Here is a 117942-nt window from a genome sequence, read left to right as displayed (position 1 = left end):
ACTTTGATTGAAATTGTTAGCTAAAATTCATCTGCGGTACTTGATTGTGTGGAAACAAAAGAGCAAGAGTGAGTGAACGAGAGCCTCTTTTCACATTCCCTTGAACAGAAATCCTGGCACGTCCTGAGCTCCCTGGCTCTGGCACAATACGGCTATTGTTTCTGCCTTGAGCCCTTGAGTTCAGCAAGAGACGGTTCCCTGGGAGAGTTTCCTCTCTCCCCACCCAAGTCACTGCTGCCGCCACTCTCTTTAGGAATTCTTCTGGGACCTGAAGATGTGGTTGGTCCCTAAGGATTTAGGCTGCTGCATATGTATTGCTTGTGTGTGTGTGTGTGATTGTTGCTCAAATATTGTTGGTGAAGAGCAAGGGGTAGAAATGCAAGAAACTGCAGTCAGTGACCTCTCAAGCCCTTCATGGGCTGGGCTATGTACTTGCTTAACCCACTATTGTACACTATTGGATTACAATAGTTTTTTCTTCTGCTCTCTGTTTCGGAAAGCTGTTTGTCTTTCTGCTAGTTCTGTATGCATTTGGACGCCTCTTGAGATATCACTGCCCAATTTGCACATCACCTCCTGATATGGAGGAGCTGGTTTTCATCTCTGCTTGGAAACTGTTGGATGGCATTTTGATTCAAGATGGCGGAATGAACCATTCTAAAGTGTACTGATTTGGATATCTCTGAGGATATAGTTGCCAAATACTTCGTTTGTGTTGAGGGGTGCATCCCCTGAAACCCTAATTGGAAAATTGCTGTTCTCCACTAGAAAAGTTGGGTCTTCTTATTTTTCAAAGTTCAGCAGCAAATTATCAGATTTCCTGAGGAATAGACTGCAGGGGAATCTGTACACATCACTCTAAACTTAGATTTCTGCACTCTTCCACCCTGCTCTACCAATGGGCATTGGGCTCGTCCAATATGATGTGTGTGAATGAACATATATAGCTGCCTTTTATCAAGTCAGAAGTGGTCCTAGAAAGGAACTTATAATGTACGCTGTGTTTCCCCCATCCCCCAACCGAGGGGTTGTTGGGCAACATGGGGGCTAGATGAGGGAAAGAAGGGCTCCCCATCCTGGGAGATGGTATGTTTGGGCAGTAGCACCCAGGAGTTAATGGAGCAGGCTAGGGGATACCTAAATTTTGTGGTGAGAAGCTCAGCACAACAATCCAAGGTTACCACTTATGGAGTGAATTTTTTGAAAACTTGTGTTTTAACTCTGGGGATGTAAGAAATTTTATTTATGTTGCTTTCAATGTGTTGGTCTAGTCTAGTATATGCATTTTTGTACATTACTTTGCTGACAAACTGCATTGCAAAATTTCAAAGGATGGCTGTTTTTTGGTACATGCATTGCTTCAGAAAGTGTGAATTTGGTACTTCTGAATTTAATTGTAAACAAAATCCAATTTATATCCATTCCCTCCCATTGTGTAGCTACAGAACCAAACTTATTGGATTAAGAGACTAGGCTTTGAGGTCTTTTCTGACAATCAAGTTGTATATACGGTATGTTTTACGAAGTAAAGTAGTAAGATGGAGTTGTTCTTGGGACATTTGGGTCCCAAACATTTTGTTCTTAGAAAGAAACCATTGCTGTCATTTGTGGAAGTCCCCCTCAAATATTACTGGACTCCAACTCCCATCAGCTCCAGCAGCCAGTATGGCCAATGATCAGGAATGATGGCAACTGGAGTCCAGCAACACCTGGAAGGCCACAGATAACCTCTGGTCACATCCGGACCACCCTTCCCTTCCTTTCCCTTTGCTATGAGTTTATCCAGGTGCATGGAACAGAGCCATTTGCCATTGGAAAACCCGACACGTAGTAGAGGTGCACTGTGTAGCCAGAAATTAAAAATCCCAAATGCCTCTGTTTGCAAACAACAATAAGAATATGTTTAATTGCATAGTTATACATCTAGCTACAATACGTGTTAATAAAATAAGCCTAGTTCATAATTTATCGTTCCTCTAGTTCTTTCAGCAGTTCGTCAAAATGGGTGATGTACCACTTGGCTTTCTCCTTGACCTGTTTCCGCACAACATTGCCTCCAAAGCCAATGAAACAGTCCTGGGGAAACAAAAAAAGAAGAGATGGGCTGCTTATGTCTCCATTTCAGAAAACGCAGAGGACTATCGGGATTTTTCCTCCACTGGAGAGGTTAGATGGCCATCTGTCATGGATGCTTCAGTTGAGATTCCTGCATTGCAGGGTGTTGGAATAGATGACCCTCAGGGTCCCTTACAACTTTGCTATTCTAGGATTTCTTGTCAAGGATGAAAGTGGATGTGAGATGGAGTGGAAAGGCATCCTCCATCCCCTGGCAGTACATGAGATAAAGTCAAACCCTGGGGGAAGCGGAACAGTCGCAGGCAGCTGCTTAGGCATCAATGGGTAAGGGCAGATGGGGAGTGTGGGGGAGTGTGGACTAGCCCAACCTTCCCCAACCTGGTGCCCTCCAGAGCTTTTGGACTATAACTCCCATCAGCCCCAGCTGGACTATTCAGAGAGAACCAAATAATCAGCTAATTCATCTTATTAACAACCAAGCAGACTCCCTGCAAATCCTTGCAGAAACCTGGCTGGGTTTGGTAAGTGACCATTTCCTGGCTCAGCATAATCTGAATCAGAAGCTGCTGCCAACAGTATCGCCCTCCTTTTTTTTTTAATCAATCATGTGATGTGATGAATAGGTTTTTGCTGGAAAACGCCTTTGCAACACAGGGCAACAGCCATGGTCGTGCTCCTTGATGCCAGTTCTTGATGCATTGGCTGCCTGCCTTGACCTATTAATTTGGACCTGATTCGCCTCCCCTGGTAGATTCCAAAACAATCATTAACAGGCAGCTGGAATCATTAACCTGGAGCAAGCGTTTGTCTGGTTCTTATGGAAGACATGCAGACTTTTGTGGGGGGGTTTAACGCTCCTGATTTTTTACCTGCTCTCCCCTTGCTTCTTTTGGGGTTGCCACATCCAGCAACCAGATGCTGGGGGAGTGGAGAGGTGCCCTTTTTCTTTAGGAACATGTGACAGATTGGTTTTGCTTAGGGTCTGACTGGTTGTCGTAGGAGCTCTTATCACAAGGACATCAGAACAGCTCTGTAGCTTAGATCAGACCAAAGGCCCATCCAGTTCAGGATCCTGTTCCTTAGGGCAGGCTGGCTGCAACTGTAGAGTAGATGCCTTGCAAAGATGTGTTATGTGACTCGTCTATGTTGCTTGTAATTTGAATCACAAGGTAGATTGGTTGGGCAGAGAGGGCTGGTGGGGTGGGTGATTCTGCCTCCCAGCAGGGGCTAGGTTGGGTGGCCTTCTTGTGGTTGCAGAAAGGTAACCTTGTGGATCTGCACAAATTAGGGGCATTCAGATGCCAGAAAGAATCAACCATACAGAAGTCAACTCTGAGCTAACTCCTATGAGCCAGTGAGGTCCATTCACTATTGGCTAAGCTGTTGAATTTGGAGTCCTGGCTTCAAATCCATATCCAACAGCATCATTCACAGGGTATCCTTTGAACAAAGGAACATTAGCTGCCTTTTACTGAGTCAGACTACTAGAGAGCAGACTGGTGGCAGCTCTCCAAGGTTTCAGACTGGAGACATTCCTTGGGATTAAACCTGGGAGCACCTTCTGCATGCAAGGCTGGTGCTCGATGACTAAGCTGTGGTCTTTCTTTTGACAGCCTCTCTGTCCCTTTTTCTCTGCTTAGCCTACCCCACAGAATAGCTGGGTGAACCCAAGTAAGCAGCCCTGGGCTGAGAGGAGGAAGGGGTAGAAGGCAAATGCCATCACCCCACAGTCACTACTCACTGCAGGTGGGCAGGCTTCCATATCTGTTGCTCCGTCTCCAATCATCACCACCTTCTTAAACTGAAACTGCTCCTTCAGGTAACTAATGACTTGTCCTTTGCCACCCGACTCAGCAGTTGGCTGCGTCTCATCAAAACCGGCGTATTCTCCTAGAGGCACATCAGAGAGAAAGTCAGTCATGGAGAATCACAAGGAAAGTCAATGTTTGAAGGCAAAAAAGGGGGGGCATCCCTGGAGGGAAAGGGTGGAGAACCTGGTGCCCTCCAGATGATGCTGAAATCCGACTCCCAACAGCCATAGCCAACATGGTCAGTGGTCAGGAATGATGGGTGTGGAATATCTGGAGGGCCACAGGTTCCCCTTCCTATTCTGGAAGGAGGGAGGGCGACAGTTCAGTGGATCAGAAGGAATTTTTGCAGAGTGAGCCACGGTCCTGGTTAGGAGATGGATTCTATTGCAAAGAAGAATCTTCTCTCTCTCTGCCTGTTTGTGTATGCACACAGATCTTCCATCCTGCCACAAGTTAGAGCAAGGATGGGGGACATCTGTGGCCCTTCAGATGTTGTTAGGACCCTGAAACCCAGCATGGCCAATGACTAAGGAGGATGGGAATTGTAGTCCAACAACACCAGGAGAGTACTGCATTGACCATCTTCAGTCTAAGGGTTTGTTTTTAGTTTATGTATTTTTATTTATTAGATTTATATACTGCCCTTCATCATAAGATCTCAGGGCAATTCACAGAATTTCCAATATCTGGGAGATGTACCCTCTGATGTGGAAACCTTCCTTGCTGACACCAGTGTAGGGTATTTTGGCTCTATAGCGCCATAAGGGCAATTTGGGGAACTACTATTTCCACCCACACACCCTTTGGCTCCCACACTCTCAGTCCCATCAAGATTCATGGTAAAGGGCATTCCACGTTCAAATAAATCTTCCAGAGTGGACCTTCTACATGCTGTGAAGGAAGGGGCAAAGTCATGTCCAAATAGCCTTATTTGGATCTTGTTGATAGAGGGCTTTCACCAAAGCCAGCAACCTAAAACCCGTTCATATAGTAAGAGATCCACCCATCTTTTTTCTCCAGTGGGCAATCCTGAGGAATTCTGCCAAAGCTTAGCTTCAGACGTGTCCCTTGAGCGACCCTATTTATCCTGGCAACCCTGAAAGTTGAGTTTGGCTGCACAGCTGTGCTATAGTTAGCTGACAAAATATTTCACCTTGTAGAGCTGTTTTATCAAGCTGCACAACCCACTTGGTGGATAAGAGACCCGTCTCTCAATGTGCTGACTCTCTCAGAGCTGCACTCCTTGACCCTCCTCTGTGCCAGTGCATCTGAGAGTTAAAGCTTAACCATGGGAAGGAACAGTTCTTTCCAAAGCAGCTGGGCAAACGGGGGCTTATCAGAAGCAGCAGGTCATTGGTGACGCTTTGCTTCTTTTCAATCTGGGAACCTTTTTTGGGCCAAGAGACGCACAGTCCCTTCCAGGCAATATTCTGGGAACCACAGGTCAGAGGCAAAAAAAAAAAAAAGGGCAGGGTAGTGAATTTAAATTTATACAGTACTGTAAACTAGTTTCTATACTCATTCCTGCACCCCTTTCTATCCTCCATCCAGGCAAGCAGGAAACATTATTTAATCTTATCTTTTTAATAAAAGTATTTATATACTGCCCTCTCACAAAACATCAGGGCACCTGCATCAACATAAAAGCATCAGTTGAATTGCTTTCAGATGTTTTGATGTTGCTGTGCATACGGAGTTCAAGGACACATTCCAGCGAGGTAGAAAACACTTAAGAGTGCAAAGCAGCAAGGGGGAGAATTCCAAGGGCCCCGTAGAAAGCTCTGCACTCAGCCTGCCTGGGAAAGCTTACCATTGAAGTAGAACTTCAATCTGTTGGCAAAGACGTTTGCTGTTGGGATGTTGAGCTGCAAAGCCACGTGTTCCACGATGCTCTGAAACCCCCCGGAGATTAAGAAGACCTGGACACCTCGCTGGTGGAGCCGGTTGACTAGTTCCCTGTGAGGAACAGGAGAGGGTGGCTAAGGCCCATGTGTCAGGGCAGGATTCATTAAGATGCTTCTCTTTTGCCTTCTGCCCTGCCTCCACCCCCTTCAAACACAGCTGCAGCACAGGCTCAGTAACAGGCTTCAAATAAATGAATGGCCCAGGAAAGTAAGTGGCCATGGACTTCCTCACAGGTCTTCCTCTAGGCATTTTAGTTAGGATGTTGGTGAGTGAAGAAGAGTCTTGCTTACATGCAGGGAGCTGAATGACAAACACCCCTCACCCCCCATTTTGTTCCTTCCAATTCTACATTGTCAGGCTTTTCTCTGGGACCCATAAGGCCTGGGGTGCAATTGACTGGGGAGCATCTGCTGCTAAAAGGTAACTGGAGCAAACAAAGGGGGCATTAGATGCCAGAAGAATGGATCCACACGCTCTCCCTTTTGTTAGTTTTCACAATTGCTTTTTGCAGAGGGATCTCACCACAAGGTGAGGAATCCCTGATGCAGTTCAGTGGCTCCTTTCTCTCACAAGCGTGTCCCAAACAGTGTTGGGAAAGGGAAAGACAGATACAGGTTTCCCCCACTGAAAAGGACGCCTTCCAGCTTCTTTCTGCCTGGTTAAGAAGGTGAAATTCGTAATTGTACAGTAGTTATTTGATCCTCCCTACCCACTTCAAATGTTGCTACAGCCAATTCTTCAGGAATCATAACCCATGAGGAGGAGATAATGTGGAAGACGTCTCCATGGATGGACATGGAGTCCAACAGTTCAGAATGCCTCTTACCTTATTCCCGGTGTTAACTGGGGCGGATGCTCCGATATCAATTTCTGCACTTGTTCATAGGAGGGGCGGATGAGGCCTAGCCGGGCAGTCAAAGCAGCCTTGAACGTTACAGTGCCACCCATCGCTCTTCGAGTCCTATATTGAGATTCAGAGAAATCAGAGAAATACAGACCAGGCTTTTTAAGGGCAAAAATAAAGCCATCCAGCTGTGTGTGTGTTTGCTTTACATACACAAGCAGTTATGCTACATCAAGGTAAAATGAAGTCTGCTTCAGTTCCTCATTTAAGAGGATGGCCGCTGGATCAGATCAAGGGCTGTCCACCTTCGTGGGCATAGCCAGTATTTTTTTGGGGGGGGGGCAGAACCTCAGTTAGCTATGTATTTTTATGTATTTGGGGGGGGAGCTGCTCCTCCCTGCCCCCCTTTAAAAAAACCCATCTGTGTTTACTGCAGTCTCAGTCATGATCCTCTGCTGCTATTTACATGTTTAAAACTACACATGTAGCTCATTAATGGCACAATCATTTTGACCGTTAGATTGCCTTAAAAGAGGATTAAATTGATAGAGGAGGAGGGAGCCACAGCATCAAACTGCGGCTATAATGCCCAAATCAGCCATAAACACTTCAGATGATTTGGATGGCAACTCCTATCAGTCCCAGATGGATAAATCAAGGTGGGTTCCTAGGGGCTGCTGTGCGGGGTGAAGATTTAGCCAGCTGGATCCCAAGTGAATCAGGAAATGCTGCATTCCATTCTGCCTGATGAGTTCTGTGAAACTCTAAAAGGTGGCTTATCCCACACCAGATGTGGAAGCACATGATCTAGTTGTGTTTCCTATGGTTTGGGGTCACCGTACAGAATGGCCCCACTAAGCCTGCCATCCCAAACCTTTATGCCATCCTGATGTTTTGGACGACACCTCCTATGTTAGCTGGGACTGATGGGAAGTGTAGCCCAAAACATCTGGAGGGCTGAGCTAAACCAACCTCAGGCCTGCCAGGACTTTCAGACTGAACCACAGGCAGACAAGTTTTTCAGGTTGGAGAGAAGATTCCTGATCGGTTGGGAAAGAAGGATGGTTGCTTGCTCGTTCAGTATGCCAGAGAAAGGAAGTTAGTAAGTGCTCTCTGCTCACATAACCTTGTGGCAGAGCTAAGGAGGTATGGGCTTGGTCCAGAATGTAGATGGGAGACCACTGTAGAGCCTCACAACACACAGAAGTCAGAGTCTAAGTGCAAAAAAGGGAAAAGTTTTAAAAGCAACTTCATTACACCTTACACAAACATGCAAGGATTGTCTGCTTTCTCTGCCTAATGCATGGTAACAAGGTTTGCCAGTAGTGGCCCATGCCCAGCTTCAGAGCTTGCCCCCCCGCAAGAGGCTCCTGTCCTGAAAGGATGCCATAGAGGCCAGGCCCAGAGGTGTCTCTGAGCCACTTCTCAGCAGCATCCCCCAAATGTTCATTCTTGCATTTAGGTCCCCCACCCCAAAGACTAGCCTTTACAAATTCTTACTAGCCTGCTTACAAAAAAGGCTTCCCCAACAGCCAGCTGGTATCAGGTATGGCAGGATCCGGGTCGGGGATGGAGCTCAACGCCTTTGCCCCTTGGGAAGGGAGGGGACAGATCTCTGCAGAAGCAAATGAGAGACAGCCTTACGTACATTTCGGCCACTGCGTCTCCAACGCCGCAGAATTTCGCCAGCTCGTCGATGCCTTCCTCTTTGATGACCGTGCTGTCCACATCAAAGCAGACGGCATCAGCATTTTGGAAGACTTCCTTCAGCTCCATAAGAGAGGACATCCTTTTGACGGGTTTCCTGTTGTGGGAGAGGAAGATGAGGTCGTTCTGGATATCGGCACACTGAACCCTGTGTTGAGCCATCTTGGAAGAGGGTCCTGTGGGGCTGGTAGCTTGGTGTAGAGAGGGAGAAGTGAGCCGTGTGACTCCTTTTTGAGAGGGAGTGGGTGGCAGTGGAGGGGGGCGGAAGTGGCTGCTGATTTGCTGGCCATGGGGGCAGTGCAGGAGTGGGCAATCAGTCAAGGTTGGCTCCCTGGCTGATTTAACCCTTCCGGGAGCTGCTGCCTTCACTGACGTAAAGAGTCAAATAAGAGATTTTGGCATTTAGTGAACCTCTTGGAAGAGAATACTATTCCCTCCAGTGCTGGCTGCCTCCTCTCCTGTCTTCACTGCCATCCAAACCCCCTGCAATCACAGTGCAAATGCTTTCATCAAATAATCACAACAGTGCAATGATAAAAACAGCTTAAAAATAAATTACAGTCACAAATAGAGTGGATCTTAAATTTATATCAGTTGTCTGATGAAGAGGTGCGTCTTCAGCATAGGATGAAAGCTGTATAGTGAAGGTGCCAGACACACCTTGGTGCCACAAAGGATGCCCAAAGAAAGCACATTATTGCAGAACAATTCCCCTTATAAAATACTGTAAAAATGTTATTTCCACTAATATATGCACTTATATGTATACTTTACTCCAGTACGTGCATTTTTGTACACATTAAAGTAAAGGTAAAGGGACCCCTGACCATTAGGTCCAGTCGTGGCCGACTCTGGGGTTGCAGCGCTCATCTTGCTTTACTGGCCGAGGGAATTACTTGACTGGAAAACTGCATTGCAATATTTCGGAAAGTGTGAATTGTAAAGCATGGCTGTGCATCGGTTCACATTTTGTTTCAGAAAGTGAAAATTAGGTACGTTCACTTTTAAATGTGAACTAAATCAGATATCTCCCCCTTCTATATAAACACCCCAGGGATCAAGACGGGACAGCCCTCCACACTAAGTCCCCCAGGGATGGCATTTACCTGGGGAATATTCTTAAGAGTAGGGGTAGCCAATATGATTCCCTCCAAACATTGTTGGATTCCATTTCCCAATGGTCAGGGGTGATGTCAGTTGTAGCCCAACAACTTATGGAGGGCCCCACGCCGACTACCCATGTACCTAGAGCAGCCTTTCTCAAACTGGGGTCCCCAGATATTGTTGGACTACAACTCCCTGACCCCTGATCCTTGTAGCTAGGGATGGAGTTGTAGTCCAACAACATCTGGGGCCCTAAGCTTGAGAAAGGCTGACAGAGACTTCCAGTTCTCTTGATGATACCCTGATACAACGGTTACCACTATAACAGACTAGGAACTGACTGTCACACCACTTTTATTGCCACAGCTAAGTCCAAAGAATATTTTGAAGCATCATTTGGTCTTGAGAATTCTATACAGGGGCAAGCAACATGGTGGTTGTTGGACCACAACTCCCATCAGCCCCGGCAGACAACACAGCTGACGGAAAGGGGTGATGATGGGAGTTGTGATTCTGCAGCATCTGGAGGGCACTACTCTGCCCTCCAGATGTACACTGCAGTTCTCAGGGTTTCCTGGGTAGGGTGCAGCTATGAACGAAGGAGGTTTACATTTGTTGTGGTGCGGATACAGACAGACTCTGAAACAGTCTTGCTGTCCTGGTAGGCCTCATAGCCTGCTTTGCAGCCTTGACTTGCCTGTTGGTTCTGAGCCAGGCAGAGCTGCAGTGGGGTGGGAGGAGGGAGCTTTGACTCTGGGGCAGGGCTGGGACACCTTGCACAGTGACGCATCATTGCACAATGGAGTGAGCAAGGCACGTGTTGACATCTTTGGAACAGGCCCAGCTACCTGAGGTTTTTTTCAGGCCCTAGGGAAGGCTGAACATCCAACCAGAACCCAGAGCTCTGTGCTCGGCTGCCAGTTTTGAAAGAGCGACCCTGGAGGGCAGTGCCAAGGCATCTGCGTCATAATGTCCTCAAATCATGATGTAACGCCCACCGTCCAAGGCTGGGTTGCAACAGGACCATATGATGCAAGGCAAGGATGAGGTTGCCAGAAAGTGACGTTGGCGCCAGACATACTGCAAGAGGATCTTCTTCAACAAGCCAATCCTTCTTGCAAAAGTTGAGAAGGTTATGGAGACTTAACAGGTCCTGCTGCTCAGTCAGAACCATGAGTCTGGATTTTTCATTTTTCCAAACATGGACATTGAGGGTTAACATCAACCTGGTGTCCTCTAGATACTGTTAGACTACAACTCCCATCAGCCCTAGCTGGTGCATACAAAACACTTTTGAGATTTTGCAAAGTGGAGGCTATGGCTTCAGGAAATCTACAAGCAAGGCTCTTCTCATTTTAGAAATGCACTCCTGGATTCAAAGCTTACGCAGATAATGCAGTTTCATGAACTGTATTTCATATTGTGGGTATGTCTTTGAGTTAACATCTTACATCAAAAACTTGACAGTACCTAACTATCGAAGGCTTTTCACCAAAGCCAGACTGAATGTCTTCCCCTCTGCAGTGCTGGATGGTAGGTCGAGAGGAGTTCCCTACCAGGACAGACTTTGCTCGTGTGCTCAAGACATCGATTCCATAAATCATATTTTGTTACATTGTGCAAAGTATGAGCAGGCCAGGGCTGAACTGATACTACCCTTGCTGGTGCCTTTCCCGGGAAAGTCAGAGGCTCACTATGTCAGGTTCCTACTGGAAGACCGGACAAAAGCTAGAACGTTGGCAGTGGCAAAGTTTTTATCGGTGGTTGCAAGAACAAATGAGCCCTATATTCCAAACAAAGTGCTTGATTAACCTGGAGGTAGGCTGTATGAACTCTGTATTGATTTGTAATGTTTTGTTGGGTCTCTGGACCGTAATAAAGATAGTTGTTGTTGTTGTTGTATTTCATATTGACCTCTAGACATGGCTGCATATGACCAATATGCAAATGAATCCAATTCTAGTTCCCCTGCAATTCTTTTGGACTTTCTTTTCCTTCACTTCCTGCTCATCCATCCCCAAACCTTCCTTTCTATCAACAGCAGCCAGCCCCTCCTACCCCTAAGCCCTGTTGGATTTTTTCCTCTCCTATCCAAATGGTCCTTTCCCTAAACTTCCTTCACAGCAACTGCACTGTCAACACCCTTCTGCTCAGATCTTTCCCTTGAAAACTCTGGATGTGTAGAAGTATTCTGTGGCATCAAAAGCAACTCAGCTAGCAGTATATGGAAAAAGTAGGAGCTTGCAGGCAATAGCAAGAGCCAACGCAACCCACTGAACCATATGCTGCTCCTACAGCCATGTCCAATGGCCAGCCAGGACCTTGATAATCCCCTCCCGATTTTTGCTGGCTGCCTGGGATTACGATAAGAGGGAAACTGCCAACCGCTTCAATGGCCATGATCCATGGATTGCAGGTTGCATTTAGTTTGGTGTCTCCCTGAGTTGGGCAGGATCAGGATTTCATGGGGCACACAGAGATGTTACAAACAGTCACAGGCTGTGATTTGTAGAAATAAGAAGCATTATTATTAACACAGTAATAAAAAGATGTGGTTTGGGGTCAGTGTTTTGCTTCACTATTATTATCTATGCCTTCGTAGAAATGACCTTAGGACAGACTTCACAAACCTGTCCCCCCTCCCCTTTCCTGGTGTTTTGGACTGCAACTCCCATCAGTCTCGCTGGCATTCAGAGGCAGACAGCAGAGGTAGGACATAGCCATTGTGGCTAGTAGCCATTGCTAGCCTTATCCTGCTCTGTTTTGGGGCTCATCCACACCTGCTCGTCTCACCACTTCTCCCCCGGGAAAACCTGATCCTTACCACTGAATCGGAACAAACATCAGTCAGGTTCTCTGCAGATTGACGTTTGTTCTGATCCAGCAGTAAAGAGTGGGTTTTCCTGGGGCAAGCAGTGGGGCAAACAGAAAACCTCGTAGACCCTTGCTTTCTAGGCATGGAACAAGCAGAAGTGTGGACAAACCCTTTGTCTAACCTTCTTTTAAATCCATTCAAGCTAGTGGGCGTCACCACCTCTTGCTATGTGGTTTCACTATATTTTCTTTATTTTTGTTTATTTCTGTACATTTATATCCCACTTTTCTTCTGTCATAAAACCCAAGGTGGTCAACATGCGGTTCCTAAGCCGTCTCCCACAAAGACACTGGCCAGACCCAAACCTACATAGTTGCAGCAAGGTGATGGTCCCATTCCTGGTCTGCTAGGGGTGTGGATGAAAGAAGAAAACAGAATGGGGGAAGTGAGAATGAATTGGATTGCTTTGTTTGTTTGATTGTTCTGGCATAGGGTGTTTGGGAAGGGTGAGCTCAGCATCCTGTTTCCACAAGGACCAGCCAGATTCCTCAAGGGAAGCCCACAAGCCGGACATGAACACAATAATTTTAATAAATAAACTACTTTGGGACCAGATCTTGGGTAAAAAGCAACAACAACAATAGCTTCTGAAGTGAACCAGTAATTACAGCACACTTCAATTTATGATTTGCATTTGACAGATTGCATGAGAAGTGTTCATTTCTCCCCTTTCTATCTTCAGAAAACAAGTCATACCATGCTAGTCATAAAATCTGATTCCAGCCAGGCCGCAAGCTTTCTGTGTGGCATTTGGTATCTGCCCTTGGAAGAAACCCAGTTTCCTGAGAACTTTAGATTTAAAAAGAAAACCTTCAAGTTTCTAGGCCTGGTGGAGGCATAAAATAGCCTGTATGCAAGTAGGTCCTGGTATGCAGAAAGCTTGGAATTAGAAGGATCTGGGAGAGGCTTCCTGTAATCAGGGTGATTCCGTGGTCTACTTATGAATCCCAGTTTGCTGGGTGTCCATATCTCCCCTGCCCCACACTTTCTATGCCCTCACTGAACTGCTGACCAGTCTGGGGCATTGTCCTTAGTGCTGAAAGGCTGAGAAGGGCAAACAGTTCAGTGAGAAGAGAGCATATACAAACAGATGTTGCAATCCTACACCAAGTTACATCATATGCTTCCCGCTGGAACAAGAGGGCCCTTCTGTGTGCATACATAACTGAGTACAGGATTGCAGCCTTGGGAAATGGGAGGGCTCTTACATAATTTATTCTTCCAGAAGAATAGTCTTCCTTTTAAAAAGCCTCCCCTCCACATTAGCTTGTGTTTTCTCTCTGGCACGGATGACCTCACTCAGATCGGCTTTTAATGCACTCACTCTTGTGGGTAAAAGACCTGAACTGCTTTCTTCACTCAGTGTGCAATTAACTAAGTAGCTTAAGGTTGCGGTCCTAACCCTACTTACCTGTTGGGAGTAAGCCCCACAGGATTCGTTGGGACTTACTTCTGAGTAGGATGGTTAGGAATGCACTGTGTGTAGCTTTCAAAAATGATAGGGAAAAATCAATGGAAAATAAAAGATAACAGAACTTTTAGTGACAATAGCTTAATGTAGTATTTGCCAACTTGGTGGCATCCAGCTGTTTTGGACTACATTTCCATCAACCCCAGCCAGAATGCTGGCTGGGGCTGATGGGAGTTGTAGTTCAAAACAGCTGGATGCCACCAAGTTGGCAAAAGTTGACTCAGAGAACCTCCATGGTCAGAGAGTGCATACCTCTGACAGCCAAATCACTGGAATCGCCATCGCTTCTTGATGGCTTCCTGGAAAGATTGTCTGGCTAGACACTATTCGACTAGATGGGACTTTTTGTCTGATCCAGCTGTTCTTAAGTATTAAGAAGCAGGATCTACCTGCTATCCTCAGACAATTTATATGGAAGTTGAAATTTCTGTTTGTTTCTAACCAGTACTGTTGATAGTTTGAATTTAGCTTCTCTCTGACCCATCCTTCCTCAGAGGGAAAGCAGAACCTCAGAGCGAGGCATCCTGAACATCCTGCATGCATCAGGACAGATGCTGATGCTTTGCCTGTTCAGGATTGCATCATTCATTCATCCCTTCATCACAGAGAGGCCCTGCACTTTTTTTATTCCTGCAAAAAAATTAGCCACCAGCAGAGGGGTCCAGAAGGCGAGTCCCTGTGCCAACTGTCAGTTCTAAGGAGCAAACTCGGAACCATGAAGTTGGAGGAAGCAAAACAGAAAGAAAATCTGGGAAAGGGGAAAAAAAGAAACCACCACCCTCACCCCCAAATTGAAACAGCCAGCAACTTACAGGACTGTGGAGCCTGCTGCAATTTTAGATGTCAATACCGGGCACCTCCTGGCTGTGCAGGCGAGAGAAGGCTCAGTGAAGCCCTTCAGTCACATCGATGCAAATGCACCCAGCAATCTGGAAGCCGGCCACATTTTCTAAACCAGCTTTTGCTGAGTAAGCGACAATCCTCCTCTGTTTTTCCTTTTCCCCTTTTTAATCACTGCACACATGAAAGCAAAGGGCTCTGCTGTTTACAGAGCGAGGCTTAGGAAAGAGAGGTGTAATTTTGCACTTTGGGAGGGAGGAGCCCCTCAAACCCAGCCCTGGAAGCTCCCTGATTGGCTCAGGAGGAGCCGGCAGAGAGAGAAAGGCGAGGAGGTGGAGATTAGAAATAATAGGCTCCAGATCTCTTCTTGGAATAAGTCACCTTGAACTTGCAAAGTCTGCAAGAGAGATTGTCAGGTGATATCCATATGAAATGGACAGAGCTAAGCTCAGTCACAGCCATTCGTTTCAATGTGTCTACTCTGAGTAGGGTGAATATTGGATACATTCCAATCCATCAGACTTAAGGCCTTTGCAGATGACACAGGATGGAATATTACAAATAGGAGAGCTGCGGGGGAAGGCTGATGGGCCGAAAAGGCAACTGGCTGCAGAGTTCAAGAGTGGTTATGCTGAGCCCTGCAAGATGAATGTGGTCATATTTAGTTATCTAACAATTTTTCTATACTACTTAATCAACAATGCCATTGAAGCAGTTTACAGAAACCATTCATCAAGCATTCAAAACAAGCTGATATTGAAGTGTTATTTAAAGAATACAAATAAAGCCAGCAACTTTTAAACAAATATACATACAGTACATGCTTAGATGGGCTTGCTTAAACTGTTTTTTTTCCAGCAGGTACTGAAAACAATACAGTGAAGGCTCCCGCCTGATGTCAATAGACAGGGAGTTTGAAGTGCTGCCACACTGCAGGACTGATTCTTTGCAAGTGCGGAATGAATATGATATGGCCCTTGTCAAAGTGCCTGTTCCATAGAGGCAGGAGAGTGGGCACATACATGTGGGGTGAGGTGATCCTTCAAGTGAAGGACTCAGGGATGTTTTATCTGAGGAGGCTAGAAGGTCTAAAGCAGAGCTTTCCAAACTTCTCACGTTGGTGACACATAATTTTGTGACACTGTAATTCAGTTTTACTAGCAAACCAGAGGTTAAACGAACCCCTTTCCAGCCCCTACTCACCGCAGCCGGCACACTAATGTGTTGCGTGACACATAGTTTAGGAAGCTCTGGTCTAAAGTAGCAGCAAAGCTAGCTTATCAGCAGCTGGGGAATCTGCCCCTCCACTTGGAAGTTTCCAAACTTTCTTTCTAACTTCAGTGAACTGAGATGCAGGAGCGCAGATGCACTGGAGAAAATCCTGGGATGTGCTCTGTGCAACACATTCACATTAACGGACCAAGTGTCTTTGGCTACCCACAAACACCCTCGACCCCCTCCCTTGCAACTCAGGACCAAGGGAGGAAAGCTTATCTGCTCCTACTTTTTTCTTTTCTTTTCTCTTCCTACAGACGAATCCCCAAAAAGCTTCCAAGGTGCTCAGAACACAGCCTCAAAACTTCTTGAAATTTAATTTCAGTTCGAGGCAGTGACCTCTTAGATTGTATTTCAAGGGGCTTTTAATTCAGCTCCCTGTTTTGAGGTAGGATATCAGCATAGCACATTCACCATCAACTTGCTTCTTTCAGACTAAACAGCACTGCAAGAAAGGTTCACAAAAGCCAGAATTCCCATAAAGGCCACCCAGGCACTCTGGAAGCAGATGGCATCACCAAGAAGGCACCAAGGTAATGACCACCCCATGTACTGGGTCCCAGCATTGGGTATCCAGAGGTATACTGCCTGTTTGGACATGGAAGCTCAATTCCTGTTATCAGGGCTAATAGACAGGAATTATAGGGGCAGGAATTTATCTAATTTTTTTTTCATGATCAAAGTTTTTTCCCCTCTATAGGACAAAGTTCCTGTGGGACAATTAGCTCTATGTGACTCCTTCAAGCCAGCAAATCTACATTCCTTCCATTAAAAAAAATAATGAAAGAGGATCCAGGTATACTGGCCAATCTGAGGAGAAAATCCACCAGTCATTGGATGGATTATGAATTATCATTGCAGTCCATTCTTCAAGACATGTATCAAAGCAGTGGTTCTCAAAATTTTTGATCCCATAAACTCATTCCCAGTGCCTCCTCCCCTATAAAAGGCATTATTATTATTATTATTATTATTATTATTATTATTGAACGTCCTCCCATCAGATTTCAAGGAAATAAGCAACTATCCTACTTTTAAAATACGTCTGAAGGCAGCCCTGTTTAGGGAAGTTTTTAATGTTTAATGCTGTATTGTGTTTTTAATATTCGATCGGGAGCCACCCAGAGTGGCTGGGGAAACCCAGCCAGAAGGGTGGGGTATAAATAAATTATTATTATTATTATTATTATTATTATTATTATTATTATCCAGAATAGTGTTTTACATGACCCACTAAGGAAAATAATAACACAGTAAAATGCAAAACTGTAACAATTAATTGCACATTTATTCAAAATCCAATTACACCTACAGCATTTAGTTTAATTAACTCAACAAAACTGATGAACTGGATCCAGTGATGCCAGCTTTTAAAAGTCTGATAGTCATTTATGCCCCCAGCGCCACCCTGCAGCCCCCTTGCCTCTTAGTGCCCCCCAAGTGATCTCAACGCTCCCCAGGGGGGCAGTACCACCCCCTTTGGGAACCACTGTATCAGAGCAAAACTCACATCAATCAGATGTAGGACATGATCCCTCGCATGGTTAATGGAATTCTAAATGTTGTTGATTTCACCATGATAGAGTTAAACATACCCCACTGAAATCAACAGGACTGGAAATTTAGCTGTATTGCACCTTAATAATGCCATGGCAATGGACCTTTTGTTGTCACTGTCACTCTTAAATAATAATAATAATAATAAATTTTATTTATATCCCGCCCTCCCCAGCCGAAGCCGGGCTCAGGGCGGCTAACAACAATAAAACAGTACAAAAGTACAACATAAACAACATTCTAAAATCATTCATTATAAAAATTAATTAATTCAAGCCACTAGCAACCATTGGGCCAGAGCTCCGCGAAGATTGCCGAGGGAGGGAGTCAGGCTGTGCCCTAGCCAAAGGCCTGGTGGAACAGCTCTGTCTTGCAGGCCCTGCGGAAAGATGTCAAGTCCCGCAGGGCCCTGGTCTCTTGTGACAGAGTGTTCCACCAGATCGGAGCCACAGCCGAAAAAGCCCTGGCTCTAGTTGAGGCCAGCCTAACTTCTCTGTGGCCTGGGACCTTCAAGATGTTTTTATTTGAAGACCGTAAGTTTCTCTGTGGGGCATACCAGGAGAGGCGGTCCCGTAGGTACGAGGGTCCTAGGCCATATAGGGCTTTAAAGGTTAAAACCAGCTTCTTAAACCTGATCCTGTACTCCACCGGGAGCCAGTGCAGCTGGTATAGCACCGGGTGAATGTGATCTCGCAGCGAAGACCTCGTAAGGAGTCTCGCTGCAGCATTCTGCACCCGCTGGAGTTTCTGGGTCAGTCTCAAGGGCAGCCCCACGTAGAGCGAGTTACAATAATCCAGTCTGGAGGTGACCGTCGCGTGGATCACAGTGGCTAGGTCAGGGCGAGAGAGGTAAGGAGCCAACTGCTTAGCTTGGCGGAGATGGAAAAATGCCGCCTTTGTTATAGCTGCAATCTGCACCTCCATGGAAAGGGAGGTGTCGAAGATTACACCCAAACTCTTAACGGGCGGTGCTGGCACTAATTGCGCCCCCGCAAGAGATGGGAGTTGCCCCCCCAATCCCATATCGCCCCGTCCCAGCCACAGGACCTCTGTCTTCGAAGGATTTAGCTTCAACCGGCTCCCACGTAACCATCCAGCCACAGCTTCCAAACATCTGGTCAGTGTGTCTGGGGCCGAGTCAGGATGGCCATCCATCAACAGATAGAGTTGGGTGTCATCGGCATACTGATGACAACCCAGCCCAAAACTCCGAACAAGCTGGGCGAGGGGGCGCATAAAGATGTTGAAAAGCATCGGGGATAGTATCGCACCCTGAGGTACTCCACACACCAAGGAGTGGCGCGATGACAATTCCCCCCCAAGCGCCACCCTCTGTCCCCGACCAGAGAGAAACGAGCGCAGCCATTGAAGGACTGTGCCCTGGATCCCCACGTCGGCAAGGCGGTGGTCCAGAAGTTCGTGATCGACCATGTCGAAAGCTGCTGATAGATCTAGAAGAATCAGCAGCCCCGACCCGCCTCGATCCAGCTGTCTACGAAGATCATCTGTTAGGGCAACCAGAGCCGTCTCGGTCCCATGACCAGCGCGGAAGCCGGACTGGAATGGATCCAGAGCCGATGTTTCATCCAGAAACTCACCAAGCTGTTCAGCAACCGCTCTCTCAATCAATTAAAGGGCCCACTTTTGCGTGTGAAAACAACAAAGAGCCTTGTAGCACCTTAAAGACTAACCAATTATTACAGTATGAAGCTTTTGTGGACTCACACCCATTTCACCATATGCGGGAAGCAAAATCTTAGTTGGCAGGTATATAATGGAGAAAATCTTAAGTTGGGAGTTGAAATGAGATGCAAAGATTGCTGTCAGTGATAATTAGAGTTTAAACGTATGTTAAACCGGCACAACTATTACAGTTAAGATTGCAGATAACTTTCTCAGCATTGCTAAGATGACTGTATGATAATATGGGCGTGAGGATTTGTGGGCTCTTCAGATGTTGCTGAGCTCTAACTCCCATCATCCTTGGCCAATGGCCATGCTTGGTGGGGCTGATGGGAGCTGTAGTTCAGTGACCACTGGAGGGCCAAGGTCTCGTCCCCCCCCCCCCCCGGTGCAGTGGTGCAGGCTGCAGGGAACAGGGAGTGAGCATGCCACACCTTGTCTTTATAAGTTTGGGGGGGGGCAGGGAAACTTGTTGGGACATCTTTGTTACTTCTTTCCGGTTTGGAACTTCTCACCCTGTTCCTGGATCATGACTCCTGAGCACTGTGTCTGCTGCTGAGCCTGTACTGATAATTGCCTTAATAAAGATCTCTGTCGTAAATAAGACAGAGATTGTTATTAAGGCAATAATCAGTACAGTACTTGTAAGTAAGAGTTCCCCGTTTGTAAGTTTTAGGTGGCCATTGGCTCTGCTGAGAAGCCAACTCCATCAGGCTTCACCTTCTCTTAGCTGTTGCCTGGCTGCAGCAGCGGCAGAGGAGGAAAACAGGCCTGCTCCATCAGTTCTGCTAAAAGACCAGCTCCATTGGACCTTCACTCCATCAACTGTCCCCCAGAAGCAGCCGCTTCAACAGGTCACAGCAGAGGGAGCACAAAGAAGCAAGGCCTCTCCATTAGCATTGGGCTCCTTGAATTATTTCCATTCCAGCAGCTGCTCCTTATGAGAAGTTTATAACTAAGAGCTAGTGTCTGAGGTTGCTTTCTCCCCTTTCTGCCTTCCAATTGCTTTTCCTTTCACGTTGTGTCTTTTAGACTGCAATATAACTGATCTACATAAGCAGCTCTTGGAACCTAAGAGCACTCTGCACATGTATGAAAAGCTCTTTTATTGTTTGCTAAGTCTTCCAGAGCTTAGGTTTGGCCATGAAACTGATTCCAGAGTACAGCTTTGTTTTGGACTTCGGACAAAACTAGATGTAATGTAGGAATTCTGTGATTGGATCTCCCAATCCCCTCGTACCACTCTTTTATTAATGATTAAAAGCATCCATAAGAGAGGAAGAATTTTAATTAGTACTGCAGTTCCAACTCATTTTTCAACTCATTTCCCTACACCGTATCCCAAACAAATATCAATTGTTCTCTGCCCCCCAAAAGCTGTTATTAGCCAGAGCAGGGGAGAAAGGTAGAAAACTTAGTTTTTGAATCAAATGCTTGTACAAGAAGAGCCCTGATTCTTGATCAGACCAAAGGTCAATCTAATCCAGCATCCTGTTCCTACACTGGCCCAGCAGATAATTTATATAGACAGGATTTACCGTATATACCACTTAATCATCAAAATCTCTAAGCAGTTTACATAAAAATGCCTCTCAGAAGTCCGCAAGCAGAACCAGAGTGCAACAGCACACTCGTGTTCCTCAGCAAGCAATATTCAGAGGCATACTATCTCCAGTTGTGGCTAGTAGCCAATTATAGCCACTGTAAATCATAATGCCCTGTGGCATGTCCTTCGGCTGCCCAGATAAATTTGTGAACATCCTCCACGATATTATGACAGCAACCATCACAGATAACAATGGCTCTCAAAGTGAACCATTCACAGCGGGATGAGGTGTTAAACAGGGATGTGTTATCGCCCCAACTCTATTTATTATTTTCATTGCTATGATCCTACACATTGTCAAAGGGAAACTCCCCACCGGGCTAGATATCATATATCAAACAGGTGGAAAGCTCTTTAACTTAAGTAGGCTGAAAGCAAAGAGTAAGGTTACCATAACTTCCGTCATAGAGCTTCAATATGCTGATGACAATGTAGTGTGTGTACACTCAGAGGATGACCTCCAAACTATCCTAAATATCTTTGCAGAAGCTTACAAAAAGCTTGGCCTATCACTCAACATCCAAAAGACCAAAGTGCTGCACTGACAAGCACAAAACAACCCCTCTGCAGCGCCACAAATCAAACTTAACGGTATAACCTTGGAAAATGTCAATCACTTTTCCTACCTGGGCAGTTATCTTTCCACAAGGGCCAACATTGATGCAGAAATCCAGCACTGCCTGAACTCCGTGAGTGCAGCTTTCTCCCAGCTGAAGTGCAGAGTGTTTGAGGACCGGGACATTTGCAGGAAAACCAAAATGCTTGTTTACAAAACTACTGTACTACCAACTTTATTGTAAGCTTGTGAAACGTGGACCACTTATAAATGCCATCTCCAGCTCCTCAAAAGATTCCATCAAGAGTGTCTCCAAATTTTTTTACATATCACTTGAGAAGACAGGCAAACCAATGTGAAGAAGCAAAGATCACCAATGTGGAAGCAATGATTCTTCAACATCAACTTCGTTGGACTGGTCATGTTGTTCAGATGCCGGATTATCATCTTCCAAAGCAACTACTCTATTCCAAACTTAAAAATGGAAAGCATAATGTTGGTGGTCAATAAAAGAGGTTTAAAGACTCTCTCAAGGCAAATCTAAACAAATGTAGTATAAAGGTAAAGGTACCCCTGCCCATACGGGCCAGTCTTGCCAGACTCTAGGGTTGTGCGCTCATCTCACTCTATAGGCCAGGAGCCAACGCTGTCCGCAGACACTTCCGGGTCACGTGGCCAGCGTGACAAGCTGCATCTGGCGAGCCAGCACAGCACACGGAACACCGTTTACCTTCCCGCTGGTAAGCGGTCCCTATTTATCTACTTGCACCCGGGGGTGCTTTCGAACTGCTAGGTTGGCAGGCGCTGGGACTGAATGACGGGAGCGCACCCTGCTGCGGGGATTCGAACCGCCGACCATGTGATCAGCAAGTCCTAGGCGCTGAGGTTTTACCCACAGCGCCACCCGCGTCCCAAAAATGTAGTATAAACACTGACAATTGGAAAACACTGGCCTGTTAGTGCTCCAATTGGACAACAGCCTTTCCCCATGGATTTTGAAGACTCTCGAACTCAGGACAAAAGTGAGAAACGAACTAAGAGGAAGGCATATTTGGCAAGCCCTCTCCATGATCAACTCCCACCCGGAAACCTATGCCCCCACTGTGGAAGGAGGTGTGGATCCAGAACTGACCTCCACAGTCACTTATGGACACGCCGTTAAGACCATGTTCATGGAAGACAATCTTACTCGGCTACGAGTGATCACTAAAGACAATAACCCTTTCCTCCATGAATTTGTCCAATCCTGCTTTAAAGCCATCAAGTTGGTGGTCATCACTGCCTCCTGCAAGAGTGGGTTCGTTCCATAGTTCAGCTATGTGCTGCATGTATAAAGACTTCATTTGGTCTGTTCTAAACCTTCCAACATTCAGCTTCATTGAATGGCTCCACTGAGGGATAAGAGAGGGATATGATGGTCTGACTAAGGGAGTGTTCGCATTAGCAACCTAGAGGGCACTGATGTTTTTCCCTATGCAAAGAGAGATGAATGGCTTACAGGATTACAACTGGTATGAATCACAGAATCATAAAATTGTAGAGTTAGAAAATGTTGTGAGGGTCATCTAGTCCCAACTCCTGCAATGCAGGAATCTTTTGCCCAACGTAGGGCTTGAACCCACGACCCTGAGATTATAGTTTCATGCTCAATCTACCAGTTGGGCTATTCCAGCAATCACGAAGCTGGTTTGAGAAAAAGAGCATCAAGCAGTAGTATCTTATAACAACCTGCATTTTGGACAACCTCATGTGAACATACATTAAAAACCCAGCACAGGAAGCGCAGTAAGTGTGCAGTAAACCAAGTACTGTATGAACACAAACTTCCTGACTGGGTATGGCTGCATTGCCCTCTACTGGTTGGCTATACACACAGTGCAGATAAACCCAGTGCCCATCATAGACAAATATGTGGGGGCAGTTTACAGATTGGGAGGGCAAGGAAAATGATGTATGAGCTTCCCTTCAAGTGGTTTAGGAAAACATCAACCACATCCTGGAAAAAAATCTTCCTTCTAAGTTAGTCAAACATCCCAACTGCAATCATGTTGACTCAGAATGAGGCCCAACTGAATGGCAATGAATCTAAGTTAATTTTACAAAGCTTTTATCACAGGTGAGACTAACCTGTGGACTTCCAGACACCAACTCCCTTCACCTCCAGCCAACATGACCAATGCTTAAGAAAAATGGTCCAACAGTTCCTGAAGAGCCATAGGATTCCTATTCCTGATCCATGGGCATAACAACAGTACAGTGGTACCTTGCAAGACGAATGCCTCACAAGACAAAAAACTCGCTAGACGAAAGGGTTTTTTGTTTTTTGAGCTGCTTCGCAAGACGATTTTCCCTATGGGCTTGCTTCGCAAGACGGAAACGTCCTTTTTCTTAACACCGTTAATACAGTTGCGACTTGACTTCGAGGTGTGGTAGCCTTTTTTGAGGTTTTTAAAGACTTTGGTGATTTTTGAAGCTTTTCCAAAACTTTCCCGACACCGTGCTTCGCAAGACGAAAAAAATCGCAAGACGACAAAACTCGCGGAACGAATTAATTTCGTCTTGCGAGGCACCACTGTAGCTAACTTTACAGGGTTGCTTACACAAAGCCTTTACACAGCATTACACAAACAAAGGCAAAAAAACAGAAGAAATAAATGTCTTTAAAAATGTAACCAATGTAACTTACTGAAAAGTTAGAAAGAGAGATTTTGGTACCTGTTTCCTCTTTTCTTGAAGCACATAACACCATGAAGGGACCACGATGGAATTCTAAGCTGAAAGTATACGGGAAATTGCTAAAAATGTGTACACTGACACCTGCTATAAAAAAGTTGAATATTACTTTATGAGATATTAAATATTAATATCTGCTGTGAAAAACATCTCTAAAACACCACACCCTCTGCTAGTGACTTCAGATGGTGAGAGCTGACAGGACTGGTGCCAAAATGGGACTACAGTGGTACCTTGGGTTAAGTACTTAATTCGTTCCGGAGGTCTGTTCTTAACCTGAAACTGTTCTTAACCTGAAGCACCACTTTAGCTAATGGGGCCTCCTGCTGCTACTGCGCTGCCGGAGCATGATTTCTGTTCTCATCCTGAAGCAAAGTACTTAACCCGAGGTACTATTTCTGGGTTAGCGGAGTCTGTAACCTAAAGCGTATGTAACCCGAAGCGTATGTAACCTGAGGTACCACTGTATTAAAGCCACATCCACACCCTACATTTAAAGCAATCAACTTCCTCCCAAAGAATCCTGAAATTTATCAATTGGAGAGCTACTATTCCCAGCACCCTTAACAAACTATAGTTCCCAGAATTCTTTGGGGGTAAAGCATGCAGCTGGATCAGGCCACAGAGGGCCCATCTAGTCCAACATCCTGTTCGCACAGTGGCCAACCAGATGCCTGTGAGAAACCTGCAAGCAGGACCTCAGCACAAGCCCTCTCCCATCCTGTGGTTTCCAGAAACTGGTATTCAGAAGCATTGATCCCTCCAACAGTGGAGGCAGAGAAGAACCATTGCATACCCTCCAACTTTTCTCCGATGAAAATAGGGATGTTCCATTCCATAATGATAATTTTACTATTTATACCCCACACATCTTACCGGGTTGCCCCAGCCACTTCCAACATATATAAAAACATAATAAAACATTAAACCTTTAAAAAACCTTCCCTATGCAGTACAGGATTGCCTTCAGACGGCTCGGGGGTCAGACAACTCCATACCTTCCAACAAATAGGGGCATCCTAAGGAAAAGTAGGGGACGCGGGTGGCGCTGTGGGTAAAACCTCAGCGCCTAGGACTTGCCGATCACATGGTCAGCGGTTCGAATCCCCGTGGCAGGGTGAGCTCCCGTCGTTCGGTCCCAGCTCCTGCCCACCTAGCAGTTCGAAAGCACCCTTAAGTGCAAGTAGATAAATAGGTACCGCTGTATAACGGGAAGGTAAACGACGTTTCCGTGTGCTGCTCTGGTGCTGGTTCGCCGGAGCAGCTTCGTCACGCTGGCCACATGACCCGGAATTGTCTGCAGACAGCGCTGGCTCCCGGCCTCTAGAGTGAGATGAGCGCACAACCCTAGAGTCGGACACAACTGGCCCGTACGGGCAGGGGTACCTTTACCTTTACCTTTAAGGAAAAGTGGGACATTCCGGGATCAAATCAGAAACCGGGACAGTTTCTCTAAATCAGTGACATCCCTAGAAAATAAGGACATTTGGGAGGATCTGCCATTGTGGCTAGTAGCCATTGGTAGCCCTTTCCTCCATGAATTTGTCCAGTCCTCTTTTAAAGCCATCTCAGCTGGTGGCCATCACCACCTCCTGTTGGAGTGACTTCCACAGTTTAACTCTGCTGCCGCATGGAAGGGATATATATGCTTGTGTAGCACCCTGCTTGTGGTTAACGCTTAGCTGGAATGAAATATTCAACGCAGCAACAGAGAAATTAAAATAATAATTTATTTGTCAGACAAATAAATGTGAGGCACAGTGGTATATGGTTACCAAGCTCTGGCCTGCCCTCCTGCCATTATGGCCAGCACTTATATTCCCTTAATCCAGCCCCCTTTGCTCCTCCTTGGGCTGCCTCTGTCCCATCAGCCTGGTTGAAATTCCTATTGGCTGATTGGTATGACCAATCACAAAAATACACTCATTTCCTATTGCCTTTTATGGGAGACAAAGAGCTATATTTCCTTCCATTTATAATTGACAAACAAGTATTAATATATCTTTACATGTGTCTCAACAAGGAATCTTAATTACCAGCTCACCTCCTGCCCTCCTTGCCCTACTGCCTTCTAAAACAAATGGTTAATCTTAAATTTTTATCTTAAACATATGTCAAGGATCTTGAGTTTCACATCAACATTGAAAGATCTACTTCATATGAAGGTTTCTAAACAAATGTCTGACAACCATATATATCAGAACTGCTCGGATGGCGTCTCATTTCTGGCAGGGGGGCTGACTTAAATACAACTCTTACAACTATATGAAATAAGAATTTAGCATTTCTTAAATCCTTTGCATAATTACATTTAAACCAATATATTTCATACATTATCATAGGTAACCTTTTAAAAGAATAAAGCTTCTCAAAGTTGAAAGGAAGGAACTCAGTAAAAAACAGTTTTTAAAGAAGCCTCTTTAGTTTACCCCCCCCCCCTCTTCAGCCAGTTGCTTTCTCTTCCATGTGCTCTTGACCTTTTGTCCTGTGGCTCAAGTTTAAGAGAGGCCCCTGGTATCATTTTACTGTTTACTAACTCTTAATTATGTTGGGTCCGTAACCTTGCTCTTTAACCTGTAATTCCAGCTTTTTTTATGACCGCAATAAACCAGGGGGCCCTTTGCTGCTTGCTGCTTGCTGGTTTTCTACCTTGGAAGAAACATTATTTTTAGAATTTTAGGAACCTGATCAAAATATAAGCCAATATAAGTCTTGATTAATAATGCAGTCTATATTCAGATGCCACATTCCCCCCTTTCAAGCTCAAGGACCTTGCTTACCAAGCGTCCTTGATAGCTTGATCTAAAACATGAAATGGGGACATGTGCTATATTCTCCATCTTTGTAGCCAACACACGGATTGCCTCACCATTATCTGAAATGTTAAAGCAACAGGCATTCCCTGTCAAGTTCAAGACTCCACATAGACCTCCCTGCTTGGCAAGTACATAATCCATTCCCATTTTCAGCTGCAAAATGGGGCTCTACTTTCATCCAACTGTTGTGCAATAAGTCTCAAACTCTGGGCCGTTGCATTGGTTACAAGTTCCACTACTGCTTGTAATTGAATTATTCTGTTTAGATTATAAATAGGATCCCGTGCCCCTTGTATGAGCTCACCAGGATTCCAGGAGGCAGGATCATAATAGGCTATAATGCGCTCTGGTGGCCAATCATTAGTACCGCTCCAACTTTGGGTACTTCCTCCTGCTATACGAGAAATATCAGCATTTCTTTGTGTTCGCTTAGCTGAACTAGTGGGCAAAAATCCACATTGGTGGTAATACCCATCCCAGGAAACAAGTCCCACTCCATTTGGAAGGGAGTTTCTTGTATGCCCATTCTCCACATATCCACCACAACCATCGGGTCTGAGGTTTTTGGTACGTGGAGTACAGAAGGCGAAAATATCAAAAGAGGCAGAGAGTTCACAGTGCAGTATGTTAGATTGCCTTTTTCTGTCACAGTTGTGTTCCATACCACTTTCCATGCATGAATAAAAGGAGGTGCACAGGGCAAGGTATTCCGAGTTCGATAGGTAGTACCGTGTGCCCAGGTATGACTATTCTTAAAATAATCCCAAGTATAGTGACAATGAGAAGAGCCTATCATGATAGAATCAGCTGCATCTGATGATTTATGTACACAGAATTCCCCTTGTACAGGTATAACTCGTAATGGTTTAGTTGAGTTCCATCCGGGGAAATTCTGTATTTCTGTTTGGTGTGGCATTTCGCTTACCATACCAATGGCATTTAATGGTATCAGTAATAAGGGCATACCTCCCTCTGAATCATCTGGCCCAAGAGAGCAAACAAGGCAATTGGTCCTATTTGCCACATTGCCTACCATCGCAGCTAAGCCTACCCACATATTGTGGTCATGGCTGAATCCATATTTAACAAATTTGGTCAGATTCAAGGACCCTTCCCCTTCCCAAGGGATCAGGATTAATAATAAAATCATGTTGATGTCTAGCATATGCATTCCTTCCACAAAAGATTACCTTATTGTGATAGCATAAAACTATTAGTCCCAATATAATTCCCCCAGTGACAGAAATGGGGAACCACCAAGACCAAAACATATATCCCAAGGATCCCCAATGTGTAATATCTCTGATAATTGTTCCACAAGGGGGCAGTCAATCAATTGTATAAGAGAATCTTCCCGCTCACAGTCGCTGGTTCAGACGCTCCTCAAGCTTCAGGCGTGCGCAGGTCAGCCAGCTTCCAAGTTGTGGCTGCAGCAGGCCGGTCGTCTAATGTTGCCCGTGACCTAACCCGTTCCCGGTAGGGCTAGATACAGGGGTTTTTAGAAAGAGTCAGTTTTAAAGGATTAGAGGGGTCACCTTTGCACGTCCAACTGCCTTCAGACTTCTTCAAACGAGAGTGATGAATCCAGGGGGTCACCTCAGCTACCTTCACCGCTGTTGGAGTAGAAAGCAAGACGGTGTAAGGTCCACGCCACTTAGGTGCAAGTGGATCACGTTTTCCACTCTTTCACCCATATGCTATGCCAGCCTGGAGCTGATGAATCGGCTTGGCAATGCTGCACGGCGTGTGCTTGAGGGCCCACCTGTTAAGAAAAACAAACAAACAAACAAACAAACACGGGAGAGAGACAAAAACACGGGAGAGAGATTGCACTTGTCCCTGTGTCACATGGTCTCCTATTTGTTTGAGGTCAGTTGGAATATCCTGAACAAAGGAGGGCGGCCTCCCATACAGGAGCTCAAAAGGTGACAACTTAAGTCTTTTTGTGGGTGCACACCGAACACGAAACAGTGTTATGGGTAACACATCTACCCTCCTGAGACTTTAGACATATTAGTGGGCTTCTGGCATGCCCTGCAGATACCTTGCACAAGCGTCTGGCGGTAAGTGGTAAGTCTGGCCAGATGAATTGCATTGTTTGGATCCCAATTAGGATCTTCCAAGGGAAAGTTATCTTGGAGATGACGGTCAATATTAAAAATATTTCCCACTCTGGCCTGCTCACGCAAATATATCTGTGCCTTTTCAATTATGTCTCTTCTTTCCTCAGTGGTGAAGAGAGTATTACTATTGAAGTCACCAAGTCCATCATAGCCTGAGGTTTTTCTGCGAAAGATGGGGCGTTTTCCAATTCATCAGACTGTAGTCGTGAATGGAATGTACTGGAGGATCGAAGTTCGAGGTGGCCTTGGTCCGGGTTGCCCATTAACCAGCACAGGCTCCTCAAGTGCATCAAATACTCTTCTAAGAGGGGCTACTACGTGACCTTTCTCTTCGCTTTGCTCTAGGGGCCTCAAATCATAGGGGATGGTATCTGTCCCAAGGCGTTCTTTTAGCAGCTTAATACGCCTGGCTGTATTGCTTGCTGACCGATTAAGGTCTCCCTGTAACTTCTGTAATAATTCTCTAGGACTTGGATGTACAGGGGTTTGGGGTAGGCAATCAGTTGTTCCACTAAAAGAGACTGTAGATGGAGTTCTACTGGGACTCACAGATGGAATAACCACTTCTGCTTGGGCTTCATTATAGGACTCCAATGCCTCCTGAAGATATTTATCATAATCTATCAAGGAGTCAAGTTCTGTGTCTCTACCCCCATTATTCGTTCCACTTTCTTGCCTTGGGGTTACAACTGGTGGAGGGTTTGAATTAGGCTCCCTTCAATGTGGAGCATAGGGTGGAGGTGGAAACACCTCTTCCTCTGGTCCCTCAAAAATGGGTTTGAGTTTATTTGGCAAGATTCCTTTCCTAGCTTCGGCTTTTACAGCCAATAATTTGCATCGTTGGACTTTGCATTCTCTTATCCATGGAGGATTTTTATTTAATGTGCTCAGCCAAGAATCTATATATGAAAATTGTTCTGGGCACCCTCCAGTTTCTTTGGTGATGTTAGACCAAAGTTTGCTTACTAAATTTATATCAAAGGTTCCTTGAGATGGCCATTCAGTATTTTGTTTTGGCCATTCTAGTTCACATAACGTTCTCAAGCGTTCTGGCGTCATTTTGACTCCATATGCCCCTGAGAAGGCTTTCTTAAAATTATTTAACATACATTCAAGAGGTGTATTTCCCCCCTTTGAACCCCCAACTCCCATTGTATGGCCCTGTGAAGTATCCACTCAGTCACTCACACACACACCTTACTGGGAAACGAAGTAGTACTCACTCCACACTTAGGTCAGTTACACATTGTACTTTCTCACACATGCAATGCGCTAGATACTTCAACCACACTCTACCTCCCAATCTTCCCTTTTGCCCTACACCAGATCACCATCTGATGTACCCAGCCACCTAGCGTACTCAGTTCCCCTTTACTGAGACGCAGAAGTTTGATCAGGACTTCTCTTCCTCCCAATTAATTGGAGGGCCAAAACCCCTTAGTGCACTTACCCTTAGCTGGTTCCGTTTCCCCCCGGTCCGTCGCCGTCGGTGGGCAGGGTATCAGACAGACGAGACTGCTGCGTTCCCCTGGAAAAAAATTTTCCATTGCGCGCTGGGTAGGCAGTGTGGTCCTCTGTCTTGTACCCCGTCCAGTAAGGCGAAGGGGCTGCGTTCCAGCAGACCACTGATCCGAGTCGCAGGCACCATAAAATGTAGCACCCTGCTTGTGGTTAACGCTTAGCTGGAATGAAATATTCAACGCAGCAACAGAGAAATTAAAATAATAATTTATTTGTCAGACAAATAAATGTGAGGCACAGTGGTATATGGTTACCAAGCTCACCTCCTGCCCTCCTTGCCCTACTGCCTTCTAAAACAAATGGTTAATCTTAAATTTTTATCTTAAACATATGTCAAGGATCTTGAGTTTCACATCAACATTGAAAGATCTACTTCATATGAAGGTTTCTAAACAAATGTCTGACAACCATATATATCAGAACTGCTCGGATGGCGTCTCATTTCTGGCAGGGGGGCTGACTTAAATACAACTCTTACAACTATATGAAATAAGAATTTAGCATTTCTTAAATCCTTTGCATAATTACATTTAAACCAATATATTTCATACATTATCATAGGTAACCTTTTAAAAGAATAAAGCTTCTCAAAGTTGAAAGGAAGGAACTCAGTAAAAAACAGTTTTTAAAGAAGCCTCTTTAGTTTACCCCCCCCCTTCAGCCAGTTGCTTTCTCTTCCATGTGCTCTTGACCTTTTGTCCTGTGGCTCAAGTTTAAGAGAGGCCCCTGGTATCATTTTACTGTTTACTAACTCTTAATTATGTTGGGTCCGTAACCTTGCTCTTTAACCTGTAATTCCAGCTTTTTTTATGACCGCAATAAACCAGGGGGCCCTTTGCTGCTTGCTGCTTGCTGGTTTTCTACCTTGGAAGAAACATTATTTTTAGAATTTTAGGAACCTGATCAAAATATAAGCCAATATAAGTCTTGATTAATAATGCAGTCTATATTCAGATGCCACACTTGTGCACATGATTGTGAACTTCGTGCATGTTTTTTGTGACTTATCACACTTGCTCCTTCTACCAGTTCATGGATGGTAGAAATAAAAGCCTTTTCTCCGAAACTATTCCTTGAGTGTCTGTTGACTCCCACTTCCCTTTCCCAGGCGCAATATTTTTCCCACCCGAGGGCAAAGCCTCATAAGGCTACATTTCTTGGTGCGTTGGCCGGGAAAAACAGATTCCCTGAGGGCCTGTATCTTGCGGATTTCCTCAATGGTCAGTATTGTAATCCTAGGGCTCAGTTCTGTCCTATGAGGCTCTCAAAGCCTTCCCTTCTGTTTCTTTCTGTCTGCCAATTCACATCCTTGCATTGTGCTGCTTCTATCCCAAGAAGCCACATGGTTCTACATACTGAAACACTCTTTCAGACTGTCTGTTTGTCCACTTTCTAATTCCTTCTGAATTCTTCATGCTCCATACCACCTTCACCATGAACTGCAGGGCAGAAACATTTTAAGTAAATCAATAATGCTGTTAGAAATGCTGTTGTGAGTCCCTTTGGAGACCCTGCTCAACAATCAGGATGCAAATTTAACTGATAAAGAAAGCCAGATGGAAAAGTTAAAATATACACTTACCCTTGATCTAAAATGACACAAGTTGTTTGGACTGCTCCTGAGTTTCACCACTCTCAATTATTTGGTATTTTGTTGTGTTTTTACTTATCAGAGAACGAGTGGGTCACAAATAATTGCAAATAAATAAAATTAGACATATAACCCGTAATTCTAGTATTTAATCAATGTAGGATTTAAAAAGTGTTACGTGCTACACCAATACATTAAATACTTTATATAACATATTATGTAGTAATATGCCCAACTAATTATAGACATAGCATGAGTATTGTCTATGATGTATGAGATACTATATATTAAATCATTATGCTATACATATTTTTGTGTATTTCATTTAAAAATGTATATCAGTACTGCGTTTTATATCTATCTGTATCTATATTGAAGGAGGTGAGGAGGAGGTGAGGTTTAGGTAACCTAAACATAGGTTAAAAATAAATACTAGTGCTATGAATTATTTATATAAAATTATTTAGATCCTTAAAGGGAAACACTTAATTTGCCTCAAAGTAAGACATAATGAATATAGCATAAGGCGCTTATGCAAATTCATGCCCTAGTTTGCCAACGCCGGGCCGAGGCCTGCCACGATTTTGCATAGCAACCGTCTCTAACTGCCATCCAGGCCACCACCGTTTGCGGCCGAGGCGGCTTCCTCCTGAGCGACGGGTACGCCGGACCAATGGGAGCTGAGAGGCGGGCCCCCGAAACGGCGGAGTATTCTAGAAGGGGCTAGGACGCCACAACCCCCGCCCTGTCGGCGCCTGCGCATGCGCGGGGACGCCCCTTTCTCTTATCACTCCCTTTCCTTTTCCTCGAGGCGGGCGGCCGACATGGCGGTGAAGGCGCTGAACCCCAAGGCCGAGGTGGCGAGGGCCCAGGCGGCTCTGGCCGTCAACATCAGCGCGGCGCGGGGCCTGCAGGACGTGCTCAGGACCAACCTCGGCCCTAAAGGAACCATGAAGATGTGAGGAGAGGGGAAGGATTGGGGGGATGGGGGAGGCCGGTGGGCGCGGGGGGGGGGAGGGGAAGGAGCGTGGATGCCGGGATGGGCGTGGCCACGTCGATCTCAGCCCACCCGCGTGGCGCTCGAGGGCGGAAATGGCGGCGCGTGCGCAGAGCGTGCCAGTGAACCCCGAGCCGGCTAGGGACTCTAGCGTGTGCATGTGTACAATGATTTGGTTAGCCCTGCTCAGAGTAGACCCATTGGAATTAAGATGATTTAAATACTATGCTTTAATGTTGTAACCCGCCCAGAGGAACCTTCGGGTGAAGAGCGAGTAATAAATAAAAATAGTAATAATAATAATGGCACAACTAGTGTAGGCCATTAATTTTAGTGGGTCTGCTCTGGAGGAAAATGAGTAATAATATATAGTAATTTATTATGCCCCGCCCATCTGGCTGGGTTCCCATTGTCCAACTCGTCATTAATGCTATTGTTATTGATTGATTCCTAATCTCCCCCCCCCCCCTAGAAATGTTGAACTGTAATACTATGGCATCTGCCACTACCCTGGGGGTATGAGGTGAAGCAGAGTCAGGCTATTAGCCTACCAGGCTCTATTGCCCACAGCAGCGGTGGATAGGCTTTCAGGCTTGATGGGTTTGCTTAAGATTTTTACTATCTAGCATTGAGATCCTCAAGCTATAGAGCCAGAACAAAATGATGGTGCAGGCTGAGCTGTACACCTAGAGTTAAGGAGCAGAGTGTATCTGAGCATGTGCTCAGCCAAATAATTTGTTTTGGTCCCACAGACTTATCTCATCTTGGACTTCCATTCACAATTACAAATCTAGTCTTTGTGAGCTGCTGCCATTTGGATGAGACAGCAGTGGGCGTGATGCATCCATAGTATGACTTGACCATATGTGATGATCATTCACATGTGTCAAGAGTTCCCTCTCTTGCACAACTCCTAAGAGTACTGGAGTCATCTGTTGTTTGGTGAGGCAAAGCAGCTGCAAAGAAAATCAGGAAAGGAACCTGGGCCTGTTTGTTTTCATTTATGTGTGTATGTATGTGTATATACACACGCACGCACACACAACACAGGGGTGGGCATAAAGTTTATCTCTGAGCAACTTGCAGTATACTTACTGCTAGCTGCCTGGGCAGCTTGCAGTAGACAAACACGTTTCTGACTCCAAATTCTAACAATAGGCAATAAACTACCCACCCCCTTGTGCCTAAATTATACTGGATGGGGGTGTCCTGGAGTGGGTTTTTGTATAAAAGGTCTGAGTTCAGTTTTGGCTTCCAAATAAAATCTTAGTCTTCTAGTTACTTAATTCTAAATGTATGTCTTTTGCAGCAGGGTCTGGTTGATGGATCTTGGGTGGGGCAGGGGGGAGTGGATCCCCGTCTGAAACTGGATAGGTGCTGTCAGTAAGCGTCAACAATTGAGCTAGATGGAGAAATGTCCTGACTTGGTATAAGACAGCTTCTTATGTACTGAGTGGAGGGCAGCAATTTTTGGCTAGCCTTTCCCAAAATAGAGGATAAGCCTGTCCGTGGTTGCATATTACCTCCAGTATTGGTGTACTGTGCCTCTGAATACCAATTGCTAGGGCATCATGAGTGGGAGAGGCTGTTTGTATTCATATCCTGCTTTCAGGCTTGCTAGAGGCATTTGGTTAGCCATGGTTTGAACAGAATGCTGGTCCTAGATAGGCCTTTGGTCTGAACCAGCAGGGTTCATCTTGTACGCAGCTACAAGGACCCACCTGGCCTTCCACAAGTGGGCTTAGAAGCAGCTCCAACATTGCTCCTCATCCTTCCCAAAAGAAGGACTAGTATCTGGTTGTGGCATGATCCCTTTACCTAAAAAATGAGTCATTTTGCATATGCTGGCTGCAGCAGGGATGACTCTGCTATAATCACCTCCTGTCCTCAGCAAGAGGAGGCGGGGACCAGAGGGTTGATGGCTGTGCTCTGTCCCCACACAGGCTTGTGTCTGGTGCTGGAGATATCAAACTTACCAAAGATGGCAACGTCTTGCTTCACGAGATGGTGAGTTCTTTTCTCCCCTGGAGTCCACTAAGGACGTAACATTGGCATAATCTGGAGGTTTGTGGTGGTAACTGTAGGCATGAAGAATTGGCAGCAGGTTGAACATAACTGCCCATCAGAGGTTCATAACTTGGAAGATTATAGGCAACCTTAAAACCATGAGGTGTGTCCAACTAAGTCCTCAGAGTGCACCCATTTAAATTGATAATCTTAGATCCATTGATATCAGTAACTTAATTGCATATGACTTTAGTTGGGTACAACCCCAGATGTCTAGTCCAGCCTTTCAGTTGCTGCTGAGCTCTGCCTCCCATCGGCCACCACAGTCAACATTTGGGGATGATGATGGGGATCCCAACAATAACTGGAAGGCTCCTCCAGATTAGGGAAGGGCAGATCTTCTTGAAGATCTTAGGGTGTGCCTTTTTTTATTCTTTGGAACATAGCTTTCATTCATTTTCCTCTTTCAACTGTTTAACATGGTTGCATTGGGATATATCTTTGTTTACCTCAGAATATATGAAAATTAACATGCAGTTTTGAAGTGACTGTTCACCATCAAAGCCCGGTTCCTTCTCTGGTTCGGATCGTGGCATAAGATGCTGAAAATACGTGTGCAAGGCTCAGTGTTGGGCTGATGGGAAAGCACACTGATGAGGGATAACTCTTTTAGCTATTGTTCCCCTTGTATCTCGCAGCAAATCCAGCACCCGACGGCCTCCTTGATTGCCAAAGTAGCAACAGCGCAGGATGACATCACTGGCGACGGGACAACTTCCAATGTTCTCATCATTGGGGAAATGCTCAAGCAGGCAGATCTCTACATTTCAGAGGTGTGTGGCAGCTTTCTTACTTTTTTATTTGCCCTCTGCTGTTTGTTTTGTTTTGTTTTTGGGGGGGGGGTTAGGTGCTGGGCTACTCTTTATTTTCAGATTAAATAAGTTCACTTGTGAGGTTTCATCGTTTTAGTGATGCTGGCACAAGCCTTTGGATAAAGATGAAATTGATGATACAGGAGGAATTTCTGCTGTAGTCTCTGACACTAGAATGTATATTTTTGGAAGGGGTGGAGCTCGTCTGTCTGGCATCTTTACCTCAGAGCTGGACTTCTATGTTTCTTTAGACCAGGGGCCGATGGGGGTTGTAGTCCGAAACAGCTGAAGGGCAGCAGTTTGGGGGAGGCTGCTTTCTTCATACATCTGCTTCTTTGTGGTGTAATCAACAGTTGTCTGTGTAAAAATTTATGGAGCCTTCAAATGCCATTGCACGGTGAACACCCAAGTGAGCTCTGTAGTTCCCTTGGCATAACTCTGTGCTAGAGTAACCTGTGCTTTACCCTCTGCATTGCAAGGAACATACTTCCTTTCAAATGTATTCAAAAGGACAGGACAGTTGATCCTTGGGAGCAGACTTATTCCTTGATGAAAAATTGACAAGATTCTTGCAGGGGAAACTTTTTACTGCCTTCGCAGATTTAAAGGCAGGTTTTGATTCTGATCTCCAGGGTCAAGTTATGGCAGAAATTGGATGGTGCTCTTGTGGAAGGCTTCTTTGCCGTATTAAGGCTTATAAGGATATATTCATTACCTGGGGAGTTAGGAAAGGATGTATATTCTTGTCCCTACTCCATTCAATCCGTTTTTAAATGATCTTGTGGATCTGTTACGTTGTGAGATTCCAGTATGGTTGATGCTCCCCCCCCCCCTGCTTTGCCCAATAGCGCATGACTGAAAATATTAAGAGGGTGGTGGAAGTGTGCAGAATTTTTTTAATTGCTTGCTTTGGTGTTAGGGTTTGCACCCTCGAATAGTCACGGAAGGGTTTGAAGCTGCCAAGGAAAAAGCCCTCCAGGTCTTGGAGCAAGTCAAAGTGGTCAAGGAAATGGACCGGGAGACTCTCCTGGACGTGGCCCGGACCTCCCTCCGCACGAAGGTCCATGCTGAGCTTGCCGATATCCTTACAGAGGTGAGCATTCAAGAGCCCTCTTAGTTTTCCACTTCAGGAGAAAAAGAGGTGAGCTTTCATGTTTTGATTGGAAGGAGAGCAGCAGTGGAGGCTGGTCCTTTAGGGTGAGGGGGGGTTGCCCCACCAGCCTCTACTCAGCCTGGCCACACCTGCTGGCCTTCTTACCTGCAACCAACCAGGAGGTGGCTCTGCCTCATTGCCTCTGGCTCCACCTACCATTGGTGTTCTGGCCTTCCTCCTAGTCTTATGGCCGCCAGCTCCCACTGCATCAGCAGAGGGTAGATATTTGGGGAGAGGCTTGCTAGGTCTTGGAGTGGCCTTTGATGGGGGCTGCTTTTTCTCTTTCCAGGCCGTCGTAGATGCCATTTTGGCCATCAGAAAACCAGAAGAACCAATAGACCTGTACATGGTGGAGATAATGGAGATGAAGCACAAATCTGAAACAGACACAGCGTAGGTACAATGGAAGGGGTCTGTTCTTTAAATCGTTCTTTACATTTCTTCTTCCACTGCCTTCCTACTGGAAATCATACAGCTGCCACTGTGTTGCATTTTCTGCTGCTGAGGAGATGGCAACGTGCTTAACTCTTTCCATGTGGCAAAGAGACAGAAGGCATATATACCGTGGCTAGCAGCCTCCTCTTTGTCTGTGCAATGGATGCCATTCTCCAAATGGTCTCAGTTAGAGGCTCTGAGCTGTGAGAGTCAAACTGGCGTAAGCTTAAGGGCATGGATGAATTCTGTGTTGGCTTTGACAGTGGCCAATGGAGTCAGACACCATGCAAAATGAAAGTTCCTGCTATGGACACTCCTAGCGGCATGCTGCATATTTGGTAGCCTGCCCAAGTCTGGAAAGGATACAGGTCTAAATTGTTTGCCACGTATTAGGAGTCAGGATGGTAGTAGAAAGCAGGTGGCTGCGTATAGAATAAACAGGACACAAAGGTTGTTTAATCAGTTTATGATTTGATGATTCAAACACAGAGTTGGAAGGGACCCAAAGTCTTTATTCCTACCTTGGTATTTGGTTAAATTGGAAATACTAATTGTTGTTGCTGTAGTTTTGCTTGTTTACAATAGAATTGTTTAGCTGTCTATTGGTCGTATTTAAATTATTTTGTAGTTAGTGTGTATTGTTTTCCTCTGTTTATTTTTATTCTGTGTTTCCCTGCTGTGGGATTGGAAACATTCAGTGAAGAGCAATAAAGATGATATTGGAGGGGAGGGGAGTTTCCTTTGTAATATGACTTTTCCTTAGACCAGCAGAATTAAATATCAAATTAATTAACCTAGGATAAAATTCTCAATAAAATACCGTAATATGTGAAATAAAAACTTCTTCTTAACAGGCTGATCAGGGGACTTGTCTTGGATCACGGCGCTCGCCATCCAGACATGAAGAAGAGAGCTGAAGATGCTTACATTCTCACTTGCAATGTATCACTAGAATATGAAAAAACGTACGTATGCGATGAGGGTGGCAGGCTTAATTGGCTGTAGGCTGGTCTGGTCTTCACATTCATGGGAGGAGTTTTGGGCATCACTTGAGTTTGCTTCCACCTCTGTGCTTACTGTGGTGAGTTTCTAATCACATTTTTTCTGTTCCCAGAGAGGTGAATTCTGGATTTTTCTATAAAAGCGCAGAAGAAAGAGAGAAGCTAGTTAAAGCGGAACGGAAGTTCATTGAAGATAGAGTGAAGAAAATAATAGACCTGAAAAGAACTGTGGTTGGAGAGACAAATAAAGGTTTTGTAGTAATCAACCAAAAGGTGAGAGAGTTGGAGTGAGGAGCTCAGAATTGATTGGGACAGTTTTCTAAGAATAGACCTCTCATTGCATTAGCTGCCTTTCAAACTACAATCTGTAACATTTCAAAATAATATTAATTTCTATTTTTTCAGGGGATTGACCCTTTTTCCCTAGATGCTCTCGCAAAAGAAGGAATCGTCGCTTTGCGCCGAGCAAAACGAAGGAACATGGAGAGGTCAGTTTCTGGAAGGGTGGGAGGAAACATCTTGGGCACCAGTTTTATAAAGTTCATAAGATTTATCTACTACTTGATTGTGCAAGATCTCAAAGCAGTTTACAAAAAGAATAAAACAATAAGATTTTTTTTTTTGGTAAAAAAGAAACAGTCAAAATTTTTTTAAAAATCAGTATTCTATATATTTGGTAAGGCTTGTGTAAATAAAAATGTTTTTAGCAGGTGCCAAAAAACAACAACAGTGCAGGCACCTGCTGGATGTCAACAATCAGGAAGTTAGAAATGTGGAATGGATATTTTGGGGCACCTGTAGCAGTGCCAGTTCAAGAGGGCATATATGAGAAATGCAATCTTACAAGTAGATTGGTCCCAAATTATTGATGGCTGTGTCTACTCATAGAACCTGGCCTGGTGGCAAATCAGCAAGCAGTGCAGATCTGAGCATATAATAGTTCTTACAGTGATTGGCTGTTCTGGAAACAATTGAGGAAGAGCCTGAGAGAGCTGGTCTTGGGCAGAGTTGGTGGAAAGGGCCCACTTCTCCCACATGGAGCCATCTGTCCTGGCTGCTGCTGAGCTGGTCTCTGGTCAGGGGGAGAGAAGGCCTGATGGAACTGCCATAAGACAATTGCGAAAAGGGATACTCCTTGTGCTGGAGTGATGCACAGCAGCTCTGGGAGGAGGGTAGACTTCTCTTGTGCCATGATTCTAAGTGCAATTAGAAGACCCATCAGTACTGGTTTCAGTGAATCTTTGCTTCCAATATAACTTAGCACTGCTGACTCCAGTTAGTTGTGTTTAGCCAAGCTGAATTTATTCTTTAGTAGGAATGGGTACCTAGTGCCCTCTAGACCGCATCAGGGATGGCCCAGTGGTCAGGGATGGTGGGGGTTGGAGTCCAACACCACCTCCGGGATAGTGCAGGCAGCTTTCAAGAAACCAATCAATCAGTGTTGGTTAGGTTCAACCGCGTGACCTTAAATGCTGAAACATGACTTTTTCCCACCTCCCAGGTTGACCCTTGCTTGTGGAGGCGTTGCTATGAATTCTGTGGACGACCTCTCTGTGGACTGCCTGGGACATGCAGGACTCGTCTACGAATACACACTGGTATGTGTCACCTTCCCCTTTCACATTCCTGGCAACAGTTTGGTTTCTGTGGCAAGTGTTGCAAATTGGGAAACTCCCAAATGAAGTCTCTTAATGCCTTCTGGATCAGTGAAGGCTTCAGTACCTGCTTAAGTTTTGCCAAATGGTGGTAAGATTTCCCCCCCCCCCTCCCCAAGTAGTACTACACAGTTTTGTTGCTCAGTTAATTGGAAAATGCAACTTGGACCACTGAGTTAAAAATAAATAAAAGCGTCTCGGGGAGTATAGTCAGTGGGCTGCCTTTGCTGGAGCCTGGTAGATTGTGGTGGCATTTATAACACTCAAATAATTCATTTCCTCATCTTCTTGGCCCCAGGGTGAGGAGAAGTTCACATTCATTGAAAAGTGCGACAACCCTCGTTCTGTGACGCTGTTGATCAAGGGGCCGAATAAGCACACGCTGACACAAATCAAGGATGCCGTCCGGGATGGATTACGTGCTGTCAAAAATGCCATTGAGGATGGTGAGTGGGTATTGGAAGCACTTAATAAGGCTTTGATGGGCAGGGCATGGTGGGTTAAAAGGGGAAACTTTGATTTTGTTACATCTTCTCTAGCAATGGTGGTGGTGGTTCAATACCTCAGGGGGGACAGCCCCCCACAAAAGGCCCCAGTTGGTGTGGAAATAAGAATACGAATTCTGTATTGTTAATAATATAAGAGAGTGTCCAAAACATGTAATTTGAACAGTCCTGTGCAACCCCTTGTAAAACAATGAACAGAATGTTACAGTTGAAAGGAACAAACATATAATAGTCAAAAGGATGCACATGTTGCCTTGAATTCAAAGCCAGTGCGGTGTTTAAATGCTGTGTCACATTGTCCTTTTTGCAGGATGTGTGGTCCCAGGTGCCGGAGCCGTGGAGGTGGCTATAGCAGATGCCCTCGTGAAGCATAAGCCCAGTGTGAAAGGAAGAGCCCAGCTGGGAGTCCAAGCTTTTGCTGATGCTCTGCTTATCATTCCAAAGGTCTGCTTGATGGGAAAATAAATCAATTTAAGGTGTTAAATTTACTTAGCTTTCTACCCAGTGGTTAAGGCAGCTGGGCTGATGGAAGTTGCATCTGGAATGCACCAGGCTGGCAAAGGCTGGATTAAGGGGAGAACCATCAATAAAATCTCCGAAAGGTGCTCCAGTTGCAGAGGGAAGAGAATGCAGCTGGAAGGGCAGGTTAAAAGGAAGATGAGGACAGATCGAAATCTGAAGTGACATGTTTCATGAGTGTTAGCAGTTGTGGGGAGAAACCTGAATTTTTTTTGTATTGTGATTCTTTCTCAGGTACTTGCTCAGAACTCTGGCTATGATCCCCAAGAAACGCTTGTGAAAGTTCAGGCTGAGTATGCAGAGTCCGGGCAGCTGACTGGTGTGGACCTCAACTCTGGTAAGGGAGCGCGTGCAGTAAAATAGAGGTTGGCTTGATCTCAAAAAGGGTTGGGACCCTGATGTGTTGTTGGAAGCCCTTCTGGATTTCAAACTTGGTGGAAGTGGAAGAGAGGTTGGCTGAGGAGCCCCCAAAACGGCTTATTTGACTTTAAAGTATTTTTCGTGTGGCTCTGAGTAACTATTTAAGGAGAAACAAACTCACCCAAAACCCAGCCTCTGGAGAGCTGTTCAGAATTCCAGCTCAGTCTAAACCGGTTCATTTGGCATGCTTACCCCTGTGGAAACCACTGAGATGGGGTTAGTTGTATGAACTGGTAGCTGCAGTTGGGGACCAGCTCTTCCTTTATGCAGGCATGAAATGGGTTGGGTTTCTTTTAAAAAAAGGGGGGGGGGAGTCAAAGTGGTCTGTGTGAGGTGTTCTTGACTGTCCAGTCTCCAAAGAACACAGTGAATTCTAAACCATAGAAAACCTGGGCATTGAGGACTATGGCAAATGTCCAATCCCAGATCCAGTCCCCACCATCTCCAGGTAGGATTGGGAAAGGCCTCTATATGAAGCCAAGGAGAGCCGCTGCCAACCTGTGTAGAGCAAAAGTTGCTTACTCCTCCCCAGCTCCATGGTTTTGGACCAGCGCTCCTCAACATCTCTGAGCAGTGGCTGTTTGGGCTCACAGGAGCCCCAAGAATGGCTGAAGGGGCTGTAGATCAGCTACTTAGGGTGGTTACAGTTCTGAACCAGGTGGGCCAATGGTAGAAGTTCTTTGGTGTAAGGTTGATCAAGGCCTCTAGAAGCCCACTGTTGCCTCTCCCCACACCTCTTGGAATAAGATGTAGGTCATCATTTAGCTTCTCTAGGCTTCACTTAAGGTTTTGTGTGCTCAAGGCAGAATTCAACCCAGGCTTCGCAGCCTAAAGCACACACAAGCCTGTGAATAAATTTGTTCAGTCTCCATTACTGTTCGAAGTATGTCAATCAGCTACAGCATTACCATTGCCTTTTAAACATTTATTTCTTGTGTTTTCCAGGTGAGCCAATGTTGGCGGCAGCAGCTGGAGTTTGGGATAATTACAATGTTAAAAAGCAGCTGCTTCATTCAAGGTAAACGTTTTTTCAGCTAGCAGAAGTTGGCAGTTAAAAGAAGAAACACTTGGCTTTTAAAGGGCTTGGCTTGCAGTCCTTCACAGATCTGTTGGGCAGTCAAGTCCAGTTGCACTTAGTAATGCTTCCTTTTCATCAAGCTGGGACAGTTTTGCTCTAGACTTTTGTAGTCCAAAACAGCTAGAAGGGAACCTGGTTGGCAAAGGATGGAGTAAACAAATGATTGGGCTTGGAAGCTTTCGTGGGTTTCTATGGGGTGGCAAATATGAAGCATACATATCCAGAAGGCTGTATGGGAAGTAATATGAAGGAGGGAGGCAGGATGTTGGTTGCATTCCACAATCATTGAAATTTCTCTTCTCTCTCCCCCCTCCCCCGGTTTTCTCTTCCAGCACCGTCATTGCAAGCAACATTCTCTTGGTTGATGAAATTATGCGTGCTGGGATGTCTTCACTCAAAGGCTGAGCTGAAAAGCTGGCTTGAGGGCAGAGTGTGTCTCTAACAAGCAGTCTCCGAAACAAGTTCAAGATGTCCCCCTGTATCCCTCCCTGCACAATTTAGGTGGATTTTCAGGCCAGCACGAGGAATTGGAGCTCTGCCTTTGGGAAATTCTGGCCACTCACAGATGAAAATTGTTAGCTTCTGTTACTATTTATTTTTTACATGCACTGACTGACTTAATACATCTGATGTTACTGTCTTTCTACCCAATAAACAGTTCTGCTCTCTGCTTCGACTGTAGCAATGTCAATTTATGCCAGTCTGTTCTTGTTCTCAGTAGCTGTTCCTGGCTTCCTCTCTGTGTTGTTGGCAGGAGATTAAGAGTTAAACTCTCTGGCAGGTCCCCCCCCCCCCTTCCAGGTTGACTTCTGACCACTAGCAAGGAGGGTGTTTTCTCAGGTCTTGTTCATATTTTTAGCTGGTGGGGAAGACAATTGCAGAGGTGAATCTTGTCCTCTGGCGCTTATCCATCTTGTTCCGTGGGCAAATGAGCCTGGTGAAAGATTATTCTGTAATGTATCTCACCGCCTTTGGCATGGAGACAGCTTTCCTTACAGTACTCTACCAGAGAATTTTGGCTGCTACCCATTACCTCATGTCAGTGGATGAACGTTCTTTTCAGACTATGGGAGATAAACAGAACCCCAAAACCAGAGAGAGGAAGCTTAAGGGGAGAGGGCATGCTTGGTCCACAGAAAAGAACAGTCTATAGCTGATTTTTAAACCAGTGATTCTCAAAGCTGATGGTGGGATTACCTGGGGGGGGGGGGGCTTAAGAATTAAGGGGGTGATGGAAAGCTGATGTCACTGGGTCAAGTTCATTTAACTAGTTTGAATTGCATTTTGAATAAATTGTTGAATTTTATAGCATTATTTTCCTTAGTGGATTGTGAGGTTTTCAACCTTTTGGGGTCCACAGCTCCCTTGACCACCTGCATCCTTTCTGTGGCACCCCTGTGGGGCTCAGGAGCCCAGTTAGGCCACCCTTTGCCTGCAGAGCTGGCAGCCTCTCGCCCTTTTTCGAATATCCTCCCTTGTGGAGTGTTCCCTCTGCCTTTTCTCCTCTCCCTTCTCCTTGGGATCCCTCCAGGCAACTGCTGCTGCGGCCCCTGGTCTCTGAGCTGCCCCCCGCCCCAAACCACAGTTTTAAAGGGTAGGCTATGGGGCACCAGGGATGAGTTTATGAAACTGAAGCAATGGGGACTTGAAAAAGATTGGGAGCCACTGGTCTGAAGATTGCTTTCCCAGCAATCAGAACCTGCTTGGAAGCCCCAAATGAGGATTTGAAAGCAGCAACCCTCCTCTACTCTCTCTCCTCAGCAACTGATTGCTCTAGACTGCATTTGCAGTTGGAGGTTCCATTTATGCAGCAACCCTAGCATGGCCCAATAGACCTCTCATTCTTCCACATGTTTGCCCAATCTCCTTTTCAAGAGGCCTCAACCAGCGACCACATGAATCAAAGCATGAGTGGCCATTCATGTATTAATAAAATTTGGGGCTCCTCCAGGGCCATTTCCCATCCTTGGGAGCAACATCTGAAGGGCTGCAGGTGAGGCAATCCTGCCCTAAATGAATGCCAGGATCCCTCCTTTTGAGTAAACGTTATCTACTTGCATCCCTTTGGCCTTGTTTTTGTACTGGTATCCATGATCTGTCCAGCTTGCTCCTTGGGGCAGAGACCTTTAATTCTCGTGTCATTCCATGCTCGCTTCGGCAGCACATATACTAAAATTGGAACGATACAGAGAAGATTAGCATGGCCCCTGCGCAAGGATGACACGCAAATTCGTGAAGCATTCCATATTTTTTTGGAGCAAGAAGGAGACATTGAAACTGCAGAGTTTTGAGAAATTAAAAGACAAAGTGCGAGACTGGCTTCATTATTATCAAATAAGAGAGGCTTATAATTTGGATAAAAAAATTGGCTTCCAGGTGGAAAAATCAAAATTGGAAACAGAACTGTTAGATCCCAAAACTAAGATACTTTCAAGAATGTATAACTTGCTGTTAAAATGGAACACCCAGGATGAAACGGTTAAATCTGCTATGATTAAATGGGCACAGGATCTTGGACATAGCATTATGTTTGCTGACTGGGAACAGTTGTGGACCACAGGTATGAAATTTACGGCATGTAATGCCTTAAGAGAGAATATTATGAAAATGATTTACAGGTGGTACATGACACCAGTCAAGCTTGCAAAAATCTATCATTTGCCCGATAATAAATGTTGGAAATGTAAAGAAACTGAAGGTACATTCTTTCACCTTTGGTGGACGTGCCTAAAGATTAAGGCTTTCTGGGAGATGATCTATAATGAAATGAAAAAGGTATTTAAATATACCTTCCTGAAGAAACCAGAGGCCTTTCTCTTGGGCATAGTTGGCCAATTGGTGCCAAAGAAGGATAGAACTTTTTTTATGTATGCAACAACAGCAGCAAGAATACTGATTGCAAAGTATTGGAAGACACAAGATTTACCCACACTGGAAGAGTGGCAGACGAAGGTGATCGAATATATGGAATTGGCAGAAATGACTGGCAGAATCTGAGACCAGGGAGAAGAGTTGGTGGAAGAAGACTGGAAGAAATTTAAAGACTATTTGCAGAAATACTGTAAAATTAATGAATGTTAAAATGATGTTGGATTGAAAATAAGTGGTATTGGTAATAAGATTAACAAGAATATGCAAATATGGATTGATAATGGATGAAAATAGATAGTTATAATAGGTTAAGATATAGAGTAAAGATAATTGAAAGAGGGTAAGGATTTGCTGAAATGTCTTTGTGAATGGGAATACAAAAAGGGGAGGTGTGAGGAGGTCAAGGAAACAAGTAAATGAGCCCAAAGATATTGAAAAATGGATATATTTTCTTTTTAAATTTCTTTTTTTCAGCTACCTGTTTTTTTGTATTTTGTACCTTTTTTATTCTTTTTCCTATGTGTGTTTTTTTAGTTTGTTAATTGCTGTTATAATTTTAGTTTGTTAATTGTTGTTATAATTTTCTCTATTTTGTAAACCTACATTTTCTTTTTGTAAAATTTGAATAAATATCTCTTTAAAAAAATTTAATTCTCGTGTCATTCCATTGGGCGGGTGGGTGTCACATACAGTCTTTGCTACAATATTTTGCTTCAGACTAAGAAGGCAGAGGATAAATAAAGACAAATGGTATTTTTTGTGGAATATAAAGCTGTCAGTCAAGTCCAACATTCAGAGAGAGTACTAACTGCCTCTATGTGGCAGGCAGTTTTGTTGGTTGGTTGCTGTTAACTGGTAACTGCTCGGATGCAGTCTTCTCATGACTCACTACTATAGTTTATCTGTTAAGTAACCTAAGCCTGCCTTCAGGAACAACTCTCTAAACCTGAATGAATCTGATAGTAAAGTAGTTTACGTTAGTGTGATTCATATTCATGTGTGTTTTCTTTAAGAGGTACAGAAGGATTATCCACCAGGAAGGTATAATTACTGATAGGACTCAAACAAGTTAGCAACCTGTTTGTCGCTGCATAAACTCAAACGGGATAGTTTAAACTCTGCTAAATTATATAAACGTTCCCCCATTTTTAAGAAGATTACAACAGAAATTTTCAACTGTAGTCTTTCCAGTTTGCTAATAAGAAATTAGCTGCGATTCCTGCATTGCAAGGGGGTTAGAATAGATAGCCCTAGGGGCCCTGTCCAGTTCTCCAGTTCTACAAATGCTTTGATATCTTGATGGCTGCTTTTTGATATAGCCCTTCTATTTACCTGTTAATTTGGAAGAGAGACCTGTTAAAAATCATTGTCACTAATCAGGTTATTTATGTATGCAACAACTGGTCCGTGTTTTGTTAGCCTCAAAATGGAAAGTGAGCGAGGTCTCAACCAAAGAGGATTGGCAACTTGAGTTGGCATAATATGCAGAACTTGCAGATTTAACATATAGAATAAGAGAGCAAGAAGAACATACATTTAAAGAAGAGTGGGAAACATTTATTGAATATATGGATAATATACAGCTGAAAACGCTGGCAACAGAGTAGCTAAATATTTTTTGGCGGCTGTAAAAGTGGAACACTGATCTGAATATGCAGGGAAAATGAACCATGGGAAGAGAAGAAGGGAAGTAACTGGATATTTTTTGCAGTTTGTAAAATGTTTATTTGAAATTGTAAAACAGAAAGTTAATAAAGAGTTGATAAAAATTATTTTTTTAAAAATCCTTCCAAAACAGGGAAGCGGAGTCATGCTTTCAGCGCAGTTTTATTTTTTATTGGGGGGGGGGGAGAAAACGAAAAGAAAGCTTCCCACGTGCTCTTTCCTCGGCTGACCCCGGAAGCGATTCCTTGCCTTGCCCTCGGTTCCCTTTGCTGCCTTCAGCTACAACTCAATTCTGGGCGCGGGAAGGAGCCGGCGGGCGTCTCTCTCGCTCCGGCTGCCATGGCGTCCGGACCAGCGTCGGGGCGCCGCGGCCTCGGGGTGCTTTGGGCGGCCCTGATCTCCGCCTGGGCGCTGGCCGGGAGCAGCTCCCAGCAGCCCGGTGAGTCTCCCGCCCGCCCGCCCGACCGACTGACTTCCTCCTCCGGATCGGAGGCAGGAGAGTTTCTCCAGGCTGGTCTTCCTCCTCCTCGGTAGACCTATGCCTTGCTTGCCCCGCGGGGGAAGTTGCATGAAACGCATTTCAGCCTTGCAGCGAATGAGTCTTAGTATTATTAGTATTAATATTGTTATCGATAGTGCATCTGATATATGAAACGGATTTCAGCCTTGCAAGGCAATTATTCGCATTACCTTTATTATTGCTGATGCACGCAACGGATTTCAACCTTGCATAGCAATTATTATTATTGAAGATGCGTGAAACAGATTTCAACCTTGCACAGAAATTATTCTTATTGAAGATGCATGAATCAGATTTCAACCTTGCATAGAAATTATTCTTATTGAACCTTCAGCAATGGGGGCTGCTCAGACATGGCTTCATTAGGATCGCTGAGGTTAATGAGCCTGGTTAGGTGCATTGGGTATCCCTATCTTCAGGTGTACTTGTGCAACGTGTGAACACACGGACACTGATGCATCAAACTTATTTCAGACTTAGATACCCATCATCTTCCCCTTCCCTGTTTTCAACCACTGCAAATGGGCGCACTGGAACGATTCCCCCTGGTGCCCTAACATTTAATGGTGTCCCCTGTTGGTGGATGCTAATATAATTCAGGCATATTTTTTTCTGCAGAGACATCATTTCATAGAATCGTAACGTTGGAAGGGGCCCAGTGGGTCATCTAGTCCAACCCGCTGTAAAGGCAGAAATGTAGGAATCGCAACCACAATTTTTGTGTGTGTTGACTCTCTCTCCCTGTTGATTTACACCCTCCTCTCAGCAGACGACAGTGTGGTGCGGCTTTCTGGTGGGGTGTTCCAAATCGGGGCAGGTTTCTTGGACGGTAAAGAAGGAGATGGAGCCTTCAAGAAAGTCAAACCGTTCCTGATGGACAAATATCCAGTCACCAACAAAGACTTCCGGTAAGGCATAAATCCCACGCTTGCTTGAGGCTGGCTGTGCTCCTGGGTCCGTGGGGATGTGGCGTTGCAAAATTGCAATGATTTCTGTCTGAATAGGACATATGAATAGGACTTCAGAGTGTTCAACATGTTCTGCATACAGTTTATTTTTTATTTCATTTATAAGAGTATTTCTAAACTGCCAGCTCATTCCCCATTCCTGTTCTACACTGGCTGGCAGCAACAGGGTGCTAATTCCAGCTCTGGCTGAAGACGTCAGGGATTTGAACCCGAGACCGTCTGCATGCAAAGCACATCCTCTGCTGCTGAGCTACGAGGGCCTTTCCCTGCAGCAGATAGAGAGAAAATTCAAATATTGGCTATATATGATGCTCTATATAGTTTAACTGTCCAGTGGGAAGTGTTCAGATTAGGACCAGTGTAACTGATGGCAAAAAAATGATGTTGCTTTCCTCTACATTTATAAAACTATGCATGAGGTTGAGAAAGCGGAGAGAGAAACGCTTTTCTCCCTCTTTCTCGTAACAATAGAACTCATGGGCATGCAGTGAAAGTGAATGTGAGAAGATTCAGGACGAATAAAAGAAAGTCCTTCATGCAGTGTATAGTTAAACTGTGGAACTCACTCCCACTGGAGGCATTGATGACCACCAACTTGGATGGCTTTTAAAGAGGATTAGATGAATTCATGGAGGAAGAGAGGGCTATCAGTGGCTACTAGCTGTGTTGGCCATAGTCTGTCTCCATGGCTGGAGGCAGTAATGCTTCTGAATGCCAGTTGCTGCAAGCCTCAGGAGGGGAGAGGGCTCCTGGGCTCAGGTCCTGCTTGTGGGTTTCCCATTAAGGGCATCTGGTTGGCCAGTGTGAGACCAGGTTGCTGGCCTAGATGGGCCATTGACCTGGTCCAGCGGGTTCTTTTTATGATCCTGCTATCTCAGATCTCCCATCCATTAGCCTCCCAGGATGTTTATGGTTGGGAAAAGAATAGGTAGAAAAAGAAAATGGGTCAAGAGAGGTCTTCAGATGTGTTGGATGAGAAAAGTTGGACAGTCAATCAAAGCCAGGCTTTGCCGGGGCTGATGGGAGTTGTTGTCCAAAGCAGCTGGAGGGCACCAGGTTGGGGGAGGCTGATCTAGGGATTTGTGTCTAAGTTCCTGGTTTGAAAACCAACAGGGAGTTTGTGAGAGACCAGAAATACAAAACAGAAGCTGAGCAATACGGGTGGAGCTTTGTCTTTGAGGATTTCGTCCCCGAAGAGCTGAAGAAGAAGGTGACACGGAAGCTGGAGGTAGGGGACAGCCCTAGAGACGAATGGTGTTCCTGGTGGGGCCTTAGGTCATGGGGGTAAATGTCCATCACAGGCCTGTTCCTGCAAACAATATGTTTCCTCCCCCTGAAGATTCTGGATGTTGTATTTCCAAAAATTGAGACTTGCCAAATCTTAAAGTTTCTGTGCCATGCTATATAAAAGGCTAGCTTGATGCTACCTGCCCATGGTTTGCCCTGCTCTCAAGTCATTGGCCAAGCTTCTGTGATGTCACTAGTAATACCTTTTTCCTAAAACGGGGACATAATTATTGTAGGTGGGGAGGAAAAGGTGGGCTGAATTAGCACTGGTGAGATTTTTGCTTTGAACACACTTTTCTTCCTTCTTTTAGTCTGCCCCGTGGTGGCTTCCTATTGAGAAAGCATTTTGGAGACAGGTGAGTCTTACGTAGGGGCAGGGGAATGTTCATCCTTCTATAAGAGTGATGTCACTAAAATGGTCCATGTCGCCATCCGAGAAAAGGGAGTAAACAGTGGCCATTAGCTGGAGCCCAAAGATCAGCATAGAGCCTATTTTTGGAAACCACTTTGAGGCTTTCCCATGCAATCAAGCGATGTATGAACTCTGTGAAATAAAGAAATAAAAATGTCACAGTTCACAACCTGACACACCAGATCCTTATTTCCATCCACCTGTCGCGACAAGTAAAAGAACGTCCTGCATCATGCAACGCATAGTTAAACTTTGGAACTCCTTCCCACCGGAGGCAATGATGGCCACCAACTTGGATGGCTTTAAAAGAGGATTAGGCAAATCCATGGAGGAAGAGAGGGCTATTGATGGGTGCTAGCCAGGATGGCTACACTTTGCCTCCACGGTCGGAGGCGGTGATGCTTCTGAATATCAGCTGCTTGAAGCCACAGTGGGGGCGAGTGCTCTTGTGCTCAGCTCCTGCTTGCAAGTTTCCTAGAAGAGGCCACCGGGAGAACAGGATGCTGCACTAGATGGGCCATAACAATGTCAGACGATTGACACTTGTCAAAGTTCAAGGGAGGTTGCTTTAACTTGCATCCATCTGTCAGTGCCAATTAGCTGATTGTCAGTCACAGGGAGCCCCTCTGAAGTCTCTGCAGAGGGGAAATTGCTTCCCAAAACAGAACTTTTTTTCCAGAGAAATCAGTTTGTCTTCAGAGCGCTGGAGGAAGCTCTTTCAACGCAAGCCACTTCCTTCTTCTCCCTTGACTACACTAGGAGGCTAGTTTGGTGTTTGCCCCAGACAGGAGAATGAGGAACAGGCTCGCCCCTCCACCACCCAGATTAGGGCTATGGTTCAGACTTTTTCGGGGCCCCTTGGTCCCATAAACTCCTCCCCAATGCCCCCTATCCTATAAAAAGCATTGTGCAGAATAGCGGTTTGCATGACCCGCTAAAGAAGATCATAACACGGTGACATTCAAAACAGTTACAACTAATTGCACATTTACTCAAAAATCCTGTTAAGACTATTTAGTTTAATTAACTCAACAAAACTGATGCACTTGATCCAGGGATACCAGCTTCTCTGATAGTCAGCAGTGGCTGCCATCCTGGGTCTGCGTTGGTGCTGTGTCATCATTGTTTACTGATATTGTGGTCTGGTTCAAGGCCTACTCAGAGTAACCCCAATCAGCCCGCAGGTCCCGGATCTGGCATCAAGGAGAGGCTGGACTTCCCGGTGCTGCACGTGAGCTGGAACGATGCCCAGGCCTTCTGCGCGTGGAGAGGGAAGAGGCTACCGACCGAGGAGGAGTGGGAGTTTGCTGCCAGGGGAGGCCTGGAGAGTACGTAAGCGAAGGGCCCGGGGTCGCGGTGGCGGCAGCTTCATCCGGTCAGCATATCCAGACCAGGGGAGAGCAGGCTAAGTTTTTTGGGGGGGGGGGTAAACCCTCATCCAAAGAGACCAGCCTCTGAGCACAAAGCTGGCTCTGAACGGCTTCAGACAAATTGTCAGGGCACGGGGAGGAGACAAAAACGAGGTTTAGAAGAATTTCGTTATTGCTGGCAGCTGTTTTTGTGCTCTGGATTCCTATAAAGTGGGGCAGGGGCTATTTTTTCTCCCCTTCCCCCCCCTCTCTCTTCTACCTCCTTTTCTTTCTCTCCCCTCTCTGTGCCACCCCCTTTACCCTCACTTTCCGCCCATTCCATCCATGTGAAAATTAGGCCTTTTAGGACTACATAAGCAGTACAAGTGGCAGCAGATTTGTGAGGGGCTCTCTGGTTAAAGTGGGGAGTGTGGCATAAGGAGGACTCCCCCCCCCCTCTAAGGCTACATGCACAACAGGATTCAGGATCGGGGAGTCAATTTAAGTTTAGCCCAAAGGCAGCAAAACCGTTCTGACCATCTCTCTCTCTCTCTCTCTCTCTCTCTCTCTCTCTCTCTCTCTCTCTCTCTCTCTATTCAGGCATAAAGGCGGGTGTGTGTGTGTAAGATTTCTGGCTGAGCTGCTGCTGTTCCCCTTCTGCATCATCATCAGTCGTTTTAATTTAACATTTTTAGGATAGGATTAAAATCACCCTTTCCTGCTCGCCTGGTTTGATAAGAGAAGGTGGTGTTTGTGTATGTAAACATGTTGGAACTGATAAAACCGGCTTAAAAAATGACCTTTTCTTTAAAAAAATTAAAATGACCTTTTCTTTTTCCCTCCCTATTTTTTGCCAGACAGGTTGTATCCTTGGGGGAACAAATTCCTCACCAACCGTATGAACCTCTGGCAGGTAGGAAAACTGGAGAGCAGGGCTTTGGGAACCTTGGTTCCAACCTTCCCCCAACCTGGTGCCCCTGGCTGATGAGAGTTGTAGTCGGAAACACCTGGCATACAGCTTACTAGTCTTCCGTTTGTGTTTTGTCCTGACTCCTATTTATTTATTACATTTATATCCTGCCTTTCCTCTAAGGAGCTCTAGGTGGCATATCTGGTTCTCTCCCCGTTTGTTCCTCACAACAGCCCTGCGAGGTAAATTAAGCTGAGAGGCAGAGTGGTTGCCCAGCAAGGTTCATGGCTAAATGTGGAGGGTGCGGATTTGAACCCTGGTCTCTCTGAGGCCCTAGTCTGACACTCTAACCACTATGCCACAGCTGGCTGTTGAAGACTGGCTCCTTCTGCAGGAGACTCTGTGACTGCAATATCTCCACAGCCTCCGGGCATTCTTAGGAAAGCGACAAAGCAACAGTCAAACTTTGGAACTCCCTGCCTCTTGGCGTCAGGCAGGCACCTTCACTGGACTCTTTTTGGTGCCTGCTAAAAACATTTGTTTCAACAAGCTCGCCTAGATGTTTAGAAAGCTAATGAAAATTTTAATTCTGTTTTTAGTCTATTGTTATTTCAGCTTTTCGAAAGCCTGAAATGATTGCTGTTATTTTTGCTTATCAATAGCATTACTGTTTTATCATTTTTGTAATCCCCTTTGAGGTGTTTTTTTCTATATGAAATAAAATAAAAAGCTTGTATCCCACATGCCTTTAACTCTGTGGCTTGACTGCACTTGGAATATTCTGTGCAGTTTTGGCAGCTGCATCTCACAAAGCCACCTGAGCATTTCCTGCTTAGTCTAAACCAGTGTTTCCCAACCTTGGGCCTCCAGCTGTTTTTGAACTACAATTCCCATCATCCCTGACCACTGGTCTTGCTAGCTAGGGATGATGGGAGTTGTAGTCCAAAAACAGCTGGAGGCCCCCAAGGTTGGGAAACACTGGTCTAAACCTCTGAACCTTCTGTTTTTATTATCAAGAAACAAAATAAGCCAAAGACAAGGAGCATAAAGAAAGACCAGTACAGCACGTTGCAAGCAGCATACGGTTGGACATTATCATTGAACTTCTTGTTACAAACGTTACGAAAAATACAAACGAACCTGGTTTATATATATTATTTTGCAATAAGTCAACTTAATCATAGTTACTGTAAATAATTTTTTATCAATCCATTTGGATATGCAGGCAACCCCCAATCTGTTCCAGGTCATCTCGCACAATGACGGAGCACGCATAAGCCACTTCCAGGTCACTGCGATGCATGTGTGGCCGCACATCAATTGGATGCGCTTAAATCAGTCATTGCCACACCCCAATTACTAGCCGTTATAATCTCAGCAGCAGCTATAACACTGAAACACTATTTTTTGATCATTTCCTGCAATAACAGGATAACCAAGCAGAAATATTTTAGGTTCCCAGGGTATATGGTATCCTAACATATCAGAGACATTAGCCTGAAAGGATTACCAGATTTCTGCAGCTTCTTAATGGACGCAATCCTGAGTGTTTTTTCAAGGCCAGTTTTCACGTTTTGCTGCCCTTAGTTACAACTGAATCAGCTTATGCCCTGGGGTGTCCTTTGGGGGCTTGTGACTCCAGCTGTGCAACACACACACGAATATTGAGTGGGTGCTCCTTCCCTCTTTCCCCACAGGGCGATTTTCCTGCTGTCGACACAGCTGAAGATGGCTACCATGGGGTCTCCCCAGTGGCTGCGTTTCCTCCTCAGAACAACTACGGTAAGGAAAGTTTATTTTATTGCATTGATATCCCACTTTTTCTTCCAAGGAGCTGGAGGTGGTCACATGGTTCTCCCCCTCCCATTTTATCCCTAGTTATCCCTGACTAGCCCAGTTATCTTCATGATGGCTGAGGGGGGATTTGAACCCTGGTCTCCTAAATCCTAGTCTTGACACTCTAACCACTATGCCACACTGGCAACTCCTCCTTCTAGACTCCACAAAGCTTCCTGGGATTGCTTAGTTGATGGAGCGTGAGGCTCTTAAGGTCAAGGTTGCGGGTTCAAGCCCCACGTTGGGCAAAAAAATCTTGCATTGCAGGGGCTGTTGGATGAAATGGCCTTCCAACTCTGTTTTTGTGATTCCATCCTCTGTTACCAGGACTTGGTTCGAATCTTCCTTTAGCCATCCCACCCACCTGAAAAGCCCTGGCCAATGAGCTACAGTAGTTTTGGTTCCTGAACATGTGCAGAGTGCATTTTCCTCCCCAGTGAGCTTTTACGAGGTCAGCAAGTAGCCTAGCCAACTGCTGTTGTTCTGTATCCCAGGGTTATATGACCTGTTAGGAAATACTTGGGAATGGACAGACTCAGAGTATAGTCCAGAGGGGCCTACCAGGGTCCGCCACTCTGCTCAGGGGATGCGTGTTCTGCGGGGAGCCTCTTGGATTGACACGGTGGACGGATCAGCCAATCACAAGGCTCAGCTGACGACAAGGTAGGTTGGCCCTTGGGCTCCTCATTAGCATCACCCCACCCACCTGCTCCACCCACTAATATTTAGCACTAATTTTGAAAACAATGTCTCAACTGTCCAAAACGGACTCCCGTTTTCTGAATCTGACAGTTGTAACTGAGGTTTCACAATTTAAATCTCTGAAATTTTGGTTTTGTGGGAATGGCTTTTAAAAAACACACACAGGCGATATTTCTCACACTCACTTGACAGTACAGTGGTACCTCAGGTTAAGTACTTAATTTGTTCCAGAGGTCCGTTCTTAACCTGAAACTGTTCTTAACCTGAAGCACCACTTTTTTTTTTTTTTAATTTATTATTTATACCCCGCCCATCTGGCTGGGCCTCCCCAGCCACTCTGGGCGGCTTCCATAAAAACCAAAAATACAATAAAATATCACATGTTAAAAACTTCCCTGAACAGTTTAGCTAATGGTGTCTCCCGCTGCCGCCGCGCCGCCGGAGCACGATTTCTGTTCTCATCCTGAAGCAAAGCTCTTAACCTGAGGTAATATTTCTGGGTTAGCAGAGTCTGTAACCTGAAGCGTATGTAACCTGAAGTATATATAACCCGAGGTACCACTGTAGTCCATATTGCAGTCAGTGGGGCTTACTTCTGAGTAAAATAGCACTGATTCTAACAGGGATGAAGCACTTTGGAGTTGCAACACTGGAGCGCTGCTGCCAGTCAGTGTAGACCGTACTGAGCTAGATACATCTGATGGTTTGATTCTGTTGATGGCAGCGTCTTACATTCCTATGAATTTGTCCGATCCTCTTGTAGAGCCCTTGATTTAGGTTCATGAAGAAGAGAGACCTTCAGAGGAAGGGCTGTGAGCTCAGGGCAGGGCACCTGCCTAGCATACAGAAGGTCCCAGCAGCCTCTCTAAGTAGTGCTGAGAAAAGACTCCCTGCTGCCAGTCAGTGCCAACAATACTGAGGTGGGCTGGTGGGCTGACTCCGTATGAAGCAGCTTCTTGGGAACTAACCTTTCCCCCTTCGCTCCTTAGGATGGGGAACACTCCAGACTCGGCCTCAGACAACCTGAGCTTCCGGTGTGCTGCCAGCCTTGCCGAGCAGCCGCCCCCAGCAACTGGGAGCGAAAAAGCAGAGCTCTGAAGGGGCTTCCTCCCAAAAGGAAGGAACAGACCTTTTCTCCAGTGGAGAGACCGGATCCCCGCTTTGGTTCTGGGGAGGAGCCTCTTGTAAAAGGAGGTTTAGGAAGGGCTGAATTGGTGGTGCTGCAAGTTTGAGGCAAAGGTGTCTTCCCTAACCTGGTATCTTTCATATGTGGTCAGACCCTCAGGGTCAACCTCCTGCAATGCAGGAATTACAGCTCTGTATCAGAATCATAGAGTTGGAAAGGACTCTGAGGGTCATCTAGTCCAACCCCCTGCAATGTAGGAATATGCAGTTGTCCCATATGGGGATCGAACCTACAACCTTGCTGTAACCAACGGAAGGCCACCCAACCTTTCTATAAAAACCTCCCACCAAGGAGAGTCCACCACCTTCCAAGGGAGCCTGTTCCTCTGTCCAGCTGTTCTTCCTGTCAGAAGTTTCTTTGTAATGTTTAGTTGGAATCTCCTTCCCTGCCACTTGAATCCATTGTTTTAGGTCTGACCCTCTGGAGCAGCAGGAAATAAGCTTGCTCCATCTTCCATGTGGCAGCCCTTCAGAAATTGGAGGAGGGGTCTTGTTTCACCTCTTCAGGCTCAACAGGCCCAGCACCCTCAGCTGCTCCCCGTAAAAGGCTTGGCTTCCGGACCCTTCATCATCTGAGTCACCCTTCCCTGCAGATGTTCCAGAGAGGTTGATGGGAGTTCGAGTCCAGCCACATCCAGAGGGTACCAGCTTGTGGGAGGCTGAGCTGCAGAACACTGCAGAAGAAACGGATTATAACCTGGAAGCGCACAGAGGCTCCTGTTTTATCATAGGATTCTAGAGGTGGAAGGAGACCAAATGGTCCTCTAGTCAAACCCCCTGCTATATGAAGAACCCTGTAGACGTCGCTAAGCAAGTGATTCGAGGAAGCAAGATGTCGCTGTGCAATGAACAAAAGTCCACATCCAATAAATAAAGCACATTTATTCATTCTTAAATCAATCCCTCCCCTAGAAAACCAATCCATTCCCTTCCGTGTGTGCAGATGTAATAAATAGTCATAATAAATATTTCACACCCCTGAGCTGGGCTGATGCTATATATAGCAGGAAGTGCGGGGGACATCCCTAGCCTTCCAGATGTTGCTGAACTACAACTCCCATCAGCCCTGACCATTGGTTGTGCTTGCTAGGGCTGATGGGAGTTGTGGTTCATCAGCACCTTTTCTAAGGCTTGCTGGACACTCACTTTGCCACTGGGCATCGCAACACAGACATGAAGCAGCAGTTGAGTTCCAGAGTCCATGGCAGGCCAACCAGAGGATGCAAATGCCTCCCTCCTGGTCCAGCATCCTTGTTTCCAACGCTGGCTGCACAGACTCCTTCAGGAACACGAGAAGCCGAACTTGAAAGCAAGAGGCAACCCCCACTCCCCCTGCCCAATCCCATTGTTTGTGCCCTATGATCTGGTATTCTGAGGTATACAGCCTCTGACACTGGAGGTTCCATGTTTATCTCTCGCCACTCACAGCTCCTGGAAAACCCCATGCATTTGTCTAGTCTTAAAAGATTTCCTGGGGCAGCAAACTCAATATTTCTAAGAGGTTTAAGGGCTTTGGGGCTCCTTTCCATAAAGCAGCTTCTCTGCCTCCTCATTTAAGCAGCCATACACTGGGGTGAAAAGAAGCTTGCTTCACCTGTTGAGTTTCTCCAGAGACCCTGTTGAATTTCTTCCTGCCATGCACCCCTTTTTACGTTGCATGGAGACGACCCTTCAATGGCTGGAGTTTACCGCTTCAAAATTGTTAACAGAATCAGAATTGTGAGCTGGAAGGGGCCTCAAGGGTTATCGAGTCCAAGCCCCTGCAATGCAGGAATATTTGATGCCTGCATTTAATTTCTGAGCATACATCACCTTGCATATTTTTGTCTGCCACTCTTAGGATGGGGCTGGTTAGAGATTTAAACAATGTCCCGCCCCACCCCACCCAGTCCAGGAAGGAAAACCAGACAAAATTCTGAAAGCTTCTAGAGCGCTACTATACTGTTATAATTTTGGTGTGTCTCAGACTGTGTAATTAAGGAAAGTATATATAATGAGAGCATGTGGTATAGTGGTTAGATTGCCAGACTAAGACTTTGGGTTCAAATCTCCCCCAGCTCAGCCATAAAGTTCTCTGGAGATTGCTCACCCTAGCCTACCTCACAGGGTCGCAGGGAAGATAAAAATGGTGAGCAGGAAGTGTAGCTGAGCTCCATGGAGAAAAGGCAATATGAGTTGTTGGTTTTTTAAAGTAAATAATAAAGTTTTGCTTTAGCTGTTAACATGCTGGGAGGCTTCGCCCGACCACTGAGTGTGCTGGAACTCAGAACAACTCTTCCTCGGCTGCCAAGCTGAACAGAACGGCCTTGGGAGTGTTTTCAAAGAGAGCGGCCCGATTCTGGGCTTCACCCTTCTTCACCCAGTGCCCGTAGATCCGGAAGGCACAAGCGTCGATCAGTTTGCGGACAGGCTTCAGGCTGTAGGGGTCCCGCTGCAGCACGTCCCTGGTGATGGGCTTGACGTTGCGGTAGTTGAGGTAGATGCGGACCGATGCCAGAACAGTCAAGCAAATGACCTGGAGAGGGAGACGGAACACGTTTAGAAACTCAGTGACGAGGGCTGTAGGCTGATAAAACGGAAGGACAGCACATAGGTTTGAGACGCGGGTGGCGCTGTGGGTTAAACCACAGAGCCTAGGACTTGCCAATCGGCGGTTCGAATCTCCGCAATGGGGTGAGCTCCCATTGCTCGGTCCCTGCTCCTGCCAACCTAGCAGTTCGAAAGCATGTCAAAGTGCAAGTAGATAAATAGGTACCGCTCCGGCGGGAAGGTAAACGGCGTTTCCGTGCACTGCTCTGGTTCGCCAGAAGCAGCTTAGTCATGCTGGCCACATGACCCAGAAGCTGTACGCCGGCTCCCTCGGCCAATAAAGCGAGATGAGCGCCGCAACTCCAGAGTCGGTTACGACTGGACCTAATGGTCAGGGGTCCCTTTCCCTTTCCCTAAGAGGATTAGATAAATTCATGGCGGAGGAGAGAGCTATTGATGACTACTAGCCACAATGGCTATGCTCTGCCTCCACGGTCGGAGGCAGCAATGCTTCTGAATACCAGTTTCTTGAAGGGGGGCTGTGTGCTCTTGTGCTTGGATCCTGCTTGTGGGTTTCCCAGAAGCAGCACCAGGATTGGCCACTGTGAGAGCAGGATGCTGGACTAGCTGGGCTGTTGGCCTCATCCAGCAGTCCCTTATGTTTAGGGAGCATTTCATTGACTCATCACCTGTCTTTTGACTGAGGAATCTAGATCAATTTAACTGCTTTGAAATGATCTTCAGCGTCAATAATTGACTTTTGGGAGGGGGAAACCTGTTTAGGTCAGGCCCAGCTTCTACACAGGACATCTGTACTACCAGGTTTAGACCAGTCTTCCCCAAGCTGCAGTCACCAGCTGTTTTGGACTCTCAACTCCCATCAGCCTCAGCCAGCACAGCTTTATGATGCCTGGGGAAATGAGAGTTAAGTGATAAAAAGAACAAGGAGGAGCTTCCAGTGCACAGCAGGCCATGTCAGAAAATTTTAGGGTTGGAAAGGATCTCAAGGGTCATATTCAACCCCCAGCAATGCAATAATCACAGCTAAAGAAGGGGAAAAGGACTGCAATTCTACGGTGAAAGGCAACATCTGGGAGTCAGACACTGGGCCAGGTGAGCCCCCCAGCAGGACCTGGCTAACTCACTCACCCTGAATTTCCGGAAGGGGCTGAAGTGTCGGACCTCCTCCACGACGTACTGCTGGAAGAAGGGGTGGGCGAGGGCGTCTTCCACGGTGTAGCGGTGTTGTGGCTTCACCACCAAGAAGTGGGCGATCTGTAGGCAGAGGAAGAAGAGCTGGGGTTGGGCCGCAGGAAGGCTTCAGGGGCTGCTAAAGCACGAACTGGGGCCCAGACAATTTTCCATTGCCCTGTACCAGTCAGAGCTCACCAGCCGCAGATCATGGCCTGGCACATACCTAGCAATCAAACTCTTCTCTCTTCTTTTGCTTGCCTGATTATAAATTGTTCAGGCCTTGAATGAGGGGTCACCCATGGGTTTTAGAGACAGTGTACCCTTTCAGACCGTCTCTGGTTTCAAGGGGGATTCAATTGCACCCCAGAAAATTCAGGTGGTGTAGTTAAAGGTCTGGCATTATGAGTGTGGAAGGAAAAAAACAATTCAGTTTCTGCACCCTGTTTGTAATTGTTCTGACCTCTGTCCTTTGAGTTGCCTTTTCTTCCTGAGGGTCAGGAGACCTGGCAAGTGAACTTAGGAAGCTGCCTATACTGAAAATAAAGGAAGATTCTAGTCCTCTTGATTCTAAACAAAGGGCCAATTTAAACAGGAAGCTGCTTATACAGAGTCAGGCCATCTAGCAGTGCCAGATGTAGGGTGGTGTGGGCAGTTCTCCCACATGGGGGTACCAAGCCAAGGAGGCTAATAATATAAGTACCTACCCCCAAGTACAAAAAGGAATTATTGTGAAAATAAGAAATATATGGGCAAGGGGCCCACCAAATATTTTCCTTGCTCAGGACACCATATTACCAAAGTCTGTCCCTGCATCTAGCTCAGTATTGTCTACACTGACTGGCAGTGGCTCTTTGGGTTTCAGAAGGGGGACGTTCCCCAGCCTATGTGGAGATGAACCTAAAACTTGATGCATGAACCGAATATGCTCCACCACTGAGCTATAGCCCCTTCTGCTTAAACAACAAAATATTATACTTTAAATCTGTTTGTTGTTCACAGAAATTTAGGAAGCTGCCTTACATGTAGTCAGGCCACTGGGTCCACCTTGCTCACTATTGACTACACCAGGCTTCCTCAACCTCGGCCCTCCAGATGTTTTGAGACTACAATTCCCATCATCCCTGACCACTGGTCCAGCTAGATAGGGATGATGGGAGTTGTAGGCTAAAAACGTCTGGAGGGCTGAGGTTGAGGAGGCCTGGTCTACACTGAATGGCTGCAGCTGTCCAGGGTTTCAGGTAGAGGGGCCCTACCTGGAGATAGTGTGGGTTGAAGCTGGGGCCTTGTGCATGCCAAGCAGATGCTCTGCCATGGAGCTATGGCCCTTCTGCCCTCCCTCTTGAAACACCACCCACCAGGTCCTTGACGGTGTCTGACTGATCGTCCCACTCCGGGGAGCCAAACTTGTAGTCCCCGTTCATGATCATCCTCAGCATCAGCATCTGCTTCCGGTGCCAGAATGGAGGGGATCCTGCCAGCAAGGTGTACATGATGACCCCGGTGCTCCACCTGAAACAAGCAATCCCACCCCCATAATTAAATGCATCTGCGCCTGAGTCGTGCATAATGTAAAGCAGACACAACGCGCACCGAGAGTCATGCAGAACGAAGGACGGATGAAGACAGAAGTGTTGGGTAATTCCAATAGTGTGCCGGTGGGTGGATAACAAGGAGGGAGCCAGTCTGGCCTCTTTGGGGAGGGAATGCTGCAATCTGGGAGCAGCCATGGGGAAGGCTCTCTCATGGGTCACCACCAGCTGTGCTTCTGATGCTGATGGGATTAAGAGAAAGTGCTTCCCTGAGTACCTGAGCACCCAGGTAGGTTCCTCGAGGGGTATGTGATATTTTAGGTAAGTCTGCTCCCCCACCCCATGATGATATATTGGTTCTGCTTACATGTCAACTTCCTTCCCATAACCTGGATGGTCTGGATCCATGGAACATTCTAGTATTTCGGGAGCCAAGTAGCCAGGAGTTCCACAGATCTCTGCAAAGAACAGGAATAAAAAGCCAAATACTTGTTAAAAGTACCGCTAATATCAGTTAGTATTAGGTATTATTAAAATCCTGCTATACCCATTGGCTCAAAGCAAGTTAAGAACCTAAGAAAAGACTGTTGGATCGGGCCAAGACCTATCTAGTCCAGCATCCTATTCTCACAGTGGCCAACCAGATGCATGTGGGAAACATGCCAGTTTCAGGATTTTTTGTCTAGACAGATGCTGCAGGACTGTATGATTCTGGGCTTGTAAAATGGGGAAGGCCTTTGACTCATGGTTTGCATGGTGAGGTTTTCCAGGCTCAGTCTACAGCACCTCTAGGTGAGTGTTTGGAAAAGACCCCTGTCTGAAACCCTGGCTGGCCAGTGTGCACAGTACTAAACTAGATGGACTCAGTATAGAGCAGGGATGGGGAACCTCCGGCCCTGGAGCAAAATGCATCCCTTAAAACTAAGGCTGTAGGAAGGAATTGATTTCTGCTCTGTCTACACAGCATGCAACACTGTTTCCCTTCCACTGCAATTCGTCTTCTGGCAAAAACTACATTATTCATCTCTTAGCAATGGCAAAATTTTACCTAATTCCACGCCATTCATTTCAGGGCAAAGGAACACAATGCAAATTAGCAGGAAAGTCATCAACAATACATGGTTTGCGGGCAGAAAACAGCAACAGGGAACACCAATAATGTTTGTTGGATTTGTTTCCGTTCTGGACACAAGATGAATAAAACAAACCTGCAGCAATTTCCCTCAGAGTTCTCTGGCCTCCCATAGGAGCTGTGCCATAATGATGAACTTTTCTCTTTCCAAGCTGTGACACTTTAGGACTTACAGTTTCTATTCTTTGTTTTCTTTCTGTCATGTTTGCACTTTCTTTTTGTTAACAAATCAAATAAGATTAATAATATAAAACCTTTTGCTTGTGCAGGTGCAATGGTGAATGTGTGTGTGTGTGTGTGTGTGTGTGTGTGTGTGTGTTTAAGGTTCCATATTGTACCAAGGTAAGAGTCCCACTAGTTGTTCCACCCACTTTTTGCCTCTGGCCCCACCCACTCCAGCCAGTGGCCCCCCGGGTGGTTTTCCTGTAAGGGAATGTGCCCTTGGGTTGAAAAAGATTCCTACCCCTGATATGGAGCAGCTTCCTAAGTTCCTACTTTTTTTTTTTAAGGGGCAGGGGTTAGATTGCAGCCTCCATCTTCACCACCCCACATTTTCTTATCTTTGCCATAAGCCCGCCATGCCACCTTTGAGCTTTTCGTCTCTGTGCAGCTGACAGGAGAAGCCAAAGTCGGTCAGTTTGATGTTCATGTCGTCGTCCAGAAGGATATTCTCCGGCTTGAGATCCCTGTGGACAATGTTCATGCTGTGGAGATACTGGATGACTTCCAGGAGAGCACGCATGATCTTCCTGCAGGGAGAGAAAGCAGATGCTTCTTAGCAAAAGGAAACCATCTAAAGGAGAAGATGGGCACCCCTGTTCCCTATTGCTTTGCTGGAAGTATGTAGATGCATGGATAGATAGATCAGGGGAGCCTGTGTGGTACCCTCCAGATGTTGCTGGAATCTCCCATCATCCCTGACCATTGGTCATACTGGCTGGGCCTGAAGAAGTCCACCAACATCTGGAGGGCACCACATTGCCTAACCCAGAGAGAAAGAGAAACATAAACAACTCAATATTTTAGTGTGGCAGCACCAACAATTTGGAACTCCCTTCCTATTAACATCAGGCAGGTGCCTTCAATGTACTCTTTTTATGCACCTTCTTAAAACATTGATTAGACCAGTGTTTCCCAACCTTTTTTGGGCAAAGGCACACTTGTTTCATGAAAAAAATCTCGAGGCACACCACCATTACAGCCCCGTGACGTCAGCGCGCAGCGTCACGCCGGGAGGGACGCACGAAAGTGTAAGATTCAATTTTTCCCCCTCCCCCTTGCCTTCCTTCTGTGCCAACCGCCAAAAAGCCAAGAATCGCGGGACCGCCGGCGGAGGGGGGGAGGGCGAGCGGGGGCAGCGGCGAGCCCCGTTCCTCCCCATCCGCCCCATTCCGTGCAAGGAGCGCAAACAGGTGTGAGAAGGGGGTCAAACCTGCGGGTCGGCGCCGGGGAACCTCCAAGCTTTGGGGGTGGGGGGGAGGAGGCAGCAAAGCGAGGCAGGAAGAAGAGCGCGGCTTGGCGAAGTACTCGGCGGCGAAGGCCAGCAGGTCTGGCGGCCGGTGCCGCAGCACCTCCACCGTGTAGCCCTGCAGCAGCTCAGTCAGACCCGCCGGGATCTCGATGCTCATCTTGTAGCCGAGGCGCGCGGGAGACTCAACGGACGGGCCCGGGAGAGAGAGAGAGAGAGACACGACGGAGAGAGAGCGGGAGTCCCTGCTCGCCGTCGCCACCGCTACAACTACTGTGGCGGTTGGTCGTGGTCGCCGCCGCCCACCTCTATCTATCTCTCCCCCTCAGCTTTCTACGCGGGCCTTGAGCCGGAGGTGGGGGGTGGCCGCCGCCGCTTTCTCCGCCTCCACGTCCTGCCTCCTCCCCCTCGAGCCCTCCGTCAGCCCTGAGGGAACCGCCGCGCTCGCGCCGCCGCTCTCTGACACGCGAGAAAGAGAAAGGAACGGAGCGGCGGAGGAAGGAGGGGCCGGAATGGAAGCGCGAGGCGAGCTGCGCATGCCCAGCAGGAAGCGGCGGAGAACGCCACAGAGAGAGAGAGAGAGAAGCAAGGGAGGGCGGGGAGTGGGCGGGAACACGCTTCATGCGTCACAATAACGGACAAGAGGCGCTCGAGGGATAGATTAGGACCTAATTTGACTTTTACAAAAAAAAAAAAAAATCTTTCGAATTTTCCCCACGGCACACCAGGCAACATCTCGCGGCACACTAGTGTGCCGCGGAACAGTGGTTGGGAAACACTGGATTAGACAACCCTACCCGTTTGTTCAGAAAGCTGGCACGAGTTTTAATCTGTTTTTAGTCCATTGTTCTTTTACCTTTTCAAAAGTCTTAAATTATTGTTGTTAATTCTTCTTATTGGTAATTTTATTGTTTTATCTATTTCTGCAAAACGCTCTGAGGTTTGTTTGTTTTTTCTACAACCAAGTGGCGTATAAATTTTATGAAATAAATTAAATAAATATTATATACACACAGCTACAAAAAGTGAGGCTAGAGGGAAATGAAATGCACCCTAAATTTATAACGAGAAACAGATAAAGTTGCTATCGTAGTATACTTCTCTTGTCTTTTTATCAGTTGTTTTGTTTATAATTGTATAATTATAACAAGAAATAGAAATATAAGGCTGTCACCACACAGCCCCATAGGAGGATTTGTAGCGCTAGATTTGCATGAAGTCGAGGTGGGAAGCAAAAAGGGAAGGCAGGTTTTAAAATGGTGGTTTTCAACAACAGGAGAGATTTGAATAAAGTAAGGATGGAGGGACATGAGATGCTCTGAGGAGATAGGGAAGTTGGGTGGGAGTTGGCAAGCAAGGGGAGCCGGGGAGCAGCCCCCACCCACAGTTGTTGGTGATGACACAGAGATCCTGGCATTCCAGGGAACAACCCTTTCTAATCAATCCTGCCCAAAGATTAATTCACAGGACACTTGTATTCAGAGCAAATCTGTTCTCTCTCTCGGGCTCAGACCCAGGCTTCTTATTACAGCGGTTCGTGTCTCTAGAAAACCCAACTCCCAATATTTTGCCATGCTCCGGTGCGAGCAAAAACCCAGACCTGGGGTGCAGAGGCAGGGGGATAGGTTGACAACTCTAATCAAGCCTCACAACAGCCCTGTGTGGTAGGCCAGCATGTATTATCACCCCCATTTTGTCTCTTTAGGGCGGTTGAAACAGAGGGGGCTGAAATGCCTTACCTGGTTTCCTTCTCACTTAAAGTCACCTTCTCTGTGAGGTAATCAAATAGCTCCCCTCTCTTCATTCTAAGTTGAGGGAGGGGAAAGAAAATTACATCAAAAATAAGCTAAATAAGAAGCAAAGGGCATTAGCTGATGTGGGGAAGGTTGGAAGCTTCACAACTCCTCTTTCCCCTTTTACAGACCGAACAGCACTCCTAAAACTTCCAATGTTTACTTCAACTGGCCTCCAAATGTCAGGGTTTTGGGGTGGTTTTTTTTAAGCCTCTAGTCCTCATGGTTCAAAAGATAAGCTTGGTCAGAAATGGGGATGTGGCCTAGTAAGATCTCAGCCAGGAGACGGACCAAGAAGAATTCCACAGGTCAGGATACATATTTAAAGCACTCATGGGAATCAGAATTTCTTCCAGAAGATACATTTGGATAAATTCTAATGACTGTATCATTATAAATGAATTATGGTACAGTATATGCTTTGACAGATAATAGATATATGAAGAGAAGTAAGAAAAAGTGTGTCTGAAAAGGATGTTAGGAGAATTTGCTTACTCAGAGTGCATTAAAAATGTATCAAGAATGTTTGTGCAGGAAAAACTCTGGTTAAAGCAGCCACCACACCAGCTATTACACAAATGTGGGGCGGCTAAAAATAAACCCCCAAGGATCTGTGACAGCAGCAGAGACCTTAGCAAAGGTTACGGGGAAATCTGAGCCAGCCCCACAACAGAGAGGCGGAGAGACGAACAGCTGCTCCCTTCATGCCATGGGAACATTTATCATTGACCATTGCAAGAAGCAGGGGGCTTGGCTTGATGAACCTTTGCTCTGATCCAGCAGGGATCTTCTTAGATTTCAAAACAGGTGACCCACTAATATGGTGACTCGAGCCTGTATGCAGGCAAGTAGCTGCATTTTTCACTAGCTGAAATGCTCCTCAAACCATTTCCAAACATTATATTGTTTGTAAGCCCGGATGCCCATGGCAAAATCTCGCTCTTTCAGTACGATGCGTTGGTTAAATAAACACCAGTACTTACAGGTCAAACACCAGGAAGAAGAACGTGTTGGATTCAAAGCTGTCCTTCAGCTGGACTGCAAAAGAAAATATGGTATTCTTAGCAATGTGGGATCACCTTTGAAGCATTCACCACCTCCACAAAATCTGGGCTTGAAAGCTGAACTGGGCTGGGAGGGCTCTGGACAGCTCTTTTTACAAACTGTTCTATACCACTCTAACGTTGATGACGTCTTTCCTTCAAGATATCCTAGGAACTGTAGTTAAAAATCAGTGCGGATATCTGTGCAAGATCAACCGGGGAAGCTGGTTTATATCATTTCTGACCCAGTGTAAATTAAACTTTTTAAAGCTGGCATCACTAAGTCAGGTACATTCGTTTTGTTGTATTAGTTAAACTAAATAGCTTTAATTGGATTTTGAATAAATCTGCAATTCATTGTTTTGAATTTTATTGTGATGGCCTGAAAAGGTTTGGGAAACTCTGGTCTAGATCACTTTACTGGCTCTGGCCCAGATATGAGACTGGGAAGGGTCCTTCCTGTCCTCTGCTTTCCAAGGCCATTTAACTGGAGATCCCTGAGCAACGGTGCATTGTAATTCAGCTCCACCAGGCCTGCTCTTCCTCACCTGTCACCTGGGGCCAGCCACGCCACCAGACTGGTCATGTGACCTCCTGGGGTTGATGAGAGTTTGAGTCCAGCATCATCCAGAAGACCACAAAGCATAATTGTCTCCCAAGGATTGAGGATTAATGTCTAAAAGACCCCCCTTTTCCCTACAGACCCTCTCAGGTGTTAAGCTCCGCAGAGGGGACCCTAAGAGGTATGGGGAATGACAGGCTGGGACGGGGCTTTCTCTGTGGTAGCCCCTAGATTGGGAAACTCCCTCCCCACAGATGTGCATCTATGCACCTTCACTGTAGAACAGATTATAACTGTCACACACCTTATGGTGAACAGCAGGTATGAAATAATTTAAATTAAATTAAAATGGTGCATAAATAGCACACTGGGAGAGATGTGATCATATAAGGAAAGCAACAGATAAATTCCACTGTGATGCCTGTAAAATGTTGAAATGTATGTTTGTTTAAAAGTCCTTTGTGGATGGCGTGACTCAGGCAGGGTGACTCAGCAAAGTCAGTCTGGGACATTTTGGCTGCCTGAGGTGAATGGCAAGTTGTTTCATGTACAGAAGCTGACTAGACTGGCAGTTAAAACTTATTTTAACACTGGCAATGGGATGGATGTCTCCGCTACACCTGAAGCCAACAGGCTAGTGGTGGCAGAGGGAGACTGGGGGCAAGGGGCAAAGACAGGTCGTATGACATACAGAAGGTTTGCTGGCTGCTTAATGGTAGGCCCCATAGCTCAAGGACGTTAGCATACCCTCCAACACTTTGAAGCCAAAATCCAGGACGCCATCTTCCTGTTTTCCATCACACAAACCCAGCGGCCATTTTGGTTGCCTTGACCTCATGTGATTCATGCTGTGGTGCCGTCCCCCAACCCCCAATGCACTTTTTTGGGGAACAGGAATATAGGAAGCTGCCATATATCTCTTGCAGACTATTGACCTAGGTGAGTAATGTCAACACTGACTGTCTGTGGCATTCCAGGGTTTCATAAATTGAGTCTTTTCAAGCCCTACCTGGAGATGCTGTCAAGGATTGAACCCAGGATCTTCTGCATGCAGAGCAAATGCTCTGCCACTGAACTATGTCCCTTTCCCAAAGAATAAAGCATGATTCTAGTCCTCATTGTTCTGATTTGAATAAGAAGATAGAAACAGTCTTATATTCACTCAGACTATTGGTCTACCTAGCTCTGCAATATCTACAATGTGTGGGACATTCTTATCCCTACCTGGAATTGCCGCCAGGGATTGAAACTGGTGCCTTCTGCATGCAAAGCAGATGCAGTAACTGAGAAATTGCTGCCATTTCACACTAATGAAAAGCTACCCCTGATCTCTCTGCCTCTAGGTGATTCTGGCCCTGGAACCAACCGATCCTCTGCTTGGCTGATCCTCTGTGAACATGTCTAGGAAATCTTCCAAGGCAGAGGCTGTCAACCCCCTGCTGTCAAAACTCCCTGGAATCAGCCCTGGAATTACAAATGGGTCCCAGAAACGCATTAGGCACCTCTGTACAAATGCCATGAGGCAAAGAGCGGATAGCGAGAAGAGGGAAGCCTTTTCCTGGGAGTGCCTGGTCCTCCTTAAGTTATAGCCTGTGTGTTACGGTAATGCTGATTCATCAGCACATCGAAAATATGATAGCTGGGGCCATGTGGGGATCTCACAGGGGCTGGGTTTAAAGCAGGGGGGGGGTGTCAAATGAGAACACCATCTATTACAGGGAAGAAAACCGTGTCCACCATTCCGAATGACCAAGGGAAGCAGAACGAGGATTTTTTTGTGTGGCACGGAAACTTTACTCTCTCGGCACTGCAAATGTCACACAAGGAATCGAGACGCTGCAGCACAGGTGTTTATAACAAGATCCCAGACCAGATTTTCCCCCATTGTTCCTCACACCCATCAATTCATAATTTTCCAAATGCAATTTCTATTCTCATCAAAACATTTTGCACATATGTTTGATTTTACTTAAGTTGCATTGTTTTTATTTTATTTGTTATTTTTGCATGTCAATGAGGTGTGGGTTCTTTTTAAAATTGGAAAAAGGGAAGAAGGTGACATTTCAGGGAAATGGGTGGGGTGCTGGAGTTTTTGTCGTATTTATGTTTGAGGAGATGGAGCAGGATTAATGTGAGGGTTCTTTCTTCCATTCCTCAAATCATCTCCCCAGGGGTCTCTGCTGTGTTGCCTACCCAGCTTGTGGGCTTCCTAAAATGGGCTGGCCACTGTGAGAACAGAACGCTGGGCCAAGTGGGTCCCTCTTGGCCTGATCCAGCAGCCAGGCTCTCCTTATGTTCTTACCCAGAGCATTTGAAAGACAGCAGCACATTTATCCTGACAAATGGCGGGACGCAGGGTTCAGAATCATAAAGACAAAGCAAATCCACAGGCATGATCTCAAGGTCTAGGTCCTTCACTTCAGTGAAAATAACAGCCAGCAGACTCCATTTTTTGCCTCCACCCCCCCCAATTCATAGCTGTTGTTCCGTCAGAACTTTCTGGAACCAAAGCCTGACTTACTAACGTTTGGGTGTCCAGACACCTTCTGGAGTATGTCAATTTCTTTCAAAGTGGCGTCCCTCAACTCCTTGACTTCTTCTGGAGACAGATTCCCAGCTGTGATATCTATGATTTTCACTGCATATTCTTCTCTTGTAACTTTATGAATGCAGCGCCGGACAACGCTGCTCACTCCCCTGGAAGGGCAGAGCAGACAAGAGAGGTTTTAGCCAAGAATTAAACCCTATATCTACACCCTATCTACAAATATATAGGTACTAGGGCCAGTGTGGTGTAGTTGTTAGAGTGTCAAACTAAAATCTGAGAAAACAGGGTTCAAATCCCGCTCCATCCTCAACCAAGAAGCTCACTGGGTGCCCATGGGTGCCATCCACTGCCCCTCCCGACCTAGCCCACCTCACAGGGTTGTTGTGGGGATTAATTCAGGAGGGGAGGGGGAGAACTATGCGTTATGCCATCTCCTTGGAGAAAATGCAATAAAAAAATCAATCCTAATATTACTACATTTGTGTCCTACTTTTCCTTCAAGGAACTCAATGACAACCATGGGAGGTAGGCTAGGCTGAGAGACAGTGACTGGCCCCCAAGGCCATCCACTGTCAGGTGGGGATTTTGAACCATTTTGTATAATGCCATACCCTCCACAGCAGCCATGTGTCCTATAACCCCCGCCCCCAGCTGCCATTTTGTGCTATGGCACACACTCCCATGGCAGCCATTTTGCATTATGCCCCGCCGCAGGCAGCCATTTTGTGACTGGCACTTTCTCAAATTGCCAACCGGTCCAAAAAAAAGGTGATTGGCAGGGTCAATAGGAGTCCCCTGCACCTGTCAAAGTGGCTGGCCATGGAGTGGGGGAACTCAGTATCGGGCCCATCAGCCAGATCAAACCCTCCACCCCATGCTATGAAAGATAATAGTGCATCAACAGCTATAGGCCATGGTGGCTGGATGGAACCTCCAAGTCCAATAGCAGTATACTTGAGAACTACAGTTGCTAGAAATAGGACTCTTGACAAGACAGTTCCAACAAGACTTGTTTTGGGTTCTTAGTACACACACACACACACACACACACACATACACACACACGTGTGTGTGTGTGTGTGTGTGTGTGTGTGTGTGTGTGATATTGTCCTGGCAAAAGCTTTCCAATTTCCACAACTGGCTGATTTGACATCCATATTCTGCTTCTGAGGGACATGCAGCGTATTAACCAGCAAGATTAGTTCATTTCATTTCATTACCTCCCCAGGATTTCCTTTGGTTCATATTTCTCATAAAATTCCCCAGATGTATGGCTGTCCGGCACTTCTTCAGTCTTGGTCATCTTGGCCTGATTTCCCGCAACCTTCTAGAGGTTTACTTCAAGATGACAAAAAGCTGTAAAGAAACAAACAAGCAAAAACACCCACAGGAAATTAGCCGTCTTCTCCAATATATACCAAATCTTATTGCAGGAGAGGGGACCCAGAAGGCTTGGGAGTCAACTGCGGCCCTCTACACTTCTCTAACTGGCCCTCAGGACTCTTCCCAATCCACACACACCCTTCACAGGCCATGCCCCTCAACAGCAGTAATCTGCATCCTCCTCAGGTGTTTTTGCCTGACTGGGATGTGCCCTTGAACTCTGATCATGGCACTTGCCTTACCTGGACAGTGGACAGAGAAGGGTATGTGTGAAAAATTGCCTGCTTAAAAAGTTAAAATTCACATTCCTTGCTCTGCCCACTTTTGCCACTGGCTGAGCGCGCCACAGGGACATGGCCCTCAAAAAGTTGCTCAGAAGGGAAAGTGGCCCTTGGACTGAAAATAGGTTTTTATTTCAACTTTATTATCAAAGAATAAGAAGAATTCCTTGTGTTGATCTTGTATTATTTTGTTGTCACTGCTTGTTTATTCCCATTGTGTGTATAGTCTGTTTTTGTTGCTAGATACAATTTCCAAAAAAGGTCCCCCATTCCTGACATGGGATGTTGCCCAACATTAGTCAAATCTACAGTATCCTGAAGGTGCAGTTAGTGCAAAATGCTACAGCACAATTGCTGACAGGAGTGGGGTCTTGTCAGCATTTAACACCTGTGCTCTAAGATCTGCACTGGTTGCCGATTTGTTCCCGAGCCAAGATAAAGGTATTACGATTAGTATATAAAGCCCTTTGCAGCAAGCAATATTGCCTTATCCTATATACAATCCCACTAGACTGCTTCCACCTGCGGAATTGGCACTATTACACATGCTAGGTGATTATAGTCATTATGTTTTTGCAATAAATCAATCTTCTGGTGTGGTGGCACCCACACTTTGGAACTCCCTGCCAATTGACACCAGGCAGGTGACTTCACTGCACCCTTTTTGGCACTTGCTAAAATGTTTTAGTTTAGGCAAGTCTATCCAGACATGCAGAATGTTGGTGTATGTTTTAATTGGATTGTTTATTAAAATGTTTTCAATAGCTTCAATAGCTGATAATTTTATTGTTGTTGTTTTTTTAAACTGCTTTGAGGTTTATACCAACTTATCTTGCAGTAATAGGATTGTGTCAAATTGGCCATAGCTACAAACGTTTCCCTTTTTTAAAGGGAAATTCCCTTATTCCGAATAGGATTCCACGCAAGAAAAGGGAAAAGTTGACAGCTATTACGGTAAATTGGCTTGTAGTTCCCCTTGAAGTCTATGGGACGAATGAAGCCAGTGAACTCTAGTGAGAGCCATAGTAGTGCAGTGGTAGTGCCGTGTTGGACTAGGACCTGGGAGAAACCGGGTTCAAATCCCCACTTAGCCATGAAGCTCCCTGGGTGACCCTTGGGGGTCAGTTGCTACCCCTTAGCCTAACCTTCCTCACAGGGTTGTTGTAGTGATTAATTGATGTGAGGGAGGACCATGTACACCACCTTGAGCTCCTTGAAAGAAAAAGGTGGGACATAATTGCAATAACCAAAAAACATACATCTGAAATCTCATTGGTTTCAATGGGCTCAGCCTTCTATGGGGAAGGAGGGAATCTTCATTCTGCGGGCTCACAGTCTTCCTGTTCCTCACCCTTCTCATGCCCTGATCCCCCATACAATTAGGCTTGCTTAAAAACAAACAAGCCATTAGTGACAATTGAAGCTTTTAAAAAGCCTATGGTCACAACTGAACGGCACAGAAGGGGATGGTTAACCTTCCCCTCATTTTGTGCTGTGACACAAAATCACACTCCCACCCGCAATTGTGGCATGAGGTATCAGAATAGCCTGCCTTTGGCTCTGACAGCCCAGTCCACCTCAGGATATAATCCTTTGAGGCACGTGCAGAGTTCAACCCTCTCATTCCTCTGATACCCACACAGGCAGCTCATATGCATTTGGGTTTTAAAGCAAGCAGCTTTGAGAGCTTCAGGGTCAAAAGTCTGACCTCGGTTCCAGATGTCTCGGGGACTAATTGTGATTTCCGAGCAGCGAGGAAAAAGCCACACTCTGGACAAGCTGTGCTCTGCTTTAATTCGGAGCTGAACCCAAGTGCAAATTCAGCTCTGCTTCCAGGCATACTCAGCCCCACCCCAACAAACACATACTTATGTCTTAGAAAGTAATCATTACACCTGCATAAATGTAGGATGGTCTCCAACTAAGTCCTACTCAGAGTAGGCCCACTGGAATTAATGGGCCCATGTATATCATGCCCATCATTTTCAGGGGGGGCTGTCCTGAGTATAAGTCCCCCCCCTTAAATCTCTTTGCTGAACAGGAGCAATTTCTGGACAAAGTAAACTGGTACTCACCATTACCTTCCTTTCTCTGAAACTGTTCACTTAATCCGGCCTTAGGAAATGCCTTGTGAGAAAATCCGGCAGGCAACTCCAGAAACAAATTGCCTCGATTATGTTGAGGCTACAACAAACCAGCCTTCTGCATTCTCTGTTAATTTGCTGTGGGCGCCGTTCCGCCGCTGCGGGAACACCAATGTCCAAAATAAGAACGGTCATGCAACTTGGGAGCTGGTCCAGCCCTCCGGTTTGAGCATGCTGAACTGCTGGAGTGTTTATTTAGGAGTGACCCTGCTTTGAGGTGAAGGAGCAGCTCAGCAGAGGCAACAACGCTGTCTCTGAGTTGCTGGAGTGACACTGAACAGGGTGGTCAAATCCTCACCTCTAAAAGGATACTGTAGAGTTGGAAAAGGCTCAGGAAAGGGCAACTTGAATGATCATGGGGATGACGTGGGTCCCCTAGAAGATTTTGCAGCACTGGGACTTTTTAGTTTAGAGGAGACACGATAGAGGTGTGTAAAGTTACACATGGCATTGAGAAAGTGGGTCGAGAAAAGTTTTTCTTCGTCTCTCATAAGACTAGAACTCAAAGGGCATTTAATGAAGCTGAGTATTTCATAAATGAAAGTTAATGCAGAGCATAGCTAAACTATGGTACTTGCTCCCACAGGAGGCAGTGATGGCCCCAAACTTTAAGAGGGGATTAGACAAATCCATGGAGGATACAGCTCTCAGTGGCTACTTAGCCACGTTAGCTATGCTCTGCCTCCATTCAGAATGCCAAATTGCTGGAAACCACAGCAGAGTTTGTGTGCTTGGATCCTGCTACTGTAGTGGGATTTCTGCAGGCACCTGGTTGGCCACTGTGAGAACAAGATGCTGGACTGGATGGGCCATTGGGAAGGCTTTTCTCACGTTCCTAGAGGGTCACCCCAAGGAGGGAATCTGGCACACAAAGATAAGTTGGGCGACGCACACTGAGATGGCCAGTGATCAAATCTGGGACCCATAGGGACTCACATTCAGAATGACTTCTGAAGAAAACAAAACTGGACCCAAACCACATTCAAACCAATACACACATCTTATTGACTCTAGTTTTTCTTTTTGCATATTTCAATCTTGTCTTTCTTCTGCCAGGTGGCATCCAGGTCATCATCCAGGCACATGACAAGCTACATGTAGCAGTAAGAACCCCGCAAGGTGGTGCAGAGCTACATTTTGTTATTTCATGGTCCTCCACACTTCTGGGCGTGAGATGCAGAATGTCTCCCTTCAGTCTTTACTAGCAATTATTAGGAATGCCTAGCTTATGTAGCTTCCAAAGGGGGCAGTGGAATTACCTGGGGGTGCTAAGAGGCAAGTGTGGGGCAGGGTGTGTGTGGTGGCAATAGAGGTGTAAGCGACTATCAGACTTCAAAAAGTTAGCATCACTGGATCCAGTTCATCCATGTTATTGACTTAGAACTTAATAAAGGTGCAGTCACTGCTGTTTTGAATTTTATCATTATCTGCTTTGGCGGGTTATGCAAACAGCTATTCTAAATCATGCTTTTTATAGGGTAGGGGACACTGCACAAGGGGGCAGTGGCTTGAAAGTTTGGGAACCACAAGTCTTTCAGTTGCAGCATATTCTACACGGTGTAGCCACTGGTGTCAAGGCAGCCTTGCAGGAACAATATGGCTGTATCTATTTCTGTAGTGCTCACTCCCTGAAACAATGACCGGAAATAGCCATGTGGAATTTGCCTATTAAGGAGGCTCATACATAACAAGCATGTAGAGAGGGGTTGTGCCCGGGCAGCTGGTATCATGTTGTAAGGTAGTTCATGGCTAGTCCTGGGCACTGCTGGGCAGACACCCTTTTAAAACTGCACTGTGCTCAGCCAACCATGTATCACCATTGCAGCCTGCAAACAGCCATTCATGGCAGTAACATAACCCTGGCTGCAGCCCAGAGCAGAACAGGCCCTACCTCGGCTCACAGGCAGAGATTTATTTCATTTTCATAGCCTGCTGTTCCTTTTTTGAAGGATGCCCACTTTAATTTGCACTTGCTTCCATCTTCAAATAAGGCATCTGCACATGTAGAGGGCAAGTGTGCAGAAAGGGGAGATATATCTGGCTTCTCCACCCCAATGTTTACCTCCTCTCTCACCTCTATACAGATTCTGGAGTAGAACTCCTCCTTCAAGCATGAAGGCTTTCTGCATAACTGAGAGACCTGGGAGATCAGGGCTCTATATAAACCAGGCAGGAAGCTCCCCCTTGTGGAGAAGACACCCCATAGCAGTTCTTACACTGAGACACATTCTCTACCACTTGGCACAGTGCTGGCACCAAGACACTCAGCTGCAGTGGATTGGCATGGCTTTCTTTCATCAATTTGTTTGAGCTGCAGAATTTGGATTCCCACGCAGCAATACTCTGCTTTCTGTATTGCAGAGGGCTGGGCTGGATGATCCCTTCCAACTCTACAATGCTATGCTTATATTCTACCGTGACACTGAACAGCACTGGGGAAAGCATGCTATTCATCATACAGAGGGAAAATGGAGACTGCCAGAGATCCTACCACCTTCTGTTTCCCAGCTCAGCCATACTCATCAGAGATCCATGATGTGAGCTACAGAACAGGCACTTCAAAACATGTTTTCTAGAGAGAAATTGACTTTTATTCAGAGGCGCATACTGGTAAATGCAAGCAGGGGACGATCACAATCCTAGCATTCTGTGTGTCTTATCTCTCCCCACGCAACAGATGCCCCACATTCTCTTGCCAGAAGCATCCTTCCGGCTGTAAAAAGCACTCCAGGTTTCCTTCCTCGGGAGACGGACAAGTGGCCACACATGAAGGAATGCCAGGCAGCTTTTAAGATGTTAAAAGAAGAGTTTCACTAGCGACATGTCATTCAACGAGGGGGATGAGATTCATCTCGAAGAGCTCGTTAGGCTAAACCTGTGTATTTGAAAGAGAAACAGAGGAAAGGAAACTGATTACTAACAAGACACACATAAAAGCCATATATTCAGAAGAGGTCTTGCTGTGTCCAGCAGACCCCTGGCTTCTTAATGTGTCCTCCAAAGACTGCTTCTGCCCCCTCCCCAGCCACCCCAAGCCCCTAATAACATTTCTGATTTTTCCACAAGAACCTAAACACAATCCACCTTGCTGAAATGGAGCTTCAGAGCAGTATTATTCTATTTTCCGGCATGGTGGTGGTGGTGAAGTAGGTAGGAGAGTTCATGGATTTCAGTACAGAACCTGCATATCAGAAAAGGGGCCCAGGATGGAACCCATCTAACGCAAATATACTGGTGTGGCCTTATTTGTAGATCAGCCTTTGCTAACCCAGCACCTTCCAGATGCGCTGCTAATAGAAGCTAGGTCCTAAAACATCAGGAGGGCACACATTTCAGATTATAGGAAGTGTCTGTTCCCCACACCTCAGAGTCTGGTGCTCTGAAAGCAAACAAACTGGAAAACCAGCTCCTTCAACTGATCTGGCATCAACCATTAATGAGAAACTGCTACAGAGGGAGAGGTGGGAGGCAGGTCTCATTCCATCAGCCCTGCTGGAAAAACTGGTTCCACTGAACTCTTCCTGTCCCTGAACCGCTTTGACAACAGCTAGTTCATGATAAGCACCGCCTTTTAACTTCAAAAATCAGTGGCTGAGCTGGGCTCCCCCTCCTTCTTTCCTCCTCATCCATTTTTCCTTTTGTGCTGTGATTTTTAGACCATTAAGCAAGTGTGCAGGAACTGTCTTGTTTGCCTTTGTGGCTGATACAGGGTATAAATAAAGTTGAGTCTATGCACCAATATTTCACCTGGGTACAATGCACCAATAAAGAGGACCTAATCCAAGACTGTGGAGCAACAACCCTCCCCCATAATCTGTGTGAGGCTCCCTCAAACCCTCCCCAGCAGAATCTTAGGGCAGGAGAGGAGGTGGCACTGAATACAACCCCGTGTCAAAACAGCTTCAGTGTGATTGGGAGAACGAAGCCTGTCTGGGATCCCACTTTGGTTCAAAGAAATCACAGCGCCTATTCAGAGGCCATAATTCAGGATTCATCTCACCCGGGACACAGTCTGTTTGCACTACTGCCTTCTGGCAGGAGATATAGAAACATCAAGTCAAGGACAAATAGACTGAAAAACAGTTTCTATCCAAGAGCTGTGGCCTTTTTGAATGCTGTAACTCGATAGTGTGACCTGGGAGTTTGATGGGTGTTGGTGTGGGTGTGGCTGGAATGTGGTTTGTTTGGTTGTTGTTGTTGTTTTGCTTTTGTTGTTTTTAAGGGATGGCATCCAATTTCGTTGCACTTGTGCAATGTTGCACTTGTGTAATGACAATAAAGAATCTATTCTATTCTATTCTATTCTATTCTATTCTATATATTCTGCCAGGAATTGCAGTATATACTTTTACTGCAAAGTATATTAGCAGCTAACTAAAACATGTACAAAGGACTCCCTGTCCCCAGGACTAAAATAGCACACAATTATGCAAGTCAGTTTTGTATTACTCTCTCATTTGCTCTATACTGACTAATGCAGCTCCTTGTTCTCTCCCCCTCAACCAGCTTAAGGTTTACCTGGCAGGGTCTGGAAGAACCAGAAGCACCTCCTCAAAAGTGTTACACTGGCTCGAGACCCCTCAGCCCTGATCAATTGCAGCACCCAACATTTGCTCAGACCCCCGGGGAGGCCAAAGGAGCTACGCACCATTTGCAAACCGGCATTGCTTCAGCACCTCGCTAAACCCCTCGCACAGCTTCAAGTCGGCCTGGTTCTGGGCGCACTCCAGGAACTGCTTCATCTCGTACTGGCAAGGCGTGAACTGCGACTGCTGCATCGCAGGCTGGGCTGTCTGAGGCTCCTGAGGAGGAACAGCAGCACAATTAAGATGGGGAAATGTTTTTTAAAAGATTATATTTGCTAAGAACCCGCCTTTAAAAATGTTTTCAGGGTGCCAGGGTATGGTGGCTCCCCAGCAGAAAGGGGAGGCATCAACAGGCACAGCAGCATCCTCATTCCAAATTGCTGGAGGAGAAAATTTCCAAATCTCAGGAGTGCCAACAATTTCCCTTCCTAGTCAGTTGGATAAATCCTCCAGTTACTAAGGACCGCCAACACTTTTTATACCTTATGCATTCAGAATTAGCTTTCAATGTTTGTTGATTATATTTTCACCTTAAGTCCAACGATCTCAAGCTGTCGTACATGGTTCTCTCTCTCCCCGCCCCCCATTTTACCCTTACAAACAACCCTGTGAAGTAGGCCTGGCCCAAGATCATCAAGGTTCCATGGCCAAGTGGGGATTTGAACTGTGGTCTCACAGGTGACAGCCCAACACTCTGATCCAGGGGTGCACAACCTGCGGCCCTTCAGATGTTTCTGGATAGCATAGCCAGTGATCAGGGATGGTGGGAGTTGTAGTCCAGAAACACCACACTGGCACTTATATGCTGCTAATAACAACTGAGGTCCAAGGGAGGGGGGAGTGCTATAAAATGACACCTTCTCATGATGCCCAGCTGGCTTGTTAGTTGGATTTCTGCATTCAGTTCTGTCAGGTGTCAAGGTTATTTTATGTATTATATCAAATTTATAACCAATCCTTTCTCCCCAAAGGAAATCCAGGGTGTCTCACAGTAATAACATGACCCACAAAAAATTAGAATAGCACTATAAAATACTGCTGAAAGCAGTTAAAAGCAGTAGTGTGAAAAGGTTCATAAAAACTATTGTCCAAAATCTTGGATAAATAAGAAAGCCTTTACGTTTTTCTTCCTGAATGCAGGGCACTGCCTGATCTTCACTGGGAGGCAGTTCCGTAGTTGGGATGCCACCACCAAGAATGAAGTTTTGGATTCTTTGTGCAATTCCTACTTGTAGGAGACCATAAGCAGCGTCTTCTTCCCAGGTAACAATGTTCTTACTGGTGAAGGCACCCTTTCAAGTACTTGGGTCCCAAGAGGCTTAAGGCTTTGTACACTCATACTAACATCATCAAATGGGTGTGATTCATCAATACACAACTGTACATTATCTAGTCTCTTGACTTTCAGAACTGATGCAAATCCATAACTATACCAGATACAAATATATGCTTTACTCCTGGGTTGGCAGGTGCTCAAATGGAACACACGTTGCATGTATTCTTTTGTTCTTGAAAAGCTTTTGTTAAGTTGCATCCTGCCAGCAAGGCTCACTCATAAGCCATGTCTGAGCCCACTTCTTTAACTTGAGGGGAGGAGGCACAGCTCTGCCCTCATCACCTATCAGCCCAGAAAATTTGACACGGGTTTCATCAGCCAGGAGAATTCTGTATGGCTCAAGGTCTTGCTCTGAGCACATAAAAAGCTCAGATAAACAAAAATATATCATTTTCTCTCTCACCTGGTAAGTGATGTCGGGCCTTGCCGCTTCAGAGCTTCCACCTCCAAACCCTCCGGTCATGGCGTGCCCCAGAGTGTGTCCCACAGCAGAGCCCACGGCCACACCAGCAGCAGTGGTGGCCATCTGGGCCATTAGGCCAGGCTGCCTGGGGGCAGGAGAAGCCACTGCAGAGGCAGGGGCAGGAGCTGGAACAGGGGCATGAGAAGCTGGTGGTGGAGCAGACCTCATAGGAGGCACACGGCTGCAAAGGCAGGAGAAGAAACACATTGAAAAGCAATCCTGGATGCAAACATTTGTTACAGCGGCCCAGTGTGGGATATTTTTTATTTATTCTGCCTGTGTTGATTTATTTGACTTCTTACCAGTCCTTCAGCATAAGGTCCCCTGATGCATTTCGAAAATACAATCATACAAGTAAAAATAAACAAGTATAGCAATTACAAACCAAAGTCCAGACTTTCCTCCAACCTGGTCCCCCCTCCAGAGGGGGTGGGGGAGGCTGATTCTAGGGATTTGCTGCCTCAGTTTAACTTTAACACATCTCCCTACAGCATGGTCTGAAGCCACCTGATGCAGCCATTTTGCTGAAATCAGAGCTGTTATGTGAAAAATGCTCAGGAACAATGACTTGGAAAGCAGTACATATGTACCTTTCTCCTGAACGCTGATCCTGTGAATGCTTCCAGGGTAAGAAAAATACCCTCCTATACTCTCCTTGAAGAATGTTGAGCCCCAACAATTGGGGCTATGCTTCCTCACCACCTATGTTCATGTGAACACCACTTCCATCAGCCTTGAACCTTTCCCCTCCTCCCCCAGATGTTGCTGAACTACAACTCCCATCAGCCCCAGCAAGCAAGGACAATGACTGGCGATAACAGAAGTTGTAGCTCAGCAACATCTGGGGGAGGAGGGGAAAGGTTCAAGGCTGATGTAGGTGGTGTTCACACACACCCGATACATACGTTTTCATGGGCAACTAGCTTTCCAGCCCACACACTTGTATCTGCAAGCAGGATAGTTCCTGGTCGATAGTGCTCCTGTTCAGAGAAGAGTTGCTAAAATGCCCCTGATGCAAGAATCCAAAGTTTCTAAATTTTTGCATGTACAACCTTCTTGCGCACCTTTATCCCCAAAGAATATAGCCCTCATTTCCACCAAAGAATGCAGCATTGAACATATTACGTACTAAGAGCTAAATTGGAAGCGGGGCGTCAACACAAAGCATTACAAAACTGAATTGGTCCTTAAGCTGGCTAAACATTCACAGAGGAAGACACAGTCTCTTATCAAACCTGTCTTGTACACAGAGGGAGTGAAACATGATACTGCTGATCTTTGGTCAGAGCTGGTAGAGAGCCAGTCTGGAGCAGAAGTGGGGGACCTGCGGCCCTTCAGATGTTGCTGGACTACATCTCCCTGTATCCCTGACCACACTGGCTAGGACTGATGTGAGTTGGGAATCCAGCATCCATCTCTATCTGTCCCAAATTTGAAGGTGGGGTGCTTGTTTTTGCAACATTTGGATTTTGCAACTGAAATGTAGTCTCCTTGGTGACTGCCTGCCAGTCTAGTGACCTGTCTGATGAAACAATGTGATTTTTTGATACTTCTGTGGTAAGCGATGTATACATTTAATAAACCTAACATAGCAGTAAAGCTGGGATAATGGACTGAGGTAGTACAGCATGAGACTCAGTCTCAGGGTCATGGGTTTGAGCTTCACATTGGGGTTGAACTAGATGACCCTTGTGGTTCCTTCCACCTATATAATACTATCTAAGCTGCTTAGAAGGAAGCAGCAACCACATTCTAGCCTCTTGGTAGTGAGTAAAGGCCAACTTGTAAACTCAGATTCACAGACTTGATGTACATAATAATAAGAAAGGCAAAACCAACTGTCACTGCTTTTGCAGTTCCAAAGTCTGGTCACAGCCACCCTATGCATTTTAAGCACTCTGGTACTCTTAGTAGCACCCTGAACAAGCTACAGTTCTCAGAATTCTCAACGACTGCTAAAAGCGGTCTAAAAGTGCTTTACATGTCTGTTGTGGAAGTCCCGCATTTGCAGTGCTTTACCAATGCAATGTGGATCCCTCTCTTAGTCAGAACTTTTGTTCAATAGAACGCCAAGGTTTTTACTCGCTCAACCGCCTGCTCCTTGACCCACCCATTTCACTCCACGAACTTTAACTGTTACTCCTTCCCCAAACCTAACCTGCCCCTTTCCTCCTGCACCCTTACCCACCTCTTCCATTTCTGCTTGTGATCTGCCCCTCCACAGCTCTCACTTTCTCTGGCCACACCTCAGAGGCCTCTGCCTTACCCCTAGGCAAGAACCAGGCCCAGTGAGGTCAGCCCTTGCCTAAGGTAAGCCAATTAGTACTTTTCCAGCTTTAGCATCAACTTGCTGTCTGAATAGAAACTCTTAATCCCAGAAGCACCAAAGCAGCGCTGGCTTTTACAGCACATGGTCTTCTAGAATATTCCTCCTGTGGAATATTCTAGAAGATCACAGTCTAGTCCATCCAAATCATTTGGCATCCTTCAGTTGTGGTGGGAGCACTGTACACTGTTTGGTTTCTGAAGTTAAGCATTTGATAAACAGGACTCTCATTTAGACCCTTAAGTCACATTCAGCCTATTTACAAAGCAGGATGCAAGTGTAACACCAGAAATAAGCTCTGATTTACAGATCCATAACACAACTTCCATTCCACAAGTGAAATGTAAGGCATGTATTATACTTGGCAACCCACCGATCCCTCTCTTCATCTTTCATCACCTCCACGTGTGTTGCTGTAATTCTCACCCGAACTTGCCACATCCGCATGGAGACTTTGGATTCCCCCATCCCACCCCTTTCCCCCAGCATCTGCTCCTAACTTGAGATTACAACTCTAGCTCACTATTAATAAAGGGTAGAGACTACCCCCTTACTACTACATGTGGCAGGGAGATAATATAGCCCCCGCTTAATACAGCTGCGCCCTGCAATCTCCAACATCGCCTTTGTTTTGATCCCCCCCTTCCTTCATCATCCCAAGTTTTATGGCATTTCCCTAATATCTCCCCCCCCCCCTCATCTCCACTGAGTTGGCAGTGCTGGGGGCGAAATTAGGAGGCCATGGAGGCGTCACGTGGCTCCCTCCCAGCCCTCCTGCCATGAATATCTCCAACCACACCTCCCCCTCCCGACCCTTCCCAGATCACCCTCACAAATCCCCTCGCTTGGTCCCGCCCCCTTACCTGGCAGGGGGCGCCATCCGGGACGTTCTGCTCCTGCTTCCCCTCGGCATGGTGGCGACAATAATAAGAGCGGCTCTCGGGTTGCTGTTTCTGTTGCTGCAGCTGCTCTCTCTCAAGGGCTACGCAGTCCGGCCTTTTTCTACTTCCGCTTCCGGCTCTCTCTCTCGTTCTCTTTCAAGGTCACCGCTAGAGGTCGCCTGTCTCCCCCACTACGCATGCGCAAATCATTCGTACCGACGACGGGGAGCCGATGGCCGAGAACGAGGCTGTTGCAGCTGCCCCCGCCCTCTTATCTAAATAGGGCGGAGCCAGACCGTTACGTCAGAGCGGGAAGCGCGGGCGTCGAACAAGGTGGTTGTGGCCGCGGCTAAACCAATGAACGAGTGGGGGGGCGGAGCCAAAAGGTTAGCGAGCTGTATAAATAGGCGAACCTTAGCGTAAGGGTATGCTAATTCTAAGGCTTTGTAATGGGTGCTGGGTGGGCTTTGCTGCTCTAGAGCTAGAAATAGACGCCAGGGAAGCGTGGTCGCCATTTGGGGGCTGGGTGGGTCAGGGCTGCTTATACATTTTCTTTATAGTGAGCTCCAAATAGGCAGCTTGGCAAGCGGAATTAGAAGTGCTTCTTGTCTCTCCCTGCCTCTCTGGAAGAAAAAGCTTACAAAAAATTTAGTTTTCTTCTGTCTGGCGGCTATCGACAGAGGGGAGAGGAGGGGAGTTAGCGCTGTTTTTTTTATCTTTTACCCCCTTGTGATTATTTTTCCTCGGGAAACCTTTTTGTTTTGTCTTTAGTCTAGTTAAAAAATACCAGGGAGTCCAAACCAGAAACGAAAACTTGGGTTATGAACAGCCAAATTGTAAACTGAGAAGATGAAAAAAGTAATGGGAGAAATTCAGAAGGATTTATAAAACGGGTGAAACAAGATTATAATGGGACTTGATACTGTGGATAAATAGGGAGATAAAGGTGGCTAGTACTAAAAAAAAAGTTGAGTGATTTGTTAACTTGATAAACAGAAAGGAGGATTTAAGATGAGTAGAATGTGAATGTAGAAATAGGACAAGTTTGGTGAAAATGAGGGAATGGAATAATTGGTCCAAGAGAAATATGAGCTAATATATCAGCATGAATTATTTTAAAGTGCTTAGAAAGCTGCTTCATGTTTCATAAGTCTAGTCATATAGTTTTTTTAAAAGCCGCAACTTAGCTAATAAAATGGCATGGAAGCGCACTTTAAAGCAGGAAAAATATATGGGAAAGCCTGGGCAATAAATAGGAAGGAAATTGATTTGAAAGACTTAAGCTTTGACTCACCTTTTTCTCTTGTAAAATATAAAAAAGCCAAAATCAATGTTTAATATTTGGGTAACTTAAGTTTTAGATTTGACCGAGCTTTTTTTGTTGGCCACATTGGGCTTCTCCAGGAAAGAGAAGCAAGATACCATCAATATTAACATGGGGATGTAATGAAATGTGTAATAAAACAGCATTGTTCTCTACCACTCAGTCGAAGAACTTACTAGTTGCTCCAGCTACCATTTTAGCATTTAATTTCAGATAGTACAATTAGTTACATTAAGGTGGTTCCAAATCTACAGTTTTTCAAAGTAAGACATGTTCTAGTTCGCATATAAAGAGAAATTACTATCTGCTCCCCCAAAAATCCCAGTTGTGTAAAATCTAGAGTTTGTACCCAAGTTCTCAAGAGCAGACCAGCTGAAATTATTTATGCCCGTTAATACGACTCTGGGTTTCATTTACGTGAATTTTTAAGTTTCTTGTACCTAACAGTTCATAAACATAATGGATATTGATTCCAATAAAAGGAATGCGGTGGGGAAAATGGTTTATATCATAATAGAGAATTGCTTGGGAAAGGGAAGGGTTTTCAGTCAGGAAGGAGAGGGAAATGAACTTCATTGGGTATGTGAACAAAAATCCAGCTCAAACTGTTAAGGGCTGTTAAGTAGTAGGGCAAATGCTTTGCATGCAGAAGGTTCAAGGCCCAATCCCTGACACGCCTTAGTGGGGCTGGGAGAAAACACGCCTAAAATCCTGGAAGGCTACTGCCAGAGTAAAAAGTAGGTGGTTGTCAAGGATTAGGGACACAGAAGCCCTCTCCAGACCAGGAAATACGAAAATTAACTTGCAGTAGAAGGCAAACACAGTACAAGAGAATGGAGCAACTTTGAATTGACATCCCAGAGCAGTATATATTTGAGTAAACCAAGCTTTTCAATCACAAACTTCTAATTGAGAATGTGAAACAAAGGCATTCTAATTAACTGTTAACACACATAGAAGCAGGGTTGCAAGGGAGAGCAGAAGTTTTTGAAACTTGAGGAAATAATGATAAAAAATAATTGAGATGAAGTTTTTAAAAAGCACTCCCCCCTCCCAACAGGCATCCCTTTTGTGAAATGGTGGAAGTACCCAGGAGTCAGAAAAAAATAGGTATGCTGCTAAAATGCTGTGTGAGTGAGGTCCCCAATAAGGTTTGGGAATTGAAAACTATTGAATATGCAGAGTTCTTGGGTCTAACAAGTAAAATAAGAACAAGATGATGATGAAGTATATAAGGAGTGGGAAAAGTCTGTCAAGTATTTGGAAAATAATTTTAAACAAGTGAAAACGATAACAGGCTTAAAATGAATTTATTTTATAATTCAGTATACCGGTAATATGCTAAATGGATGTGCAAGAATGCAGGAGTGGTGGGAAACTCAAAAGGAACTGGGGAAGGGAAGATGTTGTGTTCTATTATAAAGAAATATCACAACTGGATTAAAAAATTCAGGAGTATAACAACCAAGCATGTTGAACTAATAGGGTTGTGTTGTCTAGACCCTATCACAAAGAATCTAACCAACAGCACCTGGGCTTTACTAATTAGGTCAGGACAAGGCCAATTGGACCTGGACAGTAACTTCTTATTAGTGGTGTCTCTTACTTACAAGAGACCTTTAAAATGTGCTATAGGTTCTAATATAAGTTTGAATACAGTATTTGGGAAACGGATAGTGGTTGACAATAGTACTTAAAAGCTTGGCAAGCATTGTGGTGAAAGCCTCCAATTAAGGTGATAGTTTTGTGAGCACTATTCACCAAAGAAAGCAAGTCAATGATGTCAAGGCCTTTGGCAACTTGGACTGGGATTACTTGAGGTTCTCAAATTATAGCTACTCAAGTGTTCTATAGAAACAGTTGGGTCTGTAGTATTTAAAATATGGTAGTTTTAACCACACAACGTTTAACAGGTTAAAGCCAAAGGTTCCTTTTGTCACCAATCTTCACGTTCTTAGCAAATATAGTTGTAAATCTCAAAATTTAAAGGCACATAAAAGTAGGGGTCAGTTTCAATTTAGTAATTTTCTATTGATAACAGCTCTTGCTGGGTGAAGCGTTGGGTTCTTCAATGGCTGTGACTAAAGAATATTGTGAAGTAGCCAGCCATCCCAGTATGATGTAACCCTTAAAGGGCTCTGGCTGCTCTGAACCTACTTTAATCTCCAGTTCCATGATGTTTGCAGTTGCCTTAGGATCCCAGTAAGCAGACTTGGGGGGGGGGGGCTAAGATGGGGGGCAACACGAGTAACAGGGCAGGCTGTTGTGTGTGTGAAGACACCAGCCCCTAGAAGTGTAAAGGGCCTGCCAGAGGAGGCTCCATATAACACTACAGGACAGGCAGATGGTTTGAGGGTGTGATGGGTTACATGAACAAGGAACCATGAAGGGAGTTGGGTCTGAAATGCTTTGAAGGGCAAGCCAAGCTGGAGCAGGAGCGTTAATAATTTGTGACTGATGAGGAGGTTGTCCATTCTTCATGAGCTTCCCAGATGGGGCTTGGGGATCTCGTGTCTGGGAGAGGTTCTGGTCCTAGGTGGCCACTCTGCCTGTTGGGAGATCAGCGTGTTTTGCAGCTTTAGGGCCTCTGTATGGATTGGGTCCTCTCCACCTCCACCAAAAGTAGCTCTCTTTGCCAGTGAGATTTTGAGGGGTCTTTGAGCTCCAAGTGGATGCAGGCTTTTCACAGTAGACTGGGTTGGGGTGGCATCTGCAACACTTCAGCCCTGGTAGTCATTATTGGAAATTGAGGAGGAAAATTGGCAAGAGTCCTTGGATATCCTCTATTATCTGTCGCAAGGGCAGCCTCTGCTGTGTAGCGTCACCATCCTAGTCTGTGAAAAAGAGGAAACAGCTTTCACCTCTGTCCCTAGCCTGCAGGAGATAATCAGTGCAGCAAGTCACTTCAGCAAGGTTGGGGTGTGTGTCATTGTGTCTGATGATAACCACAGCAAAGAGGGAGAGAAAAGGATGCAAGAGGTGTGTGGGCGGGGGGTGGGGTATCTCGACTACCAGGGCAGGTTGTTGGGAGTGTAAAGACCTGCCTGCTGCCCCTGGAAGTGTCACTCTTGCTTTTCTGCACTGAACCAGGGCCAGGCAACCCCTTCCCCCCTTCTGAGTCTGACCCTCCCCCTCGGCCCATGCAAAAACCTGCACAGCAGACCTGACTTGCCCACTGTCCCCACTTGCTCTCCTGCTCCACTCACTGCCCCCACTTAAGTCAGAGCAGCCCTCGCTTCCTGTCAAAGAACTCAGTTGTTCAGGGGAGAAACCATAGTGGTGCTTAGAATGCGGAAAGTTGCTTGAGGCTACGAGTGAGGGGGAGCCCATAGTCTTGGTTCTCTTCGTCATCACTTTCGTCGCTGTCACTACTGTGTGCATCCTCTTCTTAACTTTCTGCGCTTTCATAATTTACCACATCAAGGTAATCAGGTCACATGGGGCCTTCAAACCACTGAAATGGTAGAAGGACCCAGGAGTCAAAAAAATTATGTATGCTGCTAAAATGGTGTGTGAGGTTCCTAATAAGGTTTGGCAATTAAAAGCGATTGAATATGCAGAGTTCTTAGGTCTAACAAGTAAAACAAGAACAAGATGATGATGAAGTATATAAGGAGTGGGAAAAGTTTGTCAAGTATTTGGAAAATAATTTTAAGCAAGTGAAAACGCTAACAGGATTAAAGTAAATTCAACAGTATAATGCACTAAATGGATATTTAAGAATATGCAGGAGTGGTGGGAAATTCAAAAGGAACTGCGGAAGAAGGGAAGTTGTTGAATGTTTTCTTACAAAGAAATAAACAGTGGAAATGTATATTTATGATTTTGGAAGATCCATGATGCTGGCGGTTGCGGTAGGGTCTCAGTAAGCAGACTTGGGGGGGCTAAGATGGGGGGCAACATGAGTAACAGGGCCGGCTGTTGTGTGTGTGAAGACACCAGCCCCTAGAAGCGTAAAGGGCCTGCCGGAGGAGGCTCCATATAACACTACAGGACAGGCAGAAGGTTTTGAGGGTGTGATGGGTTACATGAACAAGGAACCATGAAGGGCGTTGGGTCTGAAATTCTTGAAGCCAAGCTGGAGCCAGGAGCGTTAACAATTTGTGACTGATGAGGTCCATTCTTCACGAGCTTCCCAGATGGGGCTCGGGGATCTCTTGTCTGGGAGAGGTCTGGAGGTGATGGGGGAGGGGAGCCATGGAGAACGTAAGGCGTTAGGTCCTGGGTGGCCACTTTGCCTGTTGGGAGATCATGGTATTTTGGAGCTTTAGGGCCTCTCTATGGATCAGGTCCCCTTCCACCAACAGTAGCTCTCTTTGCAAGTGAGGTTTTAAGAGGTCTTTGAGCTCCAAGTAGATGCAGGCTTTTCAGAGCAGACTGGGTTGGGGTGGCATCTGCAACACTTCAGCCCTGGTAGTCATTGGAAATTGAGGAAAATTGGCAAGAGGGCCTTGGATATCTGCCACGATCTTGCGCAACAGCCGCCTTTTTGGGGCCTCATCAAGGTCTGAGGAAGATAAGAATCAGCTTTTACCTTTGTCCCTAGCCTGCAGGAGATAAATCGGTGCAGCAAGTCACTTCAGCAAGGTGTGTGTGTGTGTGTGGGGGGGGTCATTGTGTCTGACACCAACCACAGCAAAGTGGGAGAGAAAACTACTGTTTTGAGTGTGATTTTGAGAGGTCTTTGAGTAGACGATGGGTTGGTGTGGCATCTGCAACACTTCAGCCCTGGTAGTCATTATTGGAAATTGAGGAAGAAAATTGGCAAGAGTCCTTGGATATCCTCAACTATCTGTCGCAAGGGCAGCCTCTTCTGTGTAGCGTCACCATCCTGGTCTGCTGAAGAGAGGAAACAACTTTCACCTCTTTCTGTAGCCCACAGATGATCAGTGTGGCCCAAATAGCAATTGCCATCAGGAAACTGACATCCTGACCAGTCTGCCACTACTGGATCAGATGCCTTTTGGAAGCACCCACAAATAATGGGTATTGAAGAACACTGAAGCAGATCCAAGGCAGGGAAGACTTCTCCATCATGGGTCTGTGTGAGTTCCATCTGCTTGGCCCCAATTCTTTGCCCTAGAGAATCTCAATGGGTCCTGTGGCCTAGTAGGCAGAGACTAAAAGACAACACCAAGAAAGAAGGCAGGAAATGTGGTAATTGCACTTTATAGAGTTGTGTGCTATTTGCCCCAAGTTGTGTGACCCTTTTTAAGAGTTATTTTCCCTCTAGAAAAAACCCACGCAACACTCAAGTTTTAAAAACAACATAGGAATTTTACTTGCTCTTGTCCAATTTAAATGTACAAGGGAGGTAGGCAATACTTAAGTTACCGAAGAATATTTTCATGAATTTATGTCGGAGACAAATATTTTCAGACTGGCTTTGAGGCATGCCTAACTGAAAACTGCCTACTGTGGTGGCAGCACGAACTCTATACTACATTAATTCTTTGCATAGCATTTTGGATGCACCACTCTGACAAATTCCCTTGATTTTCTAGGACTGGCCTGGCAAATTCTGATGTCTCTAGCAGCTGAGGTTGGATTAGAGTGACCTCTGAGCCAATATCCCTTAATTCAACTACCACCTCATTCAATGCCACAAGTCTGCATACAGTTCCACTTTGGCTGGTGTCAGGCTGACTATTCAGTTTGCTCAGGTTCTGTGGACTGACTTGTGACAGGTTCCACTTCTTAAAATAAAGATTCAACCAAAAGCGATTTATTTTTGGGGATTGCCTTTTTGTAGTTTTGGACAGTGTAAGGCTTTGTGTATCCCTTCCTCCTTACAGTGGAAAGCAGACTTCTCCTACTGTTGATATCACAATGACCCGATTGTCAGGGTTATCTGGATCGATTCCCCCCCCCCCCCCCACATTTTGAAGGCAGATACAAGCCGCATGTAAAAAGCCAACGGGTGTTCATCTGGATCTTGGGCACTGGTCTGGATCTTGGTCCAACCTTGATTCCCCTCCACCGCCAATTTAATTGCTTCCAAGATGGTCCTCCTGAAAGTCTTGAGGCTCCAAATCCCAACCTTAGTGTTACTACAGGATGGTTTTATTTTGGAGGTTTTGTATGTATGTAGTAGGGTAACCGTCTGCGGCTTCCCAGTATGAAAATTGGGTTGCATGAGTGCTTCACCCACTTTTAGTACTGTCTCTCCCCTCTGTGTCATTGAACAGAGCACCCAAGAGCATGTGGTCATGAGCCCAAGACTCCCCTAGGTAGCCTGTCAGTTTTCATAGTACAGAAAGTATAGAGATCTTTCCTATTCTGATTAGTTCAGGAGTGTTCTAGAAAGTTATTTGTGAGAAAAACAGGAAGGTTTTTTTGTAGGGCTTACATTTCTGCTGGGAAGCTGAGTACAGCTGGTTTAAACTGGTTAAGTTTCTGTCAAGGTAAGCCAGGAGGAGCTTCTGTCTCACTTTCTCTTTCTATCTCTGTTCTGTTCTGTATGCTTATTGTTAAGGTTAAGTCTTATTATAAGTTCTTTTTAAGTGCTTCAACTGGATTTTTATGGACTTGTGCCAATCCTGATTGTATTGGAATTGTGTTCATTATGCTCATTTACCTTCAGTATCCGTAAACTGCTGGATGAAGTACCTTTGCCTCTGGTCTATTTTTTGGAAACACTTCTACATGTGTAACGTTTCCTGCTCCCCATTCCATGGGCGATAGTCTCAGCTTGCACAGTCTGCTCAGTGTCAGATGATGTACACCTGTGTAGCTTTCAGTACTGGCTACACGCAAATCATACATTAGCCACCCCCTCCCAATGCCTCACTTTCTCAAAACGTCAAACATGAGAGACTGTACCAAGCACTATCCTCCAAAACTGGGTAAGGCAGGTGGAGGGAGGGAGGCTTCACCTCAACGTTCCCAAAACACCTTAAGACTGTTCTCAAAACATTCATATTGCAAGCTAGTGATGAGAAGCCAGAATACATTCCATCAAAAAACGTAGCAGAAAGGACTCTGTATCAGACCACTAACTTGATACATTTTGCCTTCCGGATAGATTTCCCATGCAGGGTCCGGGTTGGAGAAGTTGAACACAGTGTCCAGGGATGCCCAGGAGCAAGGCAAGGATTTGAGGCTTGTGCTCCTGGCTTCAGATTCCGGGGTGGAGGTCCGCTGGTTGTCCATTCTTCACGAGCTTCCCAGATGGGGCTCGGGGATCTCGTGTCTGGGAGAGGTTCTGGAGGTGATGGGCGAGGGGAGCAGTGGAGAATGTAAGGCGTTAGGTCCTGAGTAACCGCTTTGCCTGTTGGGAGATCATGGTGTTTTGCAGCTTTAGTGCCTCTGTATGGATCAGGTCCTCTGCCACCAACAGTAGCTCTCTTTGCAAGTGAGGTTTTAAGAGGTCTTTGAGCTCCAAGTGGATGCAGGCTTTTCACAGCAGACTGGGTTGGGGTGGCATCTGCAACACTTCAGCCCTGGTAGTCATTGGAAATTGAGGAAAATTGGCAAGAGGGCCTTGGATATCTGCCACGATCTTGCGCAACAGCCGCCTTTTTGGGGCCTCATCAAGGTCTGAGGAAGATAAGAATCAGCTTTTACCTTTGTCCCTAGCCTGCAGGAGATAAATCGGTGCAGCAAGTCACTTCAGCAAGGTGTGTTTGTGTGTGTGGGGGGGTCATTGTGTCTGACACCAACCACAGCAAAGTGGGAGAGAAAACTACTGTTTTGAGTGTGATTTTGAGAGGTCTTTGAGTAGACGATGGGTTGGTGTGGCATCTGCAACACTTCAGCCCTGGTAGTCATTATTGGAAATTGAGGAAGAAAATTGGCAAGAGTCCTTGAATATCTTCAACTATCTGTTGCAAGGGCAGCCTCTTCTGTGTAGCGTCACCATCCTGGTCTGCTGAAGAGAGGAAACAACTTTCACCTCTTTTCTGTAGCCCACAGATGATCAGTGTGGCCAAGGCGGTTTCTCCTGAGTCATGATTGCAAGTGGTTCATATTGTCCGCATCATCCAGACATGCCTGGAGTTGTTAAATGACTATCCACTAAATCATTCTTAGAGTTGTAGGATTTGAAACGAGTAAAACTTGACAATTTAAAATAACCCCAACCCCATTAAAAGCGTTAATCCTACTGGGGGGCAGCCCCCACCTTGTTCCACCAGCGAAGTGCTGCTCCCAAAGGGATACCCCGTTAGTTAATTATGTATTAGTTCCCATGCAGATATTTATTTACTTTCCCAAAAATGTCTGGGGTGGACACACTTATAAAAGTGAGCCCCAAATAGCAATTGCCATCAGGAAACTGATACCCTGGCTAGTTTGCCACTACTGGATCAGATGCCTTTTGGAAGCACCCAATGGGTACTGAAGAACACTGAAGCAGATCCAAGGCAGGGAAGACTTTCCTCCATCATGGGTTTGTGTGAGTTCCATCTGCTTGACCCCAATTCTTTGCCCTAGAGAATCTCAATGGGTCCTGTGGCCTAGTAGGCAGAGACTAAAAGACAACACCAAGAAAGAAGGCAGGAAATGTGGTAATTGCACTTTATTGAGTTGTGTGCTATTTGCCCCAAGTTGTTTGAACCTTTTTAAGAGTTATTTTCCCTCTAGAAAAAACCCACGCAACACTCAATTTTTAAAAACAACATAGGAATTTTACTTGCTCTTGTCCAATTTGAATGTACAAGGGAGGTAGGCAATACTTAAGTTATTTCATGAATTTATGTCAGAGACAAATATTTTCAGACTGGCTTTGAGGCATGCCTAACTGAAAACTGCCTACTGTGGTGGCAGCATGAACTCTATACTACATTAATTCTTTGCATAGCATTTTGGATGCACCACTCCGACAAATTCCCTTGATTTCTAGGATTGGCCTGGCAAATTCTGGTGTCTAGCAGCTGAGGTTGGATTAGAGTGACCTGAGCCAATATCCCTTAATTCAACTACCACCTCATTCAATGCCACAAGTCTGCATACAGTTCCACTTCGGCTGGTCTCTCAGGCTGACTATTCAGTTTGCTCAGGTTCTGTGGACTGACTTGTGACAGGTTCCACTTTTTTAAAAAAACTGATATTTATTACTTTTCCAACAATTTAAACACAACACTACAAAGGAAAAAGAAAGAAAAGAACAGTACAATACAATACAATACAATACAATACAATACAAAAACACTACATAACACTGACACATAAAACTAACAAAACCAAACAAAAACAGTTTTAAACGCATCAAACTATTTAAGTATCTTATCTTTCATTCATTTATTTCCACGACCACTTCACACCTCCCTTTTTGTATTCCACTTCTATTAGTTGTTTCAGCAATTCCTTTCCATCTTCCTCTGTTTTCTATCCTATAATTATCTTAACACATTCTAACCTTATTTTTCCTTTAATATTCTATTAATCTATTTATACTTAATTCCTTATAACATTTCTACTAAAGCCATATCACTTCATTCCAAAATTCTTCTAACATTCATTAATTTTACAATGTTTCTGTAAATAGTCTTTAAACTTTTTCCAGTCTTCTTCCACTGACTTCTCCCTGGTCTCGGAGTTCCAGAATTTCCCAATATTTCGGCCATTTGGCCTCCATATTGAGTTTTTTCTGTGCCTTCGCTTCCATTGGTGACAACCATCTTGGGGTTTTTTTCCCTAACAAATCCTTATATCTTATCCAAACATTAAACGCTTTATGTGCTTTTACCTTATCGTACCACAAATACGCATGCCAACCAAATGCATTATTGAAACTTTCTAGATCCAACACTTCAGTGTTTTTAAGACTTCAGTGTTTTGCAACACTTCAGCCCTAGTAGTCATTATTGGAAATTGAGGAAGAAAATTGGCAAGAGTCCTTGGATATCCTCAACTATCTGTCGCAAGGGCAGTCTCTTCTGTGTAGCGTCACCATCCTGGTCTGCTGAAGAGAGGAAACAGGTTTCACCTCTGTCCCTAGCCTGTAGGAGATAATCAGTGCAGCAAGTCACTTCAGCAAGGTGTGTGTGGGGGGGTGTCATTGTGTCTGATGATAACCACAGCAAAGAGGGAGAGAAAAGGGATGAAAGACATTTTGTCTTCTGGATGGATTTCTGGCTGGAGAAGTTGAACAGTGTCTAGGGATGCCCAGGAGCAAGGCAAGGATTTGAGGCTTGTGCTCCTGGCTTCAGATTCTGGGGTGGTGGTCCGCTGGTTGTCCATTCTTCACGAGCTTCCCAGATGGGGTTCAGGGATCTCTTGTCTGGGAGAGGTCTGGAGGTGATGGGCGAGGGGATCCATGGAGAACGTAAGGCGTTAAGTCCTGGGTGGCCATTTTGCCTGTTGGGAGATCAGCGTGTTTTGCAGAAGGGATTGGTAGACTATTAAATGCATGGCTCTTTTCGGATAAGCAGCAGGAACTACACAGGAAAAAACTTGGAAGCCGTTTAACCAATTTTCAAGTGTTTACCAAAACCATGCTTCCTTTCGGGTTTTTCATAGGACTCATCTAGCAGGAACAGCTTGAAATTTTTGAAGACAAATGGTTACCCAGGATAATGTCCTTGGGTCTATTAGTAGAGATTTTAACATCCTCCACCAGGGCCCCATCTTTACACTCCTAGGACCCCACAACCTCTGCCTATGGGAATTAGCCCTATTCCATGCCCATAAAGGAAGACCAGGAACCCCTTCCCCCTGGCCCCAGTAATAATCCATAGACTCATCACTATCAGAATCAGATCTGAATCTGAATTCCTGGACTTTTTGCTCTTCTTGATGGAGTCTTTCTTATGATGGCGCTTCCTGAGTGCTATTGCAGCATCTGGAAATGGAAGCTATACCGCCAGATGCCGCTCAGCAGTAGCGTTGATAGGAGGGGGAGAAGCTGGCCTTTCTGCGCCTCTAGTAATCCTTCGGCTTGTGCGCCGAGCCTGCGTCGCCCCAACTTGTGGCAGATTCTCATTACTACCCCTGTGGCACAAGCGCGATGTCACAGTGGGCTTTTTATTGCGGGGCCGGGATGCAGGGTTGGATAGGTGTGAGTCACTGAATAGGGCCTGAGAGGTAGAAGGCATCTCATCCCTGCCATCACTGGCCAAGGACATACTAGAACAACTGGCTCCAGTGTCGGGAATACTGTCAGGGGGTAGATTGAGGGTCAGAGACTTGCAAGGCCTTCATCCCTTGGCCTAAACCGCTGCATCATTGTATCAAATTCATTAAAAAAAAAACTTGGTAATGCGTGTGGATTCTTGGCCATACCCGCCAAAGTGGTACCTAACTGCCCCACTCCCTGCCCCACCAGTGAAGCACCCTTGTCTGCGCCGATTGGGATCAGGTAATGGGAGCACAACGTGAAAACAGCTTGGAAAAGTTTTACCTCAAAGCTGGACCAGCAAATGCTGGGCAAAATACTCTTATCAGCCATCATATTTCTAGTCTGATTTGGGGGTATGCGCAACGCCAGCCAGCAAATAGCTTCCTAACATGGAAATTGTCACAAGAGTGGGGCTGCCACAAACAATTACTGAAATAAGAGTGCAGACTTATGAAGGCTCATGGTCTTAAGGGCCAGGCCTTTTTGTTTCAGATAAACCAAATACTGTATTTCAAGACATCAGATTCCTTAGCATAATGCCCATAGCTGGAGCAAAACCTGGCTCTAGCCCTTTTGAAATAAGAGGATGCTTTTGTGTAAGCCCTCAGTCTGGAGGGTGCAAGGGCTCTCAATACTCCCTGCATCACTTGGCTTGTGCAATCTTCCTTTAAAAAATGATAACTACCAGTATCAAGTGGACTTTCTCATCATTTACTGGAATAATCAAAACATCTTTCTTTAGCACTCCAAATCTCAAACAGTACTTCAAGGTTTGCAATGACAATCTTTGACACATCATGGTCTGTATGAAGTGGTAACTAAGTGGGAAAATTGTTCCATTGTGACCTAACTCTTTGGCCATAATCACCCTGGAGGCAAGAAATGCATCTATTGTGCGGTCATTTATCCAGTTTCATCCTCTCAGTGTTCCTGTGTCATAATCATACACAGAAATGGTTGTACAAATGAGTGTGGTGAAGGTATAGTTGTGCCATGGGGGAACTGATGTACAAATCAGTGATTTGCCCAAACGCTTCTCACTTTGTGTTGAGAATATGGGGCTACTATATGTCATATTTTCTTTATCGCTTCGCATGCTGTGAATTTCTAATTTTCCCTCCAAAGCTTCTCCCACTGTGTTACTTGAATGTTTTTACCCAGATCCATAGCCCATTTAATCATTACTTCCTTGATTTGTTCGTCCTTAATTTCCCATTCTAATAATCCGTGTACATTTTGGAAATTACCTTAACATTACTTATTACTTTTTATCTAATAGTGAGAGTTCTGTCGCAAATCCTTTGTTTTTCTTGTCTTCATTAAATTTACCATATAACTAGTGGTATTGAATCTACCGTGCCAGGTGATCCTTTATTTCTTTGTAATCCTTTAATTTTAATTTATTAACCATTTCCTCTAGCAAACTGTATGTAGCCCAGTTTGTTTCCATATTTTTGTTTTTAATCGTTACTGCTTCTTGGGAGACAGCCACCAAGGTACTTTGAGTTCTAAAAGTTCTTTATATTTCCCCCATAGTTTATATAATGATTTTCTTATAATATGGTTAAGAAAACCCCTGTTTACCTTCACTTTTTCATACCCTAGGGGTGTGTGCCAGCCAAAACGATTATTGAACCCTTCTAGGTCCAATAAATCTCCATTGTTTAGCGTTAGCCATTCTCTCAACCACATGAAGCAAGCTTCATCAAAATATAAATTTAAATTGGGTAACGACAATCAGCCTACTTCTACTATCTCTTAATGATTTATCTTTAATTCATGGTGTTTTGTATTGCCAAATAAATTTTGTTAAATCTTTTTTCCATTGCTTAGAACATAGCTTTCATCTTTCTTAGGCTGCAGAAGTTCTCGCCTTTGTACAAGATCCATGATTTGTGATGGATCACAAGCTATATGAGGAAAGACTGTGTTCTGGTGATCTTGAGTGCCGGATAAACTGAGGCTGCAAATGAAGTTTTCCTGTGTTACATAGTCCACGAAAAATTACTCGAGTAAAGTTTTTGCATTGCATATACGGATAACACCATTGCTTCAATCCTCATTTCTTTCCATTGTGAAAGTATTTTTTAGAGCTGCATGAAAACTCAGACAGATTTCGTTACAGTATATATGTTCAGTCTCTTTGAAATCCAGGCCCCAACACGAGTTACTATTGCTTGGTGCAGGTCTTCATTAAAGTAGTCCAAGAACACTTTGCTCCACCTTCTACTGAGTTTATTTAATTTGAATGTGTAGTCTTTGCTCAGAATTTGACCTCAGAAGATAAAAGTCAGCAAGGTATACCTTGGTATCTTCTGAACTGGCCCCATGTTTTTTCAACCAAAACACGATCTCTTTGCGGATGTGATTCCAGCATACCACTCTGTGGCTCTTGAGCAAAACATTATCCAGAGCCTTTTCAATTTCTTTTTCTCTGTCAGACACTGAGACAACTTTATCTGAATTGAGCAAAGGACACTGCTTTGAAAGGGTTTCCAAAAATATCCTGTGATTGTTCTCTCGCCTGCTGTCGTGTATCATGAACATTACAGGAACCAGTGGTGATTCAGTGAAAAGCACGTTTTGAAATAATAAAGTAGATAGGTAGAAGTCTCCCAAGTTGTGTTGTAGCAATTGGTTAGGCCAGTCAAATGACCACGCAGCAATCAGAGAAATAAAGCAATAAATTTTTCATTGTTTGCGGCAGCAAGCAATGGCACAGAGGAATAAGTTCCAAAGTCCGGCCCTTCCCAACAGGGAAGGCTTCCCTTTATACATTCTTAAATCAGGTCTTTATCCAATCAAAAGTTACAGCATTGCACATACTCAGATACAATAGATTCTGCCTAGAGACAATAACTACTTTGCCTGGAGATTGTGTTCCAGATAGATACATTAGATTCTGCCTAGAGATAAGGCATGAGGAGTTGGGACACTACCCTTCCATGTCCCTATTTGTTAATCCTTATCAGCCTATCTGTGAGTGTTGTGAGTGTATGTACTGGAAATGGGGGCCTGGCGTAGATCAACAAAATGGCTTCCTTGCTTAGCATTTTAACTCTCAAAATGGCTTCCCTGAGCACATATATGTGCCACAGTGTCTCATGAAAAAAGCATAGGTAAATCTGTTTTCAGTGATACTACTTTCCCAATTTCAGATGAAATATCCTGTAGGCCCATAACAACAATCACTGTAGGACACAGATATGGATGAAGCCTTTAAGGAGTTCTGTAAATTCCAATATACTGTACTGTCTTCTTTATATGTTTCATATAATTGTCGATAGTGCAACCAATTCTGAAAGTGATCTTTTATCTCATCATAGTCTCTTAATTTCCATTTTCCATCATGATCCTTTAACAGATCAGTATATGTAAGCCGTTTTCCTTTCCTTCCAAGTGGTTTGAGCAGTAACACTTCATGTGGTGAGAGCCACCAAGGAGTTTGTTGTTCTAACAAGTCTTTATCTCTCCCATACTCTCATTAATGACTTCCTAATTATATGGTTGTAGAAACTAATAATGAACCTTCCCTTTCCCATACCATAAATATGCATGCCAGCTGAATCTGTTATCATATCCTTCTAATTCTAATGCTTCTTGTTTTTCCAACCTCATCCAGTCCCTGATCTATATCGGGCAAGCAGATTCATAATACAATTTAAGGTCTGGGAGGGCAAACCTGCCTCTATCTTTTACATCTATTTTATATTTTATCCTTGGCCTTTTGCCCCCCCCCCCCCAATAAATTTTGAAATCTCTTTCTGCCATTTTTTAAAACATTCATCTTTCAGGAAGGCTGGGATTGATTGCAAAAGGAATAACATTTTTGGTAACATTCATTTTAATCGCCGCTATTTTTCCTAACAATGAGAGTTTCATTCTACTCCACATTTCTAAGTATTTTTTACCTCAAGCCAGATTTTTTTCATAATTATTTTTATATAATTTTTTATTTCTTGATGTCAACCATATCCCTAAATACTTAACAACGTTTTTATGGACTTCAAACTCAATGTTTTGTTCTAACTCCTTTTTTTCTTCAAGTTTTTAACTAATAATTTTTGTTCCTATTTAATTTTAAATCCTGCCACTTCCCCAAATTTCTGAATCTTTTCTATTACTTTAGGGAGTGAAGGTTTTGGCTCTTCCACTGTTAACACTAAGTCATCTGCATATGCTTTTAATTTAAACTCACTTTCCCCAGTTTTAACACCTGTGATCTCTTTATCTGCTCTTCTGGCAAGTACGTTTCTGGCAAGTACTTCCAGTACCAGTACTTCCAGTACCAGGATGAACAAAAATGGTGATAGTGGACATCCTTGTCTAGTTCCTCTTTGAATCTTACCATCGTCCGTTAGCACCTGATTTATAATTAATTTTGCTTTTTGTTCTGAATAGATTGCTGCTATTCCTTTTAAAAATTTAGAACCACATTTAATTTGTTCTAATAACTTTGTCATGAATTTCCAAGACACGTTGTCGAAGGCTTTTTCAGCATCTATAAACATCATTGGCGCTTATTTTTGTTTTTGGACTCCAGGTATTCTATTATATTTAGAATATTCCTTATATTCTTCATTTGTCTACCTGGTAGGAACCCTGCCTGATCTTGATGTACATACTCGTTTAGTATATTTTAAAATCTGTTAGCTAATACGTTTGCAAACAATTTGTAATCATTATTTAACAAAGAAATAGGCCGCTGCCGCAGCTGATGCTTTCCTAATTGTTGCTCCCTCCTTGCCTGACATCTCTTAGCAGTTGGTTCCCAGTGTTTTATGAGTTGTTCAAGGTCACACCTGCAGGTTCTGAGTCTGTTTGACTCTCCCCGCTCCCAGATTTTTTTCTAGTTTTCCTTTTTTGTCTGCCTTCTCCCTCCCCACCACAATACATCATACAATTAATAGCAAAAGAAGAAAAAATGCAGAAAAAAATAAAACCATTCAATAAATCTGAAAGTGTGAAATGTGCAATTTAAAGAATGAAAAATAATAAAAGGAAAGTAATGAAGTAATTTAAAAATCCAAAAAGCAGAGGGAAGAGAAAAAGATAAAAATGTTAGGCCAAGTCATTTTCAAGTTTATGTCCTTAAAGGAAGAAAAATGAAATTGTTCATTGAATTGTACTTGTCTCCTTATAAATGTCTCAAACAGTGGTAACTTGCAGTAGTTCCAAAAGTTATATTTCCATTTTATTTCTTATTTGTAATCCCATGGCATTTATGTTGTAGTTCAGTTCACAGAAGTGCTGGGGTTTCAGTTAACAAATCTTTCTTGGTGAGATCTTTCAGTCTTTGGGGTATCAAAAGATGCTTTAGAAACTGTTCCAGGCTCTTTCCACTTTCTGGGGTTACCCCCCAGAAGGGTCCCCTGCAAGCTCCCTTCCTTTCCCCTTTTTCTCTTCAGCTCCACCAATTTTAAAAGACTGTTCAGATTCCTCCAGCTGTCAGTAGCTTTTTAACTTTGTATTACAATAGGTAACTAAATACAGTTAATGTATAAATCCGTTAGAATGCAACCATCCACCAAGTCATGAATTAAATGTTGCAACTCCTTTGCTGTAGGCAATGTCTGAGTTGCATTCACAAAAAAAGTTCCCTTTGCAGAGCTCGTCCACAGAAATTGGAAGCTGATTTCCTGTTTTGCTTCCGTTTCGCCAAATTAAGTTTTCATACTCTTAATTAAAAGTTCAAAATGTTCTATGTGATTTTTACCTCTAATTGGAAGATCTACTGCTTCTGGTGACGGATCGTAGCTTTGGCAGGAGGCTGCGTTGGTGCCGAGAGCGAACTTGAGCCTCTTCCCCTTCCTTCCTGTGCGCACAGCAGCAGCTGGGAGACGTTCTGGGGGGCGGACGAGATTTTCCGCTCTGCTGGAGCCCTCAGGTCCCCACTCTCCTGTGTGTGTGGGGGGTTAGGGGGTGTGCTGATCTCTAGCGCTGCCCTCCAAGGCTCTCTGCTGGCTCTGTGTCGCGGATGACACTTAGCACACCGCCATTGTCCTCCTTAGCCTTGACCAATGGCAGGAAGGCATCCCAGCACATCCCACGTCTTCCATGGCCCTCAAAACGGCCCAGTAAACGATGCTGTGGCCAATGATCCAAACGTTTAAACCCAGAAACCTAAGATGAACAGCAAAAATCGGGCACAGGAAAACCTAACGCGATCTGATGCATCCTTTATAAGCCTCTGATTTCCAGCATTCCATTTTTTTTAAAAAAAATTATTACTCTGCCCAAAGATTTTTGAAGGCTTAGCACTTGTATCTGAAATCTTTCCTATTACTGAAGGCATTGTCCGTACATGTGGTCCTATCAAATTTCTCTTTCTGTTACCATGAGGAACTGCATGGAATTCCTTCTCATTTCCAATATAGTGTAACAACCATTTCACAAGAAGGTTGTAGCAGTGTAATAACTGTGCCTTATGAAGTTGCCTGTACTTGAACCAGTTTTGATTTTATGGTAACATTTTCTCAACTCTGGGTCCTTTCTTTGCCATAGTCGGGCACCACAGTTGATCCAAGAATATTGATCACCGTGCCAATTGGGTTTTTTTCCCCTGAGGAGAACCTTTGAATGAATACAGGAAGACATCACCACCAAGAGGCTTGCATGGCAGATCATTTACAATCTTCTGATAATCAGGATGAGTTAGTTTGAAGATTTATGTCTTCATCCGTCCAGCCGTTTCCTCTGCGTACACTCTGAGAAATGCAACCTAGGCAGGAAAATTAGCAGAGACGCAGCGGATTGCTTTCCGTGTAGGAGAAGAGGGAGTGATATAGTCCAGAGACAGTTCTTCTATCTATAAGCGTTTATTTACAGCAGCAAGACGCCATCAGAACATTCAGACATTTTACACTCCGTGCCGTAGCACTCTGTCTGTCTGCAGCAGCTCAGTCTAAAACTGAAAGTAAAGCACACAGAGATGACAAAAGTACAGCATCGCATAGACGCTCCTACCCCCAGAGCAGAACACAAGAAGGTTAACCCTATAACCACCATACTCTACACCCCCTCTTGTTCCGCACTGGGGGGGAAACAAGCACCAATGCTTACCCCAAACCCAGACCTTCGCAGAACTCTCCATGCCTCTGGAAAGTTAGTGGTTTCGTAAAACCATCGGCGAGGTTCTTGGCTGAGGGACAATACTTCAGCGCAACCAATCCCTCCTGAACACTCTGACACACATTCTGGAAACGAATGTCCAGATGTTTGGTACTGGCCTTAAATTGCCCCGATTCAGCCAATTTCAGGCACGGTTGGTTGTCCTCGAAAACAGTGATGGGCAAACAATCCAATCCACCAAACAAGCATAGAACTCCAACACTCTGCACACCTCAGAAAGCGCACTGAACTCAGCCTCAGTGGATGAGAGCGCTATGAGGCTTTGCTTCCTGGACCTCCACCCAACTGCTGCGTTCCCAAACTTCACCACTAGGCTGGACACGGACTTGCGATCCTGAAGGTTAGCCCAGTCCGAATCCAACCACGAGGTCAGTTTGACCTCACCCTGAGCTGACAACTTAAGGCAACAATCTTTGGTATCTTATAAATACCATAGTACCCTCTTGATGCCATTCCAGGCCTGTACACTAGGACTTGAAACCTCTCTACTGAGCAGATTGATAGCGAACGCTATGTCTGGTCTGCTCCACTGGGACAGATACAGCAAACTACCTAGAGCTGACTGAAAGAGTCAATAGAGCATCTCAGGCTAAGGAGATGATGCCTAGTGTCCTTTACTGGGGATGGCCCCTTATTTATTATGCATTGCATGAAGCCGGATAAGGGCCCCCTTCCCCTGTTGATCGGTTTTTGAGCGACGGACATGCAGAACTAAATCTGAGCAGGATAAGGTCAGGTCCTTTAAAAGGATTCCCCGGAATCCAGCTGGCCCTCGCAAACCACCTCGCCAATGTGCAAAGCGCCAAAGAAGGCGATGCAGTAAGTGGCAGAAAATAAACGTGCCTCCTATTTGGACCAGCAAATACTTCTTAATTTTTTATGAATTTGGCATAAAATGTCAAAAGTTACGGGTCTTCTACCATCACTGCTGGGAGGCTGTAGCCTGCGCCAACCCTCCAGTGCCTTTCGCACGAGGAAGTCCGCACAAGGGTCTGTTGAGTAAACAGCCTTACAGAAGAATGAGATTGCAGCAGACTGTATGTCTTTGCTGCATGGCCCAACTCCCTTAAATGTACCAGGTATTGAAGCGCCTCGGCCTTTGCAGGGGGGGTGTGAAGCCTAACATTCTTTAACTTACTTCAAAACTCCAAACAATCCGACCAGGCCTTTTTATATGATTTAAGGGTGGACAGGGCTACCGACGCCAATACTCCCTTCATGACGTCTCGTTCCCAAGGCTCCAAAGGTTCTCTGGGAATGGCTTTGGCAATTGTCATGCCTCTGGTATAAACTGTTGGAAGCTGTCCATCTGAAAACGAGATAGAGCATCCACAATGTCATTGTAACTCCAGGTACAAACTTGGCGGAGAAATAGATGTTTAGTTCCAGGCATAAAAGGACAAAGGACTGAAGCAAGTTTCCCACCCTAGGGGAGCGCGAGGATTGTTTTGACAGGACGGGAGTGTGAGGATTGTTTTGACAGTAAGAGACAACCGCTTGATTGTCTGCCCAAAAACATACTCTGTGATTCCTAAACTCCTTGGCCCACAAGTGCACTGCAACTACTATAGGAAAAAATTATAGGAAGGTGAGGTCACGTGTGATAGGCTTTCCCTGCCAGGCAGAGGGCCAACGCTGAGCACACCACTGCCCTTAAAGTAAACACCAAACCCCAAGGAACCAGCCGCGTCAGACTGTATCTGAAAGTCTGCACCAAGCATCAGATTATCCTGCCATAAAGAAATGCCATTGTATTTGTCCAAGAACCTTAACCAAACCTCCAGGTCAGACTTGACCGCCTTAGAAAGGCGCACCCTGTGTTGAGGGGCCCGCAGACCTGCGGACAGCTTTGCCAAACGCCCACAAAAGGGGCGGCCGGGGGACACCACCCGGCAAGCGAAATTGAGGTGACCTAGTAGCGATTGAATCTGTCTAAGGGTTTCTTAAAGTTACAGGCTTCTAGAAGTTCCTTTTTCCAGTCATGTGATGGCACAATGGCACTTTCTCACCCTAGTGCCATTGGGCCAGCCCTCAATTAAATTTAGTGTGACCACCTCACAGTACACCAATTACACGAATTTCTACAATTTACGCCAGATTGTGGGAGACTTCTGTGAGGGAAAACTCAATGATTTAGAGTCTCAGGCAGGAGTTGATTAAACAAACATGAAAAGTTTTTATTAAACAAAGGCAGTTTATGACACAAAGTGGGTCAGGAAATGAGTTCTTTCAGGTAGAATTTAACTTACTTTATAAGATGCCTCAGGCTTAAACACTAATAATTATAGGTACAACTCGAAAACTTTAGTCACTGAACATCGGTTTGCACAACAGGTAGATAAATATTCAGGTTTCCAGAAAAAATGGTAAAATGTTCAAATCAGTGTCTATCGCAGCTTAATGCTTTGGTTCATGAGTGAGGGGCATTTTTCTTCAGTTACTCCCTCTCTTTAACAATCCCATAACTGAGGTATTATAAATGGTATTACAGACCCAGGGGATCCCCTTTCCCCTTGTTACTGGGTTGGGAGTCTTCAGTACCTAGAAGAATTCTCCCTTCCTGGCTAGACTGAAACCCAGGGAGCCAGAATTCCCACAGGATCTCTCTCTCTCTCCTGGTTCAGACTCAGCCCTCCCAGCACACTCCTGTCTGGATCTCTTCCCCAGACTCTCAGCCTGGTCTCCCTATCCCAGCTGCAAGGCTCTGTCCTCTCCCTATGGATAGTCTCCTCAGTGTGTATCTCCTTTCCCTCTCAGGACCCCTTCACCCACTCTCCCAACCAGAAACCTGTCTTAACCTTTCCAAACCAATCATATCCCTCCCCTGGAACTCTGGCCAATCAGACCCTATTGCCAGTCAATCATTTGGTGGCAGGAAAAAAAACCACTTGGTGACCCAAACTGCCCAGCAAACAAACTTTTCCGTCACAGGCCTTGGGTGTTAAGGATCTTTGTGGGCTCGATGGAGGAGTCCAGCTTTTCAAGGATAACATGGAAGACAGCCGAGGACAGAGGAGAACAGTCAACCTGTGGACATCAGGAGGACTGCTCCAACCCCAAACAGTTGGCACAGGGTTGGCAACAGGAATTGGCAATTCCATGTCAAATACCCATACAAGCTTTCCTTCTACCCAAAATCATATCCCTAGACCTTCTGCCCACCTCACGACTGGATATCTCATGCAGCTTCTCACTCTCCACAATTAAGTATGGCAGCCATACTTAAGGATCTTCATGCCTCTACAGTCTCTAAAGTGGAATATTGGCATGCCAAATCGTTAAACGAAGCTCACGCTTATGTTCAGGTTTGGGAATCTTCATTGCATAGACTAGCTGCAAAGGGTTGCTGCTGGTCAGCTGATTTCTGTCTCATGTTTTCAGTGGCAGTGTAACATCTCAGCTTCTGTGGGAGGAAACAGCATATCAGAATCGCGGGGCTGGTCTGGACCAAAGAGGCAGAGCACAGCTTGTGGCAAACCCCCTCAGTGAATATGTGTCATAGAGCTCTGTTCTTATTTATGCCAAAGGCACAAGGCCGCCTGCAAGATCATTGTGGGCTCTCTGAAATGTGCCCTCTTTCCATGATGTTCAGAGAGAACCAAGGAGCGGAATTTAAAAGTTCTCCTTGGACATCAGGACACAACAGGCTTTAATTTTTTTTTTAAATTAAATGTTACAAAAAAAATGAATAGAAAAAAAAGAAATAGAAACAATACATAACCATACATAAAAACATTTTATCTACACAATTTTCCAGAATGCAAACTACAAAAGAAAGACAAAAGATAAAAGAAACAAGAAAAAAATGAAAAGAGAAAATACTTTTCATAATCAATTATTCCAAATTCATACTTCAAACATTACAATACTTAAATCCTAGTTAAAATATTATAAAAGACTTCCACCGCATTCACCACACGTCTCTTGGTTAGTTAACTTTTACATCTGTTCTTCAGTTACTTCCTTTCCTTAAATTCTTTCATAGTAAGACACAACAGGCTTATTTGATTCCAAGTACCATTGGCAAGTCCATGCCAAATGTCCTCAGCCATTGTCTCAGCCAGACCCGCAGGACGTTTCCCCAAATTCTATCCAATCTTTTTGCTTGCCAGAATCTCCTTTTGAATAGGCAAGGCTTTCCTTGCCCTCATAGCAGGTGCCCAGGACACTGAAGAAATGCCTCACCCCAGGACAGTTGCTGAAATGGGCATTTGTCAGGCTGTCACTTCAGGGAAAGAGCTTTTCAGCTTTTGGGACTGCAGAATGGAAAAAACCTAGGAGAGTAATGGGTATTCCAGGATCCTGGGTGGGGGGGTGGGTGTTGTATAGTGGGAAAGATGGGCGACAGACACAGCTCTTTTAAGCAACAGCTCTTTATTACAGCAGTTAGCACTGCTCTAAGTCTCTTGAACAACAGTGAAGCTGGCTGCCTTATATAATGCTCAATAACTTGTTGTTGTGACGTGGGGTTTGTGATTTCAGCTCTCTTGACATAATATGCTGGAGACAGTTCTCTAGTAACACTTCTTTATTAAAGCAAACAAGACTAAGACCTGAGGAGGGGAGAGCTACATTTATAGGGACAGGGAACTAGCTAGAAAGGATACATTTTGGAGGGAACAATATCAGGCAATCACAGTCCTGCCTTTTGGAGGAAACCAATAAGACAGAGGATCCAAATACAGCAGCTTAAATGAACCAATAGTAGCTGTACCCTCTGGAACCAAAAGGCAGTTACTTTACCCTAATGCAAATACAGACAATAATAATACAGATATAAAATACTTTGACTCAATACACAACACTTGTAACAGTAACAGTGAAATAGCTAATTTAAGCTTACTTTGAATAAGGCTGAGGGTTCATTAAATAAAAATAATATCTCAAAGTTAATGCTTTAATACAGTTAATAAAGTTAATACAGTATGCCTAATACTGTATGTAAATACTGTAATACTGTATGTAAATAACGGGCTTTAATTGGGTCTTACACCCTAAAAATATTTAAGTATTTGAAAATAACTAATACAGTACTATAGTAATATAGAAATACAGTACTAAACTAGTACTAATATTTCGAAACTGAAAATTTAACATTCTGTATGTATTTGATTCTCTATTTTATAAAGATTTTTAATATTGCTCTAAATACCATTATTAGGGCTAGAGTGTCTTTAGAAAGGTGCAAATGTCGACCGTCTGACTGGATTACTGAATATGAAGTCGTTGATGACTGGTCGGATATCCAATTCATCCAAAACATCTCGATGGGCTTGAAGAACAGCCAAGTTGTTCAATCGCTTCTGTCCCATTGTTGATCGGAGATATGACTTCAGATGTCTAAGGGCGCTAAATGACCGTTTTGCTGTTGCTGTCGTGATTGGAACTACTTGGAGAAGCTTAATGCACTTCACTACTTCACATAACATTTCTCCAACTGCAGGCTCTTGTGTAATGTACTTTCTCACATCACACATGTTTTTTAAGACCAGTTGTTTTTTATTAGCGATATCGGCTAACATATTCAAGTGTAAGCGCAGTCTCTCAATGTCTAGGTCATTTTTGAAAAACTCAGTTGATTTTTCAAAATTTGTTTCACCTCTGTTTACGAAAAGCAAGCACTCTTGTTCAACTGCAATGACCTGTGTGAATCCAGTTGATGCAAACCGCTCAGTAATGCAAGATTGCACCGTTCCACAAACTTCAATGTAAATAGCTTTGTAGTATTCCTTTGGGGTTTTGAAAGTGTGCGGTGAGCTGGCTTCGTTGTTTTCATACTTCTTTGGTATACGTCGATTCCGAGGAAGCGAAGGATCATCAACTTGTGAAGGTTTTTCTTTTAAACACAATTCCCAAAAGTGTTCAAAACTATCACGCCTTCCATTCAATATACAAATCAAGCCCTCATATCTTTTTTCCAGATCAGCAACACTTAGATGAGGGCATTGAATTTTTTCATTGACATCCTCTACTGGGTTCATTGCATGGCAATAAAGACGTAAAAAGAAATAAGTTTTGAATTGTAACATTGACTCAAGGTAGCCTGCACATTTGTAACCTGCCTCTGTTTTGTCCTCTGCAGAAAATGTTTCAAAAAACTCTAGAAGTTCTTCAAAGTTTTTCAATATTCTCAAGATACTAGAAGCTCGCATAGTCCATCGAGTCAGGCAAAGGGGTCGTAGACCAGCTTGGTCGTTGGCGCTCTCACAGCGTATGCTTCTGAAAAGTCCCATCCTTTTGTTGGATTCCCTTACGGTGTTTATTAAGTCCTTGGCTAAGGCCATAATATCCCTCATAGACGTAAGATGGCGGAGACTGTCTACAACTGCCAAGTTTAAACTGTGAGCAGTGCAGTGCACATAACATGCTTTTGGTTGTATATCCAAAACTAACTTTTTTAGTCCTTTGAACTTGCCTCTCATATTCGAGGCACCATCATAGCACTGTCCTCTTAAGTTATCCATTGACAAATCAAGACGAGCAAATACGTCTTTTAAAATACTAAACAGAGTTTGTGATTCGGTGTTGGGGGTCTCGTATAAGCCAATAAAGTCTTCGTTGATAATTAAGGAATCATCGACAGTACGAATACAAAATGACACTTGTTCGTGAATCGAAGAATCACTTGTTTCGTCAACCATAATAGAAAAATGTTCAGTCTTCTTGATTGAAGCCAATACTTTTCTCAACACAGACTATCCTAGTAGATCAATGATCTCGTTTTGAATATCGTGGGACATCCACTTATACCCCGAACGCCCTAACCAATCTTTTAACTCAGGTACGTCATTCTTTCGGAGTTCCAACAATTGAAAAAAATTTGAGTTTACATCTTCATGCCCTCTAATTGCTAGTCCTTGTCGGCATAAAAATTGCACGGTAGTAAAAATTGTCTCGAGCTAAATGGCCTTTCTTCATATCACTATCTAACTGTTCATTCAATTGGGAGGCCACACTTCGGTTAGTGATGGAATTTAGTTTCAGAACACCTTCTTTATGTGTAAACGTATTTTCATGAAGATGGAATTTTTCCAAAGCCTTTTTCCAGTTAGAAAACCCTACGGAAATAAATGCATCTTCTTTTTTTGAAGAAAATTGTAACAGATTTTTAGCATCTGCCTCTTTTGCAGGTTTTGCAAAAAACTTTTTCGGTACATGCTTCATGTATATTTGATCAACCAAGACTTCTGAAATGATCTTCCCTTACCGGATTGTCCAGGTTTCGGCTGCGAACGGTTCTCGCCTGAAGACGACGAAGCAATTGACGACACAATTATTGTCGGAGGTTGACTTGCAGTATCATCAACTTCCAAGCGCGCCTTTTTGGTAACAAATTTATCCATTGCAAACTTAATTCACAATACACTAAGAGACTAAAGTAAACGAATAAAATATAGTCATATAAAAGAGTCCACTAAACAATAAAGTCGGAACGCTAAACACGTCTGCAGCATGCACTGAACGAAACTATCCACACTGAATGACTGCGCCAGCAGGGTGGGCTTTATATAGCCGCGGCGTCGTAATGTCTCGAAGCGTCAAGGCGACGCGAGGTGGAGGATTCCAGGCGCTTCTGCTCCAGTCCTTTTGATGTCGCCACGGCCGCAGCGCTGGCCCGCCAGACTTTACACGAAGGTTCGCGCACCGGGACAAATTCTAAGTGTGCCCCCAGCACCGTAACACTATCATGATTCACACCACTCTTTTCAGTTAACCTGCTTACTACCGTAATAATTATTTGTTTTAACTCATTACTGAATGTATTTTAAAAGGTAACTTATCGTCAAACAAGGAAAATAAAAAATACCAACATAATTTTGTGATTTTACAAAGCATAATATAACTAATAATTTTCTTAAATTATTGGGGGGGCAGAGCCCCCCCAAACGAATTTTTGAGGGGGCTCGGGCCCCCTCAGGCCCCATGGAGTCGGTGCCTATGAGCAGTAGTGAACATTATGTAATATGGAAAGTGAAAGTAAAGTTAGTTTTATTGCTACGTGCGAGTGGCAGTGACTTGTATTTGAGTGGTTTTTTTATTCCCCCCCCCCCAGCTCAATAACTTTGATCAGGTCCCTGAAAAGCAGGTGATACGCTGAGCGCTTGCCTGCCTAGGAAAGTGGGGGGGGGGGGGAGGACAGAAAGAAGAAAGCCCGTTTCCTTTTCCCTCCCTGTAGCGCTCCCTGCCGTGGAGGCGGGCAAAGGCAGGGGGTGCGGCCAGCTTGGGTGGGCGTTGAAACTGGGGCTTTAAAAAACGGAGCGAAGTCGGAGAGAGCGTGGTTTCCACAAAGACACTCTTGCTGCAAAGAGGGGAGTGGTTGTGGGCGGGATCCAATCTCCGCCTCAAGCACCCATTCACCTGGCTGGTGCACCACGCCCACGGGCAAGCGCCCAACCAGGCGGCTTGGAAGGGGTGTGGACGGCAGCTTAATTTGCTGCTGCGCCAGCCACGCGGCCTCACTTTTCGCCGTCCCGTCGCGAGTCTGGGGCTTTAAAAAATGGAGCGAAGTCGGAGAGAGCGTGGTTTCCACAAGAGTCTCGGCAATCGAGCACCTGCTGCTTACTCAGCCGCTTCTCTTAAGTGTGCAGAAGCTGGATTGTGGCTAGTGGCCCCTTGTTGGAGATAAGAAACTGCTGGTCCATGGCTCCAACTTTACATTCTTATGCAGCCTCTGGTCCTGCAAACTGGAGATCTGCGTGGAACAAATTACCTGTTCTGGTTTGGCGGGGAGTCTTCAGACTTCAGTGCTCCTGTTACTAGGAGCTACTCGGGTTTACAATAAAAAGGATACGTACTTTATTGAAGAGGCTCAAAAAGCGTTGAGAAACTCTGACCGTTTGGAAAACGAGGGGGGTTGATTTGCCTGGAGTCGGAGAAGCCAGTCACAACGCTATCACCTTACGAGAAATCTCCGAATTTGAGGAGCTGTTGCCAGAGCTAAGTGAGGCTGAACTCAAAAGGAAGGCAAGAGGGAAGCTGGGAGAGACTGAGAGTGCCAGAATGTTTCCTACTCAATCTTCCTACCATGGACCATGGAGTTCTGGCCAGAAGTGCCCAATGTGGAACAGCCCTCATGTAGCTATCAGGAAGCCTGTTCCGAAGGCACTAGGATGATGCCGTGACCCATCCACCCAAGCTAACCTCAGTGCGATTTGAAGCAAGTGGCTGCAGAAGCGATGCCGTAGTCTTTGCAGCCCTCTCCATCATTGCAGAAAACTCCATCATTGCAGCTCTCTGTTGACTTTCCCCCATTTCCCCAAGTGGCCACTAGGATGAAGAGGAAGGAGAATGGAACCGGAGCCCCAAGCAAATGCTCCATGGTCTTCAGGATGCTGTTGCCACAACTGGAAAGGAATCCATCAGCTTTTTCAAAATAACAAAAAATGTAAGCCCCATGGAAGTAGCAGGAAAATTCTACTGTTTGTTGGAGCTAGCAAATCTGCAAGTTATTGACCTGAAGCAAATAGACCCATGCGGTGATATTACTATAATGCTTGGTTCCAGATTCCATGATCTTTGAATGTTTGGCTTACTGCATGTTAGCACAATTAGTGCTTACCTGCAGGAGAAGAAAACAAGTGTTTATTGTCTGAACAGTTATTGACTTTGGGGTCGTTTTTCTATTGCAGTTTACCACTTGCATTTCTCTGACTATTTTGCACTGGGTGCAATTGCATTGATGGGGAAAAAATCGGTTCAATAACTTTGATCAGCTTTCCTCCCAAAAAGCTCAACAGCTTCTGGCAATTCCCCCTTAAAAGCGGAAGCTCCTCCTCCCTCCAATGTCACTGCTAGTTTTTTAAAATTGCTTTATTAAACTTAGAAAAACATAACACAAATTAGTTATCCATACAAAAAGAACAAAAAACAAAAGTATTATCAATATCTGTTACACTCTTTCACAGTCTTCTTTTAGTTCCACTGACTTCCCGTCGATTCCATATGTTTGATAATACTGTACTGTATATTTATCTATCGCACTATTCATATCTGTTTCTCATAATTGCTTATCAGAAATACTGTATTTTCTTAAACTTGTTCAGTGGACTACAGAAGCTATTCAAAGGCTGCCACAGAGATGGTATTACAATCTTGGATATAATTTTTAAAGAAACCCCATTTCCCTTACATTCTTTGGTAAGTCAGGACCTAATATTCCAAGAAGGAAAGCATCTGGAGTTTTTTATGAATGGAACCTTGAGCATTTTTTAAAGTTCCACATACATTTCATCCCATAATTTCTTAATCTTTTTGCATGTCCACATTTGCAGCATAGATCCCACTGCTTCTCCACATCTCCAACATTTATTTGATACGTTTTTATACATTTTGGATAATTTTTGAGGGGTCATATTGTGGGGATGTTTAGGGAGGCAGGAGAGGATATATTATTTTATGATATCCTTCCTAACTTGCACCAGCAAGTTCTATAACTTAGCAGAGTTTTAAAACACCCCCCCCCCTTTTAAATTACCCAGCAGTTAGCTACTTGCAGGCTCGTCTGAGCCTCACTACTTTGGATTCTTGGTTTCCCTTTTTATATCATTCCTAAAAGAATAGACACTATCATCTGATTAAAGTTAACATAAAACTAGTTTACTTACTTACAATCATCCAGTTCACAATAAGATCCCTGAAGGCAAGGCTTAATTTACAGAACAACATATAACTATGTGAACTAAGGGAAATGGTCTCAAGTGACTGCGACTCAGCAGTCACATCTCCTAACTCTTAGGAAACCAAAATGGAGAACAAGAAGAGTAGAACATGGAGGCCGGGTGCTCCTCTGTCCAAGAACAGACCACACCCACATTAAGTCACATGCAAAGGAAGTCTGTCCCAGCTCAGGAGGAACTAGCAATTTTTCTCCTGAGTGATACAAAGCATTCCCCAGCATGTGCATTGTAGGAATGTTGTATTTGACTGCAACACGTTTTTACATCCCACAAATACTACGTCTGGACTTTTGGTCAGCTTTTACCCAGTGATTTATGTTATCTCATTAAACACCCTACCAGAAAAACGATACATATTTACACCTCCACCACATGTGAACATGTGTTAAATACCATCTCCAAGCTAATTTATAATAATTTTCTTTTATTCTTATAGACAACATTTTCAATGTACGATTCTCCCATATTTCCTTCTCCCAGCTTTGACAATCTATTTGCCCTGTTGTCTCCTATTGCTACACCTCTTTCAATTGATCTTCCTGATCCTCCATTTCTACTAATACTTTATAAATTTCACTCTGGAATTGCCCTTTTATAACTATTTTCTTAATCTCCCCTTTTTAAAATAATTGTTTTAAATTTTGTATATTCTTTGCAGTTCTTGTTTTCCCTTAACCACTTCTTTGTCCATTGCTCCTGTTGTATACAGTTAAACCAAGTTATTTTAGTTCCTGTTAGAGCTTCTGTTACTTGTTCTTTGCTTCTCCTTTTCTCCACCCAGTCCTTTAGTTTAAGTATTTTATTCTCTTTCACATCTTTTTCAATTTCCTTTAAAACATTTTCTGGGAAGTCTTCTATCACCACCTCCGCGGTTATTTGGGAATTTGCTGGTATCTATTTTCTTTTATATTTCACCCATATTGTTTCACTTGATCTTGGGGGGGTAACTGCACCCATGTTGCAGGCAATTGCGTTTTCGAGCATTTGCTGTTTTCTTTCACACTTGGGGAATCTTGGAAGTAATATTGGCACAAAGCTGCATACTGCAATTTCACAATGACGGGTTGACGTATCCCTTTAGCCATTTCCTAGACAGGAAGATTGACTACAGAGGGCAAAGGGTATGTGCTTGAAGGCATAAGGATGCATGACTTTACATCTTTATATACAGTTCTTTGATTGCACCAATTTGTTTAACAGGTGTACGGGGTGTTAGGGGAGGTGGCGCCCAGCACTCAGCTCTCACCTGTGGGTTCCTAGAAGCTGTCAGCATGTGACAGCAGCCACACCCCGGAAATGGCTTGAACTGGCCAGCTAAACCACATGAGGGTAGCTGATGGTTCTCAAACCCTCTGGGAGTCCCTTTCTCTGTGAAGAGATCCAGAGTTGGATATAAGAAGCTGCCTTACGTTGAGCCAGGCCACTGATCCATCTAGCTCAGTATTGTCTACACAGACTGGCAGCTGCTCTCCAGGGTTTTAGGCAGACGTCACTAGGGATTGAGCTGTGGCCTTTCCCCATGTGTTGACTGTGTGAGCAGTTGGCAAAAGTATTTCACAAGTGATTAAATACCACTGTGCTGGTCCCGTGGGTTACTCAAGCGGCACGGTCCAAGTCTGGTCCGTGGTCAGAGGTGCAACGTGGAGGCAGTCCGTAGTAGCCGAAGCTGGGTGCAGGGCAGGGAGTTGGGTGAAATCAGGAACAGGCTTGCAAGCAGGGAGCTAGGGCAGGGCAGGAGCTCAGGCAGGAAAGCAGGACAGGGTTCAGGCAGGAACTAGCAACCAACAATGTTGTTCCCACAACTTGGGACTGGGGCTGGCCGTCTTTTATCTGCCCCAAGGCAAAGGACGGCCCCAATCCTCTGGTGATTTGCCTCTCCTGGCCTGGAGGCGAGCAGTCCTCCTGAGGGAACATAGTTCCCTCCGCCTCTCTGCCTTGAGCCTCTGCAGCTCAGGAGAGGCTGGAGGGTTACCGGACCCAGAGGCAGCCTCCTCTTCCCCTGACGGGGCTGAGAGTGGAGCACCTGCATGCAGTGTCCTCCATCACCTCAGGAGCCAGAGCAGACTCAGCTGATGCCTGCACCTGAGGATCCTGCACAGGTGAGGACCCTTCAGGCTCATGCCCCAGCCCCGGCTCAGCTGGTTCTGGAGGTGGGGAATCCTGTGCAGGCTGGGATCCCTCAGGCTCAGCATCCAAGTCCGAATCCCAGGCCATCACAACCACGTTGCAATGATTCCTGCTGGAATACCTTAACCAGAGACAAAACACATGCCACCCTTCTTCTATGAGTGGACACGCCCTTCCTCGCCATGTCAGAGGCTATTTCTGCCCAAAGCATCATGCAATCGTAGAATTGTGGAGTTGGAAGGGACCCCAAGGCTCATCTTGTTCAATCCCCTGCAATGCAGGAATCTCAGTTGAAGCATCCGCGGCAGCTGGCCATCCTATTAAAGGTCACAGTCCATCACACTTCAGCTGCTTGAGAATACTCGCTTGTAGGCACCTCATTAGAAGCTTTCGTCCATTTAGCAGACTTTCTGGGAAGCAGTGGTCAGTGATTGCAGTTACACTTTGAGATGAAACAGTCACAGACACCGTAAAACTCAGTCAAGTGATTTACTGCTTGAACCAGTCATAAACACATCACTGTAGTTGGTACTATTTACAATCATAGCAATAGCTGTAATGGCATACTTGACTTTCACTCTTTCTCTTGAGCAACGATGTAGGAAGACACTGTCCATCGGCAATCATGACGGAGCAGTTTGCAGACAGCATTTGTTGCTCAGTTGTCTGCCGTCCGCTCTGTAAAGTGTTCACCAAGCTCAATCAGCTGTGCAAAAAGATCACGTCTTTACTTATCATGTCCTGTTGTTTTAATTAAAATCGTTTCTTTCACCTTTTTGATGGACAGTTTTATTTCCAACTATACCAAAATTCATTGGAGTTTCATCCATATTTCCAATACTACTTAACACATAGCCATGTTTAGCACGCTGTTGTATTACGTATTGATGGAAACTATTTACTTTGCTATCAAGATCTGCAGGTAATTTTGGGGCAATTTTCATCTTTTAGATCACTGCTAGTAAAGTTAGCTGTATCGCTATGTGCGAGTGGCAGTGGGTTGTATTTTTTGGAGTGTTTTTGTCACCCCCCCAATTTCTCAACAGCTCAGTGCCCCTCCAAAAGCTCAATAACTTTGATCAGTAAGGTGGTTCATAAATTTATTTTTTTTAAATGCCTGCTCTAAAGGTCTGGTCTTGCAGCTATCTAAAATTTCATGAATTTCGTGAGGTAATGCCTTGTCTCCCCTCCACTGAATTGAAATTTCAGCCTTCGTGACATAGGAAAACAGCCAAGTAACAGCTGTTTTCGTTACTTTATGACCAATTCAGCTTTATTTGGCATGAATTGCTTTTTTTAAAAAAAAAGAACAGTAAAAGATGCTGAATAAAGATTGATACTACAAACACCAGTACTTTTTTTTTTAAAACACCTTTTAATGATGATAGTATTGGCATTTCAATCAAAATGTGACTCATACGATCCTACAATTATTTTTTCCACATTTAAGCAAGTGGATACGTGAATATTGAATACCAACTTTTATTATGACTTAATACTAATACTGGCATGCAAAGTTACATTTACATTACTTCAAGAACAAATAAAAAATTAAAGCTGTGAATGTGAACTATTTTGGGACAAGATAAAGCTGTGAATGTGAACTATTTTGGGACAAAATTCTTCTTTGATTCCTGTTTCAGGTATTTGGCCCGATTCTCCATTGATTTCTTTATAAAGTTAATATAGTTAATATAATATAGTTAATATATACCATATATAGACATATATATAGACTATAGTTAATATAGACCATATATAGACTTTATAGTTTATATAGACTCACCATTCAATATTTTGGCCCTGGTTTTTGAGGACAAATGATTACCCAGGACAAATGATTACCCTTGGGCCTGTTTGTAGAGACTTTAACGTCCTCTAGTAGAACCCCGTCCTTAATACTCTTAAGGTCCCGCCAAACCGTTTTCGATGGGAATTTGCTCTCCTATTCCAAGCCCATAACGGTAAACCCGGAACCCCTTCCC

General features: G+C 45.0%; 5 protein-coding genes, 1 long non-coding RNA gene and 3 other non-coding genes across 14 annotated transcripts; 5 read left to right on the top strand and 4 right to left on the bottom strand.

The window, feature by feature from the left end:
- Positions 1-1878: 1878 nt before the first annotated feature.
- On the bottom strand, positions 1879-8551 carry PSPH (phosphoserine phosphatase). The gene is made up of 5 exons (XM_028708787.2): positions 8285-8551; positions 6619-6753; positions 5698-5843; positions 3818-3966; positions 1879-2076 (listed from the first exon to the last, which is right to left on the bottom strand). The coding sequence occupies exons 1-5, from the start codon at positions 8503-8505 to the stop codon at positions 1966-1968; spliced, it is 762 nt and encodes a 253-aa protein (XP_028564620.1). The 5' UTR covers positions 8506-8551; the 3' UTR covers positions 1879-1965.
- A 17206-nt stretch (positions 8552-25757) lies between these two features.
- On the bottom strand, positions 25758-30757 carry LOC144325706 (uncharacterized). Its single transcript, XR_013390923.1, has 2 exons — positions 30433-30757; positions 25758-28621 (listed from the first exon to the last, which is right to left on the bottom strand). It is a non-coding gene; the product is annotated as an uncharacterized LOC144325706 (long non-coding RNA).
- A 2125-nt stretch (positions 30758-32882) lies between these two features.
- On the top strand, positions 32883-43407 carry CCT6A (chaperonin containing TCP1 subunit 6A). The gene is made up of 14 exons (XM_028708779.2): positions 32883-33052; positions 35035-35098; positions 35797-35931; positions 36890-37063; positions 37413-37516; positions 38413-38523; positions 38673-38832; positions 38965-39047; positions 40061-40157; positions 40513-40660; positions 41031-41164; positions 41474-41576; positions 42605-42677; positions 43070-43407. Exons 1-14 carry the CDS (start codon positions 32919-32921, stop codon positions 43140-43142), a joined length of 1593 nt encoding a protein of 530 aa, XP_028564612.1. The 5' UTR covers positions 32883-32918; the 3' UTR covers positions 43143-43407.
- Positions 36361-36492, top strand: LOC114586026 (small nucleolar RNA SNORA22). Its single transcript, XR_003704040.1, has one exon. It is a non-coding gene; the product is annotated as a small nucleolar RNA SNORA22 (small nucleolar RNA).
- LOC114586025 (small nucleolar RNA SNORA15) lies at positions 37791-37928 on the top strand. The gene has a single exon (XR_003704039.2). It is a non-coding gene; the product is annotated as a small nucleolar RNA SNORA15 (small nucleolar RNA).
- A 1475-nt stretch (positions 43408-44882) lies between the features above and the next one.
- LOC144325729 (U6 spliceosomal RNA) lies at positions 44883-44989 on the top strand. The gene has a single exon (XR_013390932.1). It is a non-coding gene; the product is annotated as a U6 spliceosomal RNA (small nuclear RNA).
- A 2519-nt stretch (positions 44990-47508) lies between these two features.
- On the top strand, positions 47509-57424 carry SUMF2 (sulfatase modifying factor 2). Of its 3 annotated transcripts, none has more exons than XM_077919241.1 (9): positions 47509-47712; positions 48563-48701; positions 49875-49989; positions 50360-50404; positions 51638-51788; positions 52667-52722; positions 54417-54501; positions 55050-55218; positions 56854-57424. In XM_077919241.1, exons 1-9 carry the CDS (start codon positions 47613-47615, stop codon positions 56984-56986), a joined length of 993 nt encoding a protein of 330 aa, XP_077775367.1. In that variant the 5' UTR covers positions 47509-47612; the 3' UTR covers positions 56987-57424. The 3 variants fall into 3 exon arrangements, with proteins under 3 accessions (XP_077775367.1, XP_077775366.1, XP_028564617.2); XM_077919240.1 differs by having other exon boundaries at positions 48560-48701; XM_028708784.2 differs by having other exon boundaries at positions 47511-47712; positions 48560-48701; positions 56247-57424.
- Positions 57305-74327, bottom strand: PHKG1 (phosphorylase kinase catalytic subunit gamma 1). Of its 4 annotated transcripts, none has more exons than XM_028708783.2 (10): positions 73980-74327; positions 71461-71596; positions 70214-70389; positions 67071-67125; positions 66034-66099; positions 63412-63575; positions 62062-62152; positions 61521-61674; positions 60121-60246; positions 57305-58957 (listed from the first exon to the last, which is right to left on the bottom strand). In XM_028708783.2, exons 2-10 carry the CDS (start codon positions 71541-71543, stop codon positions 58706-58708), a joined length of 1167 nt encoding a protein of 388 aa, XP_028564616.1. In that variant the 5' UTR covers positions 71544-71596; positions 73980-74327; the 3' UTR covers positions 57305-58705. The 4 variants fall into 4 exon arrangements, with proteins under 4 accessions (XP_028564616.1, XP_077775362.1, XP_077775363.1 ...); XM_077919236.1 differs by having other exon boundaries at positions 73986-74327; XM_077919237.1 differs by lacking the exons at positions 71461-71596; positions 73980-74327 and adding an exon at positions 70852-70913.
- Positions 74328-76616: 2289 nt separating this feature from the next.
- CHCHD2 (coiled-coil-helix-coiled-coil-helix domain containing 2) lies at positions 76617-83785 on the bottom strand. The gene is made up of 4 exons (XM_028708415.2): positions 83623-83785; positions 80374-80614; positions 78697-78850; positions 76617-76923 (listed from the first exon to the last, which is right to left on the bottom strand). The coding sequence occupies exons 1-4, from the start codon at positions 83670-83672 to the stop codon at positions 76913-76915; spliced, it is 456 nt and encodes a 151-aa protein (XP_028564248.2). The 5' UTR covers positions 83673-83785; the 3' UTR covers positions 76617-76912.
- Positions 83786-117942: the final 34157 nt, after the last annotated feature.

The sequence above is a fragment of the Podarcis muralis genome, chromosome 15 (genome assembly GCF_964188315.1).
Source record: "Podarcis muralis chromosome 15, rPodMur119.hap1.1, whole genome shotgun sequence".
NCBI classification, from domain to species: domain Eukaryota; kingdom Metazoa; phylum Chordata; class Lepidosauria; order Squamata; family Lacertidae; genus Podarcis; species Podarcis muralis.
Note: the sequence above shows the minus strand (reverse complement) of the source record. Positions and strands in the feature narration are given on the sequence as shown.

Bases quoted from the DNA above. Each gene is read 5' to 3' on its own strand.
- PSPH (XM_028708787.2), bottom strand. From the start codon at position 8,505: ATGGCTCAACACAGGGTTCAGTGTGCCGATATCCAGAACGACCTCATC. The intron at 6,754-8,284 runs GTACGTAAGGCT...ATCTCAATATAG, and splicing joins GGAGACGCAGTGGCCGAAAT to GACTCGAAGAGCGATGGGTG. The intron at 5,844-6,618 runs GTAAGAGGCATT...TGTTCCTCACAG, and splicing joins CAGTTAACACCGGGAATAAG to GGAACTAGTCAACCGGCTCC.
- CCT6A (XM_028708779.2), top strand. From the start codon at position 32,919: ATGGCGGTGAAGGCGCTGAACCCCAAGGCCGAGGTGGCGAGGGCCCAG. The intron at 35,099-35,796 runs GTGAGTTCTTTT...TGTATCTCGCAG, and splicing joins ACGTCTTGCTTCACGAGATG to CAAATCCAGCACCCGACGGC. The intron at 41,577-42,604 runs GTAAGGGAGCGC...TGTGTTTTCCAG, and splicing joins TGGTGTGGACCTCAACTCTG to GTGAGCCAATGTTGGCGGCA.
- SUMF2 (XM_077919240.1), top strand. From the start codon at position 47,613: ATGGCGTCCGGACCAGCGTCGGGGCGCCGCGGCCTCGGGGTGCTTTGG. The intron at 49,990-50,359 runs GTAGGGGACAGC...TCCTTCTTTTAG, and splicing joins AGGTGACACGGAAGCTGGAG to TCTGCCCCGTGGTGGCTTCC. The intron at 50,405-51,637 runs GTGAGTCTTACG...AACCCCAATCAG, and splicing joins AGAAAGCATTTTGGAGACAG to CCCGCAGGTCCCGGATCTGG.
- PHKG1 (XM_028708783.2), bottom strand. From the start codon at position 71,543: ATGACCAAGACTGAAGAAGTGCCGGACAGCCATACATCTGGGGAATTT. The intron at 67,126-70,213 runs GTAAGTCAGGCT...TTTCTTTTGCAG, and splicing joins GTCTGGACACCCAAACGTTA to TCCAGCTGAAGGACAGCTTT. The intron at 60,247-61,520 runs GTGGGTGGTGTT...CTCTGCCTACAG, and splicing joins CAGACACCGTCAAGGACCTG to ATCGCCCACTTCTTGGTGGT.
- CHCHD2 (XM_028708415.2), bottom strand. From the start codon at position 83,672: ATGCCGAGGGGAAGCAGGAGCAGAACGTCCCGGATGGCGCCCCCTGCC. The intron at 80,615-83,622 runs GTAAGGGGGCGG...CTGCCTTTGCAG, and splicing joins CGGATGGCGCCCCCTGCCAG to CCGTGTGCCTCCTATGAGGT. The intron at 78,851-80,373 runs GTGAGAGAGAAA...GTTCCTCCTCAG, and splicing joins GGCCCGACATCACTTACCAG to GAGCCTCAGACAGCCCAGCC.